Genomic DNA, 144,179 nt, shown 5'->3' on the forward strand with positions numbered 1-144,179 from the left:
GGCAGAGGAGGAACATTAATAATTGCAGAGAGAGAATAAAAGAGAGATTCAAAATGCAAGAAAGACTGCAATTAGTGGAGGTCTAAATAATACACGGCTCCGGGATAAAAAGGTTTAAATGTAATTCTCGCTCGGAAACAAAGTCAGACAATATAAGTTCCTGGAAAAGTTCCTGAGAACTTTGTGCTCTTTGAGCTGTTTTTTTAATTAGACAACAATTCTGACCTGGAAATCTGAATTCCCACAGCAGCGAACAGAAGCTGAGACTCTCCTGTTTAGTGTCAGCAGTTAAGCTCTGTGCTCTGTGTGTGTGTGTGCTTTAAGCAAACACAAATTAACATTTCCCTCCTCATTGGAAATACAATACATAATAGTCAAGCTTTGTGCATTTTGGAAACTGTATTTGGCCGACAGGGTAACCTCATGTTTGAAGATACGTCTGCTTTAATAAAACAAAAGTGGCAGCGAGATATCCAGTGTGGAAAAAATGTACTGTCCCACATTGTGTTACTTGAATAGTGACGGCTGTTCAATAATAGCATCCATAAGACCTCAGCTATAGCTGCTGTAGGAAAACAACTATGGCTTTGGATAGGAATCAATAGGACATGAGCGGCAGCTGCCAAAAGACACAATTATAAAAGCTTTATTCTCAACACTCGGCCCCACGGCTTCCTGTCTTTGCTGAAGGCCTAGTGAGGCTTTCAAGAAGTAGGTCTACTGAAATGTGCCAACAGCACTGAGTGTTTATCTTATGTTATTATTGCAGATTTCATTAATATTAAATGGAAACAAAAAAAGAAATGGCCTTATATGTAATACTGATATTCAAATACTTTATGATGTTATAAAACTTATAAAACAATAACATGCTACGTATAAACCATTACGGAGATTCAAGCAATAAGAAAGATTACGAATAAGAAATCAAACAATGTCTGGGTTGTCCTAAGTACAGTCTACTGTGTTTTTATTTATTTTTACTGTGGGGGGGTGAGGGCGTCTAAATAGCCTCATATGATCATTTATAAAAAAAAAAGAAATCCTCCTGAAGAGGAGAGAACACGTCCTCAAGCTGATTTTTCCAGGTATTGTGTTCAGAGGCTTAAATTAATTGACATTTCTTGTTACCCTAAATGACTTATTCATAGTTATTACAGAAGCATGTGTGACTAATCCTAACCCACAGTAGTGTCTAACCACGTACAACCAACTTTACCTGAGGGAAGAACACTACCAAATCCACCGTCAATCAGGTATAGGAAGTTATATTTTAAGTGTTTATTTTTAATCTTGATTAAAGTGCACAGCTACATATATAGCTATATTTATATGTAAATTGAATGTGCATAAAGACGAGCCGTGGTTTTAATGTGAGTACTGGGACCATGTACATAGAAATGCAAGAAACCCTCATTGTTTATAATGTGCATAGAAGAAACTGACATTATAAAACTTCGTTGAGGGTTTTAAAACTTAAATAATCCGCTTTCAGATCTGACTAAACAAAAAGTGAATCAGCACCATGGTGACATGGCAAGTGTAATAAACAACACAAACAAATGCCAAAATGAATTTGTTGTTCTTTAATCCTACCTTAAAAGTGTACCCTGAATATGCCAGCTTTTCGACAACCGTAACTTTTTTTTTTTTTTTAATCTTGACAACTCAAGCTTTCGTTCACCTGTATATAAGTGACCTGTGTATGTCATCTTTCTCTCTCTTATACACTGGATGTAAGAGCACTCCATTCATGCATGAAACTGTCAGGTAACACTACCCTCTCCCAACACGTGTTGCAGATGGTTACCATTACTGCCAGTTTTCACAGGCAAAATTATTCAAACTGGCATCAGCAGCAGACTGAGGAAAACAAAAATGAAACATTTAATTTTTCATGTTGTTTTTTCTCTGTTTCTCCATGTCACCATTTGACCTAATTTGTTCTTTTGGGCTTGTCATGGCAAAGCAGCTCATCCAGCAAACATGCCTGATGAGGTGTGAAGCCTGCACCCAAATCCAGCTTTCCTACCCTCTGCCCGTATCCCTGCTCAGCTCTCCAGCTTATTGGAAGTAGACGTCACTCACCGGCACAGTCTCAGGGTCAGATGGCGGCATCCCTAGTGAACCTGAAATCTGTGAGGCAGACCAGAGATCAGTCATTTATAACATGCTCACTTTACATCCTCACAGGTAGTCAACGTTCCCTTCAAAGCTGGTGTTGAGTGAATAAAAAATGAAGAGCATATGTTTTATACTTTGTATTTCTTTTCTTTTATTTACCTTAACAAAAGCACATTTCATTGCATTATCCAAGAAAATATTTTATTTTACTATTGTACATTGTGGAGCTAGTTAGGAGTGGCCACTTATGTGTGTACAGTACGCTCGGAGCTTGGGGGAAACAGCTAAATTATTTCATGTTTGTCATGAGTGAGAGTCTGTGAAGGCAAAAAAAAAAAGTATTATACTTTACTTGTAAGTGAAATCCCCAGAGAAAGGGAAACAACAAAAAACAAAAATGTACAACATCTTAAATAAGCCTTCCATCTAGTAATAGTCAATCTGCCAATCATATATCTTCATATAACATTTTGAAAATACCATAGGGCTCACATTTTTTTCAACTTACATTAGAAAAAAGCAAATTGTGTAAAACCTTGGCTTATTAAGCTAAATGAACTTCTCATGACAGCTTGGAATGTGCAAATATCAGCTGTCAGAGAAAAACACAGAGTGTACTTTAGGTTTATATAAAAAAGAAAATAGAAAATATAAGATGAAATGTGTCCGTTATGAGATGAGGTACTGGGGATGTTTAGATCTTCACCCCTGGCTGGGACAGTTGGCAGGTGGTAATGTCTGGCAGGGTTATCGAGGTTGACATAACGTGGGCGAGGGAACAACCTGGTTGCCACAGTAAAGAGGACAACGCCGCGGCGTTCCAGGTGTTGGTTGCCCATGGCTACTGTGTGGGAGCGCTAGAAGTCCAGGTGTTTGTTGCCGGAAGTGCCAGAGCCACAGCCCGAAGCCACCATGACCGCTCCGGCCAGCTCCCCCCTGCTCACACGACTCACCGTCTCAGACAAGTCTGGAGGCAAATGCATTCTCTACAGAAACCAGAGAGAGAGAGAGAGAGAGAGAGAGGAACACAGAGGGAGGACAGGAGGGGGGACAGAGTATTAGATCAGCTTGTATGGAGAAAAAAAGAAAACACTACAGTGGATCAACATACAGTAGACGGTACACTTCAGTGATGTTTATTCACAGAGAGCCATGTTGGGTTGAAATTGCATTAGTTGCTTCAGCACTCCCCTCAGCACTGGCAATGTAGAGTAAACCTGCTAGCGTGCTGCTAAATGCTTCAGAGAGCTTTAGGTCTGTTACAGCTCACAGGGAATGTGTGTCTTTTGAGAAGTTGTGTATGGGACACAACAGCATGCATTTATGAGGTGAGGTCAAAGAAAGTGTGTGTTCAGACACAAATGTGAATGCAAAATCTGGATGTGTTTGCACTTGTGTTGATTTGCTGAGTTGGTAACACAACTGATTATGTTCAGCTAATACCAGAGTCATTAGAATCAAGACCTTTAGCTGTTTCGTAGCTTATCTATGGAGCAGCCCTGTGCCAACTCAAAGCACAAAGACGCTAAGAGGTTAATGAGGGCCACTCATGTAAAGCCCCCTAACATCAACACGCTAACTACTATAAAGCTTAAGAGGGGCTACACTGCACTGGTCTCTCCACAAGCGGCTAGAAAGGCCGCCAATGGCACTCCGTGAACAGAGTCTTAAAGAGGTGCTGAGAGCGTGAGAGGAGGTGAAGTACCTCCAAGTGAGTCAAGTGTGCGCCCAACAATGGTGTTGAGTAGCATGTTGTTCGAGTGTCTATCGAGGAAGTTAAATCAGAATACAGGCATCCCGGGTACAAGAGAAGTTAAACCCTGTAATTTGCCCCTGAAAGAATCTGCCATGACATATGACACCCGCTGGTCAAAGCCTTTGCTATAAACCCCACCCCAGCCCTCAACACCTTCCCTGCCCGCCACATCCTTACCCCCTCCAGACATGGAACTTTAGGAGAGCCCTTCCACTCCCACAGATACTTATCTTTTTCTTAATGACTAGGTGCTTGGGTACAGGGTTTAACAGCATCATTACTAAGAGATAATTCAGGACTACGCAACACTCTGTATCCCTCTAGGGTAGACTACTTCCACCCCACGCTTAATACCAGTTTTTTTTAAGGAACATTGAAACTTCTCAGTCTGAACTGCAAAATGTTCACGTCTGATATGAAGCCTTGTGCTCCGGCTACTGTCGCTAACAGGTCAGAGGCGCGTCAAGCGGTCTCTTTTCTGTTCAACACATTGCCTTTGTGCGAGTGTCAGTAGACCGTTTATCAAGCAAGTAGAGGAAACAAGAGCAGTAGTCTTCATGCAGCCCTTTTTTACCTGGGGCAGGTGAGCTCGGAGACATTGTGAAGGACCTATAATTTAATGTCAGATGGTAAAGGTAAGGTTACAAAGGACTTCTAGAGGCACGGACGGAAAATCCTACTGCGAGAAAAGACAAGAAATACATAATGAGCATAGAATAACTCTTGTGACACCACAAGAAGAATGATCAAGTTGGAAGAAACATGATAAATTAGTTAAACTTCTTTTTGTAAAACTCTTTCTCTTACTCCCTCTCCCTCACGCGCACACATACACGCACGCATGCACACACACACACACACACACACACACACACACATGCACACACACATATATTGGCCTTGAGGGGGCCTCCAGAAGCTCCAGCTTCCACCCCTGCCAAACCTCACCTGTGTAACCTTTCGTGTCTTCAGCTCACTCGAGTGTGATTGAAAAAGAAAAACAATGCATTGATCAAGCCTGGACTCAGTCCTGCTTAGTGCACTGCAGCGGAAACGCGGTAGAGAGAGGGGTAGGAGAAAAATCAATCACATATACATCACCCTCAGTGGGTGAGTAAAAAAAAAAAAAGACATCACACCGTTGTCTGGCTGTCACGCACCCACGGGCCTGGCTATACCGTGTCTGTTTGGCTCTGAGCTCTGTGAACACACTGAGCATGTGCAGAGCGAAGGTCAAAGCAATCCAGAAGTGCAGCTCAGCTCCTCTAACCTTTGAGTTCAGGGGCATATGGGAACAATCAATACTAACATCAAAGTTGGAGGGAGGAGCAGACATAACCAATCGATCTGACACAGAGGGAAGAGGGAGCCTAGTAACAGTCAGCAACCACCCGGCACATTATTGACAGCCAATATTAGGGCTGATAACTGTTATTGGTTATCAGGGCCATGAAAACTTACTTCACATTCAGTTCCACCTCAAATAAACTACTTTCATACCACTGCTAATGCAGGTTAACTGGATGAGGACAATCCAAGAAAAATATTATATTATTATATATTAAACTCTTTTTCAACCCCAATTTGGAAATTTACACCCAAATATGTTGATGGCAGCCAACTGCGAGGCTGCCATCAACATTTGCATTGACACCAAATGAATAGAGGTCAGTGTCGGACTCAGACAGACATAACCAGGGAGGCTCTAAGTCTGCTTCCCTACGACCTGCACACTCCATGATGTAAACAAGGACATCCGGAAAACCCTCAGAGGCATAGTGGGGTGGATGTGTGTGTGTGAAGTCTTTCTCTGCTGCCTGGCAACCTTCACAAGGGTGGAGAAAGAGGAAAAAAATAAGAGAGGTGGGGGTGTTGGATGGGTGGATGGCGGGAAAATAGACCATTGGCTGTGGTGCATTGGTGGAGGGGGGGGGGAGTTGTGAAAATGGATGTGTGCCACAATGTTAGTGTGAGTATGTGTGTGAGAGTGAGTGTGCGTTTGAGTTGGGATGTTAGTGTTCCCTCCCTGGTGGCGGGCAGGGGTAAAGGTCTGTGGTTCAGCTCCACTCCACAGCCAGAGGGGCTGGGGACATGCTGGCAACAGGGTGAGGGGTGACAAAGCTCCGAACGACTGCTAAGCACTTGAAATGAGCCCTCAGGGCCGGCCCACAGACTAGCTTTGCCTAAGAGGGTTACTAATATCACCCCACAATGGACAATTCCCTTCAGCTTACTAACCACCCCAAAGACCCGGTTCTTAAGGAATATGGTGTTTCATGCTGCTCGTAACCAGTTGTTCACAATCTCCACATACACCAGTGGTTGTTTGTAGATATCACATCAGTGCATTATGGCTGGTTTTTAAGGTTTTTATTACATTTTGGTTCTGAGTATAGGAATGTTATGTAAGTGCATTATATTCCAAGATACAAACGGACCACTTTTTCCAACTGGAGCTTAAACAGGACCTACTCACACAAAGCAGCACCATCAAAGGCATTCCACTGGTGGTAACGGCTTGCTAATGACTGGAGTATTAGGTGCTAATTTAACGAGTCATTTCTTCCATAGAGTTTTAGCCACACTTTCAAATGGCCCGTGTCAATGTACAGCTTAGAACTATGGGAAACCCAACACCTTGTTGGAACATTTGACGACTGGTCTGGCTGTTCCAATCAGATTAGCCAATGTTGTAACATGCTCATGGAAGCGACATGATATTTACCATAAACACCTACTTAACACAATTATTGTTGTAATTTCGTCAGCATATTATACGCTCTATCAAGTCAGTGAAATGAGAGAAACCAAACTTTGTATCACTAAGTTGAAGTCATTACAATCACAGAGGAAATGTCAATAAAGCAATCTGGCTATATGCTGTCAATGCATGAATAAGAAATTCCAGTTATCGTATTGTTGCAGAACACATTATATTTTAAAAAATATAGTTTGAATGGATTTATATACCACAAGTCCAGTATTCATGGACAGTGGTCACATTAGAGGTGATACCTTTTGCCAATTCAATTTCCCTGAGCAGCACAGCTGCAGTGCAGCCACTGTAAACTAATGTGTACGTCTGTCCATGACAACAGGTCAATGTCCTCCATTTCCAGTCCCATTTCTACAACCATTCAAGGGTCAAAATGGTAGCAGAATGAAATTGGTAGAAATTTCCCAGACTTGCTGGTCTATCCAGTCACTAAACTAAGCAAAATCACCTCCCAGTGCCGTAATCCCTCACACCTCTAAAGTTACACTGCACTGTGTGGGAAATCATTTGCTGAACCTATAGGAACTAGTTCTAACTTCTGCACACCAAAATCCACATAATTAAGTGATGTGCTTTTCTATTGGAGAAGCAAATTATCATCACATTTAGGTGGAAAACTTCCCAAAATACTTCCGCTACCTTACCAGAAAAAATGCAGAAACAACCCAGCATAAATCCCATCACTTTGGTAATTCTAGCCCACCTGCACCTAACAAAAGCTGAGAAGAAGCTCTTCCTTCCTCTTCTTTTGTGGTAACAAAGAGTGCAACACGATCCCTGACCTTGCTCTAACAATAACCTGTTGACTAGGGATGTTTTTATTCCTCAAACTTTTTAGTGTTCTTTCATTTATCTTCCTCATTGTTTCGCACAAATGTGATTATTCTTTTTTCAAATAAATGCCAATACATTTATTTTTTTTGTCAGGGCATTTTTGGACCATTATACTGCATCCCTCAGCATCAGCTGAATTCGTCAAGTATAACATTTGACATAATATGTAAGGATTGGTTACATTTCCCAACTACGCTATCCTGTTGACATGCAAATAATGTAAACGGAAATGTTTAGTGAGTAAAGGACGGGCATAAGAAAAGAGTATAAGATTGACAGGAGAAGAACACAAATTTAAACTACACTGGAGCTCATCTCCAGTTTCTTTTTCGTAATTGGGTGATTGTCACCTGCTCGCCATGTCACCTGCTGCCTGATCCAGGATAATCTGAGAGGCAGGCTTACAGACAGTAAGGCGGACTGACAGATACAGGCTCCTCATCTCTTCTGCTTCATGGCTAATGCATCTGACAGAGTAGGCAGCAGGCAGGCAGAAGGATGAGTAAGCATTTTGAGTGTAATTATATTCCCAAACACTGGAAGAATAGGAGGGGACTAATAACTGACTGAATTCCATTAAAGTGAGCATGTCCAAACAGGAAATTGATTAACTGACAATATTTCAAGGTTTTTTAATACCTAATGGAATGTTTATTCATGTTAATAGCTAGCTCCTCACTTACCCTTCACGCTCCACAGACTGATGTAAAACAGCATTGGATAGTATCTGTCATGTTACTAAACATGACATGCATGGGAATCAGTTAGCTCCGCGAAGCTTCTGAATAACCAAATGGACAAACAAGGGCCAAAGTGTAACTGCGCTGTAACACAACAACTTGACTTGTTATCTCCGTCGTCATCATCTTCAACTGAACCCTCCTCTGGGGGCCTCTGCGCGGGCCTGTCAAAAGCTTTGACAAGGGAAGCAGCGTGGGGCCATTTTGTCTCTTTTCAGTTCGGTTTTGCTTCTCTTTGGAGGGCAGTGTTGGTATGGACCGTGGGCGTTGTAGGGTGAGTAGGCGAGGGCACATTGACCCCGGTGGTGGTGGGTAGTAAGGGGGGGTTAGTTGGTGTTATGGACTTGGGCACAGTCAGGAAGTGCTGGTCCGCCCTGGAGTGACATGGTGCCTGGGGAGAAAGGGAGGGGGATGTAGGGCATAGAGTACAAACATGTCTAAGTGCTGCCTTCACTACAGATAGGCCCATTGCAAAGAGCGCAGCTGCATGGGTTATGACAGCATATCTGGGGGACCTCTTGTGCCCTCTGCCCCTCAAACACACATTTTACACCTCAAGCCATGACTCTGATATAAACGTCCTCAGGTGAAAACACCACTGACACTTTTGGTAAAAGCAGGTTTTCTAGTGCTACATATATGCCCTTCTATAATAATCACACTTGGGAGAAAATGTCTACATATCAATTTATTTAATCTCAAAAAAAGGCTATAGCTTAACCCACTATTCAACTTTCTATAGGCAATGTAGCCCATTTCCTCATTATAATCAAGTTTTTAGGCCACTTTGAGTGTTAAGGTTTTTTAATAAAATGATCATACCACTGCACAGAACAGTTTGAGCAATCAACTGACTTTAAATACTTAAACAATGTAAGTAATGGTTTAAAGGAATCGACATTTTGAGACATACTGTACGCTTACTTGCAGAGTGAGATGAGAAGATGGACACCATCTCATATCTGTCCTTTAAATATGAAGCTGGATCAGGCGGACAGTTAGCTTAGCGTAGCATAAAGACTGGAAATTGGGGGAAGGAGCTGGCCTGGCTCTGTCCAAGGGTAACAAAATCTGCCTACCTACTATTAAAGCTAACTACTTGACAATTTATATCTTGTTTGTTTAATCCATTCAAAAGCGAAGTGTAAAAACAACACATTGTGGTTTTTAGATGGATTTTGTGCAAAACTACTTCTTGGCTGGTAGTAGTGACTTCCTAGAGTCTCCACCGCTGGTTGCCTGGCAACCTTACCGCAACGACATGATAAAAAAACGAATAAGCGTATTTACCAAAATGTCGAAACGTTCCTTTAAGATCACTGTCCTAACTGGCTCTGTCACTGCTTTAGTCACCAAAAAATAAAAGCCAGAGTATTACCATGGATATTTTGACATGTATTATTCATTATTTTATCGTGTTGCACTCAGTCTACAAGTGCATACAACCATGTACAAAAGCAGACAGACACACACTGCCACTTGCCTATGCATGTGTCACACAGAGGTATTTACAACATGAGTGCACTAAGCCGGCCAGTACAACTAGGGTTTCCTGAACCCAGCCTGCCTTCCAACAGAACACCTTATTTCTACTGTTGTCTCCTTTTTTGCACTGTGATGGAGTTCAGGCAGTTTACCGGCATAACATTTGGCAAAGCGAAAGGTCGTCTGGAGGTTACTGTGTCAGCCTGGGTAAGTGGCTGACCCCTTAGCAGGGGTGGGGGCGACCACACTCACTGAGGAATAGTTTGTTGTTGTGTGAGCAAAAGACAAGTATGGAATAGGGCACACCAGACCTGGATATACTAGGACAGAAGGGCGAGGATGACAACATCTTATCTGCCATTTGAAATATTTCCAAGATCAACATGATGACGTTAAAGCTCTCCACAAGTCTGTAAACCTCATCTCCAGCCACCTGCTTACTAGTACTGATCTTGCAGTTTTATGACATTGTAAGACCCAAACTGAGAACATAGCAAAAAAAACAATACAAACTTTTTTCTGCTGGCTTGGTGCCACAATGACCAGCGCAAAATAGCATATAGTATATACTCTGTTTACTCATCAGTAAAGGAGATTGACCATAGAGCAGGAGAGGTGCAGTTGTGTTTAAGCATCACTGATAAATTATTTTACGTTTGGGATCATATACTCAAATTCAACAGCTTATAATCTACAGAAACTATTCAAGCAATCACATGGAACACACATACATCTAGGATGCAGATATGAACCGGCATTCATGGAGCTAATGTCTTTGAGGATTTCTATATCATCCCTCAGCAAAAAATAGAAGAAAGTAAACAGAAGAATATTGAAGAGAAAGAAGTGACTATACATTCTTTGTAACTCAAGATTAATCAGGAACAAACTTTATTTTCATGTCTATGAGAAGTGAAGGGGACAGTAAATGAACGACGCAAAATCAATTGATGTTGACCTGTTAGGTGAGTATACCTAAGAAAGATCTGTGCACATTTATTCAAAATGTATTAATCTATTAAAACACTTGTGCTGATGTGTTTGTAATACTTTTGATGTCATTGTGGTTGTACGTATGCGTGAGAGTGTGTGTGTGTGTGTGTGTGTGTGTGTGTATGTTTGCATGCATCCGTGTCTGTTAGTCTGCCCGGATGAATAAAGGGGGGTGGGTATAATCCATCACCAGTTGATAGTCCTCACAAAAAAAGGAGCCCTTTTTGCTGAGAGGACAGCCCTTGTGTGGACAAAGACCACCATACTGGGGACTTCATAGGACCCAGCTGAAAAGGTGTTGCCCAGAGTAACCCCATTCACATTAACAGGCATGCTGGCCAAAGCCAGTCATTACTGCTGACTTGGACCAGCCAGGCCACACATAGACCAGCCTAGAGCCTCTAAGGCCATTCACTCCACATCAGCCCACAGGCAAACGGCCTGAACTCTGCCACTGGGCAGCATCTAGAATTGTTACCATTCTATTGGACTGTCTGTCTTGAAAGCTTCAATATATGCAGCCTTTGAGTAAATTTATAAAAAGCATGAATATACAGTTTTAAAGGGAAAGAGTCTTTGCCTATTCATTAAAATGTGGCAAGAATGTGGCAATGTCAAAACAATAATAATAATAATAATAATTAATAATAGCAATAATAATAATAATAATTTATAATTGCTTCAGTATCTAGTTAATCTGGGCTTTTAACTAAAAAAGGTGTTCCAATATGTTATCTCAGGTAATAAACAGCAGCTAGGGAACTTCACTTAGACTTTTAATTATAATTAGAGGAATACACCACCGTTTGTTGAAATAGGGCTTATCATGGTCTCCCCTGGCTGTAGATAGGTGGGCCAACACATTTTTTGTCTCAGTGCAAGTAATTAGTTTGTTTTTTTTGTCTTTTGTTGGCTCACTTTTACTCACGACATGCTAACCGGCAACATAGGAGTCCATTCACTATGCTAAGCTAACTAGCGGCGGCGCTGCCGGTGTTGCACCGGACTAAAACGATGCATGCACAAAAAATGCGTTGGCCCACCTATCTACAGCTAGGGGAGACCGTGATAAGCCCTATTTCAACAAACGGTGGCGTATCTCTTTAAGATGAGACACATAAGAACTTGAGGTGCTACAGAATAATACATTTGCCACGACTATTTTCCCATGGACAGCCAACAGCTGTGTGACTAATAGTGTTCCTGCAGACGTGCGTCTCAACTAACAACTTTCCAGAGCACTAAGAACTTTCCAACTTGAATGACAATATCTTGGAGTAAAAAAAAAAAAAAAAACATAACATAAAAGAAATGAGTTTGATTAATAAGAACAAATACAAAGGTACTGGAAAACATTATACGGCATTTCTTATGAGATGTTTTATATTTAGTCTTGAAACGGGCTCAGGTATTTACATCTAGTCGTCATCAGTCTACCACTGTTATTTGTGACACTCTGAAATGAGGGTCACCTCTTTCACAGTTACACAGTGAAATGATGTGAGAACACAGCTGATGTGCTCCCAGTGGACTGGAACCCCTGGGGGCTGAAATGCTTGGTTCCACTAATCCACTGAACTCCTAAAGGCACTCTGGAAAACCCAAATCTGACCTATTCTCTGTCTCCACTCTGATGCAACTTGCAGTACAACAGAAAAAAGCAGGCAGAGAGGAAAAGCCGAGCCAAGAGGGACAAAATACTAAACAGAAATGTTGAAACTTCCTGGATAAAAATCTTCAATCTCAGTTCAATGTAGCTACTTAAACTTGACCTCAGTCTCCTACCCCCCGCCTTCTCTCTTCCCCTATTTGTCCTCCACCCTCACCCCAACTCCACCTCTGCTCTTCTCTCCAGTATGCTCCCTGTGGGCAGGTGGTTGTGTAAATTTAGCCACAGCTAGGTGAGGTGCTTCCTGGGTAGACTGTTGGCAAAGCCACCTTTAGGGTGTTCAAGATGTCAAAGGGAATGAGACATCACCTTGGCTGCCCTGTCAAAAAATTCACCACCTTTCATTTCCCCCGTTACCTCTAGGTCCTAGAAGCACTGTGGGTGACGGGGAATTCTTGTTTTGTGTTTTCTAATTTTGCCTGAAACACATTACCTAACCTAGAGCGCTGGCTGAGTGTTAATTGTGAAGCATTACTAAAGCCATTAAAACAGTGAGCCAGGGCCTGGGGAGGATGCATGGTAAAGTAAAAAAATTAGAGAGACAATGCTAAATGCATGCAATATCCTTTCTGCAAGTGACCCCTATAAGAGGAGGCACTACAGAGAATGTAGTTTTTAAGAAAAGATAATGTGGCATGAACAGAATTTACAGATACATTGTCAAATCATAATGAATTCGCAATTTGTACACATTAGTAAAAGGAGACCAAATACTTCATTCATAGAAGAATTGTTACAACATTTGAGACTTGTTACAACGTTTGAGAATGCAGACTTTTTTTCACAAGGTCTTTAATGAAACATAATATTTAATATCAAATGTCTGATGTTTTTTGGTAAATGTCATAGTCCATTCCAGCATATTATAATTTCCCCTAAATGTGTTTCAGAGTTGATTGGAAATGAAGGAATAATCAATAGCAAAACAAAGTTTATCTGCAGGTAGCAAGCTGCAGTACCAGTTTGGTTAGTAAGGTGACTATCAATCGAAATAACTATGCCATTCCTTTCCTAATTTTACAAAACTGCATCTGACAAAATTAACAGAATGGATGATTTTCAGTCCAAAAGTCAGTCAAAAATGTTGCTCAAATGTTCTGTAATTACTGAGCCTTTCATTTTGTGGTAGTTTCTGGAAACAGTTTTAAAAGAAAAGTGGAAGCCTTTCTGTGGAGTGCAATTATGTTCTATGAAGTAGAGTTTAAAATAAAAAAGTAAGAGTGCGCACAGAGATGGCTGGAGAGGGCTGCGGAGTTGAAAAGAATAACAAAATTGGAAAGCGTTCCAAATGTGACTATCAGCTTCTTCATTCTCCCCGATGTCAAGTTAGGCGTTTTGCTGGGAAATGGGCGGCCTGCCAAATTGGGGCCAAGTCAGAGTTGTCAGGGGATTACAGTTCTGCCTTGCTCACTGCAGGGGGTGCGGAGTGGGCCTCAATTACCCTGGAGCGGCGTGTTTGATTTGGCCCGGCACTTTTGGGGACAGACCAAAAGCTGAATAATGCACCATTAGCAACTCAAAATCCTGCCCTAAAATGAGTCCACTTATGCATCACATACAGTAATTGTGTGTCTATCAAAGGCTGGCAGGTCTACACCAATTACCCTGATAACAACAAAACAATCTATGCATAATATTATCTGCTGCACACCTGTGGGCAGCCTCAAACGTCCAAGCTTCCCGGATTAAAACTTCTACATCTCATTCAAAGTCTGTCATCAACACACTGCGGAGAAATGAAGTGTCAACTTTAGAGTGCCTAAACACGATGCAACGTTGTTCTAAGATAATACGGGGGGACAAGTGTGATGGAAGAACTGTTTGTTTTTACAAATATGGGAGATGGCAGAAAGAGAGACAGTGTGAGAGAGGAGAGAGGGAGGGAGATCCCCCTACTCTGGCTACAGTTGGAGCTGTGCAATTGAATTTCACAGGATATGAGGCAGCAAATGGCATGTAAAGGCTGACACGTTAGACGGTTGCTGCCACACGGGCCAGACAGATAAGGGAGGTGTAAGTGAAATCATTAGGTAACTCTGTAGGACATCAGGGGCAGTTTGAGGTTGGCAGGGGGCTATGAGAGCCAGAGGTCCTCCTTGAGCTCCATTGAACACCCACTCAGCCTGATATACATGCACTTACAAACACACAGGGAAAATCACTTATACAAACACAATCCGCAAGACAAACAAGGACTGAAGACAGAGACAGGCCAACAAGCAAGCACTGTTTATTTCCCTTTCTACCCATAAATACAAGCACATGAACACACACAAGGATATGTGCGCATACACGCGCACGCACACACGCACACACACACACACACACACACACACACACACACACACACACACACACACACACACACACACACACACACACACACACACACACACACACACACACACACACACACACACACACACACCACTTCAAACTGCAGACGCCTCATTGAGGTATCAGCCCCTGTGATTGTGTTTGTCCACCTGGGTATGAAAGAGCCATTCTGGCCTGTGTGGAGGAACAGCAGTGTGGTATAGCTCAAGCCGGAGCCCAGCTAGGCTACGTCTGTCTCAGGCTCTCAGGGAGGGGAGCAGCCAAGTGTGGATGCACCTCATTACCTCACTCATCCACACACCAATTACCCCTAAATAAATACACCCAGCCCACAGGCAGCAACAATGACATCCAGCCTGAAAGGGAAGAAAGGACGCCGTTCAGAAAGCATTTGCACGCACAGAAAAGTGCTGTTGGATAATGATGAAAAAAAAGTACAGAGAAAAGAAGCAAAAAGAAGGACATGCGGGGGGCTCCAAGTCTTTTAAACCGCTCAAAGACGAGACGGAGAAAGAGAAAGAATGAAACAAACACCGAGCAAGCAGAGTGAAGTGATTCAGAAAATGATAATTTCTTGCTAAATTTCACCCAACACATCCGCAAGTGATTGTTGTGGCGGGGGAGGGGCAAAGTTTAATTGTTTTAATGCGTGCAGCCATGAGACAGCTCTGCTGCGGACTAAAATGGTGATCACTGTAGAGCCGACAGATATTTTCATGTAAGACAGACCGCTTGGGGTAACGGTAACAGCAGTGTGTTCGAAGGCCAAAGAACATTAGCTAAAATGAGAATGAACTTGCAGCCAAAGAGCTCGATCCCCAGAAAGGCCGACGAAATATGGCAGGCCGCATGACATGTGACAAGGAACACTCCGAAGGAATAGACTTTTTGGCCGCCCCGCAAAATATGAGAAAACATTTTAAGCTGTTAACAGTTAAAAGTCTCTGTCACTGGAGTGAGAAGGTGAGCGAAGGATGCAGAAAAGGTGTGTGGCAAAGAAAAGAAGACAGATGTGTTTTCAGGGAAGGGGGGCACAAGCGAGGAGTGGAAGCCAAGAGTTCCTTCATGCTCCCTCCCTCTCTCCCACCTCCCTCCATGTGGGATATTTCTGCATGAGTGACTCCGTCATACCTGGGGGACACAATGGTCTCTCTCTCTCTCTCTCCCCCAGTTGCTTCCTCCCTCTCCTCTTGTATGTCTGTTCTGTGACTAGGAAAGCCAAGCCTGGTTGGTCGTGTGGCACTGTGCTGCAAAAGAGCCTGAGGACTAAAGGAGCAAGTGACGGGCTGAATGAAATATTATCATCATTAGTAATATCTTGAAAAAATTCAAATCAATAAAAGTCCTTAACATGTAAAATTCTAAATCTCAATCGTGGAGCAACTTGTACAGTAAGTGAACCACTTTTCTCATGGCACCTGAAGGCAAAAGAGATGATTCACTTCCTCCTCTGACACCTGAACAGTCAGGTGATGGGTGGAACTTTAAGTCACTGTGGGTGGTGTGTAAGGGGGGGTGCATCAGAATAATTCTGGACAGGCTGCTCTCCAGTCACCAGGATGTACGAGCACATCCCAAACTTGAAAACAACCCACATGACCAGGGCCGACCGGTTCACCTGACCAGAGGCAGATTCCTGGTTTACAGAAACAACGACTGGGAACGTGTCAGTTTTCCACGCTGTTGATTCGGTGTAATAAACAGAAGATGATGGACGGAATGGAAGTGAAAGGAGCAGGTTTATTAGGATTCCTTCCTGATGGAGGGCTAATTGAGGGAGGGCACGCTGAGAACGTCAGGTGCCACAGGTGGGTGGAGTAGTGTTGACATGCTGTGGCAGCATAGTCAGGATTCCTGGTGTACAGCTCAACCCTCAGCTGGAATCAGACTGCATGGGAATCCCAGGCTCTTTCACATACAACACAAAAGGCAAGGCCTGTGAAGACCAACTGGTGTTTAACTAACACAGGTTCAGCTACTAAGATTGCCAGCTGGCCCTCAAAATCGAAGGGTCCCTTCACCCTTTCTCTCTTCTTCCTCTCTGCTTGACGTGGCCTGGAGGTTCCTTCTGTGAGCTCCAGTGTTTTTAATTTCCTGCACCCTACAACACTTACACGTGTTGTCAAGCTCTGAGCACCCTTCACACGCACTGACATACTGGGAACACATCATTGTCTGTAAGGTTTAGGTTTCCTGTTTTTATTTGATTAAGTTATTTAGGCGTGTTACAGCCATTACAATTATATGTAAATATGTTAAATGTGTTTAAATATAATATGGCAACCATATAAGGGAGCTCTCCAGCACAGGTGCAGGTGATCGGCACTGGATGAGCATACCGATTTTTTAACGTGTCATAGAACGTGTCGTGTCATGTGGAATTTGCCCGTTGTTTGTTTTGGATGAACAAATGTTAAAGAGCGTAGTAATTATTGAGTGCACACGTCCAACTAGCTATTCCCAGTCTAGCAATCCCTCTGCGACTTTTAGTGGCAAAAGTCACCAACGAGGCGCACATACGCATTTCAATACATCAATGGAAGATGCCCATGCATCTGAACCTCCTTGGTAGAAAGGTTTGCGTGACCTGTGAGATTTCACACGCTACCTGTGCCTGAGAAGAATGTACAGGAGATATGCAGGATCCTCGAGTACACACCCAAGGATGCTTGATGATCTGTAAAAAAACAGGAAATCAAGCAGCTTTTGTTTGTTTTCATGATCAACATGTCCTGTGGGCAGGATTCTGGCATGGCAGCCAGTTCTGTCTTTTACACACAACAAATGGAAATTATTTTACTCACTCATGATGAACTCAGTGACTGCGATTTGGAAATATAAACTTTCACTCACTAAAGGATTTTTGTTGTAGCTTTGAGACCATTGAGATATGGATAATATAAAAAAAAGGTCTGTGACACCTTACCACGACTTACAATAATGCACATATAATGGATTCTTATAAATGTATTTTACTAGAGCACATCCACATGTGTGCCAATGCATAGGACTCAAAAAAAGGTTAAAACTAGTTCAGCTGTTGCCACAATAAAATTCAATATAATCAATCAATGCACTGTGTTGGTCAATCAAAGGAAACATTCTAGGTAAATTATTGTGTAACACTTTTACTTCGCAAGTGCTAAGATAGAGGATGAAATGAGTGTCACTGTGATAACTTCTTTTTTTAATCAGTCCGGTAGATCCGATACATCGTAGATCTGTGGCAATGTGACGTCAATCTGAACAGTCACATCCCAAGCCATACAAGTTCTACAAAACCCATGACTTTTACATCACCGCAATGCAAGATTGATCAGAATTCTTTACTGGTGGTCTGATGTACATAACATTAGTGGTGCTAATAAGAAAGATGGGAGACGTCTCCAAAGAAAGTCATTATTAAAGTGTTTGCTCTCTCTTCTACTTCCTCATGCAAATTACATTCTGTTTGCTTCTATATGAGCATATCAGGTGAATGACAATTTGTTATGGTTTTTCTCAACATAATGATCCATTCAGGAGCATGACCTGTTGAGACAGGTATTGGTAAAGCTTGTTGTGTGAAAATAGGATTAGTATGCTGTCTGAAGTCTTAAGTGTATCAACTGTCAGAACGCATATAAATAAAACATCCTACATTAAAAAATACTTACTATACTAATATCTTACTTCTTCCTTCTCCAATGAGTGGGGGAATGTTTAAAATGTATGTCGAAAATATGCTCGTAAAATTTTTTTTATTTACAAGGCTGAGTTAGATAAACTACATAATTTTATCACTTTTAACACACATTATAAAAGCATGCCATCTATCCACTCAAAAGAATATCTCTGAAAAAGACTGAAACATTACTGATTTTTTTCATATACAGGGCTGTGGTAGGCACACTATGACATAACTCAGACTCAGATGTAACATTGGAGTGAGGAGAATTCTGTATGGTGTCAAATTAAAAATGATTGGGTTTCAATGAGCCATATCACAATGTAATCTAAAAATTTGACATGATGGCCCAATCTCAGAATTAGCAGGACAAAAACAGCGCATCCCAGTTATATGCGTCATATACATTGGCAAACACACTTACTTCATCTGCCAAATCCCTAAATTAACACCTTTTTGGTGAGAAAGCTCTATTTGGAACACGTCACACAAACACCACAGCTGGCATTCAAGGGTAAAATTAATTACTTCAGATACATGTGCTTCCTCTCAAAGTGGCAGACTTATTTGCATTGAGGAACATTCAGCAGAAGTAATCGATGCACACACAAAATACGGCCACCCAATGACCCCAGCCCCGTCTCAAAGTCCCTCCCCATCCCCGAAGCCCTGGCGGCTCATCCATGCATGGAGGAACAAACACAGGTAGCGAGAGCAAATCAGACTGCAACAAAACACAGAAACATGAATGGGAGGCATTACAATGATGGGCTGGATGCAGGACAATGAGCCCGACATTAAACAAACGGCAAATCCCAGGATGGGCTGCGGGAGTATGATACAGATTACAGGCACCTAGTCCCTGCCTGGGGAACAGGGGAGAGGGAGAAAAAAGGACACAATATTGCAATCTGACAGCTGACGTCTTCATATAAATGTATGAATTTACATTCCAATTAGAGGAAATTTACATCTTAATCACAGCGAGCAGTGTGTCGGTCCCTCAGTTAGTGTGTTGCTACGGTAATGAGGTGGGATGCTGCTGTGCTCTCTCATCCAGACAGTGATCTGTCAGCAGACGACACCTCCCTGTTATGAGGGAGCGGCACCCATAAATGCAACCGCCACCACAATCCGGTAATATCCGTTAAAATCTGTCTTAAATACCAACAAGGTGTGAGCTGCCACCCGAGGATAATATGCCAAATACGGAGTTTGAAAAACATCAAACATATCTTAAATACAGTGCACTGAACCAGGAGTGTCTTTAACTGTCACTCAAGTGACAAGCTTTCAGTACTCTATGGCATTCCATTTCTAATTTCCATACTAATGATGGGTATATTATCTTTAATGGTTTGACTTTGTTTTATGGCATTTGAAATGGATGGTGAAGCCGTCTGTGGAATTACTGAAACATATCATGTCATCAGATCACATGCTGCTGTGGTGCTAACAAAGGCAAAGTGAATGGGTGAGATGGAAGGATTGGGAATGTATCATCAATATCCTTCTGGTCATCATTTACATCACTGTACATCATACCAGCTCAACCTCAAGCAAAGCGCACAATGAGTCGATCAGAGGGCGTGTGTGTACTTGTGGGGAGAGAAAAAAGGCAGACAAGTGCAGACAGTTGACAGGAAACGGTAAAAGTCTGCTAAAAGAAAAACTTGTTCAAGTTTGTAAAGTCATTTTGAGGACACTTGTTGTGGTTTAGTTCAATTAGCAGACAAGAGCTGCTGGTTTGAGGTTTTGGATGTGAAACCACACAGGCACGTCTAAAGCGTAGGCAGGGTCCTTTTATAAGCTCACATTTAAAGAACATATGTCACAATGCATCAATTTTAATGAGTCCAGAAAAGGGACTATTTAATGAAAAGCTTCAGCATTGAAACTTTGCTGAAACAACTTAAATCCAGTGGAATCATTTAGTTGTAGAGCAGCACTGATTGCTGACAATGCAATCAGGAGGAGCAGATTAGCTACCACCACATAGGAAAGCACATAAATCAGTTTAACACAGTCCTTAGCCATCTTCACGCTTGACTTTAATACAGGGATGTGTGAACAAAAAATTGGAGGTAAATGAGGCATGGCTTCTTTATCACCTACCTCGTAGCCAATCGGGCCTCTCCCGTCAGAGACAGTGCTCTAATGGCTGATATCTATGGAAGCAGCCTATTACTGGATACTGCCTGTAATTAAGACAAGTCAGATTACACCAGGCCAGTGCCTCCTCTCTGATATGTAGGCTGCCATTAAGGCCAGAAGGGTTGATGCGCTTGTACACTGCATTGAGAAAAGATAGAAGGCTCATGTGTTTTAAAAAAAAAAAAAAAAAAGAAATGTTGCGTGTCCACAGTTGGTGTCGGATGCGTCCCCAAACATCACATGGGGTGATGTGTGGGGCGTGGCTGGGATTCCACTTTAGCCTGCAGGGTGTTTGGCACTTATCTTGCATATTCTTAGCTTGCAGATTGATTCCCATGGCGGTGCTGCTATGTCTGTGCACTTCTGTCCGACCATCCAAATGAGCTTGCCTGACTTTTTTTCTTCTTTTTTTGGGGTGTGGGGTAGGGAGGTGGGGTTATTACAACATCTTAAAACAGGCACCAGCTTATAAAATGCCAAGCTGACTTTGTGTCTGGTAGCTGTGGAATAAAGGCTCTGAATGTAGAAAGAGTAACACTCTTTAAAAGCTCACTATGATTAAAAAAAGAGGAGACAGAGTGACGGGGAGAGAGAAAGAGGGAGTGAGTTTGAGATGGGAAAGCACTTTTTTCTGTACACAGAGTGACCTTGCTAACACTCTAACACTGCCTACTCTAATATTCACCACTACACATGCTTTTGTGCGCTATTCCTCGCCCATCTAAGCACGCAAACCCTCCTTTCAATACACACACTACTCATTATACAATTTCACTAGCCGGTTATCCAAGACTTGCATAAGCTTTAACACTCACAACATTCAAAGCGCACACAAACACAAAGATGCTTTATCTATTGAGAGGTGCAACAAATTCAGTGTACATATTTAATTATAATTTTGTGCATTACATGTCCTGCCTCCTTGCAAGACTTCTGTTGATGCAGAAAGCTCAAACGATGACTGCTGAATGTCAGAATGTTTTTAAGGATGTGCATCAAAGGAGGCTGTTAACTTTCATGTCCGATGAGAGTTATCTGGAGGATGTTCATTGGGATCTTTCATCTTGTTGAGGTAAGAAGGTAATTTCTGATATGCGTAAATTAAGACACTCAAGAAGTGAAAACTTTGATATGTGCAACACAGATATACAATATTACCGTCATACCTTCGAGTGAACAAACAATACAGAATTTCTTCAAACTTTTTCACTTAGCTTGTCTTACTTTTTGCCAAATAAAGTAAAGCAATGAAACAATGTTTAGGAAAGTTAAAACAAAACTAATGCTGTAACATTGCATAGGCATGTAAGGCTTCACTGTCAGGATTAAATGCATGCTAAACACACACACACACACACACACACACACACACACACACACACACACACACACACACACACACACACACACACACACACACACACACACACACACACACACACACACACGGTGGTTGATGAAGCAAGCGGACATGACGTCCCCATACAAACAGCCTGTGTAAGTGAGCGTACAACATCAGGCCATCAGATCACTTCCCTCTCCAAACATGAAGCCTTTAATAGATGTGAAACTCCAGGCCCTGGATCTTTTCACACCACTGAGTCGCAACTCACACAGAAGAACAGGAGGCAGAGGATAACAGAGCTAAAAAATAAAACAATGAACCAGACTCCATACACATGGCCATATATTTATGAGGGGATCATGCAGAAATGTACCTGATTTGATTTGATTCATACAAATCTTTCTAGACTTCACAGAAAATATACTTGTCTGAGAAAAAAAAAAAAGTCCCCGGGACTTGGGGGGTGGTGTTGGGGTTACGCGGGGGGGTCTAACGCTCCGAGGACCTTAGGCACGCTAGGGAGAGGTGAGCTGTCACCCCCCATTACGATCACTGCCTGAGCTCAAAAAGGGGGAGGGGTAGGAAGAGAACAGGCAAAAAAATAAAATAATACTGGTTCCTCGCTAACCGCCATCTAGAGCCATCCACGGGCCTCGGAACCCTCAGTCTACAACTGCCTCCTGGGAAACACTTGCACGCAAGTCCTCCTCACCCCTAGCTAGCGGTGGGGCAAAATATGTGTGTGGGAGGAGTAAAGGGAGGGGTTTCTGTGTGTAGAGTTGAGCTGTGTAAGCACAATGTATAGATTTTGCGTAACAAAAGGACAACTGTGCATGTTTTCTTACTTGCTTCAGAGTGAGGGGATATACTGATATGCAGTTTGGTTGGGTTAAGAAAAGGAAGTGATGCAGAGAGAGAAAGAGAGAGTATCTCAAAGCAATCCTTGTTGTTATTAAAGTTTAAAATAAGGGCAAAGAAAAGGCAAGAAGTGTCACAGGAGCACAATGTGGTAAGACTCCCACTAGAACTGCTTTTGGTAAGCAATAACTGACAGAATGTGTATACTTCAAAAGTACTTTTTTTAAATGATGTACAGGATGGTAGTGAAACTGCATAAAAAAATAATACTATCACGTCAGTCTGAGCACAGCAGAGACGTGACATGTTTTAGCTTATTATGTGACACATAGCATGGAATGCAATGTTATATGCCAGTGGAAAAGAAGCTTGCCTCAAATTTGACCTTTTGCTGCCTTTTGTGTGAGTTTGGGTGAGCACTGCTTAGGCGCATTCTGTTCCCCAGATCCCACTCCTAACACCCCTGTCACTCATCATCACTCATCATTGTTAGGGACAAAAGGAAAGTTTGGTTAAGCCACACACTGGAGTATTCTCCCACCCAGTGCCTCCCCCACCTTCGCACATTCACGTATGTGTGTTAGGTAGCGCGCACACGCACACACACACACACACACACACACACACACACACACACACACTGGACAAATGCACAACATGTTTTTCTAGCATTTTGCGGCATGAACACAAGACCACCGACTCAAACATGCACCTTAATTCGTGGATGGGGTTGCAAACATTTCGATAAGGCGCCATCACCTTGCCCTCTAACTTGCCTTTTGAAGTGCAGGCTTGTCCTTCGAATGCCCCTCTGACTCATCTGCTTAGTGTAATTAAAGTCTATTCAGGGCTCTATATGTGTCCTAACTATCCTCCATCATCTGGCCAGGCCTTTCAATAGCCACCTGTGAACTCTGAAGGACAGCGACGCTTGCCCTCATAAAATTCATGAGCACTGCTACATTCAACGGCCGGCAACTTTTCTCAATGGCCAACACCACTTTAAACAACTCTGTGTTGACTGTTGGGTGAATCCTTTTTAAATACAACCATATTCACAGTAGCAGGGGTTAAGTAGCTCCCGTGATTAGCTGCAACAAATGCCTTCATAGTGTGCTTGGAGATGAAGAGAAAGAAAGAGGATCAAGACACCCAATCTGTTTTCATCAAGCAAGGACTGATTGAGGGATTGCTGACGGAGAAAGCATTTAGAGAAAAAGTGTCCAACTGGTCTGGCATCTCTAAATCTACTTTTTTGTGATTCTAACAAATGAATAAAGCATGAGCACACATATTCTGTTGTGATGAGTCTACAAATGATGGACTCCTCACTATACCACTTTCTCACTCTCCTCACGTGGATAGGATTTCCAAAGACATTAGTCTGACGTAGTAAGAAACGAAAAAACAAGCCTTTACTAAATATTGACATTTGAATCGCAACCGTCACAGACATGACTGAGCGAAGTGAGTGTGTGATCTCCGAAAATGGCAGACATCAAAATTGGGGTTTACCTCCCTTAAACAAAGAAGCGTTTTTTGTCATATCTCTATAAAATAAATGTGTGTATGTGTCCATTCAACTCCCCTCTTTATCAAATGATGAAAAAAACAAACAAAACAAAAAAACATAGTTTTTCTGCCAAACTATTGAAGAGGAAGAAGTATAATAATGATAATAATAATCTGATAATTAGTGTGGACATCATCGCAATAGACACATTATTTGTGTTTTCAAATGTGTTCACATTAGAGAAATACATACACACACTCCTCCTCCTGACCCCCCTCAGGACACTGAGCAGTGAGAGTGTGGGAAAGTTATTTTTAGGACCCAAGCAGAGAGCCTTCCTAAGTTTGATGCTCCTGCTCCGGATCAACATTCCACCTTTGAACCACTCCGACCATGGAGCTGTTTGTGCCCATGATGGCAATTTTAACTTTCTGTGGACCAACAGCAGTGAGGGGACTGTTTTATTTTGGCTGGTTTGAAATTACACCAGCCAAAACAGGACAACCTTTTTTTTTTTGCTTCATCATATGTTTACTAGTTTGTATTAACAACAAAGTCCAAGTACTAGGTTTCCATGTAGGATCAAAAGAAAATGACGAACTGTTCTTGACTGTGAGGAAAAACAGTAGAGGTTGTGTACAGGATGAACACATTTACCACTCTTGCAAATAAACAAATTGTTTTTAGGACTTGAACAAAAGTGCATGGACCTAAGGCAAAATTGGGAGATAACGCAACAAAAACATTCAGAAGCCAAGGATACAGTGAAGACCCAGTTTATAAGCACCAGGGGGCCTATGGTTCCCCAGTCACTACCATTATGCTAATGGCGAGCCCTTTCTGAACACACTTACACATACCCTATAGTACCACAAGACCCCATGGATGTAGGGTGGCATGCAAGTTACAGCCTCTTTTCCAGTCTCTCTCTCTCTAATGGGAGCTGAAGACAACTAGGGCTACTTTAATCAGGTCTGAGTCCAATGTAGCCAGTACAGTCTGATGGGGGCTGAGTGGTGCATGGACCATGTTAAGGGTTCACTGCTCACTGATGAAACAGCTTCACTTCCAGGGCGAGTTCAGGCAGACCACACTCTTACTCAGTCTGGCAGGAGGAGCACATATGCCCTGTTTTGTTTTCCTTTAATACTTCCTGTTTGCAAGAAACGTTTCGGCATTGCGTTGATATAGTATAGAGGGCAGCACATTTGGCAAAGTCCCAGATATTCTCTTACTGCACTTTGACTGGACTAACAGCAAACACAACTGCTGCTACTTTCTCTCCCTAGGCGTTTGGCAATAAAACGATTTAATAAAAACGGCAATTTTTTTTTTAAAACTCATTGGGGACTGTCATAACCGGTGTCCTTAATGATTTCTGAACCTTGACTTTGTCAGAACAAGTACATCCTCCATGCCCAGTAAACTTGATTTCACATCAGATCACCTATGCCACTGTAGGGGGCCAAGTTTGCATTTCCAGCCATGAGAATCAGCAGATTCTTTATGAGATTTGGCATTTATGAAGTGGGTTTGATTTTTCTTAATCAATAGATTTAACAAAGATCAGTATTTAAGGAAGTCCACACACTTACCACAACACCACAACAAACAAACCCCCAAAACATGCAAACACTTGCACCCCCCACACACCCAAGACCCAGCAAAGAGACCTTACAAGCTGGGCCTTTTCAAACACACATGCACATTTGCAGAATAGATAAAATCCCTGTTAAATAATAGATGCAAATCTGATGTATGTTGTGAATATTGTTCGGCTGAGGGGTCCGATCGCGTGCCACTGACTGGCCTACACCCGGCTCTCTCTCTCTCTCTCTCCTTCTCATACATGCACAAACCATAAGCACACCTCATTCCGAAATGTGACAGAGGCTGGTGTGCACCAAGGGAGGAAATATAAATTATTCAATTGGAATATTATTCCAAAAGGTCCATTCTAATCTCATTGTGATTCCCAAGGCAGTTGTAGGAATTACAGGCAGATGTATGAAGAACCTAAGGATCTTTTACATGCTACTAATAGGTTCAAGACAGAAAGGCCTATTGTTTGTATTTAGTGTATTCACAGTCTGTGAATAGTTATTGTGATCCGCTAATGGAAGTAAATATTAAATGATCCGTTCAGTTCTTTCTTCATTTTAGTTTTTTTTTTTAATATTGGCTTTTTCTGATCTTTAGTACCAAGCATTATTTCAGACATGGGGAAGCAGATATACGACAAGGCATGGAATACAAACAAAGATATAAGCAAATACACAAACAAGCCCTGAGGACTGGGTCTCTGTCTAACTCATTCTGCATTCTACAATTCTTTCTTTCCCTCCCTTTTTATTTCTCTCTCAATAAAACGGTTTGGTGCCTCTGAGGAAAAGCCCTCATTTTAATTAGACCTGACCTGAGAATCACTTAACTGCTCCTCTCCGCTTATGCCTCCCCCCTCCTCTCCAAGCCTCGCTCTGTTCGTCACATAGGTCCATTAACACCCTTCCCTCGGCACCCACAGGCTTCAACAGGGGGCAGACACAGGCGTTGTCTTAAAGACGTTTTGAGGACATGCCAAGAAACATTAACCTACTCTATACACCTCCCTCGGACTCTTATAGTTTGGCTTCCTCTTCTCCTTAAGTCTTCTTCTACTCAGCACCATCGTCCTCTTCATCCCTCTTTTCTGCTATCTCTTTGCTTCCACTTAGCTTAAAAGTACACTTAGCTGGGTGAAGTCAAGTTCATGTCATGTGGGATGGAAGGTCACTGGACAACTTGAGATTTTTTTGTGATTGCAGAGTTGGTCGTGTGAGGGTTAAAAATACAGTGCATAGTCAAACTAGCACTATATCTATTAAATTAGCATTTGTGTTTGTGTTTGATGAGTGTCAAGGCCGATCAGATGCCAAAACAATGCACAGCAGTTTATAATACATTGAGAAAGTTTTTTACAACTCACATAGGCAATTATTATGTCTTTCATTACGGCGGTAAACAGTAGAAAAACGATGTTCATGTTACAGCTAATCTGTAAAAAATGTGTGCTTGCACCTCTTTGATTGGCAAAATTGACGTTTCGGCAAAAGTTGAGCCAGGGTCAACTTTTGTGTTTGTAATTCTGATTTGGATGTTAATGTGAACTGTATTTAGAAGTCATAAACTGTGAATTACAATAACCAACATCAATCAGTAGGTATGAATCTGCCTAGGACCTTTATCATTTAACCGACTCTCCAATGATGACTTCAAAATGACTATGTAAAATCAAAACATACAACATAAAACTGAAAGTTCCCAAGACCACAAAGTTTTCCTTAAAGCCAACAAATGTGTACAGACTGCACAGCCATCCAGAGACAGAGCTCGTCAGTGACGCCTCCAAAAAGCCTGTCTAAGATAAGACTAATTTGACACAAATCCCCGTCTTATACTGTATTTGACCCTGTGACCTGCCTCTGGCACCCCAGTACCCCACAGGCACATTGCCTGTCAGTTTAAAGGGTCAAACAAAGGTAAGGAGAATGTAATTGCGTACCACTTGCATTCTTCAGACCTTCATCCTCAAAGCATCTTGCATTGTGAAAGTAGTGACAGAAGACTGTGTCGGCTTAATATTAGCGAGTGAGAAAATTCTCGCACGCATTGCGTGACACCAATGTACCGGTACATGCGTTTCTCAATAAGTATGTACTTGTGCTGTTGCATGAATGTCAATATCTATGTGTTGGAGTAAGCAATGTTTGTGTATGTGTCTATGAGTATGTGTTAATCTTGTCTAAACACCTAACACTCCTCCACCTGCTCAGACAGAGCCATGGGTTAATTCTGGCTTCAGGCGTCACGTAATAACTGCTCATCAACCGCAGTTTGAACTCTTGGAAACGTCAGCCACTGTCATGGTAACCGTATCATAGAACCAACAGAACCTTTGATAGTTTGGGACGATCAAATTAGGAAAAAATGTAATAATACAAATAACTGAACACAAAAGTATTTCTTTACTGACAAAACCTATACTCTGTGTGCTGGTAAACATATTTTTTTTTTTCGCATTCCTGAGACGCTAGGTGATAGAGGTATGAGTCAAACAGCAGTTAAGAAATTAGTTACCAGCATGACTCCATGCACAGTTGGGGTGACATGTAGCTGCCTGACCCAACTGGTGAGAAGCTAGAGCTGTCAATCACCTGTCATTCACCACCACATTTCAAATTAATCCAGATAGATGTTGCACAAAGTGAGGCTGGATTTGCTGCATTTAAAATATGGAAAAGGAGTCGAAAGTTGAAATGCATAGCAGGAGAAGTGATCTATCACTACCACAATAAATGTGTGAAAGAAGTAAGACTGTGGGCACTTCAGAAAAAGAGAATGCTGTATTATATGGCCTCAGGCAGAGGAGTCCTGTAGTTTGAGTAAATGAGGTGATTAGCGGGGATGGTGTGAGCTGTCACACATCAAACACTGGGCTAAGAATCCAATCACCATCTCATGTGCCAATCAGTAGCCCACCGAGGCAGTTGACCAACAGTTCAAGCACAGTATATTATGAGCCATGTAGTAAGAGCACAACGGTAGTCCTGCATGCAAAGTAATTCACAGGTATACTGATATAAACCAATATCTGCAATGATGGACGCAGAGCCAACATGCATACTTTTGTGACATCTCCATCTAAGGTGATGTACAAATTAATGACACGGTGCCGCAGAACCCAGCACGAGAATGTAATAGCATATTACAATGCGTGTTTTGATTGATTTGATGCATGTGATACAATACAACGTTCTCTGGGAAATTCCCTGACACATTAAAATGTGTCATGGCTAAGGATTGTGATTGACAGTTTATATTATGTACTCTCTTGTGTCAACAATCACAGCCATTTTAGAAAAAAGCTCTTCTGTGGATATCACTCTTTCAATGCTATGTGTATGAGGGCAATACAACAGTATGGTTACCATTCAACAACAAAACTTCAATAAAGCTCCCTAAACAAGGAAGGAAGACAAAGCTTGGTTTTTACAATGTGCTGCTGGGATATATGACACAGTATCTAGGCCCCACAGAGCATCATGGATGCTCTAGGCCTCTGCCCCCTGGCCTGCCCAATACACAGGCCTAATTAAAAGACCATTGAGGATAACCACCTTGACTTTTATGGACCATATAAATCTATACTGGAGTGGCCTATTCAGGGGGTCAGAGAAAGGAGGGGAAGCGGGCCAATACAGACAGGAGAAAGGCTTAGAAGGGTTGGTGAAGGCTGGCAGAAAATGAGAAGGGGTTGACCGTAGGATGCGAAGAAGGTTTGAGGGGTGGCCATTCCTCTCCTCCCCCTCACCTCCTGCCTGAGACAATAGGACTCACTAAGAGCCAAGGACCAGAGGGTGTGATAAGGTAATGATAATGTAATGAGGACCAATCATGAGCCTGAGCTAAGAGGAGGGCCCCTTAATTTGTCTCTAGAGTGGTAGTTCAGTGACAGATTGATTGCTCGGAGGGAGAGTGATGATGTGACACATGCAAAATGGATGCGTCTCTGACAAGAAGAGAAAGAGGATAAGAAATCATCAATCAAAATAGAAGAAATGGGAAGGCCATACAATCCTGTGCTGTGTATATGCACTATACTCTATGCAGGCAGAGCAAACATAGCTACCCAAATTGACACTGAGTGACCTGTATTAAACTGTGTGGAAAATGTGAAATGGTGCTCTGAGCGCACGGTCTCAACCCTGAGATTTTACGATACATATTTGAAACAATGTGCGAGGGCGACTCAAGGCTCTGGAGGCACTTTGATGCTCAGCAAGTTTTCAAAAGGACCTCTAGAACGATTCAAAATGAGCTGTTGAACTTCCTGTACGAGGTGTACAGGGAAGAAGTTGCTATGCAAGTGGCTGAGACATTGTTTGTTGCTGTGCAAGTGGATGATGTGTCATGCAAATCCCAGCTGGTGCTTGTATTGAGATACGTACTGCCAAACAATACAGTGAGAGAACGTAATTTAGAGATGGAAGTTAAGGATAAAAGATGCCCAACACCATCAAAAGTGTACCGGAGAAACTAAAGTTTGGGGAAAAGTTGATCGCAGTATGATGGTGTCGCCATGATGAGTGGGAATGTCTGTAGCACACAGACCTTGATGAAGGAAACCTATCCAAATGGTCATTTTGTGCACTGCTATGCACACAAGCTCTCACTTGGCAGCAGCTGTGCTCTGCCAGGGGTGTTTTTTTCAGACCTGAGTCTGACGGCCTTCGTTACCTTCCTTTCGGGTGTCTCCAAAACTAGTTACAGCCCTCGCAGAGGCAACACAAAGGCCACCAGCTGTCATGCTGCAGCTGGAGTCAGCAATGCTTTTGTTCAGTTCAAAGGGAATACAGTACAGGCCAAAAGTTTGGACACACCTTCTCATTCAATGTGTTTCTTTATTTTCATGACTATTTACATGGAGATTCTCACTGAAGGCATCAAAACTATGAATGAACACATATGGAATTATGTACTTAACAAAAAAGTGTGAAATAACTGAAAACATGTCTTATATTTTAGATTCTTCAAAGTAGCCACCCTTTGCTTTTTTTGATAACTCTGCAAACCCTTGGTGTTCTCTCAATGAGCTTCGTGAGGTAGTCACCTGAAATGGTTTTCACTTCACAGGTGTGCTTTGTCAGGGTTAATTAGTGGAAGTTTTTCCCTTATTAATAAAAAAGCAAAGGGTGGCTACTTTGAAGAATCTAAAATATAGACATGTTTTCAGTTATTTCACACTTTTTTGTTAAGTACATAATTCCATATGTGTTCATTCATAGTTGGGATGCCTTCAGTGAGAATCTACAATGTAAATAGTCATGAAAATAAAAAGGAAACGCATTGAATGAGAAGGTGTGTCCAAACTTTTGGCCTGTATCAAACAGCAAATATGACAAATATGACAAAACTGAAAGATTGGCCACTACAACCCAAGATGTAGCAGATGAACCGGCTAGAAGAGTCACTAATACAGCACCAGTTACAAATTAGGCATGTAACATCATCATCTCACAGGCTGACTGGTGACTTTTTTTTTTTGTAAGATTTTTGGGGCATTTCAGCCTTTAATGGAAAGAACAGATAGATATGAAAGGGGAGAGAGAGGGGGATGACATGCAGGAAATCGTCTCAGGTCAGACTCGAACCCTGGACCTTCTGCGTCGAGGCATACACCTCTACATATGTGCGCCCGCTCTACCAACTGAGCCAACCCGGCCACGAGCAGTGACTTTAAAAGATTGACCACCTTATAGCTGCTTATCTAGTTGACAGCTCTTTTTTTCTCAGATTATTTTTAGCAGCTACAGGATTTTAACTAGCCTGACGTCGTCATACTCTCTATTCAGAATATGAGTCTGATACTGCTCCATTGGGCTGTGATTATGGGGCGTGTTTCATCCGAACCAGGAAAGAAAATGCCTCTGCACTCAATTGGATAGATCTACAACCAATCAGAGAAACGGAACTCAACGCAACTGTCAACAGAACTCAAAACCAATGAGATGAGACGCTGTATCGTCTCCATAGCAACCACTCTTTGCACTTCCGTCCTAACTTCCGAATTTTTTGTAGCTGAATATATCATTTGTTTTGTGTAAATATGAATGTGGGATAACGTTAGTGATAGTGAGATGTTTGCTGCAGTTGCATTTCTAGTGAAGAATCGGCGAAAACACATTTTATTTCTCTGATTCACTGCTTTGTTCTAACGCCGCTGGGCGCTCCCTCTCTTCAGTCTCTCTCTCTCTCTCTCGACCATATAAAGCCTACTACACACTGAGCCGATAATCGGTCGTTAGACAGTCTGGCGAGGTCAGTGACTCGAGTCTGTTCCGTGTGTTCCGTGTCTTCGTCCGTCCGAGGGGCCGTCGGCCGTCATTTTGGCCGATTTGACATGTATAATCGGCGGGGCGGGCACTGCCGGCAGTCAGACCCATCTGATTTGTTGAGTGCTAACCCGGAAACTGGGAGCAGAATGAGCTAGGGTTGTGCCGATGGACGATATCATTGGGTGATGGCTGGCCGACATCATGATGGAGAGCCACCATCGTGATGCCCCCCCGTCAAACACACTAATCCTAGTCGCGGGCGCTCGACGGGAAATTGACAAGTGCGTCGGTCTTAAACTAGCAAAGACACAAAGACAGGACATAGGGCTCCTTAAGTGGAAGCTACTTTTTCCCCCCTTACCTGCAACCTATTTGTGAAAAAGACCATCGCTTTGAGCAGACTGGATTGGCTGTAGTGATACATTCTCTCTCTCTCTCCCTGTCAGTTGTAGCTCGCTCTACCTTCTAGTAACGTTGGACACAGCGGTCTCGAGTGAGAGAGAAAAAAGTGTTAAAAGTGGAACGTTATCTCACTTTCCTTTCTCCCCTCATTGGCCTACGTTTGTCGACACTACTCTGTGCGTGCATCAATAAGTAAGTCTGAGGTCCTGTAGGTACGGGACGATGTTATGCAGGATTTATGAATGTACGTTAGCAACAGTAGGCTAATTCACGAGGGTGCTATTTTATGTGTGAGCTAATATTGCGCATCTGTTCATGTGCGCTTATGTTTCTGTTTATTGAATGTGGTATTCAGTGCAAACATAACCGATAATGTAGTTTAAACTCAGTAATGATGGTATGTTAGGTTATTACTGTCGCTCTGTTGAAGGCAAACGTCCCACTGTACTGTCGTTACGCAGATCACGGACATCTGATTTACTTTACTGCACCGTACTTAAGTGAAAGTAGGTCAAGTTGTAAAACCTACCAGCAGGGCACCATTTACAGAGGGCATTTAAATGTATGTCTAATCGTTTCTATGTTAACTGTTGGCCCATAGTAGTAGAAAAAAATATTTATGTAAAGAGATATGAGCCCCCCCGACGACGATATCATCGTCCATCACAATGTTTTACTGTAAACATCGTCAACTGCCAATTTAGGGGACATCGCCCAACCCTAGAATGAGCGTGACTAGAGTCTCTCAAAATCCAACGAAAATCTTTTAACTGACTTTTGTCGATCTGAAATGAAGACAGATTCAGCAACTGCGTGGCCTATTTCTCGCTTAAAATGTTTTCAGAAACAGGTTTCGGTGAACTATTTTAGAACAATATGAGCTTGTATTCTGAACAAGCCGTCATGACAGTCTGTCTTTGAATTTCCGGAGAAACCAGACCCACGTGACGCGTTCGTCCAATCAGCTGCCGGTTTTCATTTTTGGGCGACAATACAGATTAGCGCCGCCTGCTGTTATGGAGACGTATTACGTCTCGTCTCTTCGGTGTGTTCCGAGGCACTTTTTTGACCAACTCAGGGAGACTGATCAGTCCAACTGCCTTTTCTGATGAGGGTCGGCCGTCTGGTCGGTGTGTCTGAGGATTAACGTTATCGTGCTTTCGGGCGGTCATTGAGGCTCTGTCTAAAACTCTGCCATTTCAACCAGCTGTTTGTAACATAAAAATAAAATGGATTATGGATCATTTTATTTCTATTGTTTATAGCTGACTTTACCAGCTGACTTCTCTGTTGGCTGTTGAAACAGGAGACATCTCTTACGTTCTAAAACCAGCCTCTGCGACTTGAACAGCAAAGTCGTAGAGACACCAGGCATCAGCTGGTTTGAGTTGAGCTGAGACGGGCGGTTGAGGATTTTAAAATGAATGCGCTGTCGATATCTTCTCTAACAGATGCGATGGCGGAATCTACACATCTCAATTCTACAGCGGCAGCCACCTTTCAATTCAACCCAAGTGCTCTTTGGTGACGTGGTTGATTACGTTACTGTTGATCATCTGTCCATCATCGTATAAAGCCCACCCTGACAATTTGATTGGTCCGAAAGGCTCTTCAAGCATAGTTGCTCCACAACGGATCAAGTCCAGACCGAACTTCCCGACCTCAAATGTTGTGGGCGGAACTAAGTTCGGCTGGCATCCAGGTTAGATTTTAACACCAGAATCACTGAAAAGTTTTCTCAGAGGACAATCTGCCGTGCCTCCTTTTTCTTCAAGTAAGCTTTGAATTGTTGAGTGAAATATTTTGTTTATCTTGCTGTTATAGCATAGTATGCATTTGTAATCTGATTACATCAGGTTACTTTTCTAATACTCATGGCTAGACATTATGGTGAAGGCTTAGTGTGAAACTTAATGCTGCTGAACGGTTTAATAATGTGAATAGTGACTATTACTATTTGCCTTTATTCATGGGGATACTCTCCCTTTTCCCCAGTCCTCTTCTGCTCTCCTCCCTCTTGCATTCAGTTCAAACATACATCCGTGCCAAATGCCACTCCTATTCACCTCCTATTGCTATCATTCAGCGTGCAAGCAGTGTTTATCTATCACATCGCCTCATTTTGCCTAATCCTGTAGTGTCTTGTGGTTATGCTGTAGAGGAGTCAAAATATAATTGACTCATTTTTGGACAATATACAGTCAGGCCAAAAGTTTGGACACACCTTCTCATTCAATGTGTTTCTTTATTTATTTTCATGACTATTTACATTGTAGATTCTCACTGAAGGCATCAAAACTGTGAATGAACACATATGGAATTATGTGTACTTAACAAAAAAGTGTGAAATAACTGAAAACATGTCTTATATTTTAGATTCTTCTTCGTAGCCACCCTTTGCTTTTTTTATTAATAAGGGAAAAAATTCCACTAATTAACCCTGACAAAGCACACCTGTGAAGTGAAAACCATTTCAGGTGACTACCTCATGAAGCTCATTGAGAGAACACCAAGGGTTTGCAGCGCTATCAAAAAAAGCAAAGGGGGGCTACTTTGAAGAATCTAAAATATAAGACATGTTTTCAGTTATTTCACACTTTTTTGTTAAGTACATAATTCCATATGTGTTCATTCATAGTTGGGATGCCTTCAGTGAGAATCTACAATGTAAATAGTCATGAAAATAAAGAAACACATTGAATGAGAAGGTGTGTCCAAACTTTTGGCCTGTACTGTATCAAATTGTCAAATATGTCTAGTTGTTTGCCCACCATTTAAACCACCACTGATCACACTGCCATTCAAATGAGTTTATAGGCTACAGTATAAAGTAAAATGGCTACTGCTCGTTTTGTCTCGACAGGTCTTGGTTGTTGCCAGCTGGGGAATGAATGAACAGTGACCTTGCAGACAAAGTAAGCAGCACCTACCGTACACAGCTTGTTCCCTTGAGAGCTATCGTGGCTTAAAATGTTTCTGATAGTTTGTTGTGGTTGCTTCATTTTTGTCTGTCATGGATGGCTGGGGACATGTCCATGTATTAATATCTTGACTGGTGATTAATTCATACTCCTTTAGTTTATTAAAAATGTGAACTATAACTTTGAATTAAACTGCCACCAGTATTCTTTTTCGAATTTTGAATATAAATAGAATTTCTTTCTCACTCTGTTGCCTCTAGACACTATACTGGAGTAAGTGTGGCTGCAACAGTGTATAATCAATAGCTTCACCTTTGATTTTGACACCCAATAGTAAAAACAGCCTGGCAGAACTAACGCGAGAGACTGGTTATTATCGTCAACACTTAATTTCAGCACTGCTATGAACACGATGAATGGGAACGTAATGGTTTTCCTAATAAATAATTACTTACCGGTATCTAAATTCAGCTTTTGTTTTAGGTTAATGATTACATGGCAAGTTACAAAAAACACATTAGCATAAAACACACTATAACATATATATATATATATATATATATATATATATATATATATATATATATATATATATATAACTATATGTTTTGTTTAAGAACAAACCCTGGCATATGCTATGTAACCTTGACAACTTACCTCAATGCTGAACTGTTTTCTCTTGAGCTTAAAGGCCAGGTCCTTGTGGTCAGGGAGTTTACTCGCCAGACAGTTCAGGTGAGGTACTTGGCGTACATATAGAAGACCTGTGAAGGACAGTGAAAGCAGATTAAAACTGACATACAAAATTACAGTAAAAATTCAAGCAAGATATTCCAGTCCTATCCTGTCCTATGTGCATGTTTTATGTTGAACTGTGCCAATACAAAACAACCTAGACAAAGTCGTGTGCTTCCTTTTTAAAGTGTAAAAGCTTGTTAAAATAATGCAATTTACAGAGGATTAGGATTCTCTGTCCAAAGTTTTCTCACCCTTTTATTTTATTTTTTTAAATGTTGCACAAAAATCAATGTTACATTTTTCCTTATTTGATTTGAAGAAGATCGAACTGTGCTTGTCTACTTGGACAGGCATTAACAAACCAGTATTTTTTTTATAGATATCTACATTTGTACTACGCTTCATAGTTACAGAAGGTAAACGCCACTGACCAGAAACTACAAACATGGTGGGATTGCAGTGAAATAAAACGTATCACTGTTAGACAACACTACCAAAGAATTACTTGTTACCAGATATCTTTAACCATTTCCCTATGTATTCATTGATACTCTCTTCTTCATTTCCCTACAGGCTGGAGCATTGGTGTATTTTAAAGGAAATATGCCAATTAAAGGGCACATTAGAGCAATGAGGGACAGAAAGTGAGCATACAAGTTCGGGATTCCTGCAAAGGATAAAAGGAAGGAAGATGTTTTACTCTTTGTTTCTCTTTTCCTGTCACCACAAAGTTACATTTTCATAAAACTGGAAAAGTACTGTAGAAGTAGGGTTGTATAAATGAGCGTGAGAGAGAAAAGAAGAGATCGAGGGAGTAATGGCGAAAGGGAAACAGACAGAGAAAGTGGGGGATGGTGGGTTCTCTCCTCTGTGCACTTGGGTGATTTCCCCTTGCCTGATTTGCAGTGACAGGCTTCCCAGCATGCTTTGAGCAGCCCTGAACTGCTGCCGCAAACATGCACGCACGCGCATCCGCACGCACTCTCACACTCGTACCAGATGCGTTTGCACTCATGAACACACATCAAAACAATCATGCACATAAATGTATTTCATAACCCAACCAGAATTTCTCTGGCTGGTTAAACAGAGGGCAGATATATTCTTGAGCAAGAAATTCAAATATTATTAATTGCAAATTCCAATCAACATTTTTGTACTACAAAATTATTTAAAAAAAAATAATAATTATGCACTGAAACGTTCATAGTTTGAATGTGTTTACATGCCACCTGCCTTTACAATGCAGAGGAATGTGATCACTATGGGATGTGGTATCTAAATAAAAGATGCTGTTGGATGAAACCAAAGTCTGCCATTGAATGTTTTTACTCCTCATCCCTTCATCTGTCACAACCGGGGCTGTCTAACCCGAGGAGGGGAGGGAGGGGGGAAATGAGAGGAAAAGCGCAAGAGTGAGTCGGAGAGTTCGAGAGGCACGGCTAAAAATACCTGACTCGCTTAAACTGACCTTTATGCACAAAGAGTGTGATAGAAAAGGGGGAAGCAAACGGGAGAAAGAAGGAATGGTAAAACCGTGAAGGAGAAGTGATGGTGGGGACCGAGAGAGCAGAGATAAACTATGTTGCCCCCCTCCCTTTCTTCGTTTCTGTCTCTCTAATCGTCCCTTACCAGTGTCCTCTTCCTCTACTGAAAGCCTTGCCCTCCATTTATTAGCAGAGCATGTTGGCCACGGAGACATTGAGCGAGGGATGGAGAGATACAGGCAGAGAGGAAGAGAGAGTGATGGTGAGAATATCGATTCCCCAGTGTTGGTTTGCTCTGCTCCAGAGCCTCAGGGGTATGGGACTGGGGATGGAGAGGGGGCGAGGCGAGAGGGAGAGAGGCTCTGCTGGAGGGGGGGGGGAGGCAGGGATGAAGGGGGTGAGGGTGCGAGGGAGAGGGGGTACAGCGTGGCAGCTGAATCCCCCCCGGCCTGTCTACTGAGGAGCACGTCTGATTGAGCAGCAACACACTAACACGCACTGACAGCCTGGCCTGCAAGGGGGCTGCCCTGCCTCCATCCACAGCCCAGCCCCAGCCTTAATGCACTGCTTGTGTGTATGTGTGTGTATTTGATGGAAAAGAGACAGAAAGATAGGCGAGTGTGTGTGTGTGTCTCTTACCATGGTAATCTTTGTAGAGTGGGTTGGTCTCTCTCTCAGAGCCTTTGAATGATTCCAGGGCTATGGCATTGTCACATAGCCTGGTTACGCTGCCCATTAGAGCTCTGTCCTGTAGGGTCGAGAGAGTGAGTGAGAGGGAGGGAGGGGAGGGAGGGAGGGAGGGAGGGAGGGAGGGAGGGAGAGTGAGAGAGACCGAGAGAGAACCATGAGCAGGTAATTAAAAGCCTCCTGACGGGCCATCAGTGTTGCAATTAAATTAGGTCATCATGTCCCGTGGCCAGGTCATTTGTGGCCATGGCTTAGGTGAAGGTGATGAGGTATAGAGGGGAAAGAGCCCTAATAGGGGTTACACAGGTGATGTCAGGGCAGGCAAATGGACACACACCTTACATCAGGCATACAAAAGTTACATGGGAACGTCAATGGCAACACACTATTTTACGTCATCAAACAAAGTCTCATATTTGGTGCACAAACCTGCACACAGCAGGGGCTAGAAAAAGGGGAAGTGAGGGAAAGCAGCAGAGGCTTGATGGGGAGAGCTCCCCCTACTGGTTAGGTCAGTGACTTGACAACAAAGACCACACACCAGGGGCGAATACAGTAGATAGAAAGAATGAAGGAGAAATATACAAAAGGGTGGAGGCAGAGGGTAAAAGGAGAGGAGGGGAGAGAGAGGGACACTGGGATGGAGGGAAAGAGGGAGTCCTGCATTATTAATCCCTTTGCCTCTTGAATCATTCACATCCTTCTCTCTGTGTTGGCTACCACCGCCTAATGCAGTTTTCATGCCTTCATGTCTTTTCCCCACTCTTTCTTCTTCCTTTTCATTTTTGTCCTACTTTTAAAGTATGCATATTCCCCTACCTAGTCAGTACCGCCAGAACTTACAGGGTATGTGAGGTCACTCAAATGCAGAAATTAAAATCAGTTTTAGTGTAATTCAAAACACTAATGACACAGCATAGCCAATAGTGTCTATACGAGAGAGAGGGTCTGCAAAAACGTTATCTGTGCGAGTCTGTAATTATAATAACTCTTCTGTGCCTACTTAAATACAAAGATGAGGCTCCTTGGCAAAGACTCAAAAGTTTCAAACTCAGAAGAATCCAAAATGTCTGCCGAGTACAGTGGCAGAAGGGCAGAATGACGTCAGCAAGACATGCACGTGCTCCACAGCTAGTTGAGTTTAAGGAGGTGTAGATCTTTTTTGAAAATGTAATTTATAATTGATAAGGGGGTCAAACAAGAGTCACTTCAGTTCTGCAATGAAAGTCTATGCTGGTTCAATTAGCTCAGATTCCAGCAGAGTAAATCCTTTGAACACCCTATGCCTCAGCTGACCATCACTGACTGACAGGTCATTAGGTGGGTAAACCCCAGTCCCTTCATGTAACCAGTTACTGATAAATCCCAGTTTGGCTCAATGGGTTTTATTTGGCAGAAGTTTATCTAAACAAAATATGTGATTTCAACTGGGAACAGAGGCACAGTTTCTCAATTAAAAGAAATCCAAAAAAGAGTTATCAATTTATCTAAGGCAATGTCCTCATTTAGGATCCTGGTGGCCTGAGGGTAGAAGCTCCTCCTCAGCCCTCTCAGTGCTAGCCTGGTGTATCCGGTACCTTCTTCCCAACCTCAACGTGTGGTTTGGATCTTTGATGACTCTAGTAGCGTTTTTTTGTGCAGTGCCTTGTGTAAATATCCTTTAGGCAGGTTAGGGCATTACCTATTGTATTTCGGCCAAACGAACCACTCTTTGCAGGGTCTTGCGATCCAGTTCGGTGCCATTTCTGTACCTGGCAGTGATGATCCCTGTGAGACGCTCTCGATGAGGCAGGAGTAGAAATTCCTCTGTATCTGAGGGGATACCCGAAATTTCCTTAGGTGTCTGAGGTGAAATTATTCTCTGCCTTGCCTTTTTCACCACTGAGTCAGTATCCAGCACCAGGGTCAGGCCGGCTCCACCAAGGACCAAGTTCCCTGATTCTTCCCAAAGTCCACTATCATGTCTTTACTCTTGCTGACATTGATGAATATGTTGTTGTCCTGACATCAGCTCGTCAGGACCTCTACTTCTTTTAGGTAGGATTTTTATTATTGTCTGTGATCAGGCCCACCACTGCTGTGTCGTCAGTAAACTTGAGGATGGTGTTGGAGTCGAAAGTTGCTACAGGGAGTACAGCAGGGGGCTCAAAACACAGCCGTGGGGTGCTCCGTTGTTAAGGATGAGGGTGGAGGAGGTGTGTTCGCTCACCCTCACCACCAACCACAGTTATCATGAAGATTATCGGGTTACATGCCCTGGTTTAAAACTCTTAAAACACTTTTACAATTCAAAATACTAAAAGACCAATTGAGATGGACAAACTACTGTTGGAAATTTGCAATTACCATCCACTACCATTAGCAATAAGGTCAGCCGAGTTATCAGGATTTTAATCAAACAACTGAGTCTATCAAAATGCTGTTCAAGTTTGTTATTTCACTTTTTGAAAATATAAAATATTTAATGAGAAATTATTTGTTTCAGTCGTTTTTCAAGCAAAAATGCCAAACATTTGCTGGTTCAAGCTTTACAAATGAGATAATTCTTTGTCATATGTGAGAGTAAATAAAACATCTTTAGGTTTTGGACAGTTGGCCATGGCTTTTGGCACTGGGAAGTTGTCACATTCTTTTTCATTATGTTTTGATATTTTATAAACTAAAGATTATTAATGAAAATTATCAGCATATTAATCATATATAATCGTTAGTTGTGGCCCTACATTTAATTGACTAAAAGCAAAAAAAAGATAAGTAGCTAAATATTTGCATAGGTCAGGACACCACTTAGTCTGAGCAGCAGGCGAGGTGTGTATGGATACATTTTAGGGAAGAATGTGTAGTTTGTGTTTGTACGTGTTTACTTGTGGGGATGGAGATGGTGGCAGGAGATAGTATGATGGAGGAGGACCAGGCTACGACAAGCCTAATTAATGTTTCAGAAGGACTGTGGCATTGGGCTGCTGTGAGGAGGCTTTCAGTGAGTTGCTCAACTTTCCAAGCTGCTCAATAATGGATAGAGAGTCCAGTGCGGTCTCGGCCAGCTAGCCCACTGCTACTAGTCTAGACAGTCTTCCAAAGGCCACACGCCATTAACTAAGCTAATTATCTAAGCAAAGATACCGGCAGAATGAAGCTCTGCTAACATGTCAATACTTAAAAAATACCAGACACTGTTGTCAGTAACTTAAAATGAGCAGCCTGCACACCTTGGTGACCTCAGCTGATCAATTAGAATCTTTTTTATGACAACACCAAGTGTGATTAAACTAATCATAAGGTCAATTCATAGATGCCCATTTTAACAGCCTCTCATTACCTCCACGTTGGCTTAGTCACCCAACACCTGATTCAATCCAAAATTTCCCCCTCTCCTCTTCTTCCCCCGCTCATTCACTTCACTCCCCAGGGTGGGGAAGAGGGAGGGGACAGATTAAGGGTTTGGAGGCTAGGCCAGAGAGGGACAGGGGGACCGCTCCCACCACAGCTGACATCTGCTAGTTAGCCACTCTACCTTTCTTGACTAGGCCAAGGCCGCTGTGCACTGAGCATATAGGCTTGGAGCCAGAGCATGTTGTGACAACACAGCTGTTCTGAAAGTTAAGCAGCGGCCTATATCTTTCTATAACGGATCAGATGCAGCTTCCATGCTGTTGCGTATGAGGACTATAAGGAAGTAGGGTGTTTTAAGTGTAGACAAGATAAAAACATTTTAGTAGAAAGTCTCAGATGGCTTTTCTGGTGAGTGTGCTTCTATGGTCGACTGTCTGGGGGAGGGCTGTGGTTTGCCATATGCCTCAGCAGATGACTCCACCTTCACACTGAGAGGCCAGACTGTACACAGACGCATGCATGCCCCCCTCCAACCTCCAAACACCCACATACACCCACACACCCACCCACACCACACACACACACACACACACACACACACACACACACACACACACACACACACACACATCTACAAGGAGAGATATTTGAAATGCATACACAAGCACACACTCTCATTGTGTACAGCTTCAAGTAATTAAAAGCCCAAACAAACAAACATAGATTTAGAAGCCTTTGAATGAAGTGTGCACTCGACTGGGTCTGTTGGGGGAGCGATGCGTGAGGAAGAGGCCCCCGCGCAGGCCTGACTCATACCAGGGTGACACTGGACCACAGGGTCAAGAGGAGGCCCCACTACAAAAGACTTCAAACTTCGTTCCCCATTAATAAACAAGACAAAGAAAAAGCACATGGGCCAAACATCAACCCACGCACAAAAACCCCTAACTGTCTATTATCTTTAAATTCAAGTCAATTCAACGTTTATTATTTATCCCTCTAGCGGCAATTTAAGGTAAATGGATTAGGACAAAACAGAGAAGCAAAGACAAAGAGGTGAAGAAGAGAATAAAGCAGAACACACTGCAGTTATGACTTGTAAACCTTGCACATCACAGTATTCTTGCAGTACCACACATTCCAAAAACTAATGACAAACTGTTGTGAACTAATTCAAACTATCATAAAAACTGGACACATCAGTTATACAATAGGTCAGCAAGTAATTGCTTATCAGATAAGTATTCTAAGTGCACGCTGATGCTTATGAACTGTGCGTTATCATGTGTCAAAAACTTGTCTTACCTGGATGAGATGTGAAGGCACAGTAACTACTGCAACTGACAGCGATGACCTCAGCAAAGCACGCAGTCCATAGAGAAAGGTAGTGAGAGCGTGGCCATTTCTAGGGTTGTCATGGCAACACAGGTCATCACCCCACAGAGCCGAGCCAAGAGAGTGAAGCCCAATTCGCAGGATGTTACGTGAATTTGACTATAAGAAAGAACAAGCAAGAAGAAGGGGTCAGGCAAGTCATGAAAATATGTAATTTTCTACAGAAGCGCACACACACACACACACACACACACTAATGTAGTGGTAGAATTTCATTTGATTTCAAGTTCTCCCACTGCATTTGAAGATTAACAGATTGCTGGTTTTGGATTATTTTGGAAAGGTGCTGTTTTGGGTAGTATTCCCAAACTCTGGGAGAGAGAAACTGGACAGTCTGCTCACCAGCACAGACGATTGGAACACAGTGCCCAAACGTGACTGGACACAACTGCCCAATCACAGAGGCCATCTGACACATGCACAATGGACCTGTCAGACAGGCTTCCAATATGGCCGCCACCCAGAAACCCCAGCACATTCTTGGCACAACAGTGATGCTCTGCAGCCAAGGGGGCCTGGGTAAGGGTGGAGGGCCTTCTCTTGAAACCCCCCACCCCACCACAACAGATCAACAGTAACCGACCCTCACGAAAACGGAGAAAAAGTGGCCAAACATTGGTGGGATATATATCACTGAAACTGAGAAAATGGAGGACCCTGTGAGAGGTTTTTAACCTTTCCTACAATTGCCTTTTATCTAGGGTTTCTTCAGGATGGCTCCTGATTACTGAGGTGAGAGCCAAGAGTGATTAACTGGCCTAAAATGTGCTCACTGTTTTCCTTTTTTTCCCAACCTCTCCTCTGTTTGATCCCACCCCCTACATTATTTCTACCCTCCCAAAATCTCCTCTACCCCACTCCCCATCACTTCCTCTCCCAACAGTATGACCTAAGCTTCGTTTGGATCTGGATCAGAATCACAGGCATCTAAGAAAAATAAACCCCATTGTTTCTGGGAGTTTTCACAGTTGGCTCATAGTTTCCCAAAGGAGGGCTCTCACACCACACTTTACATTCATCCTCCTCTACACCATTCAACATCACTGCTGAATCACTATACCTTACTATACTTGAGCATTAGTGCTGTGTGTGTTTGTGCTTTTGTCATTATTACATATGCCCTTTCTTTGTTTAACAGCCTTTGCCTACACAGATGTTAGGGGCCACAGAATTAGAATTCTATTTCTATGTCTGCAGCCCAGCAGGGGGGAACTGTGGTAACACGACTGTTGCTGTGGCATCAAAAGGAGAGGCCAAACTTAACTCCTATAGTTTAGCCTATAGAAAAATCAGGGAACAGTGCCAGTTGAGTCAAGCCAAGGACCAGAGGCCAGCCCTATAGACTACAGCCAGCCTGGGACACAACCTAATCATCAGCCAATCTCTGCGGAGACTCACAGTCCTGCTGTCCCACTCATCTCAAAAGACTTGAAAAATACTGGGAGATTAATCCTTGTTCTTATCTGTTGTTTATATAACACAGTTTATATGAAATCTGCATTTTGTTACTAGTCCATAATGGCAGATTAATAAATAAACATATAAACGCACACACACTGACTATCACCCATACTGGGCATTCTTGTGCCAGTGCCCATGTCGCTCTGTGCCGGTCTGCATTCCTGGACTGTGCCAACAGCATGTCAGGCGGCCACACTGCTTTAATGATGTCAGCAGTTAATCTGGCGTGTGAGTGACAGCGCTCAGGGAGAGAGGGTGGGGGGTACTGGAGGTAAATCCTGTGTGTGAGTGACAGGGGGAGAGGTGGCTCCAGGTGACGAGCAGTTGGGTCACTGAAAGTAGGTGAATAAGGCGTGGGAGGCACACATGCACACATGCACACATGCACACACGCACACACGCACACACACACACACACACACACACACACACACACACACACACACACACACACACACACATACTGTATATATACATATATACAGGCACATCACAGTGTTAAGAGGATTACACTAGGTCCTGTGGGAAACAGACGGGGCCATGGCTGTTTCTGGCATTCTGTAGAGGACTGATGATTATTAAAAAGATGTATGTCAAAGGTAAGACTCACACAGCTGGGACACACAGGTGAGGCCAACCAGAGCAGGTGACAGAGAGGTAAACAGACTCATGGGAAGTGGTGGTTGGAATGTGACAGAAGAGCTTGGGGTCACGGATGGAGTTCTAGTATCTCTGTTTTAAAAATGCTCCTCTAATGCATATCACACATAATAATTTAAATGCACTATGCATAGTTTGACTGGGCTCATTGTAATTAGTGGGGCTACAAACAGACATTTGCAACACAAACACATGAGCACCAGCAAGTCAAAGAGTTCACATTTACTGACATTTAGTGAATAAAAAGAAAAAATGTGCACCAGCCTTTTGTGTTGCATTACTGCTAGCGGCAGTTTACTGCATGCCTACTGCATACTTTCCGCAATGTTTTTCGTGAATCAGAGAGCCAAAACCAAATCCACAAACACTGGGAGGAGACCAGATTAAAAACATTGGATTTGATTATGGGAATTAACATGTGTGATCAAATTGGACTTGTGCGTTTTGTTACTGATATAGAGTCAATTCAATAAACAAAACCAATGCCATTTTAACATTCCACTCTAACTCAACCGGTTGAATGGGTTGTCGCAGTGATCACTCATAACATGAAGAGATTGCTGGCCTGAAGTCATGGGACAATTTTTCTTGTTCAGCTTTATTGCCTGCCATTTTAGCTGCAAATGTGTACTAATAAAGTCACAGTGTGATTGTGGTTTGGTAAAAGTTGATTTGCTTAAAATGGTTTGACAATTGGAGATACAAATTTCAAGAAAATTGTAGTTGCAGAAAATATGTGGCAGAAATCCTCTGAATTCAGGTTGAAAGAAACAATTGCAAAGCAGTCATCCACTTCTGGTCCTTACCATAGGGGCTGCTACATCAAAGCCCTCCCTGTGTATGACCTCTTGAAGTGACTTCAGCAACGCAGAATAGGACTCGGGCATAGTACTGAAAAGAGCACAGGGCAGAGGACAGAGTGGAAATAGTGGAGGAGACAACCAGAAAGAGAACACAAAAGGGTTACTTAGGACATGTAAACTGTAATTGAAACCATTTTGATAAAACTGGGCCAAGCCTTTCACCGCAGTAGCTTAATCCTATATGACTGCAGCATGTTCCTCCTGACTGTGCTTTTCTGGAACCACTGAAGCAGACAGATGATCCATTTCAAGAGATCCAATTAATTTATTTGGTTGATTAAATTACAACATGACTGGTTCTCTGTCAGCTCCCCGAGGATCTGATTGTGCCGAGACAGACAGACAAACAGACAGATGAGACGTGCATATGCACAAACATACACACAACAAAGACGATAAGTGAGAAGGAGGGGGGGTGGGGGGGGGGGGGGAATTAATGGGCTGATATCTAAAATTAACAGGGAACAGCATTTTGGTGTTTAATCAAGGGTAAGATGTGCACTTCTGACAAAGGGCATACAATACCATCGGAGCAACATTTAGCAACAGTCAAGGGATGAATTACTATTGAGACCATCTTGTGCCTATATTATGGCCAATAGAAATGTTAACCCCATCTTTTTACATAGGTCCCTCAACTTAAGAACGCCCCACCATTGTAATGACCACTCTGTAGTGAGTCACAGTGGGCTGCTATGTCAGTTGTCAATTCGACCTGCAGGCTACAGAAGCTGATACACATAGATTGGTCACACGCCAATAGCCCTGCATAAAGAACAGTAATACACACTGATTACACTTGCGCCAAGTACATCTATGTACTCTATTTCAGTTATTCAGCCCAACAATGGTGCCTCCTGACCCCGCTGGGGCTAATGATAGAGCTGGTTTGGTGAAAGAGGGACACCTACCCTCCTTGGCCTCTCTGCCCATGCCCCGGCTCTGAGGTAGGGGGCTGGGATGGTTTGACATGCAGTTGAGCAGGAGGTTGCCTCTGGTTGGCAGCCATTGTGTGGGACGGCATTGTGTTTTAGTTACCCCTACTGAGCACCCCTCATTCAGGTACCAAAAAGGTCTAGGTGCTTAGCTACGGGGGCTAGTGCGTCTGCTAATTAGGATCATACACAGGGAAGCTTCTTTATCGCGGTGTTCGTCTTTCAGCGAAGGAAGAAAGGAGGAGAGAAGGGGGATGCTTGGTCTTAAACAACAGGATCTGTATCACCTAGAGAGCAATTTGTGCCAATTATGCCTTCAAGTGAAACGGAGCAATTTAACAGCTAGGGTATCAACATGGGGCTGTGGACACGTGCAAGGGGGAGTAGCCTGCTTAGGAGTTTTTGTGGTATATATGTGTGTGTGTGTGTAATATGCGGAGTGTGTGTGCGTGTGTGTCAGTATTGGGGCCTGGGGGTACAATGGTGCGATGCAGGTGTAGTTTCCTGCTGTCAAAATGTCTGTAAGATCTATAACCCGTTCAGACGCCACAACAGACGCCACCATGTCACTCTTACTCACGACACACTCCACACAACGCTGCAAACATCAATGGAGAAGATATTTTATATGTTTTGAGGTGATATTTAGTAAAATACCGAATGCTAATATATACTTTAAACTGAATATCCACAACATTTAATGTGTTTGCATGGGTGCTCTGTTAAACAGTCTCTGTTTGCTGAAATAAAGGAAGAGGGATTCTATAAAGCCTCCTCCACATCCTCTGTGCTCCAGATTGCTGTATTTACTCAGTGCGTGTGAGTGTGCCTTCGTGTGCCCTTGTGTGTTCAACAGCACTCTCTGAGTAAAGAGCCTGCGTGACCTCTGAACCCTAAATACACTCAACGCAGGAGAAATCAAACAGACGCTGAGCAAACAAGACCTATTTAAATAGACGTACACAACCTTTCCAAGAGGCTGAATGTCTTAGGCCAATGGCAAGCTACTCCGAATATAAGATAAACTAAGCTGTTTTTTAACTGATTTGTATAAGCTTATTTTTTTTTAAGATAATTTTTTGGGCTTTTCCACCTTTAATTTTTGACAGGACAGCTAGGGGAGAAAGGGGAGAGAGAGGGGGAAGACATGCAGGAAATCGTCACAGGCCGGATTCGAACCCTGGACCTCTGCGTCGAGGCATAAACCTCTCAGTACACGTGAGCCTGCTCTACCACTGACCCAACCCGGCCACGATTTGTATAAGCTTTTAAAAGGTTAAAAATACTGATATTTTAAAATTAATAAAAAAAAAAAAAAAGACGGATATTTCATTTAAGCATGATGAAAACTGTGGATGCTTAGATTTCAGCTGTAATTATTAATATTGTTTCATATTTTTAAGCAATTTAATGAATCTCAATAACTATATAAAACAAAGGAATTGTACTACTGTACTATATTAGCTGAAACAACTAATTGATCGATTAGATGATCTACAGAAAATTAATCAGGAACTATTTCAATAACTTTTAATTGTTTAAAGTCATTTTTTAAGCAGAAATGTCACACATTACCTGGTTCCAGTTTCTGAATTTTATCATTTTTTTCTGTTTTATATCAGAGTAAATGAAATATCTTTCTTTTTTTACTATTTGTCGCACAAAACAAAACATCTGACTATGTTAACTTGCGCTCTTGTTTTTCCTGTGATCTGCATTTTTTTGGGGGGGGTTCGGTGTGTTTGTTTGCCTGTTTGTCAGCAGGATTATGGAAAAACTACTGGCTCCATTTTCATGACACTTGGTGGAAGGGTGTAGCATGGGCCAAGGAAAACCCCATTACATTTTGGAGCGGATACGAATTACTGGACAGATACACAAATTATTTTTCACTTTCATCTTGGCAGAGGTCTGCAACATTTTATGAACAAAACAATTAATCAAGAAATGTGAAAAGATTAATTGACAATGAAAACAATCATTAGTTTCAGCCCTACAATTTATTCAATTCTAATAAATAAGTATAGTTTTTTTTTCTCCCTATTCAACAAATGTTTCTTTTCAAGAAATTAACCTTTCTTTTACTTACTTATTTTTTACATGTATGTGCAGGTATGTATGCGTGTATGTACAGTATGTATATATGTATGTATTTGTATGTATGTATGTATGTATGTATATGTGTATATATAACTATATACTTTGAGCATTGCTGCCCCATGGGGTGGAGGGTGGGGGTTGGGTGGCATAGAAAACTTTGCATAACTGTATAATGAACTTTCATCTGGGAATTTTTATTAAATGCAATAAAAAAATAAAATATATAAAAAAAAAATGAGTATCTCAAACAAAGGGCTCTGCATGATACTGGGGAGCGCTAAATCTTTCTTGCTCTCAGGTTGACTTTTCTCTAATGCACATGCTGGTTGCAGGGCTTAGAGTATGCGCTCTTTAAATTATGTTGGTCTGCCTGCATTGGTGGTTCACCTGTACTGTGAACGATGCCATGTTTGCTTATGGTGTTCTGTTGAAGATGTCTTATTTGTGTAACTGTGTTTTGTGGATGATGTCGTGTTTGTGTGCCTGTGTTTTGCAGATGGTGTCTCATTGGTTTCCATGCGTTCTGTGGATGATGTCTTGTCGTTTTACCTGTGTGTGGGTGATGACTGGGTGGGATGTTCTGTAGGGTAGAAGCGATGGCACTTGGCTGCCTGGCGAATTTCTGGCTCCATAGTCTTAGAGACGTCATAGTAATGCCCGAACCGGGATGAGGATGCCAGGGCACTCTGAGGAGGTCGACAAGTCAAACTCATGTTAAAGCATATGAACACTAAAGACCTTTCATTAGAGAGCATTTGAATTAATTTTCAATCATCCCTGCCTAACGCTACTGCTTGCTTTAAACTTCTTACAACAAATGATGCATTTAACTAATTTCAGATAAGAATAAAGCAACTGAAAAAATTGTATTTGTCTATCTAATATGTTAAACGAGCGTGCTTCACAATGCTATGGTAATGCAATTGCATTGTTTATGGGTCATTCCTTAACATTCTTACAGGCGAGAAGTTAAATAACCACTACGACCACGCTCTTAATCATTTCTTCACATAAATGTCCACTTCTGGCTGTGAAAGCAAACGTGTCAGGGAACGGGGAAGGCGGATGTTTTCCTGCAGCTGAAAGAGAGAGTTTTAGCTCTTCTCTCTCAGTGAAACCAGGGATTCCATTGTTAGAGGGGCCCTTAATCTACTCCTAATCTGGATTAGGGCCCCTGGTGTGTCCCTCTCCTGGCGGGACGAGGGGGTCAGCAGGGCAGGGGGGTCAGGGGCTCATCTTCTCTTTGTGAGCTGGGCAACCCGCTTAGCGTTCCATACCCGCCCTGACGGCCTCACCTTTGATCTGATGTCTTCATCGGGAGAGCGACACAGTGGGCTATGCCAGGAGAGGTGTGTGTAAGGGGAAAGTAAGCGTTGACTCTGGGGGTGAATTTGGGATGCAAATCCTCTGGTGGGGCTTACTAGTGGTTTGTAAAGACGATTTTACAGGGGAAGGGGGAGAGGTGAGGAAAGGACACAGATATAAAGAAGTTTCCAGGGAGAGAGAAAGAGGGAGAGGATCCCCAGGGACACACTGTGTGCTGTTAATCCACATAGCGATATGGATTATAGACTGAAGGGGGGAGACTGCAGAGAAGTAGAAGGGGAGGGTTACCTCTCCTCAAAGCGGAAGAAAGAGTGTAGGGCTGCCGACCCTAGCAGGGGGAAAGGCAGGGATTTGGGGGAAGACAGAGGCGCAGGTCTGGGTCACAGGGTTGAGCGAGCAGACATGTCAATGCACAGGCTGCAAAGTACTCTTGTTTCCCAGGCTAAGCAGGGGAGCAGGCGTGTGTGTATGTGTGTATATGTGAGTTGGGGACCAGTGAAAAGCCTACCTATTGCCAGCTAAGTGTGAGTAATCTGGTCCAGCTCTGAAAGGAGAGGCTGAGGCCTCATTCACTCCACAAAGGAGTTTAGAATTTAGTGGTAGAGACAATTGCCAAACCACTAAGACCAGAGAGCCAGTGCTGTTCTTTCGCATATAATCATTAACAGAGAAACATCTTGGAGTATTAATAAAAGAAGCACAATTACAAAGTTACCTATAGTCTACTGTATATTCAAGTCCAAATATGATGCACTCATTGTAATAACAGACAATATAACTGTCATGTGATCACCTGATTACCTGTACTTTTGGAAGATTCTGATAACGCCAGGCAATCTTCATGGCATCCAAACTGTTCTGAGCTTCACAAGACAGCCTGGGCTGCTCCACTGGTTTATGGATAGCAACATCATCCAAGATGGGAGCCGGGAGTTCCTGCACAAAAAAGATACAATTAATATAATAAGTTAAAATATAATAGGAACTTTTTAATTATCCTCATTGCTGTGTAATATCATACGACTTGTGTCATATGACAAGACAGTACAGTCTTATCTATCAGTGCATAATGTACATGCACATGCACATGCACTTAAGTGTCAGCTTTTGACAGTAACCTGATTTCTTGAATGTAAACAAAAGGCAAACCTGGTTTCTTTAATTGTGCTATTTATTTTTACTTTATTACACATAATCAATTAAAGATGTGATGGAGAGATACAAAAAAAAACAGAGGAGCTTAATCTGGGCAATATCCAATGTATAATCCAATTGAAATAGAAATAAACTAACAAAATTAAAATTACACACAATATCAAATCAACAGAATAAATACAAAAAGGTAAAATAATATTAGGAGTTTCATGGGTTGTTTACAAAAACATTCCATTGGGATAACATTGCACAGACAAAAACAAACCTTTAATAGCTTTCTTAAATTGTACAGGTATTAGCTTTGAAAAATATGATGGCAAAGCATTCCATATAACCGAACCTCTGTAATTTAAACCAAACTGAAGTTGAGATGTTCGACATGTAGGAGATTGTAGTTATTTCGAGTGGCATGATTATGAAGTTGGTAACAGTAAAAAAAAAAAAAAAAAGTGTTCATTATAGAATGAAGGAAGTATCTTGTTTAGAGATCTATATACAAATAAAGCAATCTGTAGTTGAATGACTTGATAAACAGTGAGGATGCCGGATCTTAAAAACAAAAAAATATGTTTTATGCACACAGTAGATGATTTGTTGAAGCAATCGAGAACACCAAGATAAAACAGCGAGACTTTTCCTGGAGAATCCTGATTTCTTGGTCACGTATAAACTTTTACGTTTTTACAAGAGCACGTGTGCATGACAAAGTCTTCACACAGGAAAAATATCGCTGTGACAGCAGTGCCAAGGGTTGAATGATCCTTATAGTGGAGTGTCCTTGTATCAAACATATTTAAATCTAAAGTCTGACTAAAACTGGAACTGAAAAAAGGTTTCTTAAGGTGCACAGTAGACTGTACAGTAGACTATTGGCGCAGAATAAGACAAAACTGAGCTCTCTCATAAGAGAGCCTGTTCTTTCACTGTTGAACCAATCAAATGTTTTTCCAACAAAATGGAAAAAAATCCTGCTCCTTGGATCAAAACCATGGTAGGGCGGGTGGAAAATCTGACTGATTAGCTGATGCATGCAAAAGCGGGTTTTTTCAGTGCATGTGAATGCGTTCTCAAATTTCCTGCTTTAACTTCCAATAAGCTTGTTTCTTGTGTGCGTGTTAACGTAATGCATAAAGTACAACCTTAGCATCTGAAGATTAGCATACTGTGAATGTAGCTGTGAAAACACTAAATGATGTGATATATCCCCTTTGGGAGTCCCCCTCTCTTAATAAGGCTTTGATATGTAAAGAGAGGGTGAGGCTGTGACCCCTCCCACTATCAATCAGTGGGAGAGAGGCCCTCCTCCTGTATGCTGGGTGGCAGTCAGCTTCTGGGCCTAGGGTCCTCTTCACAGAATGATGCATCGGGAAACATTTCAACAATGCCACAACCATGCCACCCTCGACCTCTCAGATACCCCCGCTGACCCTGACACATCTTGTGGAAAGCTGTGCATCTATAATACCTGTTAAATCATGGTCTGACCAGCGTGAACCAGACTCAATACTCTGCAGTGGCAGCTGACTGATATATTGTGACAGAAAAATACTTCTAAAAGTAGGCAGAATATTTTCAACATCTTCTGATGACTAAAAGGTAAACAAAAGTTTTTTTTCAAAAATTGTCTTTTTGACAGTACAACAGTTGTACAGGGATAATATTAAAGTAGACACATTGAGGCCATTCTTGCTTCTTTGTGGAGGGTTTGTCAAGACTTGTAGCTTGAAAATCATACTCGTATGCGGTACAACAAATTCCCTTCCTAAGAGTTTACAGAATAGACGGCACCTCCTCTCATACCTGTAAGATGTCATCTGGGTTATCTTGAGCCGCCGCCACAAAAAGTTCATGTCGACACACCACTCCTTCTGCCAGGAAGTACTTTAAGATCATACGAGAGTAGCTATCATATCGGTCCTCCTCTAAAAAAGAAACAAAAGACAACAACAATAAGAATTTGAGTGCAAGTGGAAAACTCAAGTAAACACACTCTGTCAATCAATGCCATATTGCTAACATTGTCTGCAAGGTCTAAGAAAATGATTTACTGATAAAATAGGTACAATGTCTTGTATATGTATGAAAAATATATCAACCTCAAGTCTATCATTGGATCTTGTCTCATTCCGAACATTCATTCAGACACCACAGAAGAAGTTTGTGACCACATCACAGTTGTTAACTGTAATTGATGTAAGGACCACACTCGGGCTACCTTTTGTAGGGAACAGATTGTGAAAATTGACATGGCACAAAAACATAGGTGTTACTGTGTGACCTGGCTATCAAAGTGGAGCTGACATCTTCAGCTCTCTCGTTAAGGTCCTCACAGTATTCCTGTCCACTTTTACATATCATATCCCCAACCAGCGGCAGAGGTGAGAGGGAGACACCTGTCTTAAGCATTCACCTGACACCTCCCCCTGAACACAAGAGGAGGCAGAAGCAGGATAAGATAGTGCCTGTCCTCAGAATGCTTCCCGGAATCTGCTTCACTTGAATTTCTCTGCTTTTGTGTGAATTCTGATGGCAATGGCATCCTTTCATTATTATGTTTCTACTGTCATTCACATCAGGTGAACTGTATGCATTAGGTTAAAGGCATACAAAAGTTACACAAGATACTTTTAAACACAAGTGGAAAGGATCATTGTCAGCTTGGAGTGATGACATTACAGTCTAATTTAAAGGAGTGTCTCAAGCATTAAATGGACAGGCAAGTGATTCAGAACATCGAACTTACTTTCCCAAAGGTAGCCTTTATTCGTGCACACAAAGTGGCCACCTGGCCATTCAACACCCCAAACCCACAAAAACAGCATGCATTATCACCATGAACCCCCCCCCTCCCCCTCCCTAGCAGAGCACATAACTCTACCCAGCATGCTGCTGCTGCTTCCTGTCACAATCATCATTTTGTAAAGATTTCATCCTCTCCACACAATAACAAACAGTGGGCACAAGGACAAAGGCAGCAGTGACAGTTTAAGGTAATGGGCATACAGCTGACAGCTTGGGAATGACATCCTGACGTGTCATCCCCAAACATCCGGAGAATTCCCCCCTCCCACGTTCCCGGTCTATGTCCTCACCTACGGACTTAGGATGGCACAGGAAATTCCATGGCTCTTCAATTTGTTGTCGGTGGGGCTCCCTGTTCTCTTATTGATGGGTTTCTAGGTCAGCAGGCCTTTGTGGCTTTCAGCAGGCCCCACAAAGACTCCCAGATGGGCCCTCTCAAGATGGGGCCTATTGTGGCTGTGTTTCTATGGGAGCCTTACAAATGGAACCTCCAGGAGTCATTAGGCTGTTGAGGCGGGGGGTAAGGGAGGGGGTGGGAGGTGGCGGGGGTATAGGAGCAACAGGGGGTGGAGGACGGTCATATCTTTGAGGTAGATCAGTCACTCTGGACAGTCATGGGATGATTTTTTAGTCTCCTTTTTTTGCAGATTCTGACCAAGGTTTGGTAAAGGGGGGAAATGCCTCTGCTTCATTTGCCTTTAAACAGGGGAGTGGGAGTGCGAGAGTCCTGAATCACATCTGCTAAAGGGGGAGGAGATACAATATCTAGGTCAGGGTGTTTTCCCCCTTGTATGAATCTTTGGTCTAAAGCATTTCTACTAACCAGCTCAAATTAATTTATTGGCAGGTACATTTTAAAAAAGACACTTAACAAAAAGCACTTTAGCTTCCAAACATCTAATTCACTATTGTAAATACAGCTGCAAAGGTTGGTTATTAGGGGAATATTAGGTTATGGTTAAATGCCCGTTAGCAGCATCTGTCGAGCCCCATATACATTACATGTCTGATATATATCTCTATTGTTAGGCTTCAACTTGTGACCATTGTTCTTCTTTATCAATTCACTTTATTAGTGTTAGGCACATGGTGTTGTGATTTTTTTAATTGTTTACCCTTGACACATTAAAACTGTAGTTTTTAAAAAGATGACTTGGCCTCTTTGGAGCTGTTAGGAGTCAAATAGTTCCTCTCAAATGTAGAAGTTACAGCTGAAAGATCCTGCTTATTATCTTATGTTATCCCTATTCCTATTGTTGTGGTTTTTCATTGCTTTTAGAAAAAAGAAAATTGGATTCTGTATTGCATGTACAGTACCAGCACTTTTAATGTCTTTTTATTGTGTTTACGTTTATATTTTTTATGCTGATGAAAGAATTTCCTCTTGTGGGACAACAAAGATCTGAACTTATTGTCATGAAACCTAATATAACCTACCTGCGACACTTTAAGAGTGAAACACCATAGAAGTGTTGTTAATTGTGATTAAGTAACTTCAGGGTTGATGTATTTTCATTGCATCTTGATATACTGCACATTCTCACTGCATATCCTGTAGTTCTATAAATATGTTACTAAATATGTTATATGCACTTTTTAACTATTAGGCTTGCTTAGTTTGTCAGAGTAATAATTATGATGAACTACTTTCAAAATATGTTATAGTCTTCTACATAAATACTAAAATGATACACAAATCTAAGATAATTCATTTTCAAAGTGCACTTTAAAGCTTTGAAATATTTAAACATGTGAAACAATCAGGCCACATTTAATAGTAATTATTATGGGTACATTAAAGCAAAACCATATTCACTTAAACTAATGGAATGAAACCATACGTGTTCGACATAAGAAGAGCTGGAAAGCTTTGTTCCTTCTGTTACAAAAACAAAAGAGATGAGAGATCTTCAGACAGCAGCCATACTGCGCTGATCCCCCTCTAGTAGACAAATCAGGATGGACAGCTCAAGACACTTCAAAGGCAGACAACGACCAGTCTGATAATTTTATGTCTGTGTCTCACAAACAGGCCATCACAGCTAAAGGGGCAGACTGTAGGAGACGACTGCCTGAAACAAACACAAACAAACACACACTCCAAACTCCCCCCCCCACCCACCCCCCCAACAAAACAGACACGCAGACAGCACAGTGTGCACACACACGTCGCTTTTTCAAACACAAGAGAGCTCACACACGCAATTCACCTTTACTGTGTCTCTCATTACCAGATGAAACCAACCGTACATTGATTCACAAAATGGAAGGGAAGAACGCATTAGTGTATAATGACTGACTCCTGCATCGATTGGGGGGGTGAATTAAAGGGCAAAGCAATATCATCAGTTGGTATAGGCCTTTGCTACACACAAATTACAGCTTGAAGGGGAAACAAGAATACCTTAACCTTACTGTCTACCAGTGCATATAGCCTAGCCTATGATGAATGATAATAACAATAATAATACAGTGGAAGACATTTATGTGTCTAGAAAACACACTTGCTTTGAATGTACTTCCGAAAACTTCTATAACACATCTGCAGATGAGCATGTCAATTAAGGATCACAGTGGATGTGTGAACACCTGGGATTCTGACTAGAGACCTTCAGGTCATTAGTCTATTTGCTATTCTGCTAGACGGTGACACTCTAACCACAAAGAGCCTGAGAAAAGGCAGACTGTATAATTAGCTGTGGCATGCTAAAAAGTGCAACTGAATTCAGTTTTGGGGATACATTTTAATATAATATTTGCTGTACATGAATATATAATATGTATACTCTCAGTGATGGGTTAATGCAGTGTCATTTAAAATCTATACAACTTGATTGAGAGAGTTGCCAATGAGCTGAAGGCTATAATGCTTCAGAAAAGAGTACCATATATGCATCTTACTGGCTTGAAATATTAAATACGATGCATCTTTTTGAACAGTGAACACCAATGCACTGACATCAACTAAGGCCACTTCTATTGTAACGGTAGTTCATTACTTGCAGCTTTTCTTCCATGGCTGCAGTCAGAGAAAATAAAAGGATATGGCTTCAGGTTTTAATAAAGCATTGATTCACAAACTATGATAACACATTAAACTTGCTTATGATGCTTCAAGACATAGTTGTAACCTGAATGAGGTGTATTGTTTGGTAAAGGTTACTCTCATTTATAAATGGCTAGAACGCAAGAATTTGGCATCTGATAACAATTTAAAAAAAATGATTAGCAAAATTACTCCCCAGACCATATGGTCATAGTTTGTGCTAAAATAATATAATAAAATTAGGTATCAAATGAAATGTGTACTTTCTGGAAAATAGCCCATCTTCGGTGCGAATCTCATACTGCATTAGTGAGGCTAACACAAAAGACCAATAAAGTCATCACACATTTTATTTTTTTATTTTTTTATAATACTGCCTTTTAGGCTGTCCAATGACAATACAGTTCTCTCCGTAACTGATAGCTGATTGCTTTGAACTTACAATGTATTCCTCACTGTCTCATGTCCTGCCCAAACACCCTGTTTCAACAGGGAATATCATAAAGGGTAACTACAGTTTTTTTCAACCCTATTTTCCTATGTTTTTGTGTCTAAGTGACTGATGGGAACAACAATCTTTGAAATTGGTCCAGTATTAAGTAAGATTACTGCAGTCGGCAGCGGCGAAACAAGCAACAATGTAAGTTAATAGGGCCATAGGGCCACCATGTAAATAAACAGTAATTTTAGCATCGTAAAATACATTTCATAAAAGGCGACATAAACAAAATAAAACCATGAAAATCCGTTTTGGGTCATCTTTCCACTTTTCCAACCATCACAACTCTAGTTTTGGTTGAAATAAACATAGTTTACCGATTTACATGGGAAAATATGTTGGCTCTATACACACTAAAAGTATTGTTATTTGAAATGGAGTCTGGTGGGTTTAGCGCTAGCGACCTCAGAGCTGTTTCTGGTTTAACAGAAAGGTCTCAAAGAGATTTTAAAAAGGTCTATCTCTGTAGGGATCCTTTCCATAATGTTGTCAGACACTTAGAATATTAATCTGAGCCTGTCAGTGGCAAAACTTTTGTGAAGGTAAATACAAGCTGGACAGTTGCCCTATTAACATTGCAGCTTGTTTCGCTGCTGCCGACTGCAGCAATCTTGCTTACTACTGGACCAATGTCAAAGATTGTTGTTCCCATCAGTCACTTAGACACAAAAACATAGGGAAAAAAAACAGTAGTTACCCTTTAAGGAAGCAATCATTCCATTTAATTGGACCTTAAAACCCTTGTTCAATTGTCAAGTGAGAGACATACCTATGAGAAGTACTGTTCCAACTGCTAACCCACCACCTGTTTGTGAAGACAAAAGAAACAATAATATCAGTCACATATTACAGAGACAGTCTTACTCTGAATCATTGTAAACCACTTGGAGCCTCCCTTTGGCCAAATGTTTCCTTCTGATCTCCACTATGCATTCATCTTTATAAGAAAGTAGGCCTCTTTCACAGCAGGCATTTTGACTTGGCATAGCAGGAAAAGCACAGGTAGGGCTGTACGATATGAGGAAAATATCTAATTGCGATTACTTTAATTGATATTGCGATTGCAATATGATTCACGATATTGGAGGGAATGATCAATTTTGTATCATTATTCTCATTGAAAAATATTAAAATGAAATTGATTACAGTGTGATTTTTGCGAGGACTTAGTCTGTTGGATACGATTTGTAGGCTGGGACATCTCGGCAGCACCACAATACTTAATTCAGAATGGTTTGACAAATATTTTGCCTTTAACAAATATTGCGCTCCACCTGGGATTTGGATATTGCACTAGTCCATACTGCGATTTCGATACATTTGCAATTAATTGTGCAGCCCTAAGCATAGGTATCACTAACAACAATGGCTACGTTCTATTCATGTGTCTCAGTAAGATTGACATTGAGCACAATAAAGTAGCAGGACCTTGAAACTGAAGCAGCTAATTGGAATTCAGCTATTAGGAACTTTGTTATTTACACCAGTGCTTTTCCTTTTATTTAAAAATGTTATCAGTATTCATCACATACAATCATACAGTGCAATGTAGTGAATCTCTGCATTTAACCAATCCTAAGCATTAGAAGCAGTGGACTCAACATAGCGTCCAGGGAGAAACTTTGGAGTTCAGTGTCTTGCTCAAGGACAGGACTGAACAGCCAATCTTGTGGTTGAGGGCCGACCTTCTCTACCTCTGAACCACTGCCAACCCTACAGTGATATGTTAAAATGTCCTCTGATAAAAAGGCCCAATATCTGGATATCTGAAGAGATGTCTCGCATGTTTTGCTTTCAAACTGGTTATGGCAAGCGTTTCATTAACCCTGTTAAAAATTCTAAGACCACTGGTAAACTTAGAGAATTTCATGCCAGTCCTTGGTGATTCTGAATACAATTAACACAGAACATTGTTTGTTTTTTATTCAACCCACAATGTTAGTGGGTTTTGCTAGACATTGCTCCTGTCTGCCATGGAAGGAGAGTACATGGCTGTAAATCTGAGACTACAGTGGTTATATATACATACATACATACATACATACATACATACATACATACATATATATATATATATACATACACACACACACACACACACACACACACACACACACACACACACACACACACACACAACAAACATATAATATACATACATACACACACACACACACACACACACACACACACACACACACACACACACACACACACACAAAAAAAACACACACACACACACACACACATCTCAGGTGTTGCCACACCTGAGAACAGAAACACAGGAATGCATATAAATTCATTATATTTTATGAGTATCTTTGGGCTCACAAATACCCATATCAAAAGGGAAAATATGCCATAACATGTTGATTGAGACCTGCTATTCATTGCATTAAAATATGGCCAAGAATAAATAAAGATGATCCCCATCAAGGCTTTGAGAACAGAGAATAAATGGGGGATGTTTTACCTCATTTTAAAGATTTCCAAAGTTGTATTCTCTCCTTAAGAACATTTACTTCCATTATAAGTGTTTAGGAAAAAGCAGAAAGTTATATTCCGTATACGATTTGCGGACACAACACTAACGTACACTGCTGCATTTACACAGACAAACTCCTCATAATCACACTTAGGTGTATCAGTGCCCAGCTTAATAACTTGCTCATAATAACAATGGTGTCAAGTTGATACCCAACTTTTGCTGTCTAATTTTATATTATGAATCATCAATCTCACCTTATAACGACATAGAGAAGTTGTCATTTGATATCAGTTAGGTGGATAACTGATATTAAACCATATCTTGCCATTTATGTTAAGACATTTGTTTGTTACATAAAAATGTATTAAGACTGAACAGTGACATCATAGTTTTTTGGACTATTTTGGTCCTTGGTGGCTTAAAATCAGACAGCTGAGAATGCTTACTGTCACATCAGCTTAAGTGCATATTAACTTATAGACAAAACTTAAAGCAAATACATTTCCATGGGCCATAAACATTGCAATGTAAAATCATAGGATGTGAACAAAACATGCCTGCTGAAGTCAGCATAAAGCTAACGTTAACTTTCACACTTTTAGTACAGGTTGTATTGTCCTGACAGTGACAAAACTCCCTATTCTGTGTCAATAATACATTTTCTCTTTGGGGAAATGAATTACATTATTCTTTGGTACCTAACTTCAGTGTGTATAGCTAACGTTACATTGAGAAACACAGTTAGCCTGGGTAGCTAGCGCTAACGTTAAATCTCAACAGCAGACTGACCGAGCAGATAGTCGAGTGACGTGACACCGGTCGAAACTAAGAGTTGTCCATTTTGAACCGAGGGTCTGGTACCAGGTATGGAGATTAACTTGCTCCTCGTTTTCTTCTGAAAACTCGTAGTATTGAACGGTGAACGTTCAGCTGAGGGTTTAGCCACACTGCTCATGGGGGCCGCCATACTGCTTGTAACTCGGTGACGCCTGTTAATGTTTTGGAGCGCGTTGTCCAATCAAAGAACACTTTGGTTGTCCTCGACCAGTGAGCGCAGCGATTGTTGCGGGGCCCCGTGGAAGCTGCCGTGTTGTGGTAAATGCATGATCGGAGCAAATCACTAGGTGAGTAAAACTAATATCGCTTGTTCTTTTTCTGTTTACATAAATGTGATATTGTGTGTTCTTGGAAATGGCCAAAAGCTATTCAATGCCTATAAAGATAAAGGTCACCTAAAGCATGGCTTTGTAACGCTATGACCTCGTTGGTTCATTGCACAACACTACAGAACCCTAATATTGTTTGTAACAATCAGCCCCTTCGTTTACATACCCATATCTTGTATAGCAGTCAGAGTATAATTAACTGCAATTAAAATACTTTATTAATGCATTACATAATACTGAATAAAAGCTGTAACAACAGCACAATAGGCTAATCTATTCTATTCTATCGTAGGAGTGAGAAGGATACATTGTCACGTGTCACGCCCAGATACCACCCTTCTCGTAGAGAACATTTAGACTACACATGTGAATGGGGGAATTATGTTTAATAAGCAGTAACCAGCCGTAGGCTACACTAAATTGCTTCACTGCATAATAGATTGCCTTAAGTGTCACTGAATATTCGAAAACCTTTTGACAAGGAGCATAGAATCTGAGTGTTTAACACACAGCAACATGCATGAGTTACATTTCTCCCACCTGTATATAAAGCAGACATGACTTCCAGAAATTGGACTATTTTAGATAAAGTTTGCATATATGATTCACTGTATGCGCATATATTCAAACTATTTAATTTGACACAACAAAAATGGCAAATTACTACGGACTAGTATAACACATTAGTTTTTAAATTCCAAATGTTAAAAAAATAACAGAAATGTTTACTGCCGGGGTCTTAATGACAAATGGCAAAAGAGTATATTGTGATGTTAGCTGCAGTATCTCAATATAAGAGACCATATCACAATAGCTGCATTGATAATTTATCACACCTCTATTTTATTCTATTCTATTCCCTGTCAAGACATGGTGAGGCAATCTACTAATTTACATCCTTAGGTCATGATAGGTCTTATGTAATTTAATGTAATAAATAGGTAATTGATTGCATTTGTACAAGTGCATCACAATACAAAGCAGCTTCATGTGTCTGTGCACATGGTAGCAGCTCTATGTAAATTGCTATGTGTATTTGTGGTTATACACTGTAGTCATTTTAAGTTGACAGTTAATGTCAGTGTGGATCCCTGTGCATCACGTTCCCAATCACATTCAGTTTTGGAGGGCTCAGCAGGTGTGAAAGTGAGGAGAGGAACGCCCACAGCACTGCAAGCATACAGTAGGACGTCACTGCAGCTCAACAATAGCTGTGGATAGATGTGGTGAGCACCAGCATCTTCTGAGTTGCACTCACAGTTTTAGAGTTGTGAGTAATGATCACAGGGTAATGAGCACTAGGCTTAAAGTTGATAATGCCAACATAGACTATTCCTGCTTTTACCTTCACATTCAGTGTAACCTGATGATGAACTGCTGGCATCTCCCTTTTTAAATTGAAATGCATTCATGCGGTAAGTTTTCCTAAAACATAATAGTAAATTGGAGTATTTGAGATCCAATTGTAGTCTTCTTGGAATGGTAAAATAGTGGAAAATATGTATCAGACATCTGTTCCATTTTAAAGAAACACACCACCGTTTGTTGAAATAGGGTAATTCACCGTCTCCTCTATATTTACAGTACAGGCCAAAAGTTTGGACACACCTTCTCATTCAATGCGTTTCCTTCATTTTTATGACTATTTACGTTGTAGATTCTCACTGAAGGCATCAAAACTATGAATGAACACATATGGAATGATGTACTTAACAAAAAAGTGTGAAATAACTGAAAACATGTCTTATATTTTAGATTCCTCAAAGTAGCCACCCTTTGCTCTGATTACTGCTTTGCACACTCTTGGCATTCTCTTGATGAGCTTCAAGAGGTAGTCACCTGAAATGGTTTTCCAACACTCTTGAAGGAGTTCCCAGAGATGCTTAGCACTTGTTGACCCTTTTGCCTTCACTCTGCGGTCCAGCTCACCCCAAACCATCTTGATTGGGTTCAGGTCCGGTGACTGTGGAGGCCAGGTCATCTGGCGCAGCACTCCATCACTCTCCTTCTTGGTCAAATAACCCTTACACAGCCTGGAGGTGTGTTTGGGGTCATTGTCCTGTTGAAAAATAAATGATGGTCCAACTAAACGCAAACCGGATGGGATGGCATGTCGCTGCAGGATGCTGTGGTAGCCATGCTGGTTCAGTATGCCTTCAATTTTTAATAAATCCCCAACAGTGTCACCAGCAAAGCACCCCCACACCATCACACCTCCTCCTCCATGCTTCACGGTGGGAACACGGCAGTTGGAACCAAAGATCTCAAATTTGGACTCACAGATTTTCACTGGTCTAATGTCCATTCCTTGTGTTTCTTGGCCCAAACAAATCTCTTCTGCTTGTTGCCTCTCCTTAGCAGTGGTTTCCTAGCAGCTACTTGACCATGAAGGCCTGATTCGCGCAGTCTCCTCTTAACAGTTGTTCTAGAGATGTGTCTGCTGCTAGAACTCTGTGTGGCATTCATCTGGTCTCTAATCTGAGCTGCTGTTAACTTGCGATTTCTGAGGCTGGTGACTCGGATTAACTTATCCTCAGCAGCAGAGGTGATTCTTGGCCTTCCTTTCCTGTGGCGGTCCTCATGTGAGCCAGTTTCGTTGTAGCGCTTGATGGTTTTGCGCGACCGCACGGGACACATTCAAAGTTTTCCCAATTTTTCGGACTGACTGACCTTCATTTGTTAAAGTAATGATGGCCACTTGTTTCTCTTTACTTAGCTGATTGGTTCTTGCCATAATATGAATTCAGTTGTCCAATAGGGCTGTCGGCTGTGTATCAACCCTGACTACTGCTCAACACAACTGATGGTCCCCACCCCATTAATAAGGGAAAAAAATCACTCCACTAACCCCTGACAAGGCACACCTGTGAAGTGAAAACCATTTCAGGTGAATACCTCTAGAAAGATCATTGAGAGAACCCCAAGGGTTTGGCGCTATCAAAAAAGCAAAGGGTGGCTACTTTGAGGAATCTAAAATATAACACGTTTTCAGTTATTTCAACATTTTTTGTTAAGTACATCATTCCATATGTGTTCATTCATAGTTTTGATGCCTTCAGTGAGAATCTACAATGTAAATAGTCATGAAAATAAAGAAAACCCATTGAATGAGAAGGTGTGTCCAAACTTTTGCCCTGTACTTTATATAGGTGGGCAAACGCATTTTTGAATCAGTCCATGCAATTTTCTTAGTCCGGCAGCACCGCCGCTAGCTTAGCTTAGCGTAGTGAATGGAATCCTTTGTTGCCGGTTAACATGTCGTCAATTAATAAAACCTTATTACTTCTTGTGGTATTGCGATATTCAACAACCTTATTGCATATTTTTACTCATATCGTGTAGGGCTGAACGATTAATTGCATTTGCGATAATATCGCGATATGTTAAAATGCGATTTCCTAATCGCAAAGGCTGCGATTTGGTCACGTGACTCACGAGAGCAAATCAGTCCGCACTCCGTAGTCGGCAGAGAAAGCATCAACTTAGCACGCGCAACGCGACCGTACCTTGAGCAGATTTCTGTCATTCAAACAACTCTGAGTTGTAGTTTAAAACTTGTAAGGGTTTTATTCGGGCTCCAGTCCACACATGCAGTTAATGAATACAGGCACGCAGAACTGAAGGCTCGGTTAGCAACGATTAGTTCTGATTAGCGGTTAGCTCCGGTTAGCTCCATTATAAAGATATAGAGCCGGAGGAGACTGCCGCGGAGGGGGTAACAACCAGACTCTGATAAATGACGTTCGGGAGCTGTCACAGCGCGTGGCGCACGGTGTTTCAACGGTTTTATTAGTACAGTTAGCTAATCTCCAATGCAACACCGCATGCTACTACTAACGTAACGATAAGCTCTCTGAGCTAGTGCGCGGCGGCGTTGCCGCTGTATACACCGACGCACTTCATGAGGGAGGGAGGGGCTGGAGGCAGCTCCTCTCTATGCGCATTAAAGAAAATACACCGATGTATATATTTTACTTATTTAACTGTCTAGTAAAGTTCAAAGACAGTGTTTAAAAAATGCAATCCACATGTTTACACATGTCTATGTAAATAATAATTAAATAATCTAAATACTACTAAGTGTTGTAAAGCCACATTTGTTTTATATTTCTGCAATCTGCACTTTAGTGTGATTTATTTCTGACTTTCATATGAATGTTTCCACCAGGGTTGGTCAGTGCTCAATATACTACTGGGATTGTAGTTAAATAAAAGAGGTCATTCATATAAATTCACGCATCACCTAATTTCACCATCACATACAGGCCTGGCCTCCAGGAAAGAACAGCTTGTTTAATCTATCTAATCTTGTGAAGTTCATACTATACAATGATTTATTGCTAGTTTTTGTTGACTATTACAGAAGACAAAGAGCTTAAAAAATAATCGCATATCGAATCGCAATCGCAATATTTTTTAAATAAATTGCAATTAGATTATTTTCAAAAATCGTTCAGCCCTAATATCGTGCAGCCCTAGTTTGAACCTATTTTGTAAACAGAAAAACAGGTATTGCAACAAATGAATCTATAGTTTAAATGTTTAAAAAAATAATTAAGCACATTGTAACTGCCCTTTTGTATGCTGAAGTCTCCACCAATAACTAAAACTAAAATGCTTTAAACTCATACATGAGTTTGTAAGGGAGGTTCAGCACTAAAATGTGTAATGTAGAGCTCTGATCTGCAGCTAATAAACATATTTCACAGGAGACATTTTGACATGTCTCAGTAGAGCTGGGCAATATATCGATATTATATCGATATCGTGATATGAGACTAGATATCGACTTAGATTTTGGATATCGGAATATCGTAATATGGCATAAGTGGTGTCTTTTCCTGGTTTTAAAGACTGCATTACAGTAAAGTTATGTAATTTTCTGAACTTACCAGACTGTTGTAACTGTTCTATTATTTGCCTTTACCCACTTAGTCATTATATCCACATTACTGATGATTATTTATCAAAAATCTCATTGTGTAAATATATTGTGAAAGCACCAATAGTCAATCTATATCGAGGTATTTGGTCAAAAATATCTATCTATAATATTTTCTCCATATCGCCCAGCCCTATGTCACAGTAGAAAAAGCACAGGTAAATAATAAAATGAATGATTGATATATCCCATTAAGCTGCTTTGGTTACAGGGTCACTTTCACACTGTCAATCAATCAAATTTGCAACAAATGTCATGGGACACTTGAATAGAACAGAGCCATCATTAATGTTATTAGTAACACCTGTGCTGTTCCTAATACGACAAGTCCAAATGTCCGCTTTGGGAAAGGCCTACTGACGATGGAAACCTCTTTCACATATCAGTTCAGGCAAACCGCTGGCAGGGGAAAGGCCAATTTCTTTTGCACTGTATAATGTCCACTATTAATACTGGCTGACTGATGAGTGATAAGTGTAATCCTCAAGACAGCTGTAAAAAAGCTTTGTGTGGCTAAGAGAGGCCAGAGGCAGCACAAGATCACAGGATACTGTAAGGCTCCAGAGGAGGCAATAGCCCAACTGCTCACTTTACAAATGCTCTCAGCAGAGGCAGTCCTGCTGTTTTGACAGCACTGTTGAGATTTATATGTGCTGACAGGAGACCAAGGGAATATATCATGACTGACAACACTGGGCATTGTGGAAAGCCTATAGGAGACAAATAAGATGCGCTGACTGACCTGCATCTCAGACGGAGGAGAGCTAGCTTTAGCAGTGCAACGTGCAGGATGTAGGAGTACATTGCTGTGGAAACTTTCACCACGTCCTCTGTACAGTCACCTAATTTTTCCAATTGTCTCAAATCCCAATTTAACCCTTGGGTTCTGTAGCACAATTCAGTCTGTGGTAGTGTAAATACAGCAGCCTAATTGTACAAAAACAGCATAATTTTCCCCCTTTTTCAATGTGTCATCAGTGCATGTTTTTGTTTTTCTGCAGTCTTTTTGTCAGTTTTATCAGTCTCTGTATCTGATTGAGCTATATAATGGCAGCAGTCATAACATGTCAGACCTTTCCTGGTCAGATTGTTTTGGTTTCTTCAGTTTATTTCTGCCAACAGTGTGGAGCTGCGAGAAGCAGTACACTTCTCGTGTCCGGGGGATGCAAGATTATCATCAACATGCACCATATTTGTTTTGTTAGCGTTAACAAAAACGTAATATTCTAAGGGCACAAGTACAATAAGAGTAGGATGGGTTTTGTACGCAGCTAATTTTGTCTAAGGATTGGACTTTTTCCATTTATTCAACATCCCATATTTTAAATAGCTTTATTTTGATTTTCTTTAAGATTTTTTGCTGATGCAGCATGCCGTACAGCAAGCCATATTTAGCTTGATTTATAGGATGGAAAAAATAAGACAATGAAAAGATATATTTCATTTAGAATGAAAGGAAATCATAGGTTTGCTTTTAGGTCGAGGTGTCTGTCATTAGCTAGTGTTAAAATATATCAGGCTTTGTCGTGAGCTGGCGAGTGCAAAACACAAACTCCTTTGTGAATCTGATACAACACCAGATAAGATCTTTCAATTCTCTCAGCACCGGGCCAGCACCATGCATTCGCATGTGGTCAATACAATAAGGCTTAGTGGCTGATTTTTCCATTCTATGTAATTGGCTGGGGACTCTGTCAACCCACACTTCCTTTCAATTCATAGCAGTTGTATTCATATCACTTGGCTATTATTTGCTCTGGCTGACCCATTGATTGTAGGTTTAAACCCTCAGCTCCTCAAATAGTAACCTCGCTCAGCTGTTTCACGGCTGTGTTGCCGTTAGCAACAATGAAAAGAGCAATATGGAGATCAGTTGCTTCAATTAAGCCTCTGATAGAAGGCAGACCTAGAAAAGATTGGGGGCTAGACATAGTACTCTGTGACTGGGACTTTTACATCTGTCACTCCCCATCCAGCCAGGTGTCTGTGTCTAAATCAGCAGGATTATCTCTGATTGGACTGATAGTTGAAACAGACCCCCCTGGTTGCCAAACCTCCTCCTTTTTATAGATCACATTAAGATCAAATCAAGCACAAGCGCAACAGGACTAATGCCACACCCTCCTCTGCCTTCTGCTGCCCAGAGGAAGACATCAGAGGTGGGATTCGTCCTCCAGACTCCCTTCCATCTGGGATCCTCTGGGAGAAAAAGAATATCTGACAAGGGGCTTGTAAGCCTCTTAGCCCCCCTGTTGCCTAGTTCTCTCTCAGCCCATGTTTTCCTAATTTAGTTGTGTAAGGAGTCCACTGCAAGGCCCTTATGTACTGTTTGGATTGTGATTCTCTTTGTGGTTCTAATAGACTGGCCATGTTTATCAATTAACACTACTCAGCCAATGGCAGGTTCAACTCTCTTGAGACCAGTAGCGGTAATTCCTTTTTGAATATTTTCGTATGGCTTCAATAGTGTGTTTAATTAGATATCAATTTTGATATGTTGTTATTGGCCTCACCTTCACACAAAAAATGTTTGCTTGCTGTTCCTACGCAGGCTTAATTTCCCAACTGATACTTAGCAAAATGCAACGGAACTGACTGCGTAGTTTTGACAGAAAAATGACAATGTTAATATTTTATTATGTTGATTTGAAGCAGAACATTATTTTCAATCTACAAATGTACTTTTATAGAAATATTGAAGACATTAGCAACAGTATCCTCATCCTCCAACCTTTAAAACATTTCTTATGTATGTGTTAATGCTTCTAGATGCCACCAATCTTGATTATAGGACAATTTACTTAAACATTAGAATATTGCCAAGGTCATTTCATTGTTTTCATCCAGAGGAAGCATCGCATTTGATGATATGAAAGAACAATAACAACTTGCCCTGTGCTTATCAACTTATGAGAGACTATTTCCATTTTCTCTTGGACTTGTCTGTCATAGCGACATTCAGGAAGCCTCTTTATTCATGTCAATGCTGATGGCAGAAATGCACCTCGTTCACATTTTGTTTTTGCAGCAGTGTCTCAAATTGTACACTTGAAATGCTTTTGACAGCTCGGTGGACACAGTGATGGGCATCCCTATTAATGCTGCACTTTATGCTCATAGCTGTTATTGCAACAAAAGAAAAAAAAAATCTTTCAATTTCATACGTACTACTTGTGCTCGCTCTGTCCTGAGTGAACGGGGCTCCCTCAGTAAGAGGGTCACAGAGTTAAACACACAATGAGGTGTTTCCATCCACAGCTATTCATTTGGGATCCCCCTCTTTTCCCCACTGTAACGCTGTGCTGTGACCACAGGAGGCCCTTGGCCACAGATGGTGCTGCAGAGAGGGCTGCGCTGACTTTCTTTGTTTTCCCATGAACATGTTTGGCGTGTAATCCTGGATTAACAGAGAGACTTTGTGTTAATTTACAGCTGTAATACAGCATTCAATTAATGTTGGTGCTCCCCAACACACACGCACACATGCACTGGGTATTAGGGCTAAGAGATAGTGAGGGTTGCCTGACTTTTTGCTTGGGGAGTTAGAGGTAATAGAGATCCAATCAGAGGTCTCTGTGGATGCCCACCTCATTCTGAATCCCAAAGGAGTCGCTGCAGCTCATATATACACTTTCTATGAAACACATAGGTAATGCTTTTGTCTGTGCACAGTCGCACCGCATCACACCACATGTGCACACACACAGGCACACACTATCAATGACAGAGGGTGCCTCAGAAAACCAGGCGGCTGCATATGGACTCTCTTGATATCAGTCACTGGCCGTGTGATCTTGTTATGCAAAGTCCCTTAATCCCTACCTATGATGAATGCAGGCTGGAATGGAGGGGGTTGAAACAGAGATATGAGGGCAGCTGTACGGGAGGCTGTCCACTGTGCTTTGCGAATGAGTGCTAGCAAAGATTCCTGATCCCCAGCCTAGCAGAAGCAAGAGCACGTGTAAGATCATGTCTGAGAGTGCATTACAGTACCGCAATGACAGAGATGCTGGTGGACGAAGCAGAGGGCAAGACAAATAGAGCTGAACATGTCGCCTCAGTGCGGACCTAGAGATTCACATAAACCTTTAGACCACTTGCTTCCCAACAGAGGAAATATAGGGCCAGAGGTGTCATTGTACCAGCTGTGGGAGGACTGCATTAATAGCTCCTGTGGAACAGAACAAGAGACCAGAGCAGAATGTGACTGGAAAGGGCCACTTCATTTGGGCCCTGTGCTGAGCGTATATATGTCCCCCTTCACCTGCTCAAGTGCTGTTATTCACAGTGGCGGCAAAAAGCAGAGGGTTGCCAGGGGTGATCAGGGAACACGAGGAAGAGTGGAGTAGCAGCACACGGGGAGGTGAAAGGATGGAATTGGTCTTTTTTGGATCAGAGAGGATAGCGAATGGGCCAAAGATCCAAACCATGCTAGGGATGAAAGAATGGATAGAGGGTTTAATAGGTGGAATATAGTTGGCATGAATAAGAGAGCATTGTGTGTGTGTGTGTGTGTGTGTGTGTGTGTGTGTGTGTGTGTGTGTGTGTGTGTGTGTGTGTGTGTGTGTGTGTGTGTGTGTGTGTGTGTGTGTGTGTGTGTGTGTGTGTGTGTGTGTGAGAAGAGCTGAGGGGGGTAATGGGATTAGGGGTAACACCTTTGGCAGGGCTGGGAGAGCCACCTGACACCCGGTCTGTTGGGGACCTATGGAGAAAGGGGGGTGGAGGTGGTGGGGCAAGGGAGAAATTGGGGGTCTAATCCGTGTCCATCTTTGGGAAGTCATTCCCAGAGCTCTGAGGATTTGGGGCTTTGGTTTCCGCTCTACTTGCTTTTGTTAATAATACCCTGGGAGGGAGAAAAGACATGGAGAGAGAAATAGAGAAAGAGACAGAAGGAATAAGGGAGACAGAGAAAAATATTTCTTTACCCTGTGGTGGACTGGCGGGACAGCGGCCTAAGGTAAAAATGTTTGAAGTGCAGACTAGCCTCTAAGCTAAGCTCTGTTTACTCTTTTCAAAAACATACAGTTTCAATCTGTTTGTGTATTTGCATATGTGTGCGTGCAGGTGTGCCTGCGTACACACTGTGCACGGCAGTGTGTAAAGATTGACTTACTTTCTTCTGTCCGTCCAACAGGTTGCAGCTTGAGTAAAAGTCAATAACCTGAGTGGGGCTGGGATGTTTGCTCAGAAGACACGCGGATAGTCCTTGTGTGTGTTTGTGTGACAGTGTTTGCAGGGCGGGTGGAGGGGTGCTGGGGGGTGTCTTTGTGTTTCTATGGTGCTGACAGAAGTTGATAACTGCTCTAATGATTGTGGTGGTAGTGGAGGCAGTACAGTGTTAGGGACTAGTTGCAGACGGTGCGGAGCTGCTTGGCTGGATGTGTCACAGCCTCTGTGTTTGTCCATCACCTGAGCGCAAGGTGTTGATTGGTCCATCCTACACAGGATCAAAGTTCAGGGCAGTTTTCTAGTGTGAACTGTCCGCTCAGCCTCTGAGAATGAAACACCAGGGAATGTGCCATCTTAGCATTAGGCCAACTGTGACAACCTTGTCCACACCTTTAGAAATTAAACCCCAAACAGCTTTTGTTTTTAGACATCCTGTAAAGGACATAAGGCTATATAAATGGATCAAACACTGAATCCTTTCATACCACTATATGTATAGAGCCTATGATAATTATGTACAATGACATTGTGCCATAACCCATGGTTGTGTTTTGTGCTGTAGGTGGAGATGTTCCGCAGCGTGCTGGGGAAGACCTTGGGGTTTGTGGGCTACACAGTCCAGTATGGCTGCATTGCACATTGTGCATTTGAATACATTGGAGAATTTGTGGTGGTTTGTATTATTAAGATTACAGAATGAATGACAGATTTGTTTTTGTCTATGCACAAGAAATAACTTTATATAATTGTTTTTTTTACTTTAGTGTTCTGGTCCATCCATGGAGCCTACCATTGTCAACCATGACATTGTTTTCTCTGAACGGATGAGTCGTCAGCTTTTCAAAATACAGAAGTGGGTTTCAGACAGTGGATTTGTATGCAATTTAGACATTTCACAATTTACATTTTTGATTCACTGCAAGAATTTTTTTTTTTTTAAAGGTCAGGATTAAAGCAATTTCCTACAAGTATACATCATAGATAAAACAACATAGTTTGTCTTTTCTGTCAATTATTATCAATCAATCTTTATTTGTATAGCACTTTTCATACAAAAGCAATGTAACACAAAGTGCTTCACATTATAAAAACAAAGACCTCACCACCCACACACACACACACACACACACACACACACACACACACACACACACACACAGATTTAAAGTGAAAGGCAGTAAGAACACAAGGCCATGAGTTGTTACAAATGAACTGATTATGTTTATGTTTTTTCAGGGGTGATATAGTAATTGCAAAGAGTCCATTTGACCCACATATGAACATTTGTAAAAGGGTTATTGGACTGGAGGGTGACAAGGTCTGCACAAGTTCCCCATCAGATCTTTTCAAGGCCCATACATATGTGAGTATGTTTACATCCCACAAGTCCATATTTGTTATAAGTGTCATGATTTCCAGCTGTTTTCTTATACATCCTGTGATCACCTGCTTTACCAAGAAAGGTTCATGTTAGTAGTTTTAGAGTCTCTTTGGAAGAAAAAAGGTTAAAAAGATACGGTAAAATAGAGAATAAATGAAGACTGTGTATGCAACAAAGTACTTGATAGTTTGTTTCACCCTGACAAACAGAATCTCTATGCATAATGCAAAACCGTCTCTCAGTTTGTCTTTGGTTTTCTTTGTGTGTGTGTGTACCGCTGTCTATAGACTATCATAGTTGTTTACATTTTAGGCCGCACACATCCATTTTGTGTCATTGGTCAAAATATCAGCTTTTGACAACACCTATATTTCCTCAGAACAGTGATAAAACCAGAGAGTGAGCAGGGGTTCTGCTGCTGAAACCACTGTCATTGCTTTTCTATTACTTCTCTCCCCAACGCCCACAGCTCAGGCCTGCAATCTCTCTGAAGCCTGTTAGAGTTAGTGCCAGCCGAATGGACAGACTGATGGGTGGGCGGAGTGTGTGTGTGTGTGTGTGTGTGTGTGTGTGTGTGTGTGTGTGTGTGTGTGTGTGTGTGTGTGTGTGTGTGTGTGTGTGTGTGTGTGTGTGTGTGTGTGTGTGTGTGTGTGTGTGTGTGTGTGTGTGTGTGTGTGGGTGGTGTGCGGCTGCGGCGCGTGTGCATACATTCGCAAACCAAAGGTTGCATGTTTTTGAATTTATTGTGTATTTTATAGACTATGGGCAGACTGTTGAATGATTTCAGCAAAACATAGCGTAAGGCCAAGCCTGTAAGTGTCATTCGACAAATGAAATAGGAAATAAAGAGGTTTCCTCTTCGACTAGCTTCACCCCCACATACAGAGGACTGAACTTGTAATGGGTGACATCATTGCGTTGTGATTCGTGATCCCAGGATGTAGTGACAAATGTTTCAGTTCGGGTCATTTTTAAACTTCCCACTAGGTGGACAGCTACAGTATTTTTGGTTTGTCCATCAAGTTTTGGATAAAGCTTATCGGCTTCCATTCATGTTGATGCTCCTCTACTTTCATTCACTTTTATCTAGCAGCTACCGAAAACCAATCAATAGATGACAATATCTTGGTGGCATGTTGTATGTATTAGGACACTCTGTAAATCTTCAAAGCTGTCCATTCATTCATCTGGTTTCTGTTGTCAATACAAATCGAGATTATGGGGATCTGCTTTACACTCATTATGAATATGGTTGTCTTTTAATATGTAAACTGTGTAGCTTGGTCCAGTTTCACACATACCGGTAACTTTTTTTAATCAAAAAAGGACAGCCAGTGTCTCCATGACATTCTGTACTGTGACATATTGTCTCAAATCAACTTAGAGATTTAAAAAACAAATTCTGTATTATTAACTATCACACAGATAAGATTTATGTTAGTCATAATGTGGGAATACACAATAGTGTATTGTATAATTTAATACAAGGGCCTGTTTTCAGTCAATGCATGTGGTGAATTTAACAGGGTGGTTTTTGTTTAGAATAGGGCTGCAAATAATCAAACATTTACAAATTCTTTTACAACATCAAAAATGCACATCCCAACATCTAGGTGCCAAAAACGATGTCTTTTTTTTTATCCTTCTAACAGTCCACAATTCAACGATATAGTGATATTCTCACACTTGAGAAGCTGGAAACAGAGGATATTTGACATTTTTGCTTGATTAAACAATTGAAATGATTAGTCAATTGCCAAAAATTGCTGCAGATTAATTAAAGAGGAGTAATAAACAAATCTGTTGAACAACACAGTGCTCATGTATTGTGTGTCCCCACTGTCACATCAGGTGTTATGCCATAATGAAATATAAAATATTACTCACATTTGAAAATGTAAAACTGCTTTATAAGTATTGATTCTAGACACTGTGGCATTGTATTTGACCCATCCATTTTTAAATGGTTACAGCCCTACATTTTTGTTATTCATGTTAACTGCTCACATTATTGCTTTTCTAATGCAGGACTAAAAGTGATATCTGTAAACATCCAACATAAGGGCAGGAAAGCTTTGTTCACTAGTACAACAAATGTTCCTGGATTTTCTTGTGTATCTGGTGGATGACTGGAGTTTGGCTCATTATGCAGCAGGAATAGAGAGATGGAGAGAGAAAAAAAATCTGAGTGCTTTTATGATTCTTTTTGGTTTTCAGCTTAGGACAATTTCCCCCTTTGAGACTGCATTTATAGGCATAAGCAAGCGAGCTTGTGTCTTGTTGTGGACATTTTGCATTTGTAATATTTTGCTACTCCAAATAAACAAAGCAGCTGAGCAGCTTGAAATAACCAGTGTGCTAGTCTTCTGTCACTAAGCATTTTATTTGTATATCATGCAGCCTAATATGCTTTACACTGTTAATTCTTTTAACTCCCAGGAGCAAAATCACCGGCTTTATGTGACAACATTTGGGGTAACTGAGAAAATACCCGCTGTTAACATAAATGTTTAGGCTCCCTCAGGGAGTTTTTTCCCCCAGAGGATGTATGTGTTTGTGTGTGACTATTAGGATGGTGTGAGCCATTATGGGTGGACCCGTAAAGATACATTTTGGAAGGCAGTGTTAGACGCTGTCATCACCTCCTTTTTTGTTCTGACAGACAGGCAGGTCCTCTCCACCCTCAGAGATCCAACAGCAGACTAATTGCCCTGTCACCTTTTAGAAATAATTTCTGTGTCTGAGCTATTGTGTCAAAACAATGACACTTGATCTCTAATATTATAGCAAAGAGGGCGAGAGAGGGTGACAGAGAGGTGAAATGTCCCCATACGTTCTGTTTCTTGGAGTAAAGATAGACAGAGTAATATGGTGAAAGATGAACTACATACGCCTGTATGTATTTAAGATGAACATAATTCACCACCTCAATCATGTTAATGTAATGAGCACTGTAATGGTGTGGCTGTTAAACAACACACCTCCACAGCGAGGAGAACTCCAGTTTCAGTGCCTCTCGACACGTCTCTGACAGGTACACAATGCCACGCGTCGCCCCAGCCTACAACCAAAGAACGTGTTCAATCTCTGCCGTCCATCACACCAGAGCCGCCGGCAGAGCCAGTCAAAGTATCTTTACTCGAAATACTACAACTCAGTGTTGGGCCTACCCGGGTCTTTGGGAATCTTTGTGGTTGGAAACGTCTGTTGATGTTTTATCTGTTACACTGTCAAAATCACGTTTATGCTCTTTATGTGCTAATCTGACAAATGACTTGGGTATTTCCACACCACCCTGTCTGCAGAGAAGCTTCAAAAACACAACCTTTTATGTGCATGCAAAGAATCAAGTGACGCTAATGGCATTGTGGCTATTTACAGGTGCATAAAACAGCAGTTGTCTTTGAAAAGCAGAGTCAAGGATGGTGCATTATCTGGTTACACCGCTGCTTTGCATCAACCTGGTTTTAATTCAGAGCTTTGCATTGACTTACTCTTTTTTTTCTTTTTCTTTTTTTCTTGTTCACACACCTGCGACTTGCAGGGTGATATGCATACGATTTTATCCTCGTGCACTGCTGGCCACAGTACAGCAGGTCAAGTTTCAGACCTCTTCGCTTTCTCACTTTTCCGAAATACTGCTTAGTTGATCCTTAGGGTACTTTTGTCTTTACTCAGGCTCGGGTTTCGCAATAAGGTCATGTGTTTTGCAGGACTCAAAATCAAAGTGCTTAGTTTAGCTGTTGTCGATCAGATTGATTGACCGTCATAGTGGTATTACTCAGGCTGGATCCTGAATAGAACTGAAGTGATGGCGAGAGTGCCTACGAAAAGTTTCACCAAATTCTGGATAGCCGCTTGAATTTTTCTTAATCAAACCTCTATGTCTTGATGAGGATGAGCGCAACAAAGATGATGCTTATTTTTTAAATAGAAGATGAGGAGAAACGGCGGGTTCTGGTTTGGCAGATGACAAACGGTGGTGTTTCTATTTCCTGTGCTTGGGAGCCAGCATATGTTACCATGTTAATGAGGTGTAATGGTGGGAATCCAGCATGCTGACATATGGTTCTCAGATGACTCCTTTAATGATATTCATTTGTGTCGTCGTTATTCAGTGAGTTGTTTACCTCATGTTAGGTCAATGTGTCACTCGCTCGTTATTATGTCACATCATCTGTCTCAATTATCGAATATGAAACGTAACGCGGCATCCCACAGTAGGACCGAAGACTCTAATCAAAGAGCAGGGTGATGGGACTAAGAAATACTGGCAGAGGCGAAGACGTGACGTCACCTCAGTGAAGATAATATTCTGTTTCCTTATTCATGTTTTTCTCTTTCCTCCAGAAGACTTTTGCCGTTAAAAAGTTAGGCAACACAAAAATAGACTCGTGGATTGTGATGCCCATTATGACAATATAATGTGTTGTTGATCCTGTCTGCACATATAGGGGGACAGCGTACTTAATTAGGGCCTTGACAAGCCTACTCTCCTAAAGTGATGAGATTAATCATAATTGGTGTCACTGTGAATTAGAGCCCGCTTGGATGACCGCCCCACTGGCAGGTCGGACCGCGGTGGAGACCCTTGGACACTGCTGCTAGCCGCAGCTTAGCCCTCTCTATCTCCCTCATTCCCCATTCTCTCTCTCTGTGTCTCTCTGTCTATCTGTCTCTCTCTCTGCCCCGCTATCTCAGGCCCCTCTCTTGCTTTGCCCTCCCTGGGTAAGAGGGGCGCAGATCTCAGCCAACAGCCTAATGACCCTGTTTGAAGTTCTTATAAATCCCTCCCAACCCTGCCCGTTACCCATGACCCCTCTCCTAAGACGTTTCGGGGTTAAAGAGGGACAGTCAGGTTGACGTTAAGATAGGCTAAGGAGGGAGGGATGACTGAGGTGACCCGTTGGGGGTAGGGGGTGGGGTTAAGGTAGATTCTCACTACATAATAGTTCAACTCACTTTTACATATTAAAGTTAAGAACTGGTGCAATTTCAGAGATTTGCCTTCTATTTGATTCCTTTGTTGTGGGATAAAACAGTCTACATGTTAATCATTGTTTGCCCTTTTTCCATGTGGTTTTTAGGTTCCAAAAGGCCATGTATGGCTAGAAGGGGATAACCTCAGGAATTCCACTGACTCAAGAAGCTATGGCCCAATTCCATATGCCCTCATCCGAGGGCGAGTATGCTTGAAGGTAACAGGGGAGGTGTACTGTATTTTGTCATCTATTATAAAAAAATATATATATAAAGAAGTGTTATTTTGCCAAATGAGGAAAATAGTCTCATATATTGGTTCTAACAGTGTTCATTTGGTTTTTCATTAGTCGAGTATGGCCATTTTTAAGCACAATTCAGAGATGTGAGTCAGTTTGAAGTTCAAAGCAAGTGTGTCTGATTGACCAAAGCCTGGACAACATATTGTCTAGCTTTCCATTCTGCTGTGTTGTCATGTCACTGGATGTCATAGCAACCACGACCCTGGAAACAGGTCAGCCAACCTTCTGTCCATCTGATTGGACAGCGGCACTCCACTGGAGGCCCTATTACGACAGCTGATGAAATAACAAGATCTTGTATGAAGTCGAACACATCATTAAAAGCCATATTAGCAATATGTGTCCAAGAAATGAGAAAAAGTGTTACACATAATGCTTGGAAGTCCTTTATTTTGTTGTTATGTGTGTCTTATCTCTCTTTTAACCCATTGTTTCTCTGTACCCTTTGTCCTATACAGCTTTGGCCGCCAAATAGTTTTGGGACCCTCAGTGAAAGCCCAACCAGACGGATCATTAAAACTCAGAGTGACACAGACTGACTCATTCACTTTGTTTGTACCGTATGTTACTTTGTTTTCAATCATTTTTGAATAAAGCTGATATTTATTTACATTTTTATTTTATAATGTCATTCTTTAATCATGCTGAGCTGATTTAATCAGGCTCACACCCAGTATTTTAAAGTTCAAAAAGCAATACCATGCAATCATACATGCTTCATCTCCAGATTCATTTTACTGTTTTATAACTGACAAGGCCTTGTATTCTGTGGCTTACAGTGTGCTGGCTGTGGCTGTGCAGCACTATAGGAACAGCATTGCTAATGGCAGAGAGGGAGCAGTGGCAAAGATGAGATGAAAAAGGTTTATGTTGGGCATTGCGCTCATTCAGTAACAAGACACGCAAATAATGACATTTTAAATTAACACACTAAAGACTAAGTTGTACCTAACAGTACATATACTGGGATGGTTACTTGTGGTTGAATTTATCTGTTTGATTTAATTTGCTCTGAAATGCACCTCCACCACAGATTTGCGGGACAGTTTTATATGTGCTTTAAACAGGGATATCTGTCTAAATCTGTAAACTATGACCCCCGGAAAGACATGTCTCATTTCCTTAAAAAGGATATTATTAATTTCATGTTTACCCTTACTTAGTATTATGGTAAAACAAAAGCTCTCTTATTGTTTAATATTTCATTAGGCTGCCAGGGCAATTGAAAATATGTTAACATTTCCCATTTAACCATACAATATTAATAAGCACTTAGTAAGGGCCTCACTTAACACTGAAAAGTGTGTGTGTGTGTGTGTGTGTGTGTGTGTGTGTGTGCACTTAAGATATAGCATTATTGTCAGCTTTTTGTAGAAACCAAACATGTTTCTCTTAAAGAACTAAGAAAAACTTTAGATTTCTGCCCGAGAAACATGACTTCTTGGTCCTATAAACGTTTAACCAGGTTTCTATCTGGACTTTCACAGGAGCCCGTGTGCATGACAAAGACTTAACGGGGGAAATAATGTGGCAGTGGTGTGGAGAAAAGAGAGCATTACTGTAGCTTTATACATCTTTGTTTTGTATCCAAAATAATTAAATCCATTATTTGAATAAGCTGAAGCTAAAATAAAATGAGTTTGTGCAGTTACCACCTCTGAACAGCAGATAAAATTCAAACACAAGCACACACAGAAAAAAAAACGGTCCTCTGTCACTTGAGAGCCTAGAGCAAGGCATAGTGACGGCAACAACTTTTTCAGAAATCTGACCAGAGGGGAAAACTATGCTGGCTGTGATATCATGTTTTTCATCAGCCTGCTGACTTTCACAAAAAGCCCTGCACTGCTGCCCATTTCTAAGGCCTGCTCAGACCTTCCTGGACACAGAGACATAACAGCACATTCACATACTGGGCTGGGGAAGCTCAGCTGGTCATTCTCCGAGGCAGAGAGGGACTCTTCCTTAGAGCTCCCCAGGGGAAGTGAGTTCCAGGCAGCCGTGGGTCCCTGTCCAGCTGCTTCCTCTGTCTGGAGGGGGCCAGAGGGTCAGAGACAAGGCTCCCTGTGACAGTGAATTATCTGCCTGAGTGTGACTGTGCCTGCTGGGAGGGACGCTCAAGATTATGTGGGCGTCAGTGTGTGTGTCCATATGAAATATATTTATGCAGGGTTTTGCTTCAAGCACATCTTTGTTTCTCAAGGTTTAATATTCATCTGCTGCGTGTCAACACGAAGCCAGTGTTCAGCTGAAATGCTGACACAAGTAATCTTAGCGTGCCCCTTTAAAGATATTGCCCCATAGAGGGAGCTCTGACTGTTTACTAATGTAACTCAAGCCCTGGTGGATAAAAATCAGTTTGTGATTTAAGTAATGTCAACAAGGTTAAAGCTGAAGATTGTGGATTTACACCACCTACAGTGTAGTACAAGTATCTCTGTCTTATTTGTTGTTCCCTAGGAGAGAGAGAGAGAGAGAGAGAGAGAGGCCAGTTTCACAATTATGCCTAATCAGACTCTCCTTATATAGCCTAGTACATAAGTTTGACCTGCATATTACTTGAAGTATACAGATACAGTACATCCCTGTATGTTGCCTTTGCTTTCATTCTTTGAGTTGTGTCAAGAGACTAGAGTTACAAAGAGATGACCGGGCAGAGGTGTATATCATTATCATGCTGAGTGGGCACAAAGCTGGGAGTGAGGCAGGAAGAGATAGAGATCGGAAGAAACGGACAACAGACAGCTGTGCTGAGCTATGCAGCACCACAGAGTCAGACTGTGGGCTGTCAGCAGGGCTGAGGTGTGTCTGCTGCCTCTGTAACAGAACAGGGGGACAGAACACAAGTGTATTGTCATAATGTTGCTACAGTATGTAGCTGTGTATCTGAAATATCAAAGGCTCCTCAGTATCTGATGTTATATGGGCATGAAGAGTGACTACATAGTTAAAGTTAGATGTTGAGTAAAATATTTTAGCATTTTCAATATGTAATGTAAAAAAAGGGCAAAGTGAAAGCCAGTTATTCAAACATCCTTATTGCTTGTTTGTGCCAAGCCAGTGGTTAAACCTTTAAAAGAGTAATCTAGCGATTAAGCATTGCACTCCTATAACATTGTCGGACTCATAATGGTGAGTTAGAAAAAATAAAAATGGATGCAGCAATTCGTCTTTGTGTTCCTCTTTGTCAAAACCTGGCGCCTACATTACCCACAATGCAACTCCAACCGCCTATTTCACAAAGTGACACAATTAGTACAGCAAATTACCCTGATAAAGTGCTCATTATGTTAAGTTAATGAACAGTGGCTGTACATTTATTGTCTTGGGCTTGTTTTCATATGTTTACCAAGAGCCACAGCACTGAGTAAAAAAAAGCTGATTTTTGTGAAACAATTATCAAATCTTTTCTTTTGGCTATTCAGAGAAGATTTGAGTACCGTAGTTATAATATCAGGTGGGCCCTTAAAGGTGCTCTAAGCGATGTCACACGTTTTTTAGGCTACAACATTTTTTGTCACATACAGCAAACATCTCCTCACTATCTGCTAGCTGCCTGTCCCCTGAACACACTGTACAAAAACGCAGTTCTCTGCAGACAGCCCAGACTCCACAAACGCCAACGAAGACAGACTGGCCAACCTGCATCACACAACATAACGAACAGTCTTCCTGCATTCCAGCCAATAACCGACAAGAAGGATTTTGGGGTGGGGGTTGGGGGGTTAGTGCGCGGAAGCACGGAAGGGAGGGGGAGGGGACGGGAAGAGGAGGAGGGAGGGGCGAGCTAGTCTCAGTTTAGTTTGACAGTACTTCGAACGTCAACAAGAAGTAACATTACCCAACATCGCTTAGAGCACCTTTAATTTCATAGTGTGCAACATAATTTTCTTTGAACTAAACATTTTGATTAGTGTATTGCTTTGATAGGACGATAATGACCATTATTTTCAGTATTATTATTATTATTATTATTACATTTATTATTATTATTATTATTTTTATTATTATTACCATTGTCTTTATTATTATTTAACTCAGCACTGGGTCCTCATACTTGCCCTTGCTACTGTATTCCCTAAAACTACTGCACAAACAAAGTAAAGGAGTTAAGCAAGAGGAAGATGAGAAATAACCTAAGGGACAGTAGGGACAAGAGGGAACTGGAGTGGAGAATAGTTGGATATGGGGCAGAGACGGGAAGAGAGGCAGTATCTGTTTGCTTGATTCCTTAGTTCAGTTCAGGTTAATTGAATCCTTTACTGTAAAAGTGCAGAGACACGTGAAAGAGGAGAGCGGGAGGTATGGGTAAAGAGAGTAAGAGAACCGCCCATCACTGGTAATGGCCTGGTTTGTTTGTTTTCATATCCATGGTAGAAACATGACCCAAAAATAAACTTGGGTCAGACTCTGCAGCATTACTCTGACAGCCAAATGTCTCTTTTAGCGCTGTCTGCAAACAAAAATATACCAGCAAGACGTCACTAATGATAACTTATGTGGCCTTTATTACACCAAACTTTTGCTTGTCAATAACTAAGTCGAAGCTACATCAATCACACTGCTGCATGAATTCAACCATGCGTAAGTTTTCCTTCTCTCTCTGCATACTTCTGTTCTGTTGATGCATCCTGTTTTCTTCCTTCACATTTCCTTTACTCTCCCTCCTCTCCCATCCACTCATGTTGCTGTTGGCTGATAAGGGAATTGCTTCTTTCATTGACAGGTCCTTTCATTCTCTCCTTTTAATCAAGCCTGTTAGTACTTCTTAATTAAGACATCACAGTTGCGTTTGATCACACTTGCTTTTCTGTATGTGTATGTGTGAGAGAGAGAGAGAGAGAGAGAGAGAGAGAGAGTTTGAAAAAGAGTGGGGATACTTTACCAGTCCCTATTCTGTGTGTGAAGATGAATGAACAGCTTCAAGTGGGGCAGATACACCTCCTCCAACTCTGTTCTGCCAGCCCTTGTGGCTTGTGCTGTGTACATCTCCCAAGCCAACAGGCGTCAACCTCCAGAGATCCATACTAGACAGATGGTATTGGAGGCTGGGTAGGACGGCTATCGAGCTCCCTACTGTCAGTTTGTTGTGATGATCACACACACCAGGCTGTCAATACTCACAGTACACTAATCAAAGAGGAGGGAAAAAAACAAACCAACACAAAGACTATTTAGAAGACACAACTTAACTTTTGCTGGATTTCATTAAAGAAGTGAGACTGTGAACTTCTAAAAACCCAAAGTAACACTTGTATATTTTTGCTTGTATTATAGTAACACACTGTGCGAATGAAGTCAATAGGAGGGTTTCGCAGGAATATTAGCCTGCCTTTGGCCTTAGTGTTTTTCGCCCCTAAAGGCAGTCAACACTATTAATGCTTTTCCCCTCTAATGGTGCGGGTGGGTGGGAATTTGTGTAAGGATCCGGGTTGGGGGCCTCTGCTGTACATACAGTACACTCACTGAGGGTCTTAATGGAAAGCTATGGGACCTCTATCCTCAGGCAAGGAGTGATGCACAGAGGGGAGGGGGGGATGACAGAAGCCTTGTCTGACAGGCCTGACCTATATCCCTTGTTGCTTAATAGAGAGAGGGAGAGAGTAATTGGCAGATACACATTTGCAGTTAGGAAGCGCTCTCTTTCTAGATAGTATTTTTCTGTGGTCGATATATAGAGCAGGAGGCGAGGGTGTGGAATTTTCCCTCGTCGCTTCGGTCTCTTGTTTGTCACCTTTGGAAAAGACCCAAGTCAATAAGACAAGTCTATGTCTATGTCATTAGCATGATCGTACGTCCAATGGCTGCTGAAATAAACGTAACTGTGTCTCTGTCTTACTCTCTGATGGTCAATTAGTGTGTGTGCGTGTGTGTGTGTGTGAGAGATGGCGTAGGTATCTGTGTGTACAGTACATGTGTGTGTGTGTGTGTGTGTGTGTGTGTGTGTGTGTGTGTGTGTGTGTGTGTGTGTGTGTGTGTGTGTGTGTGTGTGTGTGTGTGTGTGTGGTCCCCCCCCCCACGGCATGTCCTGGATCCTGTAGCAGGGTACGCAGCCCTTTCTGCCTGGTTTACTGATAGGGGCTGTTCGGCTTCCAGACAATTTAGCAAAAGAAACTCTGCACAACAAACATAAACAGACTGATCCAGGCAATAACAGAGAGAGCATACACAAAGAAACACAGACATATGTAGCAAACAAAAGACATGGTAATTATCATATATGAAGGGCATGGATGAGTACGTACCCCATGGATGATTCAGATGACACTTTGCCATCCACCCGAGTCCCATCTCCTATCCCTGTACAACCACTCTCTCTCTCTGCTCCCCCATTTTCTAACTACAGGCTGAAGATTCTCCACTCCAGGTTAGAGCTTCCAGCTTCCCTTTCTGTCAACAAGCGGTCCATTTGCCCCTAAGGTAGAGGAGGGAAGGGGCAATGAAAGGGAGAAGAGAAGAAAGAAAAAAGAGAGGTCAGAATGGAAAACAACTTAGATCCTTAGAGCGGGACATGGGCCCAAGTGGTGATGGAGAGCTGGCATGGGGAAGCAGAGCATTGCGTGCGTGTGTGTTTGTGTTCCTCTTTGGTCACTGTAGTTCAAAAGCTGAACCGCGTCCAAGCCTTGGTAATGATGCAGCCATCCAGAGTAGACTACAATAACCAACAGTCTATGGCTGGCCAATTACTGTCTGCCGCAATTATATTTCCAATTCAGAAGTAACAGGGGAAAGTGGCCCAACTCAACTAATCATTTCGAGCAATTACTTTTAAAACTAATTAGAATGTCAGGTTTGGTTGTGCGTGCCTGAGCTTGGGGAGGTTTTTGTTTGTGTTTTTGTTGCTGTTTTCACTTTGTCAAATGGATGGACTTGAAAGGAGAGAGCAAGAGGAGGGGGCAATATCAGCAACAGTGCAAGCCAAACATCAACCCCAGCCATGGATTGAGAGACTTGGTCATTATGGGAGTTTTGTGAGTTTGGGGGAATCCATTGTGCAAGATTGAATGCTGTGTTCATTCTGTTGATGCCGAGCACTTTGCTGGATTGTTAAAAGGAGTTCTTGGTGATGTCAGCTAAATGCTGTGAGAGAGCAAACAGTTCACAGATCTGTGGAGCCTCTAAACTGAAGAGAGGGAGGGAAAGAGGGTGAGAGAGAGAGAGAGAGAGAGAGAGAAAAAACATCATCTATATGTGTTCGTTCCAGTTGTAAAGAATTAAATACTTTAAAATGAATTCCAGACAAGCTGAATTAAGGTTATATTGCAAAGTTCATGTATTTGAGAAGAAGTAGATTTGAGAAGATCAGAAAGTATGCACTTCACACTTGAACTATGCACTTTTGCGATGATTCAATATTACCTTTTACTGACTTTAAGGTGATTTGTATTATGATGATGTGATCAAATCGTGTTGTGTGTTGCAATCATTTGTTGTGAAAATGTATAATTTCTAGCAAACTGTGATTGTAACCTAATTGAAACCTTATTTTTAAAATATGAAGAGTTTGCACTGATTAAATGGATAAAAGTAGAAAACAGGTCTTTGCTTCGAGCATCAGTTAGAATAACTTATGTGATTGTACATACATGTGCATTGTCTTATAGTTAATCCTGGGAAATAAAAACATATATGTGGAAATCATATATTCAATTAATCATCGATTTTAACCACAATGCCCAGCCCTATATAGAGGACACTTAAGCAAGTCACTAAATTAGAAAGTAAACAGTAAGACTGGACATGCAAGTGTTGTTGTGACATGTAATGTTTCTTTACAATTTCTTTACAAATCCTGGGAATACATGAGCCATGTCATCTCACAAAAAAGAAAAAACCTGTTTAAAGTAGCATTTCCAAAAGCTACTGCTTAAAATATGAACGCACCCTAGTGTGTGGGGGCATGTTGAATGTGTGTGTGCCAATGTTTCCAATCGGAAAATCTGCAAGATGGGCTGTGTTATATATTTTATGAGTCTTGGGGTTTCTTTTTATACCATACCACTCCCAGACACGCAAATACCTGCTATACATAAAGCTGGTTAAGACACACACACACACACACACACACACACACACACACACACACACACACACACACGCACATATAGTGACTTGTAAATGTAAAAAGCTTGCTTTAAAAAGAAGTGCATGGTCCACCTCAATAACAGTGATTCATGTAGTAATGCAATTCAGGGTTACAGCAACTCACGCACATTTGAGTAGACACGTTATTTAATGTAGACAATCCCGATGTTAAACATTGTTTTGTTTTTTGCATTTGATTTGATTAAATAACTTAATAAATGCCAAAAAAATACTTATATGCAATCTTTCTGGGGATTCTGTCATTCTGATGATTATTCTAGTCTCTTGCATTAATATTGTTCATGTCCATCATCATAAATGCAGTGTAGGCCTTTTTTTTATCTTAGAAATTTGCAACATTCAGTGTTTGCTTTGGGACATGAGTGTCCAAATATACACACATACACACGTGGTGTATACAACCAAACAAAAACACACAAAAATGCCTCTGGTAGTTGTCATAACAGACCACCCCTGATGGAGAGATGGCTCGTTAATAGATGGCTCGCAGCAAGAGAATGGCGTTACCTCTCCCACTTTTACTGGGCCATGGTGACAGTTCTGCTTTTATCAACAAGCAAGTGTTTTCCTCCCTGGTCCATCGCTCAGACACATTCCTACTGGAAGAACAAGTCAGCAAGTCTCTGTTGCAATACAACCGAATTTAGGTTTTTCATTTCTGTTAAACGTGTTATTGTTATTGCACTCTAAGGTACACTGTAAAACTTTGATGTACATTTACAGCTAAACTCTAACAGTATCTTACTGTTTTATTGTTATAAAAGATCATACTGTAAATGGCAATGCATGGGAGAAAATTAAATTACAGCACTATCTGCGAATGTTACAGGTATTTACTGTTAATACCAATGCATCTTGGGAAAATAAAGGAAAAGGAGGGAATTACACTGCAGCCTACTGGGTAAACCCAGCCCGATCTGCCGGCGATTTGATTTTGCCCTGCAGCTCAGGCTGGAAACCTGTATGTTTATCTATCGTGCTTCCGTAACAGATTTGCCGCAACCAATCACAAACTGGCTTATCTATTGGCATGCTATTGGTGGGTTTTACACGATGACGATAGAGAAGCGACCAAGCAGCTTTTTGTTTACGTTCATCAAGCCGGCCACCGAAGCGCAGCAACCTGTTGATGGCGCTGACGCTGCTATGTCACCCGGATCGTTGGTCTGATTGGTTGAAGGACTATCCAATTGCGTACAGAGTCATTTGAACTATGCCCGTTGATCATGCCTCTTGTGCTGAAAAATACAGAGCAGACTCCACAGACTAATGTTCAATCTTAAAGTGATGGTTCGGAGTAATTTCACCCTAGGGTCCTTTGCACCATGACCTCGAGCCAAACACCCCCCCCTGAAGCTTTTTTCACCTGGGTCGAACATTGGGAGAGTTAGCGTAGAGTAGCGTTATCAGCTGAATAGCTTAGCGCAGGGGCTAATGGATCCAGTGATGTATCTCGTAAATGACCCCACTAATAATGGCCGAAATGATACCAAACGTCTACAGTAGTACAAATAGGTTATTTACTCATAAAACGATGGATTGGAAAGTTTGTAAGTACACCAGAAGTGTATGTAAATAACACTTGCCTGTTGGCTTCTCGTCTCTGCTGCTGCTGCTGCTGCTGCTGCTACCTAATGGGCAGTAAGAGTGCTTAGGGACGTCTACAAATTACAACACCGAAAAGAGATGCAACAAAAATATTTATTAATTTAACTTTTCTTTTTTTAAAGTAAGTGCTGTAGTATAACTAGCAGCAGACAAGTTATAATTGAGGTTAGTTTGGAGACATTACCTTATTTAATCATTAAATTAATAAATATTTTTGTTGCATCTTTTTTCGGTGTTGTAATTTGTAGACGGCCCTAAGCACTCGTCTAACTGCCGGCAGCAGCAACAACAACAACAGCAGAGAGCAGAAGCCAGCAGGCAAGTGTTATTAACATACACTTCTGGTGTGCTTACAAACTTTCCAATCCATCGCTTTGATAGTGCATAACCTATTTGTACTACTATAAACTTTGGTATCATTATGTGGACATTTATGAATAATCATCGATCGATTAGCTCCTGCACTAAGCTATTCAGCTGATAACGCTCTCTACACTAACTCTCAAAATCCAAGTTCGAGTTCAAAAAAAAAATCTGGAAGTGTTTAACTTCGAGGTCATTGGTGCAAAAGGACCGGTTAAATTAACTCGAACCATCACTTTAAAAGATTGAGCTTGGTCTGGTGATAGCCAGACTAACTGCAGCCAGTATATTTCTGTAAATTCAAATAATAAAGTAAGAAACTGTCTATTTACAGTAAAATAGCTTACAATTTTTAAAAACTGTATGCTTACTAAATAATAACTTAATAAACAGTAGTTTACTGGCGACGCTGCTGCAAGTATATTACTGTGAATTTACGGTGAAAAGTTTTACAGTGTATAGTTAACACGTCATCAGTCAAAGGAATTTAATCTATTACACTTTTCTGTAAAGAAAAAAACAAGTTTTCCCTGTTAGATCACTGTCACACCAAAATTGACGTTTCAGTAAATTCAGTGTTAAAGCATGGAGCAGAATAAAGCTGTTTTGTCAGAATACTTGCAATAAGAAGTCATGTATGTGTGCTATATGTTTCTGAAAATGGTTTTATTGTGAAATGAAATGAGCTAAATTAATCTTCTACACGACCCATTTTAATGTAATGCCATTTTACACTTTCTTCCCACAAGGCAGCATAAAAATAACATTGAAGGTTATGGTACGATAGGATACAATACAAGGTCCATGTGACAAAGGAAAAAAAACATGCAACAATAAGAATAGGGATAAGATGTGATTATTGTACTTGGAATAAATGAAAACTTGAACCTGTTGAATGAAGTTGTCTTACTGTATTTTGGCTTTGTGGCTTAAACTGTTATCCAGCTTTTTATTGCAATAGGAAACAAACTGAAGTCTTTAGGTTTAGGAGTTTTCTGTTAATTCCTTGTTCATCTTTCTTCCATGCAGCTTATTTTTTTTGTTTGTTAGAATTGATGGATGGATGATTTAGACTCAAAGATACAAATTAAACAAATTGAGAGGGGAACGCACTTTATTCTCATAACAATTTGTTTCATGCCATTGCACAGTCATGTAATTATCATTGTGGTAATTACTAATTAGGTAAAAGGGATCCACAATTGTTGATTGTTATTTGTTATCTAATGCACTGAGGGATGAGAGGGAAAATAGTTGGACAGAATGTTCTGATGTTTGTTTTCTACTTTTGTGTGGCTATTGTCCTTGTTGATACACAATTAGCTGAGCCATTAAAATGCCTTATTATTTACAGTTACACATCTGTAATTGATGTCTGCCTTCATCGGTGCCCCGGCCGATACTTGTCGGAGCATCATGCTCATTATGTTCACTGCGAGGATCTCCAGGCTGGGGATTTGAACCAGAGTTTTCTGGAGTGTGCACACTGTGAAGGAGAGGAGTTGAGATGGAAGAAAGAGAGACACATAGAGAGGCAGTAGCAACCAAAAGTGGAAAAAGAGGAGAGGTACTTTGATTGACAGTTGTCTGGCCTGGTGCCTGCTGAGGTTGTTCCCCCCGTCGACTGCTATTATCAGCAGAAGGACTTCCCCATCGCTTTGGCAGGGACTGTGTCACCCCTCTCCCCTGGAGGATGCTATCCCATTTGGGAGGAGATGAATAAGGGTCCCCTCACCCTGTATGAGGTCTCTTTGGACAGAATCTTTACAGAGGGAGCACAGTGGAGTAAACAGGCTTTATGTCAATAACAGCATCTCCGACATCATAGCAACTACTGGCCTTCCAATTGTTGGGTTTCAAACTGGTCCATTTGGAGAATTTGTTTGTGATGTGGCTGTGGAAGAAGGGCTCATCTAAATTATTGTCCTCCTCTTTTTAAAGTATTTTTTATTTTATTTTGTTCTGATTTAAATATGACAAATGTGAAATAGTATGAGACATTCAATTTCCATGAACAAACAATATACTTATACTATTTGGAATGATACATTACAAATGTATTTAATACGTTTCTGTTTGTTAGTTTTTGACTTAGTGTTTATATTTTATTCACCTGTGGATTTACAACAACACTATTGTCAGCTGCAGTTCAGAGACATAAATTACACCAGTTTTCTGTCACTCTAAGGTTCAGCTAAGCTTAAAAGGTATGACATCTTGAAATTAATCTTGGAATTAAAGTGCAGTGAAGGCATGTGAGACTACACAGTAGCAGAGCTACTGTTCATTTGTGTACTGAATGAATCATGACAGTATGAATCTAATATCTTGGTCAGCATTAGTCATTCAGTTATGGTAATTAAAAACTATTTGAGTGATTTTGACATGCAACTGATAGAACAGCTTGTCATGACATTTGTCCCCAATTTAGCATTTAAAGCTGCGTGTCTGAGAGTATTTGAGGTGCACAGTTAATTTCTAAAGGAATGCAGACAGCTCACAGACAACACACAGACAGCTGCACTGTTGGGTGATTGGCGTGTTCAATGTACTGTGTGTAATACAAGTAAATCCTTCACTTAGGCAGGTGTGTGTATGTGTATGTCTGAGTGTGTGTATGTGTGATAGAGAGAAAGACAAAGAGAAAACACAAGAGACGCTGAGAGAAAGAAAGAAGGTGTGTGAGCAGGTGTCATGGACAGGTTTATTAAATTTTGTTCTTTTGACAACATCCCTGCAGCGGTGGGTTTGGAGAGCCTCTTGACTCACTCTTAAATATACACGTGTTGTTCTCTGTGGCCTATAGTGGTTAGTGAGTGTGATAAATACTGAGGACAGTATCCCCTGTGACAAACTGTAGATTGTAGATTGTAGCTTTCAACTTGCAGCCTATAGCTGACCATATTTGGATCATGCCCCCCCCCACACACACACATAATACAAGCACACTTCACTTTTTCACTCTCAATTTAACCCTGGTGTGTGATGGGGCCCATGGTTAGGCTCCTTGCGGGTGTTAATGGCCAATGGAGCAGATATCGTAATGAGTGATCAATCTAGTTGCTTGCCGTCACAGCAACACATTAGCCATTCATACAGATTCAGTCCACTCGCCCAAGCAGAAGATCTGGATGCATATTTAATGTTTATCTTTTACAGATCTCGTTTAAGCGGACCTGTTCGTAAAGCAAAGTCTTTGAAAAGGTGGCAAAGTCTATGTGAAGCCAGCGCTTGCCTGACAGAATCAAACAAGTTCGCACTGGATCTCTAAGAAGTGCTACTCTTCTTTTTAATGAAGAATAAAAACAATTCTGCCTCTGTGAATGATAAGGAGGTGATTATTATGATCTGCTGAAACTATCTTGCAATTAACACTAAAGCTTGCAATAGGTGCATTACATCAATTAAATGAGACCTACACAAAAGTGGCAGGAGATGAAAAGAGCTGATGCATATAATGTCAGGATTGAAATGCATGAGGAGAATCACAGCAACCCTAAGAGATCAGAAGAGAGGAGGAGAGTCGCTGAGAGTATCTGCTTTTAAGTACCTCAATCATGCACCTGTCACTCCGTTTCCTCGTGTAGACATCAGTGTTTACCAAAATGAGGGCTGACAGAAGACATCAGAGCTGGTTTGTGTGCAAACAGCTTGTGCGGACAGCCTCATGGAGCCAGCCACCGCTCGCACACTGATGCATTTTTTAGGTTTTACAATCATGCAAAATCCCATTTAAGTGTATTTGAAGCGGGTGAAACTTCAGACATCAGGAAGTCATTTTGTGTCGAAACATAATGGGTACAAGACACTGTGCACAGTTTCCCTACCATACCTTACTGGCAGGCTAATTGTAATGATTATCTTAGGCCAGCGAAATACTGTATGAAACACATTAAGTGTCTCGGTATGTTAAAAGAACCCTGAATAAATTTGCAAAGGAACCCCCATTTCCGAAAGCTCAACTATTGCAGCATCATGCATCCCAAGTCACCCGAACAATGTCTGAAAGCAGGTTTCAGGCAAGGCTGGTTCCAATTCAACTGTGATAAATGGGCAGATAAGACAATCAGAGCACACCGTGACATAGCACAGTGCTAGCTGTCAGACCAGCACTCTGCTGGGGAGTCCAGGTGCACCCACAGTCCTGCAGCCAAGGAAGGAGGGAAAACCAAGGGCACAAGGAGGTGTCTTGCAGCCCGTGTGTATAAATACTCAAACTACAGTATAAAAGGTAACTCCACTGCTGACTACATGCATGTTATTGAGGCATGTAAACATGGAGAAATATATATTTTTGGGATAATAAAAAAAAAAAGAGTGTATTAAGGGATTGTTATCAACTAATGCAGGATACACTGATTATATCCCAAACCCAGGATGGAAAACAGGCCTGCAGTTGGGGACCTGTACCTGTGTGGAGTGGTGAGTTGGCTAGATACCTAAATACCATTTGCCAATGACTGACAAATGTACTGTGTGCTTGGCTGGCTGTAGAGTGTATGAATGGGGCAGGCTGTTTGAAGTGCTTCTGCTGTATTGTTGTGGGTAATGTGTACATGTGTACATGATTCACTGTCTCCAAAGGGTGCCAAGGCACAGCAGGGGAGTGCCCACGTTGCATTTCTCTCATCTCCAGGATACAATAATGAGTCTAATTGTGTGTTGTACACACCATGCGTCTGTTTTTGCCTCTCCTTCTAGCTCACTCTAAGCCGCGGAACAAGAGCTGCTCTGCATGCAAAGCTCCCACCAACATCAAACTGAAGCACCTTGCTACATACGTATAACATAAGAGGAGTGCACACACACACTAGAGCCTAAAATACTTTAATGTAGTTGACTTCATGGTTGTGATGATGCTGCTTTCATTGCCCTCAGCACTGAGATGACTTCACCTTCACCTTTGTGTCAAGTACAGTAACTACTGTGTCCTCTTGAACAACTGAAACACATTTTTAGTTAATAGTAATACATAGATGTGTTGTTTTTACTCAACAAGGTCAGTTGGGAGTTTCATTCAAACAACATTTTGTGTAAATATAGATTTTTCTGACTACAACTTAAGCTTTTATGCAGGCTTAAACACACATAAGACGGCAACATCTGGGACATGGACTATTTGATGTAGTATTATATTTTGTGCTGCATTGAGAGAATGCAAGGTAGATGATCAGCGTTGTAGCAGAAGTCATAGTATTCTACTGTGGATGAAAACTGTTGAGATTTTTTTGTGGAGTTGTCCAAGATGAAGCACAGAGAGACCAGTTTAAGAGGTTGATATGACAATACTGCCACCTAGAGGCGTGGGGAGGACTGAGGCAGGAGCACAAGGCTGACTTAAACCTCATTCAGTCCTGCTGAAGTTGATGACAAAGGCCAGTGCTCAACTAAATATATGCGTAGCTGCTATTTCACAGAATTAAAACCATATAATCAGAATGAATTTAAGGCTGCAATTGTGCATGTATGCATTTGTGTGCGCCTGCATGTGTTAACTCCTCTGTTGTGATTATCAAAAGGATACGAAAAGGCATCTCTAGCTGCATTATGGTTACATCAGGTGGGTCATCCACTGAATGTCATCTCCATTAAATCCCATCTGGCCTGCAGAAGTAACCCGGCACATGCTGACCTGCTCTCATTTGAGTTGCGGGACATGACTATAAAGAAAAGGAGAAGCAGAGGGAAAGAGAGGGCTCACCTGTGAACCAGAAATGCCCCGTTCAGGTGGGACCTGTTTTGACCTGTTGCCACGGGAACCCTAATGTAAGAGGTGAAGGGGGGAGTGGCCATCTGTTGTGTGTTTGTCAGTGTATGTGTGTGCTTCTGTTCATGTAGCTATATCAAAAGGCGTTAATAGGCCAATGGATTTTTTTTTTAAGCAGCTGTTACCATAAACAACACAAACATATGATAAACAATCTTTGTCGTGTACAATGTGGAAATTTGCCATTGCTTTCATGATCAACACACATGGCATACAACTTGATACATCACATACATCTTCATTTGATACATGATTTGTTTTAATGTATGTAACTCCCTTAATATGGGGACAGGACATATGCAAACCTCATTTAGTACTGATTTGAATCTAAAAGACTGAGTTGAACCGTTTAAACATGAAATGCCTGACATTATCCTGTGGTGTAAGTCAGGGAGCACGGACGGAAAGAAAATCTGATGAGCTCAATGTGGGGAGCTACAGTAGTTAACAATATAGACACTTAACGAGTTTGTGTGTTTGTCCATAACCTTTGACCTATTGTTTTTTTCTTGAACTAGTTTTTTATTACCAGTATACCTTTCCATCATCAGTTTTGACTTGCCATAGCATGATAAGGTATTTTCAAAATCCTCTGACAATGACAATAATGTGATCCTCTATTTTTTTACAATCAAAGGTCAACTGCTTCTACGATTGTAACATTAACAGTCAAAACAAAATCACGCACACTAATCGGAACAATAACATACACCGACTCAGACAAGGAATGACCTTTGTTTGTACGGAAGAGCTGGTTGTCTGACAATCCACGCTCACGCAAACATACGCATAAGCATGCACAAACGTATACGGACACAAACTCACCTCTTGAGAGTATCTGATAAATCTAATTGGGATTTAAATTGGTTAGAGGCCTGGGGGCCTTGTTTGGCTGCATGGTTTGTCTGTCTCTTGTTTCTTTCTCTCTAAGGTCATTTAGAAAGTGCTTGTTTAGGGATGAGTGATTAGCAGAGATGTCCAGGGGCTTCCTACTCATCTGAGGCTTCCTGGAAAGGCAGGGTAGACCTGCTACAGTGGCATGGCTGAACAGTGGAGGCTCCGGGGGCTTTTCTATCCAATACAGTTGGGATTCTGCTGTGGTTGTGAGCTCAGTGAATCAGTGTCATGGTGGCTTTTGTGTTTAAATTGCATGTGATGTGATATTGTAACATCAAATATTAATGTTTGTTTTTGGAATTTGTCAAGTTAAGGTATTTCAGCAGTGCGTTATTCTCTGACCCCGACCCTCTAATACCAAGAGACAACATGTTATCACATTTAAAAGACGGCATTGAACACGCAACCACACACATACACACACACGCACACACACACATTTATGCACACGCAGGCTCGCACATGCACACAAACAGACGAGCATTCGTTGTAACAAAGTCCTCTGTTGACCCTGACATCCAATTTAACAAACACCAGTTTAAAGTCCTGTTGACAAGAAGCAGGAAGCGAGAAGAGAAAGAGGATATGACATGAGGAGAAATCGGCTCCTTCTGTTCCTTGTCACTCCATATTATTGAAGACTTACCCAACATGCACCTGGGGGAATCAGTGTCTGTCCACCCGAGTCTCTCTGTCTCATGTTGCTCTGCCTCTCTCTAACACACACACACACACACACACACACACACACACACACACACACACACACACACACACACACACACACACACATACACACGCACACACGCGCATATGCACACATGCACACGCACACACACACACACACACACACACACACACACACACATTTTCTCTCTTTTTCTTTCCTCTCTCCTTCTCCTCCTTGTCTTAATCAAATGAGCTCCCACTGTACACTTTCTTTTGCATTCTTTTCTTTCTTTTTTTCAAGTGTTTGGGCTCCAATGGGTCCAGCGTGGGCATGTATGTCAGCCTGTGTATGTTTGTACATATGTGTACATGTGTGAGCAGATGTTTGCTCGGGGCAGTCTCGCATGTCCGTCCCTGATAGCTCAATAGAAATGTGGGACAATCTTGAAATCACAAAAGAACTTTGCATTGAGATGTATTCAGAATGCATACGGAATAACTAGTCATACTGTCCCCATTTTTGGCCTGACTATTAATTACATGACAATTTATTATAATTTGCATTATTTCTGTGTTCAAGGAGGAGGAAAAATACATCTGTTAATAGCGCAAATCCCTTGATAACGTCCCTGCAGAATAGGCTTCTCCTCTCCATCTGATATTAATAGGTCTTAGAAACACAGCTATAGTTATTACAGTTATTTATATATTTTACTTCACAAAGACAGCATACCTCAGTGAGCACCAACTATATTTTGTCAAACTCTTTAATGGTAATTTAATGAACCGTGACCTTTGGATGACAATTAATGCCAGATGTATTTCCACAATGTTCATTTATTACCGGCTAATTTTACCTTGCCTGCATTTTCTCCTGTGCAGATATTCATGCAAGTCTAAATGAGCTATTCATCATTAGTTAGCCTCACCAGGACAAATACTTCTGTGTCCACCTCCTGGAACAGGAGAGAATCCAGCTTTCAATTCCTAATGAATATGTTTATGAAAAGCAAATATATTAACAGCGCTTTTTTTTTAATATCATTAGTGATTTTGATAAAGACGACAAAGCCAGATGGATGCATTTATTATTGGGTTACAAACAATTTATAGCTAGACTTTGAGATGTGTGTCACAAAGATGACCAATCTTGTTAATGAACAAATGGGGTTCCATTGATTATTTCATTCAAAAAATTGATCCAATTGATCCAAGATTGTGTGTTCTAGGCATCCTCGTGAAGTGCTTTTAATTTCTAAGCCTAAGTCTGGAACAGTTGTTGTATTTTGGATCAAGTGAGACAATCATCACAAGATCTCAGAAATATCTAGTTTCCTCTTGTTCCTTTTTCTACCCCCACCCCTTCTCACTATGTTTCCAGTCTATCATACATCCCCCCCTTACTGGGATCAGTGGGGCCATCACGCGCGCACCTTTGATGTCTCCCAGAGTTAAGCTGGTTTTGAAGTCAGATTAGTGAATTGTAAACACCCTTTTAGACCTTCAGACTCTCTCTGCAGAATGAGGGAGAGGGAGAGAGGGAGAGTAAGTGAAAGAGTTGTGGGATTAACCCATACACTACAGCTCAAAGGTTAGTCAATCTGAAGCCACGCTCCATATTGCCATGTGCAAAATCATGAATTGAGGTGTTCACCTCGTTTATCATTTGCTTTTCTCCTCTGTCTCACCCTTTTTCATTTCATTTCATCTTATTTTGGAGATGCTGTAGAAATGGCTGGATTGAAGCAGACAGTAGATATGTGTGGGAGCAAGAGTGCCCTCTCAACTCACACACACACACACACACACACACACACACACACACACACACACACACATGCAGACACACATGTACACACGTGTACGGAGAGAGGGCAGTGTTTTTCAGAAGAGAAGCCCGTCTGTCTCTTTCACATTCCATTAGTTCCTGGAGCTACATCAGAGGGCAGAGAGAGCACACAGACATTCCTGCAAGACGCAGATGTCAGGATCAAAAGTCAGACTGACTCCTGTACGCAGCAGGGGAGAAAGACAGAGAAGAAGAAAAAAGAGTGAGAGAGCAAAGGAAGGGAAAGAATTTATGCTGGGTATGGCGAGAAAGCGCGGCTACATCCTTTTGAACATCCTGTGTGTTGAAACCCATAAAAGCATTATACTCTTCTTCAACAAATTCTCCAATTTTCTGCAAACAAAGGCCTTGTATTTCCATCTACACCTGTAATGCTTTGTGTATTTACTGTTCTCAGGGCTATTGTTGTTATTGTTACTTACTGCTCTCTCGCTGCCAGACTGATGGGAAAGCATGCACCATGCTGCCTACATCTTGTGCCTTGTTTCAGTTATTAAAAGGCACGGGACCAGATGGTGTGTGTGTGTGTGTGTGTGTGTGTGTGTGTGTGTGTGTGTGTGTGTGTGTGTGTGTGTGTGTATATGTGTCTCCAGGTCCACACTTTGGCTCCAGGCTCCTCCAGAACTGGCACAAGCCCAACTGGGTCATCCATGCAAAGACTCTCTTCTCTCCTCCTCACCAAGAGCGCATCTGTGTAGGCCTTTACATGGGGAATGTGATGTGTGTGTGTGTGTTTGTGTGTGTGTGTGTGTGTGTGCGTGCGTGCGTGTGCGTGCAAGGTTTTAGTAAAGATAGAATATGTTTTATAGAAAGCGGGGGCAAAGTAAGACCGCTCCTCAACAAAACATAAATTCTGGTCTGCATATGTCCATCTCTCCTCCTGGGTCTTTCAGTCTTTCTCTCTTCTCTCTGTTTATTTTCCATCTCATTTTTTTTTTTTATCTTTTCCTTCCTCTCATCTCTAGCCAACAGAGCAGTCAGGTGAACACTCAGTCAAGTGATCAAGTGATGCTATCTTTTGCTATTTTCACAAGAGAACTATAGGAAGTGGGAGAGACAGATGAGAAGATAAAAGAGCACTGTGGGATTAGAAAGGGGGTGGAGGGGTTTGGGGGGGAAGCAAGAGGGAGTCAAGGTGGGTAACAGCGAGCTGCAGACATATGTGCAGGGACACTGAAGGTAATGGTAGAGGAATGGGAGGGTAAACACTTTCAGCATCGGGCTGAAAGAAAGATAGTAAGACAGAAGGAGTTAAGAAGAGCCTTGGGCCTAGTAGAGCTGTCAAGACGGCCAGGGAGCTGTGGGACTACAGACTGTCAGGACACATTGTGTCCCTCCAAGAACAACCAGAACTCATCTCAGATCACAGTGTGGTTGTGATTTTACAGATATGTCTTTAAGTAGCAAACCACTGCTTTAATATCTTCTTATAGATTTAATCCAAATATTTACGTGTCACTGTTACGTTAGGCAGACTTGAGACAAGATATCAGAGACTAGGATTCAGCTTGTAACTTTGCCGCAAAGCTTTAATCTATCATATTGCATGGTGTGTTATGAAAGAAAAAGTGAAATTTGACAAGCAAGAGACTGCCTCTTTCAGAGACCGCCTTTCACACCGTGTAACCTCCAAAAAATAAGAAATGTACTTGTACTTTACTTGATTAGTTCAATTTTATGCTACTTCTATTACAGACAAATATCGTTCTTTTTCCTACACTACATTTATTTTAAAGCTAAAGTTACACATTACTTTGCAGATTCAGATTATTATAGTAATATGAAATATAATCAACAAATAAATGATGATGCATTATGATAGATTATGCTACTTGACAGTATATAAAGTAAATCATTTTAATTCAATAATATACTTTTTCTATAATTCTGAATTGGGCAAATATGCACAATCAGTACTGTGTCTTTTGGTAGTTTAAGTACAGTATATTATGTCTTACTGTGGTCTTGCTACTTTTTCTTAAGTACCTTGCACACTAAAATATCTAAACTGTAAACACATCATGTATAAGAGATCCTCTGTGCTTGACTCCTGCCTATTCTCCCACCTGTCTCACTGCTAATCTCGCCCTCCACCACCTGCCTCTCGACCCACAGATACTGAGAGCACTGATTACGTTGGTCCTCAGAGGGCTGACCAGATCGATACAGAGTCCCTGTTCAATCCAATCCAATCCAATCCCAGCCATTCACTAATGAGAGGGAGAAAAAGACAGACAGAGAAAAGAGAGACAAGAAAACCGGTACAGCTCTTTTCTGATTTATTTTTCGTCAAAGTGTAATTGTATCATAGATTTGTCTTTTGTGGATCACAGATACTGAGGCCTCCATTTTTTCCTTAATCAATACCGCATCATGATTTTGGCATTTACCCTGGTCTGACTGTGCCAATCTCCCTGTTTCCTTTCATCTGATGAAGTGTCTATCCCATTGTCTATCACAGGCTCTCTTTTTTTTTGGCTCCCTCTTTCTCTCTCTTGCACATCGCTGTTTAATGATGGTAATTTTCTACCCAGGTCCGAGTGTGAGCTGATGTGGCGAGGCTCTTGGCCCCCCGCTGTTCCTGATGAGGCATGATGGGAAATTACCCAGAGCTCTCTGTTGTCAGATTGTAACTCACTGTTTGGTTGTAATAAGCAGGCAAACCCCTGCGCACGCGCACGCACACACACACACACACACACACACACACACACACACACACACACACACACAAACACACACACACACACACGTGTATGCAGACACCTCTGATTGTGTGCATTAATTACACTGTGTGAGATCACCACGGTGACCACAGCTGTGCGGGCCACGCCTTGCTTTCCGGGTCACTTGGGTCATCAACTCCCTATAACAGCTACAGCACCGTCGCTGTCAGACAAAATAGCACATAATGAGAGTTCTCCTCGCTGTGCTCGCTGTTCAGATACCACGCAAACACTCTCCATTCACCCATCCATCTATCACTTCCTTTCTCTCACTTCCTTTCCCTCTCTGTCCTGTCGTTCCCCTCAAAATTTCCAGGTTGTGTGTGTGTGTGTGTGTGTGTGCATGCGTGTGCGGTGTGTGTGTGTGTGTGTGTGTGTGTGTGTGTGCGTGCATGTATGTGGGTGGCCGCCTGCGGATTATTGACTGATGTGGTCGAGGTACAGGGCTTACTGGGACACCACCGCTGGGTGAGTGGATGCTGGTGGAGAGGGTGGAGTGGGGGGGGGCTGCCCCTGTCACCGTGGTGTGTCACCTCTGCAGCAGCGCTGTCACCAACAAATGGAGCTGTAGTGGAACCCTGTAAAGAGAGTCCTGCTGAGGTGCTGTTTGAATCAGCTTGGGGCCAGTGGGGGACTGCAGGTTCTGTTTGATCAACATCAGCGGATGTTGGGAGGATGTCCACTGTCAGCTTAACTACAAATGACCAACCACAGTCAACACAGACAGTGGGTGTTTGTTATAAGGGGCAGTATTTTAAAGCAAGGTTCAAGAGAATAGCTTGTAATATTCTAAGAATACAGCTTCAAATCAAAGTAAAAATTAAAGATCAGCTGGTGCTATATCCTTCACTTGGTAGAAAGTGAGCATAATAATAATAAATTGAATTTATATAGCGCTTTTCATAGACTCAAAGTCACTTGATAATTCGATAAGTCGATAATTTCTAAAGATCAGAATCCTTGAGGTCACTGGCAGATATAAAGGCCAGGATAGGAGTCAGCGGGTCTGTACCGTAACCTTTCCTTTGAAATGACAACTGTCTAGTAGACCTGTATCAAATTTAGTTTGAATGTAAGAATGCAAGCCCAGAACAGGGAAGACTATTTAAACTATTTAAACTGTCCACCTATGTTTAAAGGTCCCCACTAAACATGCTTTAAGATATATGCAAATATTTTGTGTTTGAAGAGGTGTTTTCATACACACAAAAAAGATTTAACCAGTAAAAAATTCAGCATCTATGAATTTAACTCTTCTACTTCACTACTTTTTTTTTAAGTTTTCAAGTTTTCACATTTTCACATTGACATTATATTTGCATTTTGGGCAGTGGTTGGCTTCCATACTAATTTTGATGTCAGAAAATAACACTTATACTGAACGTACATGTCTTAACCTCAGATTTAAGGTGACGAGAGAAAACATTCCCCCTAAAGCAGATCATTGTGAAAAGCCTTTGAGTGTCAAACTCTGCACATGTATTATTCTGCAAAGTGAAGGTCAAACATCCAAGTGAAACTGAAATCTAAATCTGAATCAAAAGTATGTTACATGCTGAAAAACATGTGCTCTATATACTGATATGATGACATCAAATGCTTTAGACTTTCAATGGCTTTAAAGCATATTAAGAACATCTAAAATATAATATATTCTAATAAATATGTCCACTTATAAAGTACTTTAGACATGCACTGATTTTAAAACATATTAGGCACACTTCGAGAAGTCCACTGATGAGGTTGTTAAGGACATTTTAACTCACAGTTTTCCCTAATTATGGTGAATGATAAATGATGTGATGCAGAAGACAAAGAGAACAAATCTGTGGGGGTTTAATAATCAAAACCAACATGTAGGTTGTTGTAAAAGCAGCTGGATTATTTAGAAGCAGGCTATTTAGAATATTTAGAAAATGTGCCTACTGTAAATTCATTGAATTATGATTAAAAGATGACGTGATGATCTCATAAATGACCCATTCTACTGTGATGGCTCACTCTGACGCACAGCGAATCTCCACGTCACATCTTTGATATATCTGTGATATCTGTATCATATTGAGGGCATAGTAATTACATTTCTCCCTGCAGCATTGGCTGCCTTGCCCAGCACCTCTCTGCATCGCTGTGGAGATACTCTTCTAAGGGAGGCTTTAGCTAAAGGATAACGGTCAGCATTACCACTATCATAGTGCCGCTGGCTGAATGTGGGCAAAATTGCAAGGCCCGACTAAACTGGTGTGACTGAGAACGGTCTCAGATAGGGCAAAATCAGTCCTGCTCTCACACACATACACACACACACACCCAGAGGCCAAGAGCTGACAGTAAATAAAACCAGAGTCCCTCCTTAATTAGCTCTCTGCCTGAGGGTGAAAACACAGAGAGAAAGTGTGTCAGTCTTTTCCCATGTTGGACACTAAGCTGCCACCCCATGCCTCTAACCATGGAAGCCAAGGAACATAGCAGCACACTGATTTATGTGCAGATGTAGCTAGCTTTATTTACATAGTTATGATGTGATTGTTTTAAAGTCTGCATTCCTTCCCTCATTTTTTATCTCTTCATTGTTATTTTTTAATTGTCACTCAATGCAAATACAGCACAATAAACAACGACAGCCTTATGCAGAGACAGCAAGAATAGACGTGTACTCTAATGGTATCTAATTAGAGGTAGAAATAAAGTAAATTTAAATTTAGGCTGGAACGTCATGAGATATCTGAATTCACTGGGGTGAATATTATAAATGCTGATTAAATTTAACAATTACAAGGTAATGTCTGTCTGTCTATACCTTTGTGCATCAGTGATGTCTCAGCCTCTTACTCTAACCTAAGTTCATTATGATTTTTAAATGAGAGCTCTTGTCCACGAATTACTGACCCTCATCAACATTTATAATATGAGCTATAAGCATGACCATAATTATCTTTAATAATATGTTGCCTTCTTATTTTGTTAAATCCGAAGAGATGTTTCTAGACATATAGTGTCACTATCCACTATATAGAATACAAACAATGATGTTATATTGGAAATATATTTTATATATTTTGGATAATCAATGTAACCTAGGTGAAAGCTTGGTGCTGTTGGCTTGTGAGAGGAAGCCTGCTTAGCTGAGCAGGAGCTCTGATAGCAGTGCACTACTGACCCCTGCTGGTGTAATCTTGCCCAGAAAACCAGGAGTCCAGTGACATATTACTGTAAATCAACAGAAATATTGTTCCTTTGATTTAAAATTAACTGCTTTTTGGTTTTTCAAGACTTTATCTGTACTTTTCTTCGAACCTGAATACATGTAGTTGTATTCATGTAAGGTACATTACGTGATTTATAGTCATGTAATGTACAGTACAGTCCCAAAACATAAATCCATAATAATCCATTATATATTGCAGAAAGCTGGAAATCTGACCGCTTTTTGCAGGAATTACCATGTATTGACCTTTAATTTTCATTTATTCTCTAATTGTTTTTATACAACCCTTTTGGGGGGATTATTGCTGTTATTGGATAATTGACCAAGAGACAGGAAACATGGGAAGTGAGAGAGAGAGTACATAACATAGAACCAAGGTCACCAGCTGAAATCAAACTAGGGGTATTGCAGTTATTCTTCTTCACTAAACAACCAGGATGCCCCACGTTACATTTATTTAATCTTTTAACCTCCACAGCCCTAGAAACATCAAAAACAAATCTCAGCACAAGTGGATATATTATTTATTTCCCTGCCAAACAGGCTTGTGTGTCACACCTGATTTAACTGTGACAGGGGTCTGTAAGAGCAGTGGATTTACACCTCGTTGCCCATCTGAAGTCACTAAGCCATGGGTCAGAGGGAGGAGGAGAGTGCTTGTAAGTAAGACCTCTGGGGGGAGAGCAGGTTAAGGAGGTTAAATCCATTTCGTAGCAGACACAGGCAGAAGTGACACAGAGGGGACTTGATATGATTCGATTCATCAGTAGATCATCTTAAAACATTACGAAACACAAGTTTTGTCTGAACAGAAGTAAGGAGTTCCTGCTATGCAGCTTGATGATGTTTGAGAGAGTGCATCCCCTCTGACCAAAGTGTACAGCTGAGTGTTGTCTGAGACAGATTCTTGCTAGGATAGGCCAGCAACTGTATGAGATCAGACAAGCACAGGACACACGTCATTAACAGCGCATGGCAGTGGCCCCGAAGCCATGGCTGGCTATGAGTGGACTATCAGTCGCCACTGTAAGGAAAGGCCCAATTAAGAACATTAATTATGCTTCCTTGGTACTAACTCTATCACTCTCTTTTTAGCCTGGAGTGCATTTAAGTCTGAAGCCGAGGCTGCACGCTCCCTCTCGTGCTGTAATCCAATATAGTTGAGGAAGTTTGTCATGTTTGGCAAAACTGGACTTTCTGGGATGAGCTGGGAAATCCAGATGGACAGTGTAGCAGAGTCAAGCTCATCCACAGGGTAAGGATGTGAAGTCGCACAGAAAATGCGGTGTGATTTCAAAGACTGATTCTACAAGGTTTTCCTAATGCACTGTGAAAACAGAGAGGCAGATGCAACATGTTTCACATCAGCACGCCTCACAGCTCTTTACTGACACAAAAAATGCTAAACTGATACAGGCCTAATGTCAATTAGAATTTCTAAATACAGTGAAAGCGAGGAAACTGTGGATAATGTGTGCAGTATTTCTCTGTACATACTGACGTTAATTATAAGGAGTGAAATGGGTTTTTACTGTTAACAGCCCAATGCTGCCTGAGGCAGCCTGCCTTAATATGTAAAGGGTTTTATTTGTGAGCTTTATTTCTTCCCTCCGACTTAGTTCCCCTGCCCCTCTGTTCACTAATTAGTAACATATTCAGGTTTACTAACTGTCACAGATTAGCTTAAGTGTCTGTCACATTAGAAAAAGCTTCATTTTAAAGATAATTTTTTGGGCATTTTAGGCCTTTATTTGACAGGACAGCTGAAGACATGAAAGGAGAGAGAGAGAGAGCAATATATATATTGCGCGCCTGCTTTACCAACTGAGCTATCTGGGCGCCGGAAAAGCAACAAGTAACTCATTTGTATTGAATAAAGAAATTTGAAAGGTTCATAAAAATAAATCTTTGTTAAAGAGAGCAAATGACATTCCAATTAAGGACATCACCTCAAAATATAGTAATATAGCAGTCTAATGACACAAAGCAGGATTAGTTTATGATCAAAACCACCAAAATGTTGTGTAGTCCCTTTATAGCATGTGAAATGTTTATTTGTGACCAAGATATTTGAGATGATACAGCTCAAATAAGCGTGTCCCATAAAGGGCCAAGAGTCTGTGAGTTTTCACTGCACTACTTTTGCTGATATAACTCATCACTTCCTCCTCTCTGCTTTGCTCATCAGCAAATACATCTGGTGTAGTGTTTAAAATGAAAACCTCAATCCTTTCTGTCCTCCATTGTTGTTCATTCCTATAATAGATCACAGAGGACAGCAAAACGCAAAAAGAGATTATGCTTTTTTGACTGTTGGGGGCAAATTTAAAAAAAATTAAAAAAAAAAATAAAAATTTTTTAAAAAAAAAAAAAAAAAAACCAAAAAACTTTTTTTTACCCAAAATTAAATTTATTTCAATGCCAATCTGTTCTATGGTGTCCAGCGTACTGTGTAACCATAGAAAAAATATTTTGTCAAACCAAGAGCAAGTTTGTCAGTGTTGAATGGTCTGAAATGTAGTGCAGAAACTGCCTTCAGTATGATCACCTACAGTACTCTGGCAAGAGGGTAACAATGTTTGGCAATTTATTTATATATTAAGCGTTAAAATGTGCAGATGTAATCTTTCTGGCTTTATATGTTAATATCTAATCACAAATTGCTTCACCAAGTTACAGAATTGCCAATGGATTTCATGGAGCGTGACAAAAATAGCCTAAAAACATATTAATGTGTTTTTAAAGATCAATCAGAGATTAACCTGCTATAGGAAAATGCAAGTTTGAAAAGTTTATGTAATGCTTTCAATATTTACTGCAAATTAAAGCAGTTCTGCAGAAAGTGACTGCAGAAACAGATTTGCATCGGTGTTCAACGTCAAGAATATAATATATAACCGAAGGAAATTACAAAAAAAGTGGAGGGTCTATTGCACTAAAACTTAAAACAGTAACATTATCATCAGAAATGGGCATGGAAATGATAAGACATCTGTACACTTTTTAATACTGAGCATCATTAGATTTCACTGATTAAAAGTTTAAAAGTTTTTGTCTTGATCAAATTTTGATATCCATTACTGTCCCGACCTGCGGCTCCGACAACTCACACAACTCAGTCATGGTCTTTCTCTGAAATATTCCCAGATTACCAGACCTCAGCTTTCATGGCCAACAGAACATAAGCATGCTTATTGCTCTCACCGATTATCCTCACTATGTATGGTACATTAGCAAACTGTACGAATGGCCAACCCCCTGCCTGCACAATCAACAGAGAGCGTGAATGAATGATCAGCAATTAGCAGGTCGGGTGTGAACTGTGAAAATGGGCTCTCACACCAATGACTACAGGAGGCCTTGATTTGCTTTAGCCTAGCCCAGCATCCTGTTAGCAAGGCCCTGCACTTGTTACACTGTGGCAGTGCATCAGCTACCATTAGCCTGCTCTGCCCAATGTAATGCAGTGGAATACAGACAAGTGTAGCGTACTGAAGCCCAGTCTAGTGGAGTGCTGTGTGCAAGATCATAGTAAGACTCCTTGCTAGCATATGCTTGTGTTTAATGCAGCGACCTGCTTCTGCATGGTGAGTTTACACATACCCTGCAGTGAAGGTAGTGTATGTGTGTGTATGTAATATCAGTAATCAGTGTACCTCAAACAGGCAGAGTATAACTAGGCCTGGTGTGGTGAGAGTGCTGTAGACCAGCTCTCTGCTAGCCCATGTTGACTGTTTTAGCTGCTGTGTGAGAGTGTTTGTGTGTTTGGTCATGGATACTAAAATTGGAGTCTCCAACTTCAGATGCCACCAAGACAGCGAAGGCCCAAAAGGTTAAGGTAACGGGAAGAGGTGTCAGTGTGTGTTGTTTGAGTTTGAGTTTTTTTTAAAGCAAGAAAAAGTTGCTTTGGTGGGCAATAAAACTCCATTATAAACTGGAGGCTGTTATTTACAATAGATAATGTGTGTGTGTGTGTGTGTGTGTGTGTGTGTGTGTGTGTGTGTGTGTGTGTGTGTGTGTGTGTGTGTGTGTGTGTGTGTGTGTGTGTGTGTATTAAGCAGTGTTAGACAGGTCTCTGTGGATGTTTTTTTGAGTAGCCAGCATGGAGGCAGCAACATGCCGAGAGTCAAAGGAGGATTGCAGATTGACAGAAAGATATCTGATAGAATGCACCCAAGAGATCCTCAGTTGGGATTTGTCAAAATTAATGTCAAAATAACACAAAGTAACACTACAATACACTTATGAGGAAGATAAAAAGTTACCTAGGTGGTCATTATTTATTTAGCTGCAGTCTCTTGACCTTGACCATTTGCCTTGAAGTAAAATCAAAAATGCTTAGAAAAGTAAGAATATAAGTTTCACTCTTTTCAAACTGCTTCATTATTCTCTTTTGATGGCTGAGAGATATGTGCATGGCTTAATAATTCAAGATAGAGATAAAGGATACAGTATTTTATCAAGCTTGCGGCAAAGATGGCACATCAGTCACAACAGAGAAACCAAGATATTTCTGATCGTGGACAATTTTCTTCTTTATCGAGTTTGACAGTGTTGAGGTGCAGGAATGAGACATGCGAGAGAGCGTGATACCGTGTTTCAACCTCATGCTTATTTGGTTTTTCCACTTTCACACCCCAGTCTAATTTCACAGTGCAGACTCCTGGCTGCATGATGGCTTGTTGTAGTCCCTCGAATCAGTGGACCAGAGTAGACCCAACGCCACTGAGTGAGCCCACGGCTCACCGATATCAGCTCAACACGCCGACGCCTGCGTGTGCATGGTTAATTTGGTTGTTATTGTCGCTTATGTGTGTCCCAATGGAGCCAAGGCGTGTTGGTTTTCACGAGCCAGGTTTTAGTTCCAGTCACTAGTCTAAATGCACACATGAAGGCTGATGTGAGGTCCCTCTGGGCCACTCTGCTCTTCATGTGTGACAACCTGAAACTATTATCTGACACTGACTACATTAGTTTGGTATTTTTCATTTGATTGATGGAGATGGCGAGGCCCGGGTTAGAGATTTTTGGATCGAATTATTTGCATTCACTTATGGCTTTATTTTATTAGTCAAAGTTATGCTTGTTGGCTTGTACATGATGTAGAAAACACACACACAAACACACACACACACACACACTCACACACACACACAAACATATATTTACAGCCACAATGAATCGTTATTGAATTAAGTAAACAAAGCTTGTCAATGAGCTTTTATTTTAATTTTGTTAATATTCTGTTCATTATACAGTTCAATACGAGTAATGTATGAGTAGCTGATGCAAGACAGTGAACACATAAAACCTTACATTTCATAGTCAAGTGGCTCTCCTGTATCTGTTCAAGCACTGCTACTTAAACGCTAACCTCTATGTTCTCTGCCACTGAACAGCCTAAGGACCATAAAATCCTTATCCCACTCTGTTATATTCACATCACAGGGCTCATCCAGGCTCCCCAATCCATCAATAGAAACAAACATTTCATTATCACTCTAAATCACTGACAGATTACTAATTCATCTCTCACAGACTCAAATCCAGACCTTTTTTTTCTATAATTGCACCCAAACTTCTTCCATATATTAACATTTCACTGTTAACAACTGGCTCATATCTGGGATGTGGTCAGTGGCTGTGTGATATGGACATTGTGTGTGTGTAGTCACCAAATAATGAGTAAGCTTTAAAACAAATAATGGTTGAGCTTTACTATTACACTCTCACACTAGGGATTTGTAGATTAGTGTCACTTTTTGATCTCATATCCTCGACCCGTTGATGTGGCATCAAAGACGCCGTTGCCCTGATCTTCATGCAGGCTTGATGATGAGCAACAGGATGGGTGCAACAAGGGACCGCGAGACAAATACTGGATGCATGTGCTGTAAAGTGTAAACACTCTTAACTGGATTCACCTGATTTGTGCCTGTTTATGCCTCAATGTGCTGAGCTGCCTTAGATATTCAGCACCCAGGCTCATTATAAGACCTAATTCAATTGACCTGGAGATGTAAACACGTGTATGGGGGCCAATTAGGAATGCTGCGACACTGAACTGCAGTGATTTGTTGTACCGTGATGATAATCGCCACAGAGCCTTTAAAGTAATAGTGAGAAACGTAGACAATAGCATATCTTGTAGTTCCTTGTCAGAAAGGGAGACAAAAAGAGAGAGAAAAAGAGGGGGGGGGGGGTCAGTGCAGGCCCAGCTAGTGTCCCATGCTTACTTGGGTGTAATGACCCATCAATGGTGACATCTTGTTTCATCAATTTCTGCTTCTCTTCACTTGTCTGTCTGGGCCTGGTCTCTCTCTTTCTCATGCCCTTCTCCCCTCCTGCCTCCTGAAATCCATCTTCCTCTCTCATGTTTTCCATGTCTGTGTAACTGCCTGAGAGCCTCTGTTAGATGTAAAGGATAACCCTGAACCATCTACTAGAGGACATCTAGATTCAGAGCATGTGGGGTTTTTGTGTGAGACAGTGTCATGTCAGGGCTTAGTATAATAGTTAAAATCAATATTACATATCAGTATATATCCCAAATATTGCAAATGTATGTGCAAAATTACATCTGAAATAATCAAACTGATGTTCAGTACAATAAAGTGTTTCCATTGCTTACATGACACAACACTCAGCACATGTAGAACAAAAAGTTAGTTAACTCATTTTGTTTTGTTTTATTATTACAGTTTGCCTGGAGTTATGCATTTGCATAACAAAAGGTTTGTATAATGATAACAGTTAATTGATTAATTGATCGATTTGGGTTTTGGACTGTCAGTCAAAACAATCAATTTGAAGACTTAACCTTGGACTCTGGGCAAGTGTAGTGGGTTGTGTCAAAATTATTTATCAATGAAAATAATTGCTAATTTAATTTTTTTACAGCCCTATGTTGTGCCACAGTAAATACTCTGTATGCCTTTGTTTACAGTAATGCCCAGCAAGTTTATTTTCAAAACTTGATTTGATTATGAGAAGAAAAGAAAAAAAACAATACATGACATATGAGAATTGTATTTTAGGTGTGTATATATATCCAAAAGAGAGGTGGAAGTGGTGTGAACCAAAACTGCCATAACAGCATAAACTGCATTTGAACGTCCTGTCAGAAGAGTGTGAGTGTGTGTGTGTGTGTGTGTGTGTGTGTGTGTGTGTGTGTGTGTGTGTGTGTGTGTGTACGTGTGTGTGCGTGTGTGTGTGTGTGTCTGTGTGTGTGTGTGTGTGTGTGCCTGTGTGAAGAGGCAGGGGGCCCAGCTGACGAGGCCTCTCACTGGGACACTGGCAGGCCTAACTCGCCGCAGGTCCAGCCCTCAGCTCTACCTCTGACAGGCTTCATACTTATTGCTCAATGACATTCGATGTTTTCCTTCAGTTTGCTGTAAGATTGATTTCCCAGATATGTTTGAAATATCTCCAGAGCCCTAGAGCAGGGTGACTGGCACAGTGGAACACACACAGAGAGAGAGAGAGAGAGAAAAAAAAAAAAAAAAAAAACAAGAGAGAGAGAATATGGTATGTATGTAGAAAGGAGAAGAAGAAGTAAATATACAAATGCAGACTTCAAAATCAACAGATGAGATGTCGGTTACCTGCATAATACTCAAGGTTACATTTATTATTATTATTATTATTATTATTGACTTTTGTGTTTGTTTGATTAATCATTTAGTCAGAAAAACAATCACAATCCTTGAGCCCACGTTAAATGTATAGTTCAGAATTTTTGTCATTCAAAGCAGTACATTACTCACTGTCAGTACTCCTGCCTGCTGTTCCAAACTGGGGGCTTGCCGACTACCATCTACTGTAGGATAAACACTGACTATGGATAAGTACCTCATACAACCCCACTTCAAAAAATCTGAACTATTCCTTTAAAGATGCAACACATGTAATGTTTACATTTACTGTTTCTCATGAAAATGCATTGAGTATAATAAAACAAACAAAATCATTGCTCTTTAGTGCTGCTAGTGGTCAGAAACTCCACAGGATACCTTTAACCTCTCCAAATTTCTTGTTTTGTCCAATTAACTGTCCAAAGAAACACAGTAACAGAGAAAATCATCACATTTGTGAAGCTAAAACAGTTAAAGTCTATAATTTTTGCTTGATAAATGACTTAAATTACTAACTGATTAGGAAAATTGCTTTTGCTCAATGAATCTGTTAATGGACTAATCGGTTTTGGCCTATGTTGATCTTTGAGTGTACTTAGATTCACCCTGCTCTTCACTCTGAGGATAATGTGAATACAGTAAGTTCAAAATAAATTAGGACATTCTGATGGATGACCCAGAGGGGTCTGACAGTCCCTTCGGTGAGACTCCTGTTGTGGCATCAAGTTCATGTCCCTCTCCTTAGTTGTGTATCATGATTGGATAGGGCCTCATGATGACATTTCCCCCTTTGTGAAAATGCACCCTCGGTGCGTATTACATTATGTTACGCCTCATCACTGAGCATTTGAGCACATTTACTGCTTTGTTTTCTTGGTAGCATGCAGGGGAGGGGGTGCACATATCTACTGTTTGAAACTCTTTAATGCAATTTAACAATGCCACATATTCTTTTCACGTTTCATTGGGGTCCCTTACGTGTGAAATTGCAGAGGCTTGCCCAGCCTGAGCGGCACGAAACAGCAGAGGCAGGGTCACACCGAAGCGCCAGATGTGGGAGGGAGAGCGAAATTAATTGCTACACATTGTTCAGTGGGTGTGTACGCACCTTCAGTGAATTAACCGCTCTCAGGGTGTGACTGTTTGAATAACGGGAATTAGGTATGAGGCTTCTCATTCACAGCTGAAGCCAACTGCAGGCATTGCATCCAATTAGCTTATCTGGCCCTAAATTCACATGCTTAACTTGTCGATTGTTAGTGCATGAAGAAGGAAAACACATCATTTATAGTTCCCTGGTTTTCTGTGCAGTTCTCACATACTGTATACAGTACACCTGTTTAAACTCTTGTTTTCAAACTATTTTCACATATTTCAAGACAGGTAACCATTTAATTTAATTAAAGGCAATTGCATACTTATTATATTATAAGAATACTTAAGGGGCAAGCCATTTAATTCAAGTGACATATTCAAATAGACAGTTTTAATATAGATGACCTAAAAGCTATGCATTAGGTGAAAATGGCAAACCAATTAGAGGGACAATATGAGCCCACTAATGTGAATTTTAATGTTGTCTGTTCAGTCTTGTATTGCTATCAGATTAGACTTCATAATGTGGTTGAGTGCAGAGGTAATGCACATTAATGACAGTTGGATGGCAGATATCAGGAGCATATGGTGCTCTCCTATTGCCATTACCAAGTTCATACCATCCCTTCACCCATATGGAGGATGACAAGAAAATTAAATCCATTTTAAGACAGAATTCCTCCTATATTCATGTATAAATAATACAACTTTTTATTACATTTGATCACATTTAGCGTTAATGTAGCTTTATTGTACAACATGATTGTATGACAACTGTTTTTTTATTGCATTCCACACCATTACCTAAAGACCTACAGTATCAAGAGTGGCAGCACATCATCATATTCCTCTGAGGTCTACAATTACCATCTAAGCAGCTCACACTGACCCTAACCCACGCTGCCAGCATCATCTGTATCAGAGGAACTATCAGCGCCGTGCCCACCCTAATCGTGACCCTGGCGTTGTCTCGGGTGTGGAGAGCTTCTTGTAGCCTAGCCCAGCTCAATAGAGCACCTCTTCCCTCCACCTGCCCCCTTCTGTCTCTCTATTTTCTTGGGCAATAGGAGGGTGAAGTGATGGAGGGTGGGTTGGGGGGATTTGATGGAGAGGTGGTGGTGGGGGGGCACTCAGCTTCCCCTGGGGCTGCCTGCTGGAGCGAGGTGACCCAGCTTGTCGCTCGGTGACCTGTGAGAGGGACATTATGAAGTGTGAGTGGCTGTCACCCTAACTGCTTGTGACAGCACGGCTCCCGGCACAGCTGTGCCAGCCTGCCCCAGCCAGAGACCCAGGGCCCATGGAGAAAGGGGCGGGAGAGAGGCCGCTTTGGAGAAGGCACGGGCTAGGGTGGGGTGTTCGGAGAGTGTCTGTGGTGGGGCAGGAGGGTTGGAATAGAAGGAGAACAGAGGTGATGGTGTTCAGGGCCTTTGCTTTTAGTGGTGTAATGACTTCTCCATTGATTCTGATGCTTAAGGTACGGCCTTGCAGCTCCGCAAAGTCAAAAGCCAGCACAGTTGGGCTTTGAGCTACAGGACGACATGGGGATGTGACGGTAGAGGTGTACGCAACCAGCTGTTATCCTTTAAGGCAGCAGGGTTACATATTTGTACTGTATTTGCCATGTATATGTTGTGCCAAAAATAACTTGCCTGTGCTGTCACCTTGCTTAACTCATTCATTTGTAGACTGATCACAGGGACAAGAGTGCTGGTGCCTAAATCTAGATCAGGATCATTAAGCTACACACCCTCCTGGTCAGTTTCTTTTTTAATCCTTCTTTGATAGTTCATTGCAAACTTTTCCATCGCTTCTTTCATTTTTAAGTTCAGTTTGTTACTTGACTCTTGAAACATTACTTTTGAATGTGGGATGAAGCCTGTGTGGTTGTTATTGAAGGTAGTTTAGCAGAAGAAATGGCCAAAAGTAAGATATCCAAGTGGTATAATTTGAAAAGTGGAATGCCAATTCCATCAAACTTTACCTGCAAGTAAAGTCTGCCCAGTAAGACAAGGGACACAGGATATTAGTTGTATCACCTAAAATGCAAATCTTGTGTATGTGCAACTTTAAAAGTATTCTGTTCAGGACACCTCCCCCCCCAAAAAAAGTTTGTTTCAATAACTATGTAACATTGTACGTTGCAGCAAACCCACTTCCTAGTGGATGAGCACACACTGTGATTTTCTTAAAGTGATGGTTCGGAGTAATTTCACCCTAGGGTCCTTTGCACCATGATCTCGAGCCAAACACCCCCCCAGAAGCTTTTTTCACCTGGGTCGAACATTGGGAGCGTTAGCGTAGCGTAGCGTTATCAGCTGAATAGCTTAGCGCAGAGGCTAATGGATCCGAAGTGTCTCTTAACATTACCCCACTAATAATGCCCGAAATGATACCAAACGTCTACAGTAATACAAATAGGTTATGCACTCATAAAACGATGGATTGTAAAATTTGTAAGTACACCAGAAGTTTATGTAAATAACACTTGCCTGCTGGCTTCTGCTCTCTGCTGCTGCTGCTGCTGCTGCTGTTACTACCAGGCAGTAAGAGTGCTTAGGGACATCTACAAATTACAACACCGAAAAGAGATGCAACAAAGATATTTATTAATGTAATGATTAAATAAGGTAATGTCTCCAAACTTACCTCAATTATTACTTGTCTCCTGCTAGTTATACTACAGCACTTACTTTAAAAAATAAGTTAAATTAAAAAATATTTTTGTTGCATCTCTTTTCGGTGTTGTAATTTGTAGATGTCCCTAAGCACTCGTCTTACAGCAGCAACAACAACAGCAGAGAGCAGAAGCCAGCTAGCTACAATTCATAACTTTATATACTAGTGTAGACCTTTGGTATTATTTCGGATTATAGGGTAATGATAAGAACTGAACAATTCTTCGCTCGCTAAACTACTCATCTCTAATCTCCCGAAGTGTTAACAGAGGACCTAGGTACAAAATTCGAACCATCACTGGAAGGTCTCTAATTCCCCTAATCACTGTACATTGCAAAAAGTGTTATTTACACATGGATGAGCAAACCAAGAAACACAGAGCCTAAATCCTCTAGAGGTGTTCCCAAGCACCAAATGAACTTATGTGTCTTACATTACCTCATTTTTTTATCATTTGAAAATGTCAGAATGGAGCAAAGTGATGCATCTTGACATCTTTGGCAACTCATTTGTGTCTTTTACAAATAGCAGTTTACACAGGTGTGTGTGTGTGTGTGTGTGTGTGTGTGTGTGTGTGTGTGTGTGTGTGTGTGTGTGTGTGTGTGTGTGGCCTTCCAGACAGAAGAAAAGCTCTATCTGATCCTAGACTAGGACAAGCACAAAAATAGGTTTAAGTAACCTTTCGATTCCCAACTTGTAGGAAAGTTCTTGGCTGAATATTGTTATTTCATTTCATATACACCTTTTTTATGTTTAAATGCATCCTCAAAATAACAGAATACAACCCCAATACAGCTATATAGTCTATAACTAACTAACTTTTGTGTGTGTGTGTGTGTGTGTGTGTGTCTGTGTGTGTGTGTAGCCTTCCAGACTGAAAGAAAGCTCTATCTGATCCTAGACTTCCTCCAAGGAGGAGACCTTTTCACTCGTCTATCAAAGGAGGTAGGTTTGTCCTGAAACGTTCCCTGGCTCTTTCCTCGTTGTCACTAAACGAATTACAAGCCTTTACTTTTCAAGGTCTATTATGGGCTGTATAACACTTTTATTATTACCAGTACTGAATATACCTGCCATCATTCTCTTTGTGAACGCTGTGGTGATGTGACCCTGGTCTCTATTACTGTCATGCAGAGTCAAGCAAGAGTTGGACAGATAACAGTGGAGATATGGCTGATGGGTTTCCTGCTGCAGAAAGGTGCTAGACCTAAAAAATTATTACCATATGTGTGTGTGTGTGTGTGTGTGTGCGCGCGCGTGCGTGTATGTGTGTTTGTGTGCCTGTGTGAAGAGGCAGGGGGCCCAGCTGACGAGGCCTCACTGAAAATTGAAATATAGGTGCAATGTAAAAAAATAGCCAGAACAAATCTAAGAGTTCCTAATGGTGGTACTTCCATCAAAGGCCCTGAACAACCACACAGGTGTTTTCAGTTAAGCTGGCTGATTAGCATAAACATAAGGACTTATTTTTTGGGGGTTGTCTTGCAACTGCAGCCCTCCTTTTCCTCTTCCAGTATGTTTGTATCCCTGCTCTGTACCTAGACCTTGCCACTTTACTCCACACCTCTCTCTCTCTCTGTATCCCTCTGTCACGGCTGACCTGCGTCCTCTCTCTGCAGGGCCTCTCCTGGTAGCGCCCAGCTGGCGCACTGCGAGTCTGCTGGGCAGAGGCAGGAGGCAGTGCCAGCTCTACTGGTGCAGAAAGGGGCACACCAGGCAGACAGGCCCAGTGTCAGCAGCAGCCGCAGCATGCTATCCCCCGGCTGCCACATTCACAACACACACATATGCCCGCTCATATATTGCTGCGACCCAAACGCGTGCACACCGGCATCAGCGGACCAATGCCAAATAGGTTTGGTCCGACTGGGACCTAGTTAACTGGGACAAAACATTTGTTTACACACTAGACTAGTGTGAACAGGCACACAGACACATTGAGCCACAAACACATTCACATGGCAGGAGATGTAGATGCGAGGAGAGAAGAAAGCATGTTGAACCTTGACTTACATAATAAAAAAAATGGTGAACTCAGGTGGCTTGAATTTAAATGTCAAGAAATATACAAAATAATGCAACAATATTGTGATATGTACTGTATATGTGACATGAATTTCAATAGCATCCCAAGTGTGACTTATTCTAACTCGGGCAGTCATATGGGGATTGTTTGTCTCTGCATGGAAAAAGGAACTCACTGATTAGCATACTGTTTGATTATCGGAGTCATGAGTATTCAGCCAAACTTCCTTATTTGTGTTTTTGCCCCTGTATGTGTGTGTGTGTGTGTTTGTGTTTTGACCTCTTTCACACAGAGAGACCCCCAATTGTGCTCTACTAGCCAGCCGAGCTCAGTGAAGCAGAGCCTATATGCTCACTGGCATTTCACACACCCAAACGCGTGCATGTAAACACACATGATCATCATTTATCCAGCTGGGGTCCCATGCGACACACACACACACACACACACACACACACACACACACACACACACACACACACACACACACACACACACACAGAGATGCACACAGACGCACACAGATGCACACAGATGCACAAAGACATCAGCTTGCATATGGAAATAATGGTTGAGGTCTTATCCCCTAATGTACATAGCACCTCTCTGCAGCAGGAAACCCGTCAGTCATATCTTCACTGTTATCTGTCCAACTCTTGCTTGACTCTGCAGGTCAGCCAGCCCCCAGGATTTGAAGCACACTTCCGCCTTAAAAGTTGTACGCCACTACCTTTTGATAATCAAGATAGAACCTAATTGAGCTCACCCATGCAGAAGATGCTCTCGCCTTTTTTTCGCACACACACTTTTTGAGGAGACGGGGGCCTATACTGTTTCAGCTCATCCAACTGTGAGATTCTCCTTTCCCCTCTCTAGTCCTGCCATCATCTCACTAATGGTGTTTCTATCTCTTCTCCATAGGAGGTAAATGAAGCTTTTAAGCAGGGTGGAGGGAAGGGGGACCACTGCAAAGATTAATTGACTTTCTGTAGAGCTTCACTTATCCTCCACTGGCACCTTTGACTTGTGAGTGTATTTGTGTTTGGATTACATGATTATATCACCATTATTGTGGCAATTTGCAGTTTGTTGAAAACGGTGCCAGGAAATATCAAACTGTGTCCCATCAACCATTTCATCCACAGTGGCCACTTGGTACCTTCATGCAATTAGAGCAAATCTTGGTGGCATTCTTGTTAAAATATTTTGTGATTAGAAATGATTAATGTAATGAAGATAATTATGAACTCATCAGTTTTTGTAGATTAACAAATTTGTAATATATTATAATACATTAAAATGGTAAGAATGAAAAAGTCAAAGTGAAACAGATTACAGTTAGTGTAGATATATATATATATATATATATATATATATATATATATATATATATATATATATATATATATATATATATATATATAACATCTTCTCTGTCTTGTTTTTATCCCTTGACTGTGTATGTCCTTTGTTAGTTTCTTCTTATTTGTAAAAGATCTAATTCTGAGGAACAGACCCCAAAAAACAGGGACCACAAGCGTGGGTAAAGTGTGAAGTCGTGACCCTTATACGGTGGCTGAGAGAGCTCACTGCAACTTAAAGAAAACATCTTTATCACTTTGACAATATTTACAAAACAGTGCAACTAAATAAACACCCATAAACTGAGAAACACATAAACCAATTTGACAACACGTATAGAATGTGTCATACACTGCATGTCATTCACAACATGCAACTTGCTGTTTGTTGAAGTTGATCACTCATAAATGATGCTTAATTACTAAGGTACTTTTTAGGCCATTTTTCTTTATAAATAGGGATTGAACATCTCTTTGCACAATGTCAGTATAGCGCAAGACAAGAAACTCTGCATGATTCATGTAAATGGTTGAAATGCTATTCACTGACTTTTAGTGAGGCAAGTTGTGAAGTACTGTATTGTAGAACATGACTACAAATGGCTGTTGTCCCAGCCATTGAATAATATGGTCTTGGACTAAACTGACTGCTAGAATCTACATTGAAAGATCAGTCTAATCTAGGAAAATGCTTACAGAATTGGTGTTTATCTGCCTGTGTACAGTAGGATAGTGGGTAGCAGTAGTTTAGGTAACCTCCTGCATGTCTCAAATGTCTAATTCTGATCTCACAACATCCTCCAGTTTCCACATAAGTAAATCACCATTTGACTTGATACACAATACAATAAGTCTATGTCAATGTTACTGTATATGTGTGTTTCTCTTTTCTCTCTCCGACTCACACATACATACGATGGACAATTACATATCTTGTAGAGAAGTTTGACTTTGACTCCGAACACTGGTATGTTGAGAGAGAAGAGCCAAATGTGTGAATGCGCAAAGAGTCCCCCCATCCCCCCGCTGTAAACTCCACCACCCACAGCTGCACACACTTCTCCTGTCACGGTGATAATCTCTTTGTCAGAAGCCGTCTGTTAGAGATTTGTCCGTCTGATTCGGTGAACGTCCGAGTGGCAGGTCTAGCTGTAGTGCCATAGGGTGTCCGCGCGCGCGAGCGCGCGCGCGTGTGTGTGTGCGCCAAAGGTGGTGGGATCTCCGTCCCTGTCAGTGTGTGTATGTCGCTTGTCTTCAGAACTCTGTTTTGTGACAGAGAAGGAATGGGGAGCATAAGAGAAACAGATACAAATACACAAGGGAGTTTTTGTAATTTGCATTTAAAAGCCAATTCAATATAACCTGCTCTTCATGGATTATTTGCATCCATCTTTATCTTTACTTATTTTGTAGCCAGTGTGACTGGAGAAACATCAGCACTCTGTGTCATCCGAAACTAAATGTGAAATATTAAGAAGCTTTCATTTCCTTCATAGGAAATGTTAAATTGCAGATGGCCTTCCACGAGATGGCTCTAATTTCTGCCTAGAACTAAGTCTAATCACTTTGCTCATTAATTAAGAAGCAACATTAAAAACCATTTATTATCTGGTTAGTGGAAATACTGAGTGATGTCCAAGTGTTACAGGAAAAATAAAAAATAAATAATAGTCCAGTAATATTGTTCATGTGCAAATGTTGTTAAATCCAAGTTTTGTAGTGCTCTGTTGATATAAAAATAAGCATCATGTGTTTAGTCTTTAGTCCTGCAAAATATAACATGATGCCTGCCATCTTTGTAATAACCCCCAGGACAATGTTTTCTTCTACCCACTAAATACTACCCTTTTCTCCTGTATGTTGGATGCAATAATTAGTACTGAAAACGTTTCAGTATTGTACATTCTACAGTGAGGACAGTATTACTGTATTTCCTGTAGTATTTGAATTGAAATGTGTTCCAGATGATGAGTTGAAGCTTGAGGAGTACACAGGTTAACTCCATATGGAATTTCAGCTACTCGCAGGAATAACTGCCTATACATACTTGACACATTTCTGCTAAAAAATATTTCACGTGATCTGGTAGTGTTACTAATTTGTAATATATTATAATACATTAAAATTGTAAGAATAAAAAAGTCACCGTGAAACAGATTACAGTTAGTGTAGATATATGTCTTCTCTGTCTTGTTTTTATCCCCTGACTGTGTCTGTCCTTTGTCCTTTGTCCTATGTCATGTAAATAGTTGAAACGCTATTCACTGACTTTTAGTGAGGGAAGTTGTGAAGTACTGTATTGTAGAACATGACTACAAATGGCTGTTGTCCCAGCCATTGAATAAGTATGGTCTTGGACTAAACTGACTGCTAGAATCTACATTGAAAGATCAGTCTAATCCAGAAAAATGCTTACAGAATTGGTGTTTATCTGCATGTGTACAGTAGGATAGTGGGTAGCAGTAGCTTAGGTAACCTCCTGCATGTCTCAAATGTCTAATTCTGATCTCACAACATCCTCCAGTTTCCACATAAGTAAATCACCATTTGGCTTGATATACAGTACAATAAGTCTATGTCATTGTTACTGTATATGTGTGTTTCTCTTGGTAGTGTTTGGTCTTAGTCTTGTATATTGAGCAGCACTGTTATGTGCTCTGTAGAAGAGCACCTTCCATATGCTGTAAATCTAAATGTCTTCTCACTTTCTTTCCTTTACAAAAAGGTCAGAGGTCCAGTCATGCTACAAAACAGCCATTCCAGACTGGGTAATTATTCAGTAACTTGCTCAACAACACTTTGGCTGTTTAGGTATTACACGGACCTGATCATTGGCTGTCTGGTTAAAGGATGTCCAGGTGCAAACCAGGTTTCCTACTCATTATTTTAATACATTTCACTTGCATGTGCTTATTGAAAGGAAGATTAAATGTTTTGTTGAAGCTACACAAGTGTCGCTATATTAACTTGCGATGGAATATAAATGACATTATACTGAGTTTATAGTAGGATGAGAAAATACATTTTGAAGTTCATCCTTCATGAAAGGTAATATGCATTCTGATAAAGCTGTAATTTTTGGGTTGAGTTATTGTTTCTCAAAGCTCTTTATCTTTCTTTTGCCTTTCATCTCTCCCCTCCTGACTCCTTCTCCTTCCTCTATCTGTTGTTTGGTCTCCTCTTGTCACTCCACTGCAATCATCTTCGCAGGGGGGCTTGTCATCCGTATCTACTCATATCCTACAATCCCTTTTGCTCTGAGCACTACTGCACTTAAATGTCAGGGCTGATGAGCCTGCCACACCCACCTGACACATCAGCTCAGCGCCTGCTAAAAGCTTTTATGGAACAGAGTGTGAGCCTGGTGGTTGATCTAAATTAAAGTGTTCTTTGCTTCTTTTTGGGGGGTATTATGGCACTAAAAAGACAACTTCTGGTAAGAAATAACAAGAGAAAGTAAGAGCATAGGCTATGATTGGTTGCCATCTAGTGGCTTGCTGCCACATTATCATGGATAGAAAGAAAGCTACAGTGACCGAACTCTCACCGCCTAAAACTGTGTTATGTTTCACACTAATCAAAGATAAAGCAAATAATATACATTTCCTCCACCTTTCGTAGTTATTAGTCATAATCTTATATTGATTTTAATGCAATCTGAAATAATATTCAAATGGAAAATAATATATAATAATAAATATGAAAGAAAGTTGTTACTATTTTATGGTGGGTCAAGTCAGGCAAGCTCAATGTGTTTTATAGTATTTTAAAGAATTTAAGTGTTGCAGCAAGACCTTTTTTTTTTCCTGAACTGCTAATAGCTCATCAGTGACTATGGTGTGAAATGTTTGAAAAGTGACATGTTTGGAAACATTTTGAATGAGACCTTGTGTATTGAATATAAAACTACACTGACATGTCAACTGCACAGACTGGACTAAATACAGTGACATCTACATGGCTTTCACAAATGTGATGTGAGTGTAGCATATTGCAGTCATTAATGTTATTGTACAAAATGTTTAAGATTGATTACTTTGTTATACTTAAAGTGTTACATGTCTTTGTCTACTAAGTTAAACTATACCTGTGCAATCTTTAACTTTTCTTGCCTCATGTCACCCCTCATAATTTATATTTTAACTATGCTCAAAATGCCTTGATTATATCTTATAAGCTCAGTTCTTGCTTTGAGATTTAAGGAAAGTAAAGTAAGAATTACGCAATGGCTTTGCCTTTATCATTTTGGGTCCAAAATGTGTCTATTGTTTGGAGATGTAATGTTGAATCTTGCACTGTACGAATAGACCTGTTTTTTTTACAGATGTCATTTTGACATGTCACAGTAGGAAAAGCACAGGAGTAAATAATACAAAAGAATGGTGGCTAAAATCCATTTAGCTGCTTCAGTTTCAGGGTCCTGGTATTGTGCATGCTGGCTCACTGTCACACTTACTAGGACAGTTGAACAGAACAGAGTCCTCATTAATGTTATTAGTAACACCCATGCTTTTCCTGCTGTAAGTCAAAATGCCGTGTTTGGAAAAAGGGGTATTGTCATCTAGGGATTAAGTTAATTTTTTGTGATACGCTTTGTTAATCTCTAAGTAAGGACATTTACACATGCAGGTACATAAAAATAATAATAAAAAAAAAAAAACCTCTTCATTCATTTCAGTATTGTTTGTGTTCTTTTCCTTTATTTGTAAAACTTTGGCATCCTAGCCAATAATTTCAGTGATTGGCCAGGTATATAGACAGTATGTACACTCTGAGCAATGGATGCACAACACAATATAATATGTACAATCTCTATATATCTGCAAACACAATATATACAGGCTTACTGCTTGCCGATAGTTGTACAACACTATATGTACAATCTAAATTAGTAAACAATATTTACAGCTTTACCTCAAATTTGTGGTTGTACAACACAATATCTACAACCTTATCTGCATACTCATAGTTGCATCAGTCCCAGCTCCACCTCTCACAGTTGTGCAATGCGTCATAACACATACAGCCGGTGTATCAGCAAACATGTACAAAATAACGGGATCTCTGCTACAGTGCTTATTGGTTTCCCGTCACAATATGTGAGTACCTCTGACCAATAAGTATGTGTATTAATTGTGGAGCATTATAATCTACATTCCTACTGGTAAATTTTACAACACAAAGTGTGCTACTCACGTCTGCAAACCACCCTGTTCAGTCTTACCTCGTATTTGTGAATGTACAACGTATTAGATGCAATCAGGGCAGCAGCAATACACAGTATATAGAATCCTCTGACACAGTGGTTCTCAAACACTTTGGCTTTCAGACACTAACAGCAAACAGTAGTCTACTGGCAGCTACTTGACACACTCAAGCACACATTGAAAGATGATCTATCACACTGAATGCTGAGTTAATAATACAAAGTAGTATAGGCTGCAGATTGACATTTACCAAAAGAGAAACATGATGCTCTCCAGGACTTCTCTTAAGCCAAATAACATTTAGAATATGTTATGAAAAACCACAACATACTACGTTCAACATAAATACCTTCATAGCTCACTGTTCCATCTGATTTGGGAAGTACAGTAGTGATACATTTAACAATACATTTCACGATAGTCAAAGGCTGTATTTATGGAAGACAACAATTCATACAGTAAAATTGTTAAGCAAAGTAGGAACAATAAGACTTCAATGGCATTGTCAATTGTTCAAATTCCCTTTGGTAGGACATTTACATTTTAACATGCATAACTCTGTAGAATTCAGAGGATCGATTGAAGAAAAAATGTGAGAGTACCTCATTCAAACACGTTACTCTAATTATTAGAGCTATGACTGTGGAAGACTGTATCAATGTATGGCATGAACTCCTGGTGAAATACATGTATGTGCTAAATATAAAAAACTAAAGTAAATCAACTACTTGGCATGTTGTTTGTGGCACTGAATACAGCTATTTCTGATTTTGGTGAGCAGACTACTCGTCCCACTTTCAGCTGCTGGAGCTTCTGTAGATGTGGACAATTTTTCTGTGTATATTATTGCACTACAGCACTAATTGTATTCTGACATGTATGACCCAAAAGAAATAAACATCCATGCGTTCCCTTTGAACATCAGCTGCAGATCACTTCAATTAGTTTAAAAAAAGAAAAGGGTTACAATTTACACTTTGAATTGAGTGAAATGAAGCTAGTCCTAATGCATAATAAGTGCTAGTGGACTGCTTCATTGTTACAGTTAATTAGGCGTAGTCCTTTTGCGATAGGATTTTTTTAAATACCTGCTACATTCGGTTTGTAGGTCTACTAACACTTTGTAACAATATACTTTTCAAAAGAGCTCTACGTCTTCTAATTATGTGGATTCGATTCCTTGAGTTGCATTCAGAGTGTTGAGGCTAGTCCTTTTCTTTAGGGTGTGAATTAACTTTGATACTCCCCTGTTTCTTCATTCCTCGCCGCTGAGCCAGGCTGGAGGACTGAACAGGCTCCAAGAGTGGAGCAGGAGCACAGCGCTTCAGAGCAGAGTAGGTGGCAGACAGTGCCCCCTGGTGGAATAAAAGAAGACTATCATATCATATTATTACTGGTCTAATCTGTCCAACAACTAAATATGTGGCAGACAGTGCCACCTGATGGACAGACAGAGAAAGACATTACAGTTTTTTCCATTGTACATTTTGCTGATGCTGGCATGAACTCAGTTTTGAACGTAAATACATCCTAACAGTTTCTTTAAGAGCTTAGTCATTTAGGGCAATAGATATACTGACACACACAAAAAAAAACACTCACATACAGTATGTTACACACTCAGTGAACAGCATTTGACAAATAGATCTTGATTTTGCCAGCCTAAACGGCAATTGGTTTTATAAACTGTGCATTCATCACCTTAACTATCATTCTCTTACAATTAGGATGAACACTGAACATCTGAGAATAACACAAATTTGACCTCTGATGATATTTACTGTAGACACACATGCACACAGGTCTGACCTTGACAGTAAGAGCATCTTGTCTGGTGAGAGCTCTGTCAGAGAGCTGGTCTCTGTCTACAATCCAGGGGTGACGAAGAACCTAATAGCGACACAGGGAAACTTATTTCCTGATGCGTTTTCAATGGTGATATACAAAAAAAATACAGAAAGATAACATACATACTGTATATACTGTAATCTGTAAAATATTTAACTCCGTAAATGTTTCCCGTCAACAGATTGTAAATGGTCAATACTACAGTAAAGACTACCATTCTATCAACTGTCATTTAACCGACTAATAGTACCTGGGGTGCAGTCAGGCGCTGGTGAGGGTCCACATGGAGCATCTTGGTCACAATGTCCTGTTAAACAGATGAATAGGTGATGTTGGTATATTTAGACAGTACCATTGCCATGTAAACTACGCAACCATTCTTATGTGTATCTATCTAAAGAAAAGAAAAAAATGAAGAACCTTAGCAACGTCTGATACCAGGTCCCAGTTCCCTCCTGTGATAATGAATTTCCCGCTGCCGATTTGAGCCAGAATTTCATCTGCTGTTTCCTCAGTACTGCTGGCAAATGGACTGAAACTGGGCCAATAAGAAGAAGAACAAAGCAAGCAATTCAAAAATTGGCTGAATTACAATAACAGATAAGTCATACTGAAGTGAGCCTTCTAAAATCTACAACTGGTGTGAAAAAATGCTGAACGAATTAAGACCTCTGACATTATAACATCGAGGGACAGTAAAAACCCAATGCAGAGAAAATAAAAAGCAACAACATTTGATTTTGTATCATTACGTCTCTTATTGTCTTCACTGTTAATTCACCAGGGGAGTTTATTTAGCGCACATCCTCTTTACAGCAGCAAGGGGGAGTGTTAGCAGAAAATGGCAATAGTACATTCAGTTTTAAACTTTAAATTTACCCAGCTATCATGGTGTAGAGCAGGATCCCCAGGCTCCAGATGTCACAGGCTGCGTCATAACCCTGCTTCTTCAGAACCTGCACACACACACGCACGCACGCACGCACACGCACACGCGCACGCGCACACGCACACACACACACACACACACACACACACACACACACACACACAGCACACAGCACACACACACACACACACAGCAAGTAATCGTTTCAATAGTTTGCCTGGTGGGATAAGTTTCTTTAATTATTTTTTGTGTATTTTATAGCCATTTCATAATTTGTGTTGGTGAGATATTAGACTTGTTATTAGTATTACTGATATACTGTACCTCAGGAGCCATGAATGTAGCTGTGTAACAGGGGGTCATCAATAAGCCATTCTCAGCCCTGAGCTGTTTGGCAAAACCAAAATCACATATCCTGATGCATTCTGGGAGTCCACTGTCATCACAATAACGAATGTTACTAGGCTTCAGGTCTCGATGAACGACCTGAAAAAGGGAAAGACAAACACAGCCAAAAAAACGCACACATGACTAGCAAGTTAAGATATGATTCAATGGTTGCACAAACTGCTATTGAATCTTCAAAACCAAACAGACATAAAGTATTTTGCAAGTGTAAACAAGTATACTGATGCCAAGAAGTCTTGTGTTAAAGGTTTCAACAACTATTTTTACCCCCTGTGAGTGTAAATATTCCACAGTCTTGGTCAGTGTGCAGATGATGTCTGATGCATCTCTCTCTGTAAAATTTGGCACTGTCAGAGCTCTGTCCAGCAGCTCGTCTCCTCTCAGTAAATCCTGAACCAGTGACACACACTGGCCGTCATCAAACACCTAATTGTAAAAGCACACACACAGGATTATGACACACGGCTTACTGTATTAAAAACTGGTATAAAGATGCTAAGGAGGCTCTTCTATCATGGCTTTTGAAAAAATAAATAAAAATAATTTACTGTGTGGCACCATGTGTCAGGGGTGCGTGTTTGTTGCACTTACATCCTTCAGAGTAATTATATTTGGATGCTGTCCGTATCTTAACAGAATCTCAATCTCCTCTGATGGATCTTTCCTCGCTTTGTCAATGATCTGACACAAAAAAGGAAACACACAGGATATGTTGTGAAGACACACAAATGCATCTTCTAAACCTCTAAATAACCAGGATGACCATGATGCACAAAGCATGTTGTTTGGGTGGTTTTAATGTAATAATCCCAATCTTTCCCACAATGCATCACTATCTGACCTTATACATACATTTTGTAATTACTACATTTTGTTGGTTGGATTTGGAGGTCAGACTGTGAATGCTATGAAATACAACGACAAAAACTGTAAATAATTTATATGTATGTTCAACAATACTTTAAATATATTAATATCATAATGTTGTTGCATATCTAAATAAGTTCAAGTAAAAGTTTAGTGTCCACTACCTTCACTGAATACTCCACAGCAGTAACTCTGTGCAGACATCTTCTGCAGACAGAAGTCGATGTCTGTTCAACTTCCTCCTTCAGCTCATAAACATCACTGAAGGCCACATCACCTTGGAGATGCTGCAGGGAACCCAACCACACCCACCCACCCACACACACACACACACACACACACACACACACACACACACACACACACACACACACACACACACACACACACACACACACACACACACACACACACACTCTCTTCTATTATATTTCATATATCTGTCATCGTCAAATGTGTCAAAACAGTCATATATTAGGTGATAATTTCTTTGCTTCAGCAATCAGTTGCTGTAGTAATGTAGTTGAGAGTGATTTATGAGGGTTATGTTTAGAAAGGTCAGCATAAATAGCTGATCACTTAATCATCAATGATCAATTCAGTGATTTATTAACATGGTTAATTTGTTATCCATTCAATGTGCAAGTGTATCAGTTCATTAGATGTGAAGATAGGTCATGGGCTGCTTTCTTAAAGACACGTACCTTTGCTATGGGGTTGATGCTGTTCACCTCCTGACGAGAAGGCGCTACTGTAGCAACACTAGGCTCCTGACTTTGATTTGTTGCAACAAAGCTGAAGCCACGAAACAGCTGGTGTGTGTTTGCGCTGGGAGGGATGCCGGGAGAATCTGGATAGGCAAAGACACACAGATACAAACGTATGCTCACAATGCTTTACAAAATTTACAATTATACTATTATTTCTTCTTCTTTTTAATTTCTTCTTATTTTTAAGCATGTGTGTTTATATATAGATATAAATGCATGTATGTGTATGTTTTTGTGTGTTTCAATCACCAGTGGGTGTTCTGGAGGTGAACTCAGGGTCAAAATGGAAAGTGTCTTCAGGTCTTCCAACTGTTGGTTTGAATGGAGGCCTCATTTCCCTCCTGTACAACTTCTGCAGAAAACAACAACAATACCAGCACTATCAGCAACGGCTGGTTTAACAACAAAATGAAACATGATCTGATGATTATAGTTAGCAAAAAGTGTTATGTACACGTAACTTTGCTTTCATTCATTCCATTACATTCCAGTGTTTAAATTAAATAAATTTAATGGGGAGGACAAAAAAAGCTAATTTGATAAGAAGAAAATACAATAAAGAATTAGATTGGAAATTATTGTCTGGCCTCAACTAATGGATAATGAAAAGTCCCAATTGTATAGACAGTGATGAAAAAGGACACCTATATAATGTGACATCATGCCAGGTGAAAACTCTTGTATGCCCAAAATAAAAGAGTATGCACATCCTGTTTTGTTTTTATTTACTTAAGTGCATTACTGAATATTGCCCACAGGTGTCGCCATTGCAGTGTCAGTTGTTGGCTGCTGTGAACAGTCTGGCAGGGTCTCTGAGTAGTAATCACAATAAATAACTGTAACAAAGGCCACTAGAATTGAAAAAAAAAAAACATAAAAAAATTATATATATATATATATATATTGGTGAGACTGACAGTAATACACACTCTTACTTGCGGTTTGATTTGCAATTGACATTCTTTGTAAAAAGTGTGGATGCAGATTTTGTCAGTTTTGTCAGCTTTATGAGAGAAATTTCTTAAAGATCGAGACATGAATAAAGTGACCGAGAAAAAGTCAAGCAAGATTCTGACGTTCAACAGAGGAAAGCATTCTGCCTGATACAGCACAGGGATTTAATTAGCATAGTATGCAGGAGAACGTAAGCCTCTTATTGGTAGCTTGTCACATCAAGCCAGCAACACCATCTGTAAATGAGAAAATGTGGTGTTTGGCAGGGGCTAGTAGGTAGTAATGTAGCGAGTAGTGTGAGAGCTGGTGGTGAGGGCAGAGATTAGTGGCCATGAAAAGCAGATAATAGTGGATTTTGTTTGAAAAGGGAGCATCACTACTCACAACAGCGGATACACAAGAGTCAAAAGCCTTCCGAACAGCTCTGATAAAAAGGAAATGGGTGCAACAGTGTCACCATGAGCAAGGCTCTCATATTGAGGAACAAAACATACATATGATGTACTTCTTGATAGCAGTATTTACACAAGTGCTTTGCTTTTCACCAATGTAAGATTGTTGCGTTGCTTTTACAGTAAATGCTCTTGTTAGGGTATGCAGCAGAAGGCTTCTGCAACATGAAAGTTACTCACATATAACCCAGATACTGTAAGTAGAAGCCTTGAGCAAGAGTGCATACTGTTGAACGAACGATCCCTTTTAAGCAGCGCACGTGTGGATGTCAAGGTTTTATGTTATGTTTATGTATATTGTGGTATTGTTTTGTTTGTTTGTTGTAGTTGGAGAGTCTAGTGCGGAGGATTTATATCCTGTACCAGAGAATTTTCATTAAAAAAACTAGATTGTGATAGCACAGGTAATGGATTAGTTGCAATAAAGTTAGGCAAGACATGTAGACAGGGAAGTGAGGTATTTTGCCACTGAGCAAAATCTCATTCTGAGGATGTTTAATGATTGATGATTGTGGGCAACTCCTGAGGAAGTAGATGAACAGCTGCGTGGTTTCGATGACAGGGTACAACAACTATAGTCACCACACAATGTGATTCACATGTGTTATTCTCAGAATAAATTACTTAACCAAGGCCACTAATCTGAACAGTGCAACTGCCAGGAAACCAGTACAATTGCCACATGAAAAGGGAAAAAAAGAACATACATGCATACGAAACAGGCCTAGATCTGTCCTCACTGTCGCTAGCAGTGTTAAAAAGCCAACTTTGTTTCACTTCTGGCTGAGTCTGTGATAACCTTTTTCACTACACAGCATGTGCATAATGTCAATGATTAAACAAGTGTATAATAACATTCAAATTAACAGTATCCTTACAAATAGCGTCCTTCCGTTTAAAAATAATAGCAATGAGACAGCTTAAAATCATGCAGACGGCAGAATGTGTTCATAAATTGAACTTACATTCCAGTCTATCGATGCAAAGAAGCGATGTCTTTTTATTTCCTCCACTCCATCAGGTCCTGCACCTATCAGTCACACGGATTCAATTTAAAAGAATAATGTCATTGTTCACATCAGTTTGACAAACAGACAGCATGGCAAAAACACCTATAAACTAAAAACCAAACAAATTTCCAATGGACCTCCATGTTGGTTTGGCTGCTTGGACATTTGCGACATGAATGGTATCGCTTAACATTATTAGCATACTATAGGAAGCGTATCATGCTGTAGTTTCAATTTTGCTATAGTTAAAGTGACATTTTCACAACGTTCCTGCTTGATATGAATAGACCTGATTTGTAGAATATTATTTTACCACATCAAGATGAGGTTTAGCATTAGCTCCCCAGGTTTGTATGTGTGAAGTGTCTCATGTTAGTTCATCATTGGTGGTGATGGCGCAGTAGATATATAACACATGCATTTGGTGTGGGTTCGATTCTCACTGCGATACATCAACCAATGTGTCCCTGAGCAAGACACTTAACCCCTAGTTGCTCCAGAGGCGTGCAACCTCTGATATATGGCAATTGTAAGTCGCTTTGGATAAAAGCGTCAGTTAATTGACATTTAATGTAATGTAACTATTTTGAAAAGTGTTCAAAATGCCTGCTTTCATTTTAGGTTGCTGCTTTCATCTGCAGTCTTACATTTTGCATCCCTTCAGGTAAGAGTTGACCTTAATAGTTGAAAATCCAAAGCACAAAAATGTAAATGTACTACCATTAATCTAAAAACATATTTGCCTGTCAATTTCCACTTTTTATGTATACAGTACCTAGACGATTAACAGGGTTCCTCTTGAAGAGTGCTCTTAATAAACTCTGCACTTCAGGACTGAGGAACTGTGGCATTCCCAGCTTAGCCCTGTTCAGAAAAGACAAGAAACCGGTTCATGCATATGCAGATGTTTGGTAGTGCTGTGATATATTAACTTTCATTGGACCAGTTTAACTTTATTATTAAATGTATTCAGGTATAGTGGGATATCCTGAGATTGATAATAGAAGGTTCACTTAAGTAGCTTATCTTGAATGAACCATAATACATTATTATTTCAAATATTAGACAGAATATAGAACATAGAAAAATAGTTGCAAAGGGAAGCTAATCAGAAACTTTGAAAGAAAGAACTTAAGTATGACCAAAATGCAGTAACATCCTATACATAGTGTTTATGATGAAAAACACTATTAGAACTAGTACACAGTAACACATGAAAAAAACAAAAAACAAAACGTCAGTAACACATGACAAAATAATTAAATAACAACAATAAATTACAGTTTTAATTGGTCTTACTTTAGTATAAGTGCCATTGTTTCCTTCCGATCTTTTCCTTGGAATGGTAATGATCCTGTCAACATCTCAAACTGGAAAAGAGATGATTATAATTGTCAAAGCACTTGCCAGCTGACCAATGTAAGGTAATGTAGCAGTGGATGTTTCTCAACAGTTATGCCAAATACATTGTTACTAGTCATAATTTTAATTCTAGATACACAAAATGATATATCCACAATACGTTTGTGGATATCTACAATTGCATTGTTTCTAGTCATAATTCTAATTGTAGATATCTGAAATTGCATTTTTACTAGTCATAATGCCAATTGTGGATATCCGTAATTACATTTCTACTAGTCAAAATGTATGGTTTTCCATTTTGTTCTTCCTAGTAAAATTATATTTTAGATATCTAGAGTGTTCATTCTGGATAGGAAGAATGACTTTGTAGATATCTGAAATCACAATTGTGGATAGGAAGAATGTCATTGTGGATATTTTAAATGTTCTTTTTGACTAAGAAGAATCGAATTACGGATATTTGCAATACATTCTATGTATCCAGTCTAGCTGCTAAATGTTAAAACGGCTTGCCATACAGAGGGAGTATTTTGAAATGTTCAGCTATTTGTTTGTCAGCTGTCAGTGAATGCTAACCTCCTTTTCAGTATTAGTAACCACCAGGCAATCAAAACAAGCAAAATCCAACAGATGCACGACTACCGAAAGTGATGGGTCCTAATCTGCCAGATACAATAATTAAGCAGCTTTACTGCCAGAAGAAAGCCAAATTCAGAAACCAGTACACTGTCACATTATGTAAGACCTGAGCCTTTGGCTCATATGATATCACAGTTAAGTCATAGATCATAGACTTAGTAAATTCATGCCTGCTGTTTTTGACAGCACAATCAGACAAAACTTGCAAGTCAGTAGAAAAAGCGTATGTATTTCAATCACAAGTGCACATTATAATTGAAAATAGACTGTCAAAGTAAAAGCTTGTTTTAAGATGAAACAATTCTTACCATAAGTACCCCAAATGACCACCAGTCAGCACTTTGTGTATGCCCTCTCCTGTTCACGACCTCTGGAGCCATGTACTCTATTGTTCCACAGAAGGAATATGCTCTTTTATCATGATCGATGGCCTCCTTACTCAATCCAAAGTCTAAAACACAGAGAGAAAAAGAGGAGGGGGAAACAATGTAAGCAGAAAGATTGACACTAAGTAAAAGAGAAATGGATAAAAGAGAAAAAAACACAGAAGATTGTTTGCAGTTGGATGCACTGACCAGTTATTTTAATGTGTCCTTCTTCATCCAGAAGAATACTGTTGGAAAAAATGAACATTAAAAGCTGCTTTTAAAATAATTTTGTAAAAAATAGATGGATACAAAAAATGGTGCCTTTATGAGATAGTACTTTTCAGGTTTGAGATCCCTGTAGATGATCCCCAGACTGTGTAGATGGTCCAAGGCCAGCGCCAACTCTGCAAGGTAAAACTTCACATCCTCTTCTGTAAACATTACCTAGAACAAAAAAAGACATGTGGATGCAGGTGAAAAGAGATCCTTAAAGATCTAAAACAGGAAGAAAAAATACATTTGCAAAATATTTAAAATATTAGTCAGTATTAAATACAAATGTTAAATAAAATACTTGTACAGTATATATATATAAAAATGCAAAATAAAACTGCACCTTTCTTTGAAAAACGTTATCCAGCTAAACACACCTCACAAGCTACACACTTGTGTAGTCTTTGTTTACTGATGATTCATCAGCATGACAGTAATAGAGGCCAGGGTCACATCAACACAGCGTTCACAAGGAGAATGATGGCAGGTATATTCACTACTAGTAAATATAAAAGTGTTATACAGCCCATAATAGACCTTGAAAAGTAAAGGCTTGTAATTTGTTTAGTGACAACGAGGAAAGAGCCAGGGAACGTTTCAGGACATACCTCCTTTGATAGACGAGTGAAAAGGTCTCCTCCTCGGAGGAAGTCTAGGATCAGATAGAGCTTTCCTTCAGTCTGGAAGGCTACACACACACACAGACACAGACACACACACACACACACACACAAAAGTTAGTTAGTTATAGACTATATAGCTGTATTGGGGCTGTATTCTGTTATTTTGAGGATGCATTTAAACATAAAAAAGGTGTATGAAATGAAATAACAATATTCAGCCAAGAACTTTCCTACAAGTTGGGAATCGAAAAGTTACTTGAACCTATTTTTGTGCTAAAAATATTTGTTATATATGGGAACACACTGTGATTTTAGAGAGATAAACCAACACGTAAATGAGGACCATCAGACAGTCAGACTTACCATAGTGCAGTTTAACTATAAATGGATGGTTCACTTCTGCCAGAATGTCTCTTTCCATTTTAGATCGCACGCGATCCCGAACTAAGAAGGAGATAGGGGACGAAGAATTTGTTTAATAACATAATATTCATTTATTTCTATCTGTGTGCAGATAAATTATGTCAAGCCTCTAATACCATGAGAATGTTTTATGTAGGATCATGAAACTGCATTTAAGCAATAAAACATGTACACTGAATTAAGCCATCCCATGGTTCAAGTGTAGCTGGTCTATAGTCTGTGGCAGCATTTTTTTCCTTGACAGGATGAGACCATACAGTATTCCAGAGGTGCAGGTTAAGAGGATTAAAGCGTGTACAAAGACACTTAATCATCACATGACATCTAAACCTGCTATTACAGCACATCCTGTGTTCAATATTCCCATTCAGTTCATCTGCATCAAAAGTACAAACCTCGTTTGCCCCAAATCCTCCTGAATGTAGGGCACACTGAAAACTGACACTATCTTTTATCTCTTCATTCCTAGGCATAACCATTATTAATCTTAACAAATTACCACTCAGCACCCAATAATGAACAAATTTGTTATTGCAGCGTAATGTGTCTCAGTCAAAATTCAGTAATTCATTCCATTCTTAGATGCTACAGACACACAAATACTGTAGGTTAAACAACAGTATTTACAAGTAGACTACTACTTAAAAATGAAAAGCATAACATGATGACAAGAACAACATCCTCTTAGGACTTTTGTCTTGCCGCATCTTCTATAAAAAAAAATTATTTTTGATATCAATATGTTTCCTTTTAATTGTTTACCTTTCAGTGTGGCTTTCTTCAGGACCTTCATGGCATACAGCTGTCCTCTGTCCACTCCTCTAATCTTTCTCACCAGAAACACCTGGAATCATCATCATTATCATCATGTTTTATGAGAAATAAAAAAACCAAGTAGGAAGTATTTTAATATTGATGTCATTCAGGTTACTAACAGAAGACCTGTTTCATTCATGTTTAGCACAACACACCTGTTTAATGCCACGCCCCTGCTTTTTGCTTCAGATGCTAACGTTACACCAACCCTCACACGCAATTTGTAGGTGACCGAACAGAGCAGAGGTAAGTTAGCTACCATAACTTTTCATAAAAGATTCACATGAAACTGTGATAGAGACAACAACTATGATTTACACACGGTTGCAAATTAAGCGCATGTATAAGCTAGCTAGTTATGCTAAAATGCTATCCAGGCCACGCCACGCTATGACTGTACTGTAACGTAGTCGACTGCCTCCACCCGCCAACATCTGCTATGGTTTCATGTCCGCCCCATGGAGACCTCTAGATAAGAGTATTATGATCTTTACTAATTTAAATAAACTAAGTGAACTGTGGCATGAGCCAGAATCTCCTGGAATGACTTCCTAAAGCGGTGGAGGCTTTAGCATCATAGTAATGCCCATGCATGGTTTTTGAATGTGATGTGTATAGCAATTACACATTAGTGCACAGATAGACGATTGGCCTTTGGTGTAGGCCTGTGTGTGAAGTCCAGATATTCTAGTATGTAATCTTTTGGCTTGCACTGATACCTTTTCTCTAAGACAGGAGTCTGATCCAAGGGTTTGAGAGAACCTGCTTTCTCTCATATTTCCTTTTACATTAGTTGTTGTTTGAGATATAGGTCTTAGTGGTTCGGTTAAAATGTGCATCCTGTACCTTTCCATAGGAGCCCTGTCCCAGCACTTTAAGCAGCTGGAACTGAGAGGGGTCTGCTTTCTCACAACCCTCCTTAACATGGTGGCTGATGTCAATCTCCTTAAGTATACTGTCATCCTGAAGGAAGAGAGACAGACATCACTATTAGTTTGTTATTTACATATTTCCAAAGACAGAGACAGGAGACAAAAAAAATAGCTGAGTGAAAGAGGAACATCTGAAACATTAACAGACAAAACAAAGTGAGTTGAAATATTGTTCATGTAACATCCATATCGATAAAACAAACAAAAATAAAGTACATCACTTTTATAAATACACCCAAAGACGATTAAAGACAAAGATGATTATTGATGAGCTATTATGTAATTGCTGGAAAGTTATGGGCTGAGGTCACTGGCAGTGATGCATAAGCTGCCTTTTTCAGCCGATTCAGTCTGCTCAGTGAAGCAAATGATCAACTGCCAACCTGAAGCACGACTTAGATTGGTCAGTGTGACAATGTACTGTAATGCTGTTAAGTTGTCATTTACAAGTTAAGAGCTTTACACCCCACTTTCAACCAAGTATGAAATCGAGAAAGGTAGGCTTAGGCCAAATAGTTGTGAATTCAAACACATAAGCTTTATTTAATTTTGTGTGATGGTCCTTCTTTTCCTGAGATTTTTGTTTTTTAGCGAGGAAGCACCGAGACATTCAGATGTGCAGCTTGAAACGGTTGAAAAATGGTATAAAAAATACAGTGAATTGGGTTTATTACTGACATGACAGCATAGCAACAGTTCTGATCCGCACCCAATAATCTGGGCTGTCCTCCAGAATATACTTTTTTGGGCTCCAGTTTAATTAAATGCATAAATTTTTTAAGGATTCTGATTATCTACAGTATTATTTGTATTGTTGTTTCCATATTTAATGAATATTTGCCCCCAAAATAAAAAATAAAAATAAATAAATAAAAAACTTTAATGCTTGATATTCCACCAGCCGCGCAACGGTGCGTCCCAGAAGCGTGCGTGAAGCGGCTCTCCGCTCCGCTAAAGATACGCGCCACATCTATTTTCCTTTTTGTCAGGACAACACCAAAAAAGAGAAGGCATGGAGTTTAATTAGCTTGGAGTGGAAGGTAGATACTAGTTTAATAAACACGTAATTGTTCTGTAAAGTACTTCTAGAGACAATAAAATCTGTGAGTCGGGAAGCAAGACGCTCCGCTTCTGAACACAGCCGGAACGCAGCAGACCCTATGGGTGGGAATCACCAGAGGTCTAATAGTGTTTCAACAGCAATCACCTGCTGTGATGTCACTGATAGGGGCGTGAGTTGAAGTGTAACATGTTGGCCCATAGAGAGTAGTGCAGTAGCAGTTTGCCCTATGTGATTTATTGCTGTTTTATTCTTTAAACAGGGCAGCAGAAGTGATGTCCATCAACCAGAAAAACAACAGGTTCAAGGTCTCACTACCAGCGTATCTGTAGATGACCCTGAACTCTAACATTCCCATGAAGGGGAGAGAGGTGAAAAAAGATCATCCACACATGGAGCATCAAAGAATCACATTACTGATCTGGACAGTCAGCCAAACAGGTGAACAAACACAAGCAGACAGACATTTGCCAGCACGACTAACAATCACACAAACAGGTAGATAGCCTGTCAAGATGACTCATCAGCACTTGGTCACAACAAAAAAGACCAGAGGAGGAGAGGGTTTCTATTTATATCTCAATCAAACAGGTAGATGTGCTGCAAACAGCATACTGCCTCTCTCTCTTCCCCGCTGGTTTGTTTGGGCTATAAATAGACCTCCACTGCTGTGGCCGTCCACTAAATCAATCTGTCTCTATCCATTTATCTATCAACCTGCCTGCCTGGCTGCCTGTTTGCCTGTTAGCGTTTTTGTCTTGCTGACTGTATTTCCATGTAGCTTGTCTCTCTCTCTCTCTCATAGTGAAAACACAGTGTATTTCTGCCCCTCTGTTATCTGGATTCTCTACAGACAGGCAGAGGAACAGCTGTAACGATGCTGCAATGACTCCTGAACCACTCCACAACAAACAAAATAACACCCATTCTTCCCACACCCATTCCCATGTGCACACACACTCTTTACACACATCCTCATCTACTGTTGATAAGAGATGGCTGCTGTTATGGCCTTAATATTCACACAAACACACACATGGTGCAACTGCAATGCATTCCCCCCCTTCCAGCATGCACAGATTTACACACATGTACTAATCTATCTAGTTGATGGACATTTGCACTGGTCCTAGGTGGGTGTCCAAACAGCTTGACTAACCTCTAGTTGACAGAAGCCAGTGTTGTTCTTGTTCCTTGCCGCCTTGTTCTTCAGGTAGATGGAAAACCATCTCCGCACTGTGAATTTTCGCGTGCTGGTATCCATGGCAACGGGCAGACCTGTGCATCTATCCCATAATGATGAACATCTCCCTGCAGAGGGGTCCTAAGGTAGACATGCAGAAACAAAGCTTTTTTTCTTTTGGTTATCTATTTGTCCCGCAGTTTATCCATTGGCCTATGCTCAATGCAGTCGTCGCTATTTAGTTTTCCCATCATTCACATTCGCCGCTCGTCTCTCTGGACGTTGTGTCCCCCCCTCCGTCTCTGAGACGCAGTAGACGCCAGTAAGCACGCAGTCAGAGTTGTAACAGAGCCGTTAATCTGCGCAGACAGACAGATGGGTTGGCGGATGGGGCAGGTGCTGCTGGGTTTGGGATTGTCTTGTGTTTTGCAACCAGCTCGCTACGTGAGGTTGCCGGGAGAGGTGACGAATACATCTGTTCCGCTGAATCAGGAGAGGTGTGTGAGAGCTCCCTCTTCACATCCCTGCCTGTGCATGTGTGTCCATCCCCTGCTGCCTCTCTCTCTCTCTCTCTCTCTCTCTCTCTCTCTCTCTCTCTCTCTCTCTCTCTCTCTCTGCAGAAGGGATTGTCACCAGGCACATTTTGTGCAGGCTAGCTCACAACCCCTCCCTCCTTGATTATCCCCTGTTCCTGCCCCTCACCTCCCTCTCTGTTTCTCCCACCAACATACAGTAACAGCTGGCGGGGTCACATGGTGTAACCAAGCTACCTCTCTCTGTCTCCCTCTTCCTCTGTCCCTTCTCTTTAGCTCAGGCCTGACATCCAATAACACGTACAACCTGAATAAAAAATGATGACAAATGACAACATTAAAGTAGAACGTACGCAGCATACCAGTAGAGGTCTTTGGAAAATACTGTGGCTCAGATTCAGTGACATTACATCCAAATTCAATTTGAGGACAGCCATTAATGTTACAATCAATAGTGATGACAGAAGCAAGGACAGCAATTACAGAGAGTACAGCGTGATCTGGTTGATCACTAGTCGTGTGTGTGTTTGTGTGTGTGTGTGTGTGTGTGTGTGTGTAGGTACTTGGATCTGTCACATCAGCAGCTTTGCAGAACTGCAGTGTTATATAACCAGGGAGAGGGAGGGAAATAGAGACCAAGGGTCGGAGAGATGTGGGGGCTTTATAAGTTGGAAGCAGTGGGTAAAGTCAGAATTGCTGCTCTACCTGGGTCAAGTATCCATAGCTGACATGGGATTCCATTAAATTTTTAAAATAAGATTTCAAAGTCTTCAGCCAGGGTAATTCCCCTCAAACACTCAAGCTGATCCCTAAACTTGGAACATCAATAAAAGCAAGAGCTCATAGTGCTGTTTTCATGTGTTTGACAGGATTTGGACCACATTTAGAATATAGCTGGCATATAGTATCAGAGCATTTTAGCACTATTTAAAATGTAATTAGATGTGTTTAGTCAATCTGCTGTTCTGTGGTGTGGGAGGAGATTCAGGATTATGAACTGCTGTCTTTGTCCTGGAAGGATTAAGGCTCTTTAAGGAGATCACCACATTAATATTCATACACTGAGTAGAAGAGGACAGATAGAAAGACAGACATAGTACTATTACTAATAGTAATAATATATTATACTACATGTATAGACAGACATTTTGACAGAACTTAAGATGCACCCTAAAACGATTCTGACACCACCATTTACAGGCAGGTGGCCCTTCTATATTAATTCACTAAGCTCTATTTATAGGTAAAATTTACTTTCAATAACACAAATTAAAAATACAAATAGATGCACTTTAATCAACATTGTCATAATAACTCACTGATGAGTAAAAGGCAAATTGACTAGCTTTTAAATGTTTTATTGACATAAAAAAAATCAGCACTTTTTTTTCAGTAATTTCACACCACAGCATTTGTACACTGTAGCTGCAGTTACAATTATCATTTTACCTTTCAGCTTACACTACATTGATTTTTCTATGCACAAAAACAGCCATAGCCAAACAGCATCAATAGAAACAAGTCATTTTACAAATCAGTTGGATTAAACAGCATTTACCAAAACATTTGCTACATCCTTGAGAAAAAAGAAATTTATCTGTACAGACATAAAAAATTTTGGCAAAAATTGTGCGTAATGACCTTGCGTGTCTTGACTTGTGTAATGTATTGTGTTAATTGTGGGTGGTGAGGTTTCCATGGCAAAGTACTTGGGTTTTTGGACTCATATCTACTAAAAAAGAACAATGTAGAAGACTCTCAAGCATTTACTCTATACACCAAATACTATATTTACTTTACAGTCTATATATTGGTTATATATTGGTTTTTAATAGGGTTGGGTACCGTTCACACCTATACCGGTACCTGAAATTCAGTTCTGGTACCCAACGGTACCTTTTTTTGGTACTTTCTCTCTGTAATTACTGTAAAAAAAATTATTTCAGTTGTAAAAATAATTCCAAACCTATTTATCCAATTTACTTAGAACATTGTTATTTATTTAGAATATTTTACACTACACCCGTCCCACTCTCCTCCTACAACCTATTAAATTGAATAATTGATTTCTTACTCACTGTAACTTTTATTCTTGTATTTGTATATTATTCTTTTTTCGTTTTATTTTCATCTTGACCGTTTTTAACTGCTCTTTAATGTTTCATGTAAAACACTTAATTGCCTTGTTGCTGAAAGGTGCTGTAGAAATAAAGTTGCCTTGCCTTACAACCTCAGCCTGTCAGTCAGTCACCAGGGCATAGAAACCACTGTTGTGCCTGCTTGTGTCAGAGGAAGTGTAACGTCAACAGCACAGCGAATGCTTTCGTCTCACCATTAATATCATATCGCAAACGCTGTCTGCGTGAAGTTTTGAAAAACTGTAACCATACTTGAAACCACTTTATTGGCATTCAACAAAACTGCAGAGCCGACGTAGTTTGCTCGAGTTTATTCCATCCGCACCTGCGCGCGCGCGTGTGTGTTGGAGCTCCGCTCTCTGTCAATATGCAGAGAGGACAGATAAGCTTGCGCTCACAGGTACCGGAATTTGGTACCGTTTGATTTAGCGTGAATCGGTCCTCGGTAGTACCAATTCGGTCGGTACCTAAAAAAAGTACAGAGTTCGGAACCCAACCCTAGTTTTTAACTCCCAAAAGTGACCAGCCATCCTGTTTCAGCAACATAGACCGACCTAACCAGACCTACAGCACAACATTGAATAGTGGCCTATGTACTTGGCAAAAATGAGAAGGTAGCTAATGATAACTACCACTAGTGTAGAATACCTGAAAGCTGTGGATGTTGTTGAAAAGCAGCAGTGTTATGTAATAAAGACCCTTATCCCAAAAATATGCATATTATCCAATATTATCTGTGTAGTGTACTGTGATTAATAGATATAATTAATTATAATGTGGAAGAAGCATTTATTTAATAAGGAAAAATATGATCACCCCGCAAAAAAAGAGATGGCACTTAATAGGTGGCACGTAAATGTGGTATAAAATATGGCCAGCTGTCACAATATATGTTTTGACATCTACACAACCAATAACATTAAGTAAGAGTCACCTGCAAATCTGACGTAAGGCTCCACTCATTTGCCAACAATGTACAAAGTGTCCATCTGCCGGCCCGCCAGCCTGACCTGACCTGACCTGAGCTGAAGAAAAAAGAAACATGCTGTGCTCTATATCGGATTCATCTAATAGTGAGGGTCAGGAAGGGACATAATTCCATTAAAGCACTAAGTAGTGGTTGAGTGTGTGTCCTGGTTTTTGTAGGATATAAAAATAACCTTGCACAGGAGATCTTTTTCAAGTACCTGTCACAGACAGAATTTCAATGCAGTTAAAAAATGTTTTCAGACTGCACAGATTGTGTAAGGGTATTTTTGACATACATTATCATTGCAGTTATGATGTTCATTGTGAAGCCTGAGAAAAATAGAATTATAGTTTGTCAGTATGTGCGCACATGTTAAATCACAGTACAGTTAATTTGTTTGTATGTTTTCTTTGTGTGTGTATAAGTAAGGTCGTAGTGCGCTTCTGCGTTTCAGTTTGCACATGTATGCGTTTTATGGAAGAGGTGGGTAGTAAACTGGCATATCATGGTCACACACACTGAACCCAGATGCCTTGTCAACCGCAACGGGATTGTCCCAGTCTCCCTTAGATGTTGTCTCCATTGTAAACTGTTTCTCACAGTCCAGGAGGGTGAAGTCGGGGTTGAAACAGATCTCAATCTGCCCCAAAATCTGGAAATCAGCATTCTGTGAAACACAAAAAGACACATTTAATGAAGAGAATGTCAGCCAAAATTTAAAGGTCCTATGACATGCTGCTTTTTGGATGCTTTTAGGCCTTAGTGGTCCCCTAATACTGTATCTGAAGCCTCTTTCCCGAAATTCAGCCTTGGTGCAGAATTACAGCCACTAGAGCCAGTCCCACAATGAGCTTCCCTTAGGATGTGCCATTTCTGTTTCTGTAGCTATTGAGGAGGAGAGATGGGGGGGCAAGGTGGAGGGGGGGTGTGTGGCCTTGACCAACTGCCACTTCGCTTGTTTGAAATGATGTCTCTCTCTCTCTCTCTCGTGGGTGGGCCAAATTCTCCGGGCGGGCAGAGCAGAGAAAGGAGAGGTAACCTTGCTCCTTATGACCTCATAAGGAGCAGATTCCAGATCGGCCCATCTGAGCTTTCATTTTCTCAAAGGCAGAGCAGGATACCCAGGGCTCGGTTTACACCTATCGCCATTTCTAGCCACTTGGGGACCATAGGCAGGCTGGGGGAACTCATATTAATGTTAAAAAACCTCAAAGTGAAAGTTTCATGCCATGGGACCTTTAAAACATAGCTTAAATACAACCATACCTGACACAAAAATGCACCTGAACATTGCTGAAAAGTAGGACAATGCAAAACACAAACAGCAAGTCATGATTTCATTATTTAAATGAAACTATACCTTTGATGGATGGACACATTGGATCTTAGGTTTGACGCTGTAGAAGTTCTCTATGACTCCTTCAATTTGTGAAAGCTACACACATTAGGGATTAGAGAAAAACAATAGTATTAATACAGACATTATTATGAGTTACTTTCATGCTTTATTCCTAACATAACACTGATATTTGAGATTTTAATATACCATAATTTGATGTTAAAATATAAATAGACCTACCTTGTAGTATTTTTCTGAAGGGGTGATGTCAAACTTCTTCAGGATGCTACAATAACAGAAACATTTATATTTAAGCTTTGAGCTGTTTAGGCTTTCATCCAGAGTGAATTAAAATAATTTTATAATTATACAACAGTCACATTCTGAAATACACTGCAGGAACATCAAGACAATACTAAGAACTAGAAAATGAGACATTGTTTCTGAGGTGTGTGTGTGTGTGTGTGTGTGTTTGTGTGTGTGTGTGTGTGTGTGTGTGTGTGTGTGTGTGTGTGTGTGTGTGTGTGTGTGTGTGTGTGTGTGTGTGTGTGTGTGTGTGTGTGTGTGTGTGTGTGTGTGTGTGTGTGTGTGTGTGTGTGTGTGTGTGTTGTACCTGTCCAAATCCACTTTATGGTATAGTTCCAGTGCCTTACTGAAGTATTTATGTTGACTATTCAGAGAAGGTGCTTTGGCTGCACATGTACCATGTTTGTGCCACTCATACTTCCTGTTGAGACAGACAGACACACAAACAAATGTGATCC

General features: G+C 40.9%; 4 protein-coding genes across 5 annotated transcripts in view; 1 reads left to right on the plus strand and 3 right to left on the minus strand.

Moving 5' to 3' along the window:
• Nucleotides 1–2,303: 2,303 nt before the first annotated feature.
• On the minus strand, nucleotides 2,304–61,505 carry elp4 (elongator acetyltransferase complex subunit 4). Of its 2 annotated transcripts, XR_005638738.1 has the most exons (11): nucleotides 61,213–61,505; nucleotides 58,705–58,740; nucleotides 53,389–53,510; nucleotides 51,235–51,369; nucleotides 49,657–49,793; nucleotides 46,016–46,100; nucleotides 42,999–43,187; nucleotides 38,313–38,421; nucleotides 36,106–36,212; nucleotides 8,174–8,621; nucleotides 3,023–3,110 (listed from the first exon to the last, which is right to left on the minus strand). XR_005638738.1 is itself a non-coding variant. In XM_039794467.1 (10 exons), the coding sequence occupies exons 1-10, from the start codon at nucleotides 61,388–61,390 to the stop codon at nucleotides 2,982–2,984; spliced, it is 1,227 nt and encodes a 408-aa protein (XP_039650401.1). In that variant the 5' UTR covers nucleotides 61,391–61,504; the 3' UTR covers nucleotides 2,304–2,981. The 2 variants fall into 2 exon arrangements, 1 of the variants encoding a protein (XP_039650401.1); XM_039794467.1 differs by lacking the exon at nucleotides 8,174–8,621 and having other exon boundaries at nucleotides 2,304–3,110; nucleotides 61,213–61,504.
• On the plus strand, nucleotides 61,447–78,975 carry immp1l (inner mitochondrial membrane peptidase subunit 1). The gene is made up of 6 exons (XM_039794468.1): nucleotides 61,447–61,547; nucleotides 72,263–72,373; nucleotides 72,465–72,553; nucleotides 72,937–73,063; nucleotides 78,169–78,279; nucleotides 78,822–78,975. The coding sequence occupies exons 2-6, from the start codon at nucleotides 72,269–72,271 to the stop codon at nucleotides 78,900–78,902; spliced, it is 513 nt and encodes a 170-aa protein (XP_039650402.1). The 5' UTR covers nucleotides 61,447–61,547; nucleotides 72,263–72,268; the 3' UTR covers nucleotides 78,903–78,975.
• A 44,051-nt stretch (nucleotides 78,976–123,026) lies between these two features.
• LOC120555582 (ribosomal protein S6 kinase alpha-2-like) lies at nucleotides 123,027–139,004 on the minus strand. The gene is made up of 22 exons (XM_039794373.1): nucleotides 138,412–139,004; nucleotides 136,107–136,223; nucleotides 135,207–135,288; nucleotides 134,385–134,465; nucleotides 134,007–134,086; nucleotides 133,463–133,569; nucleotides 133,333–133,370; nucleotides 133,066–133,208; nucleotides 132,053–132,123; nucleotides 131,529–131,617; nucleotides 130,709–130,773; nucleotides 128,587–128,689; nucleotides 128,272–128,417; nucleotides 127,732–127,854; nucleotides 127,292–127,381; nucleotides 126,968–127,126; nucleotides 126,617–126,778; nucleotides 126,283–126,359; nucleotides 125,824–125,941; nucleotides 125,654–125,710; nucleotides 125,365–125,445; nucleotides 123,027–124,910 (listed from the first exon to the last, which is right to left on the minus strand). Exons 1-22 carry the CDS (start codon nucleotides 138,514–138,516, stop codon nucleotides 124,761–124,763), a joined length of 2,244 nt encoding a protein of 747 aa, XP_039650307.1. The 5' UTR covers nucleotides 138,517–139,004; the 3' UTR covers nucleotides 123,027–124,760.
• A 2,871-nt stretch (nucleotides 139,005–141,875) lies between these two features.
• The window catches only part of rnaset2 (ribonuclease T2), a 10,867-nt gene continuing 8,563 nt past the window's right edge, over nucleotides 141,876–144,179 (minus strand). The window contains exons 6-9 of the mRNA XM_039794374.1: nucleotides 144,029–144,142; nucleotides 143,656–143,701; nucleotides 143,437–143,511; nucleotides 141,876–142,743 (exon numbers count right to left, since the gene is read on the minus strand). Of these exons, the coding sequence (XP_039650308.1) occupies nucleotides 142,549–142,743; nucleotides 143,437–143,511; nucleotides 143,656–143,701; nucleotides 144,029–144,142 (430 nt within the window). The 3' untranslated portion in view covers nucleotides 141,876–142,548. The remainder of the gene's footprint in view (nucleotides 142,744–143,436; nucleotides 143,512–143,655; nucleotides 143,702–144,028; nucleotides 144,143–144,179) is intronic.

Source organism: Perca fluviatilis, chromosome 3 (assembly GCF_010015445.1).
Source record: "Perca fluviatilis chromosome 3, GENO_Pfluv_1.0, whole genome shotgun sequence".
NCBI lineage: Eukaryota > Metazoa > Chordata > Actinopteri > Perciformes > Percidae > Perca > Perca fluviatilis.

Excerpts from the sequence above, each read along its gene's own strand:
- elp4 (XM_039794467.1), bottom strand. The coding sequence starts at position 61,390 with ATGGCGGCCCCCATGAGCAGTGTGGCTAAACCCTCAGCTGAACGTTCA. Across the intron at positions 51,370-53,388 it reads ACCCAGATGACATCTTACAG|GAACTCCCGGCTCCCATCTT; the intron begins GTATGAGAGGAG and ends TTTTTTGTGCAG. Across the intron at positions 3,111-36,105 it reads GAAAACAGTTCAGCATTGAG|AGAATGCATTTGCCTCCAGA; the intron begins GTAAGTTGTCAA and ends TGGTTTCTGTAG.
- immp1l (XM_039794468.1), top strand. The coding sequence starts at position 72,269 with ATGTTCCGCAGCGTGCTGGGGAAGACCTTGGGGTTTGTGGGCTACACA. Across the intron at positions 73,064-78,168 it reads TTTTCAAGGCCCATACATAT|GTTCCAAAAGGCCATGTATG; the intron begins GTGAGTATGTTT and ends TGTGGTTTTTAG. Across the intron at positions 78,280-78,821 it reads GAGGGCGAGTATGCTTGAAG|CTTTGGCCGCCAAATAGTTT; the intron begins GTAACAGGGGAG and ends TGTCCTATACAG.
- LOC120555582 (XM_039794373.1), bottom strand. The coding sequence starts at position 138,516 with ATGGATACCAGCACGCGAAAATTCACAGTGCGGAGATGGTTTTCCATC. Across the intron at positions 136,224-138,411 it reads CTGGCTTCTGTCAACTAGAG|GATGACAGTATACTTAAGGA; the intron begins GTTAGTCAAGCT and ends CTCTTCCTTCAG. Across the intron at positions 132,124-133,065 it reads GGTCATTTGGGGTACTTATG|TTTGAGATGTTGACAGGATC; the intron begins GTAAGAATTGTT and ends TCTCTTTTCCAG.